At 42.0% G+C, this 144179-nt stretch overlaps 1 protein-coding gene across 1 annotated transcript; it reads left to right on the top strand.

Annotated features, from left to right (window-relative positions):
• The first annotated feature begins 30253 nt into the window (after window positions 1–30253).
• LOC124591157 lies at window positions 30254–91992 on the top strand. The gene is made up of 7 exons (XM_047131708.1): window positions 30254–30318; window positions 33419–33597; window positions 54390–54517; window positions 55982–56157; window positions 68685–68878; window positions 89620–90151; window positions 91917–91992. Exons 1-7 carry the CDS (start codon window positions 30254–30256, stop codon window positions 91990–91992), a joined length of 1350 nt encoding a protein of 449 aa, XP_046987664.1.
• The last annotated feature ends 52187 nt before the right edge of the window (window positions 91993–144179 follow it).

Below are 144179 nucleotides of genomic sequence, written 5' to 3'. Positions count from 1 at the left end.
TACAAGCCGCTTGTGTGGTACAGTGTCAAAAACCTTTCGGAAATCCAGAAATACGGAATCAATCTGAAATACCTTGTCAATAGCACTCAACATTTCGGGCGAGTAAACATCTAGTTCTGTTTCACAAGAACGATCTTTTCTAAGTCCATGTCGACTGTGTGTCAATAGGCCGTTTTCTTCGAAGTAATTCATAATGTTAGAACACAACAGGCTATATGTTCCAAAATCCTGCTCCATATCGAGGTTAACGATATGGGCCTGTAATTTAGTGGATTACTCCTACTACCTTTCTTGAATATTGGTGTGACCTGTGCAACTTTCCAGTCCTTAGGTACGGATCTTTCGTCGAGAGAACGATTTTATATGATTGTTAAGTATGGAGCTAATGCATCAGCATACTCCGAAAGGAACCTAATTGGTGTACAGTCTGGACCAGAAGACTTGCTTTTATTAAGTGATTCAAGTTGCTTTACTACTCCGAGGATATTTACTTCTACGTTACTCATGTTGGCAACTGTTCTTGATACGAATTCAGCGATATTTACTTCGTCTTCTTTTGTGAAGGTATTTCGGAAGACTGCGTTTAGTAGCTCTGCTTTGGCAACACTGCCTTCGATAGTATCTCCGTTGCTATCACGCAGAGAAGACATTGATTGTTTCTTGCCATTAACATAATTCAAAAAAATGGTTCAAATGGCTCTGAGCACTATGGGACTTAACAGCTGAGGTCATCAGTCCCATAGAACTTAGAACTACTTAAACCTAACTAACCTAAGAACATCACACACATCCATGCCCAAGGCAGGATTCGAACCTGCGACCGTAGCGGTCTCACGCTTCCAGACTGACGCGCCTAGAACCGCACGGCCACACCGGCCGGCAATATAATTCACATACGACCAGAATCTCTTTGGATTTTCTGCCAGATTTCGAGACAAGGTTTCGTTGTGGAAACTATTGCAAGTATCTCGCATTGAAGTCCGCGCTAAATTTCGAGCTTTTGTAAAAGATCGCCAATCTTGGTGATTTTGCGTCTGTTTAAATTTTGCATGTTTGTTTCGTTGTTTCTGCAACAGTCTCCTCACCTGTTTTGTGTACCAAGGAGGATCAGCTCCGTCGTTTGTTAATTTACTTGGTACAACTCTCTCAGTTGCTGCCGATACTATTTCTTTGAATTCAAGCTACATCTGGTCTACACGGATATTATTAATTTGGAATGAGTGGATATTGCCTGTGAGGAAGGTGTCAAATGAATTTTTATCTGCTTTTTTGAATAGGTATATTTTTCGTTTATATTTGGAAGATTTGGGTGTTACAATATTCTGTCTCGCTACGACAACCCTGTGTTCAGTAATCCGTGTATCCGTTATGATGCTCGTTATTAACTCAGGATTATTTGCTGCTAAGAGATCAAGTGTGTTTCCACAGCCGTTTACTATTCGTGTGGGCTCACGAACCAACTGCTCGAAATAGTTTTCAGGGAATGCGTTTAGCACAATTTCGGATGATGTTTTATGCGTACCTCCGGAATTGAACATGTATTTTCGCCAACATATCGAGGCTAAATTAAAGTCACCACCAACTATAATCGTATTAGTCGGGTTGGGGTTTGAAATCAAACTCAAGTTTTCTTTGAACCTTTCAACAACTGAATCATCTGAATTGGGAGGTCGATTAAAGGATCCAATTATGATTGTATACCGGTTGCCAACAATTACCTCCGCCCACACTAGCTCACAGGTAGTATCTACTTCAGTTTGGCGGCAAGTTGAACTACTTCTGACAGCAACAAACACGCCGCCGTTGTTATCCATGATTGTGTAAGGCCTTAGACAATTCTACACACCCGAAATGAGCTCACAGACCATCATGGGACTGTTCTTCCTCGTGCATACTACATCACGGAACTCACACATTCCGATTGCCATCTGTTTGTCCCAATGAAGGATAACCACTACAGGAAGCAGTGCGTGGATGACGGGGAAATTATCGATGCAGCAGGAGGCTGGCTCCGTCATCACCCAGTAGAGTGGTGCCATGAGGCCCTCACAATGAGGCGGCGTAAGGGTGTCGCACTGAACCGACGTTGTGTTCAGAAATAGAGTTTAGGAGCCAGAGAACTGGGGAATAGTATGGTGTCTTGGTAACCTGAATAAAACATAACTGTTGGCAGAGAAAAAGTGTTGCGTTACTTACTGAACACCCGTCGTATGTCCATTATAATGTGAGGATTTTTGTTTTCCTGTATAAATGTGGGCAGACAGGCCATGGTGGGGGATCTAAAGAGGGTGTCATTCCGGGAGGTGAGAGCGTGTTGGAAGGCAGGCGGGAAGTCGACGGCAAAGGCTGCAAGTCTGCAGAGCAGGCCGGACTGAAGCTCTGGAGTTGGCGGCACCCACCCCCGCTGGCCGCCAGCGTACAGACGAGCCAAGTCTTGGGGCTCCTGTGAGCGGCAGTTCAGGTGCCACAGGTGCAGTCCAGTGTCTCTCATGAAGCCTTGAACAGACCTCTCGCTCACTGACGTACCGGTATCTCATCTCTATCGTTCTGAAAAGTTTCCCATCGGCGCGTGCATACATCTGCCTAGCCAGCTCGAATTCTCCAAATTGCCAATGAAATCAGTGAACAATAGCTACGTTTTCGATTTGGACAACACACTCTGTGCTCGCGTTAGATATTGCACTAGTACGAGATATTTCGGATAACGCTGCAATTCTGATAGACACCATATTATCGTGTATAGACAGCCAGTCGAAATACTCCTGCTCCGTGCCATCTGAATCCATTACGACAGTGGGTATTAAAGTTATCTGTTTAACACTGTCCTGTATTTAGTGCATACTTTCTCGAAACGTCTATCAATATTTAATGCATGTTGTCAGCCTGGCTTCATACGTGGTGAAACCAGAGTGAAACCACACCCAGAGGTTGGGCAGCCACCCCTCATTACCGGTGTCGGACATCGTAGGCTGGGCAGCGAACTGTGGCGGAACTAGCGTCAAACTTCCATGTTGGGTAGAAAATATATAGATACAGCAATGAGAAAGAGCTCAGTAGGCAGTACAGTTGAAGAGGAATGGACGTCCCTAAAAAGGGCGACAACAAAAGCTGGGAAGGAAAATACAGGTACAAAGAAGGTAACTGCGAAGAAACGGAGGGTAACAGAAAAAATATTTCAATTGATCGATGAAAGGAGGAAATACAAAAATGTTTTGGGAAACTAGGGAATACAGAAATACAAGTCGCTGAGGAACGAAATAAATAGGAAGTGCAGGGAAGCTAAGACGAAAGGGGTGCATGAAAAATGTGAAAGAATCAAAAAAGAAATGATTGTTGGCAGGACTGACGCAGCATACCTGAAAGTCAAAAGAACCTTCGGTGACATTAAAAGCAAGGGTGATAACATTAAGAGTGCAACGGGAATTCCACTGTTAAATGCAGAGGAGAGAGCGGATAGGCGGAGAGAATACAATGAAAGTCTCTGTGAGGGGGAAGATTTGTCTGATGTGATAGAAGAAGAAACAGGAGTCGATTTAGAAGAGGAGGGGACCCAGTATTAGAGTCGGAATTTAAAGGAGCTTTGGAGGACTTAAGATCAAATAAGGCAGAAGGGCTGGATAACATCTCATCAGAATTATTAAAAACGATGAGGGAAGTGGCAACAAAACGACTATTTACGTTGGTGTGTAGAATGTCATCCACACAATTCCGAAAACGTCAAGAGTTGACAAGAGCGAGAATATCGCACAATCAGCTTAGCAGCTCATGGATCCAACTTGCTGACAAGGATAATATACAGAAGAATGGAAAAGAAAATTGAGGATGTGCTAGATGACGATCAGTTTTGCTTTAGAAAAGGTAAAGGCACCAGAGAGGCAACTATGACATTGCCGTTAATAATGGACGCAGACTAAAGAAAAATCAAGACACGTTCACAGGATTTGTCGACCTGGAGAAAGCGTTCGACAATGTAAAATTGTGCAAGATGTTCAAAATTCTGAGAGAAATAGGGGTAAGCTACAGGGAGACATGGGTCATATACAATACGTGAACCAGCCAAAAGGGAATAATAAGAGTGGACGACCAAAAACGAAGCGCTCTTACCAAAAAGGGTGTAAGACAAGGATGTAGTCTTGCACCCCTAGTGTTCAATCTGAACATCGAGGAACCAATGATGGAAATAAGGTTCAGGAGTGGAATTAAAATTCAAGGTGAAAGGATATCAATGATACTACTCGCTGATAACATTGCTATCCTGAGTGAAAGTCAAGAAGAATTACATGCTCTACGGAATGGAATGAACAGTCTGATGAGTACAGAGTATGGATTGAGAGTAAATCGAAGAAAGACAGAGGTAATGAGAAGTAGTAGAAATGAGGAGAGAAACTTAACATCAGGATTTTTGGTCACGAAGTAGACGAAGTTAAGGAATTCTGCTACCTAGGCAGTAAAATAACGAGTGACGGACGGAGCAAGGAGGACATCAAAAGCAGACTAGTAATGGCAAAAAGGGAATCCCTGGCCAATAGAAGTCTACCAATATCAAATATCGACCTTAATTTGAGGAAGAAATTTTTGAGAATGTACGTCTGCAGTATAGCACTGTATTGGTAGTGAAACATGGACTGTGGGAAAACAGGAACATAAGAGAATTGAAGCATTTGAGAAGTGGTGCTACAGAGGAATGTTGAAAATTAGGTGGACAGATAAGGTGAGGAATGAGGAACTTCTGTGCTGAATCGGAATGGAATATGTGGTAAAAAAGTGGTAAGGAGAAGGGACAGGATGATAGGACATGTGTTAAGACATGAGGGAATGACGTCCATTGTACTAGAGGAACTGAAGAAGGCAAAAACTCTATAGGAAGACAGCAAATAACTGAGGACATAGGTTGCAAGTGCTCCTCTGAATTCGTGGTGGGCTGTATCAAACCAGTCAGAAGACTATTAATATTTTCTGATGGGTAATCAACATATAGTTTGTACAGTAAGGCTCGTGGTAATGTTCCCTAAAGATCATACTGTTTATGCAGTGAATTTCTTTACGTCAACCAGCAAAGAATCTGAAATATGTGGGACGTGCATGAACAGACTAAATCTTTATATATGTGTCAACTCAAAGGCTATGACCCAGGATATCAGGTAGCGTATTTACTTATCTTAAAATAAATTTGAGTAGTCATCAAACCAAAATATATTAAAAAGAGTACCGTGATGGGGTTTCATTCAGGCTGCAATAACGCAGCTAGGACTGAGACGAATTCGACAGATGCAGAGGTAATCATAGCCATCTGGAGGAAAACTAAAGTTATTCCCTTACTAAAACCTGGAAAGGGTGCAGCTGATCCCAAGAACTACCGACCGATTTCGCTCCTTTGCCATTTGTATAAAATCTATGAAAGAATGTTGCTAAATAGACTCACTCCCATTGTTGAAAAACAACTCATACCTCAACAAGCAGGTTTCCGACCTGGAAAGAATTGTACAGCACAAGTCCTTAATCTGACTGAACATATTGAAGAGGGATATGAAAAAGGATACATTTCCGGGGCTGTCTTCGTGGATCTCACAGCAGCATATGACACCATTCAACATCGACAATTATTGCACAAAGTCTACTACATCACTAGAGACATTAATTTCACCAGAACTGTGCAGACACTTTTGGAAAACCGGCGATTCTATGTGGAGTTCCAAGGAAGAAAGAGTAGATGGAGAAGTCAAAGGAATGGCTTGCCTCAGGGTAGTGTCCTTTCCCCCATATTGTTCAACATATTTACAAATGACCAGCCTCAACCTTCTCTTACAAAGAGTTTCATCTATGCAGATGATCTTGCCTTAGTCACACAAGCCAGAGATTTTGACACAGTAGAAAACCAGCTTACTGTTGCTCTCAAGGACCTATCTGAGTACTACAGAGTCAATAACTTAAGACCGAACCCTGCTAAAACTCAAGTTTGTGCTTTCCACCTACGCAATCGAGAGGCCTATAGAAAACTTACAGTGTTTTGGGAAGATCAAGAGCTTGAACATTGTTTCTACCCCAAATATCTGGGTGTCACCTTAGATCGAACGTTGACCTACAGAAAACACTGCACTAACACCAAGCAGAAAGTTGCTGCTCGTAACAACATCCTGCGGAAGCTCACTGGCAGCGTTTGGGGTGCAGATCCCAAACTACTAAGAACATCAGCCTTGGCCTTGTGTTATTCCGCAGCTGAATACGCATGTCCTGTATGGTACAAGTCATCTCATGCAAAGCAGGTTGATGTGGCCCTGAACGAAACCTGCAGGACAGTAACGGGATGCCTCAAAGCTACACCTATTGATAAACTCCATAAACTAGCAGGTATTGCTCCTCCAGACATAAGGCGTGAAGTCGCAGCCAAACTTGAGAGACATAAAGCAGATCATAACACCGATCACCTGCTACATGGATACCAGCTACCAATTAGTAGACTCAAATCTAGGAGGAGCTTCATGAGAACTACTACACCCCTCACCGGTCGGACTGGAGCAGCCAGACTATCTCAGTGGACAGCAAAATCTGACAGTAACGATTGGATGACTCCTTCTGAGACCCTTCCTCCTGGTGGAAATCAAGTCTGGACAGTGTGGAAGTCTCTAAATCGGCTCAGGAGTGGCGTCGGACGAACTAAGGACAATCTGTTTAAATGGGGCTTCATGAAGGAATCTTCCACCTTGTGTGACTGCGGAGAAGAACAGACAACCAAACATTTAATTAACTGTCCTAGATGTCCTGTATCATGTTCCACACAAGAGCTTGTTGATGTTTCAGACAATGCTGCTGCCGTTGCACAATTTTGGGCTAATACCGTTTAGTTTGTTCTTTTATGATTTGACCTGATTTGTTATATTGTATATATTGTAAATATTGTTGTAATGTTTTTGACTCGAAATAATAATAATAATCATAGCGAACTACACTACAAAATAAATATGACGCACCAAGAATTATGTGAATGGGACGGAAATCGGTAGATGTGATGTAGATGGACCGACAAACATGTAATTGTAGTTTAAGAAAAATTGGATGATTTATTGAAAAAAAAAATAACTTCACAAGTTGAGCAAGTCTGTAACACGTTGATCAACCTCTGGCCTTATGCAAGCAGTTGTTTGGCTTACCTTACCACTGTCTGGGGCGCCTCCAGACACCTCTCCACTGGCCATCGGGGCTCAGTTCGAAGCAGAATTCATCAGTGAAGACGATTCTACTCCAGTCACTGAGCTCTCAGACCAAAGACGTGTCTACAGCCGTCCCGCGCAATGGCGGCACACCAACCAGAATGTCGCCCGCCGCATAGCGCGACACCCAGGAGTGGTCTGGGGTGACGTTTCTTTTCTTTTCGTAGCAGGAACTCTTTGGTAGCCATCTGCACCGCCTTTACTGCACAGTAGTACGTCGACGATTTCCTACGCCCACTTTTGTCGCCTTTCATGGCAAACCATCCTGGGCTTATATTTCAGCAAGATAATGCTCTCCCGCAGACGGCGAGGATTTCTACTGCTCGTATTCCTGCTTGCCAAACTCCACCTTGGGCAGCAATGTCGCCGGATCTCTCCCCAATAAAGAACGTAAGGAGCATTGTGGAAAGAGCCCTCCCACAATCTCGCGGCTTTGGCGATCTAATTTGCCAGCTGAGCAGAATTTCACACGATGTCCCTCAGCAGGTCATCCAACAACTCTGTCAGTCAATGCTAAGCCGAATATCTGCCGGCATGAGGACCAGAGGTGTACAGCACGTTACTGACTTGCTCAGTTTGTGAAGCTCTTTCTCTTGAAAAAACTATCTATTTTTTTTTCTTCGCTTGTCATCATTTGTTTGTTTATATCTGTCCACCACATCTACCGATTCGGATAATTTCTTCGTGGTGCGTCGTTTCTTCTTTGTGTTAGAGTGCACTTTGAGAAATTTATGTTCGTATTGAATGTTGATTACGCAGTGGAAAATATTGATATTAACCTCCCATGGCGCAGTTATCTATAATGAAGTGCTACCCGAAAGAACCGGCACAAACATCTAACCATATGTTGAAAATCGATATGATTTCAAACTGGCACAAAGAATGGCAACTTGCATTAAACGTTCAGAAGTATAAAATCGTGCACTTCACACATAGGAATCACTCATCTCGTAGAAATAACTGGGTGTTACAACTTGTAAACATATCGGAATGATCACATGTGCTCAGTCATATGCCAAGGCGGTGGTGGACAACGGTTAACTGGTACGGTACAGGGAACGTACAACCCATACATATATTACAGATGTAAAAGTAACTCTGTATATTACATTGTCATGACTAAATCGTTGAACCAATTTGGATAAAATCTGGTATGGAGATAGCTTGGACCCCCAAGGAAAACGTGGTAAACTCAGGGAAGAAGAAAAAAAAATCCTGTTAAATTGTGTAGCTGTTGAGCACCTAATGTTTCTTTGCTCCTCTAACACTATCTTTTTTTTCAGCTTCTAAAATGTTTTCAATATTATCTATTTGTAGAACATCCTTTCCATCTTTTTTTAAGCTGCGTAGTTGTATTATCTTTAGGAGTATTATTCACATTTTTAAACATGATATACGTTAGTATCACGCAGACGACACTCCTGCAGATGTCGACGACTACAAGTGTTTATAGATTAAACCGTTACAGTGCGAAACCGAGGTCTGCTCATGCGTGCGGTTTCTGCAGTTTTAAAAATAACTGCTACACCACCTGGTGAAGCCATACGATTTTTACGGCGTAATATTGTGGAGATGCAATGATAAAATGCTAATGTAAGCCGGAGAACCATGTTTAAATCTATTACACCGGTTCAAATGGCTCTGAGCACTATGGGACTTAACATCTGAGGTCTTCAGTCCCTTAGACGTAGAACTACTTAAACCTAACTAACCTAACGACATCACACACATCCATGCCCGAGGCAGGATTCGAACCCTCGACCGTAGCGGTCGCGCGGTTCCAGACTGAAACGCCTAGAACCGCTCGGCCACCCCGCCCGGCTATTACGCTGCGAAAGCTATGAGAAACATACCACTAGCAGTGGAAAAATGGCTCCTATCGGAGCACAAAAAAATCATTTCCATAAAAGGCTCTCATTCAAAAGTGGGTTAGCAGCTACTGTCTTTGCACCTGTAAAATTTTACCCAAAAATATAGGCATGCGAACATATTCGCTCTTTTTTTTTATTGACATGCAGACTTCAACAAGTTCCACTACCTGTAACTCGCTCACATCCAGTAGTCCTCCCCTGTAAACGGCTAATATCCACTTCCAGATGTCCTCCGTCACCCACCCATTCAGCCCATCTCATCGCTGTTATAACTTTGTGTATCTCTGTCATTCTCTCCTCCCTCACAGCCACACTCCCCTTCATTCTGTCCTACTACTACACCCTTCTGTCACTGTCTCCCTCTTGCTCTTTCTTATTGCTAATATACTATTTCTTCCTCCCCACTGCTTGTGTCTCTTCTTCTTTGTCATTGTCATACACTTCATTCTGTCTGTCTCTTAATATCGCTGGCTCTCATCCACTTCCCCCCCCCCCCCACCCCCCGCTCCACCACCCTGGGCTGTCTCCTTCACTCATTTCAAAGAACTGTTCTGTCACTCTCATTTCTGCTCTACTGGCTCTGAGCTTCTCTGTTCCCCCCACACTGCCACTGTCTCGTTTGAATTTTCTCTAGCACAACCACTTTCTACCATCTTTCAGTATTTATTACTTTTCTGTCTCTTCGCCACTGTCACTCTCTGCTTCTCTCTCAGCATAAAAGAGCGTGAGTATGTTTGCATGTCAACATCTTTAGAGGGGCTGAGGAACGTAGAGTGGGGCAGATAGCACTCAGTTTTCAGTCAAGAGTCTTTTAATTAAACAGGGACATAATCGCATTTTTTCTGTCCGATACGAACATTTCTCAGTTGTTTTCTTTCCTTTCCCTGCTGCAACAGGGCATGTAACTTATATGAAAAGAAAGTTATTGGCCAATAAAATATAGATACTTCACTTACACTATGTGATCAAACGTATCGAGACACCCGGAAACCATACATTTTTTATATTAGGTGCATTGTGCTGCCATCTACCACCAGGTACTCCATATCAGCGACCTCAGTAGTCATCAGACATCGTGAGAGAGCAGAATGGGGCCCTATGGGGGACTCACGGACTTCGAACGTGGTCAGGTGATTGGGGTCACTTGTGTCATGAATCTGTACGCGAGATTTCCACACTCTTAACGTCCCTAGGTCTACTGTTTCCGATGTGATAGTGAAGTGGAAAAGTGAAGGGATACGTACAGCACAAAATCGTACAGGCCGTACTCGTCTGTTGGCTGACAGAGACCGCTGACAGTTGAAGAGGCTCGTAACGTATAATAGGCATACATCTATCCAGACCCTTACACAGGGATTCCAAACTGCATCAGGATCCACTGCAAGTAATACGAGAGTTAGGCGAGAGGATTTCATGGTCGAGAGGCTGCTCATAAGCCACTCATGATGCCGGTAAATGTCAAACGATCCTTGGATTGGTGTAAGGAGCGTAAACACTGGACGACTAAACAGCGGAAAAACGTTGTGTTTAGTGACGAATGACAGTACACAATATGGCGATCCGATGGCAGAGTGTGGGAATGGCGAATGCCCGGTGAATGTCACCTGCCAGCGTGTGTAGTGCCGGTAGTAAAATTCGGAGGCGGTGGTGTTGTGGTGTGGTCGTGTTTTTCATGGAGGGAGCTTGCACCCCTTGTTGTTTTGGGTGGCACTGTCACAACACAGGACTACATTGATGTTTTAAGCACCTTCTTGCTTCCCACTGTTGAAATGTAATTCGGGAATGGCGATTGCATCTTTTAACACGATCGAGCATTGTTCATAATGCACTGCCTGTGGCGGAGTGATTACACGAGAATGGCATCTCTGTAATAGACTGGTCTGCACAGAGTCCTGACGTGAATCCTATAGAACACCTCTGGGATGTTTTGGAACGCCGACTTCGTGGCAGTCCTCACCAACTGACATCAATACCTCTCCTCAGTGCAGCACTCCGTGATGAATGGGCTGCCATTCCCAAAGGCCCCTGATTAAACTTATGCCTGCGAGACTGGAAGCTACATCAAGGCTAAGGGTGGGCCGATACCATATTGAATTCCAGCATTACCGATGGAGGGCGCGACGAACCTGTGAGTCATTTTCAACCAGGTGTCCGGATACTTTTGTCCACATAGAGTATGTGAAACTGAAATAACACAAAACTGAGTTTCGCCTTCAGACCTGATTTTTAGGAGCAAATGGATTTTAGTTTTACAACATGAAGTACCCAGATGATAACGGAGACACCTTACAGCATATTTCTTCTTGTTACGTCACTTTATGTATCATGATTTCGTCTCAAACCGGATTAAAGGTGCGTATTTTGCGCGTACAAGTAGGATATCTTTTAACCTCTCTGTATCTCGGAATGTAAAAAGTTATGAAAACAATTTTCAAGTTTGTTCGAGACCGGGATCTTTGGGATATTTGCTGTGAATCGCTGTCTTGGAATCCTCGGCTGGGTTCTGGTCAGCCGGTGCAGTCGAAAATATAGTAAAAAGCCTTTTTTGTATGGTTTTCCAAGGAACCGCATATAAACTAACGGTGCCTCCATCCGTTTCATCAAACACATTATAAGCACTCCGTCAGCAGGCCACAAGTGCCCCATCGCTACCATCCGACCGCCGTGTCATCCTCACTGAGGATGCGGATACGAGGGGCGTGTGGTCAGCACACCGCTCTCCCGGTCGTTACGATGGTTTTCTTTGACCGGAACCGCTAATATTCAGTCGAGTAGCTCCTCAATTGGCATCAGGAGGCCGAGTGCACCCCGACAAATGGCAACAGCGCATGGCGGCCCGGATGGTCACCCATCCAAGTGCCGGCCACGCCGGACGGTGCTTAACATCGGTGATGTGACGGGAACTGGTGTATCCACTGCGGCAAGGCCGTTGCCCTAACACATTATAGACCACGTCAAATGCAAAAAGAACCAACCGATTTGCTCCATTTGCCTAAGCAAGATGAAGTGTGTACTATTCGTACTTTGATCCTGTACTGTAGGATAGTGGCACTGAGAGGATCCTTCTGCTGGGTATGCAAATGGCCTCTAGCCCAAGGTCCGTCCACAACACTGGGCCCTACCTTTTTATCATTAACATAACCTCAGGTACGAGAACATTAAGGTCCTGTTTTTGTAAGCAGAGTTTTGGAGTATATTAGGTTCGCGTGCTGCCAGATGCGCACTGATTATCGGTTATTTCATGCTACGCTTCGTAAACGTGAGTGTGATTTAGAGTATTTTCTAAGATAGCTCTGTCTGCGAAAGTTTCTCGAATTCATCAAGCCTCAAAGCAGTCTCAGAGCCGCCGTACCTTACATGCAGAACGTCATGCGGCCGTAACAGCTGCAGAGACAGACCAGTCACTGACACGCTGCATTTTAGACACTGAGTGTCAGAGGTGTCTTGCAGCTTTCGAGACGCTTGAACACTCTGAGCGACGGCGTTATTTGAATGCAAATAAGAAACAGAGAGACTATGTACTTTTACATGTAAAATGTGGGAAGCATTTAGTGAGCTGCATTTAATTATGAATCATTTAACTGACTACGTTAATCATCGATTGGTCATCTTAGGGAGGATACATCAAAAATGTAAACATCGTAACGCGTTGAAATCGTAGGAAGAAATGGTTGGTCTGATTTGCTCTGGAGACGAGCTCTCAAATTCCTAGGAAAGCCGGAGGAACCCCTAAAAACTGCATTTTTGACGGAATGTAATGAATCAATGTGTTGTTAAAATATAATTGGGAAATGCAATGCATGCTTTGAGACGACATCATTTGCTACGGGTACGGAGGTAAAAATGCCAGGTTTTCACCTACTCTTACGATTCAAGGTGAAATTTACCGTAATTGCCTCTTTGCGTCCTCCACTTAACCATCACCATCAGTCCCTACAGACAGACATAGTGGGGAATGGGACCAATGAAGCAGCCTGTAGGGATACATGCGAGGCGTGGAAAAAAGAGAATGTTGCGTGAATACAATCACCTAATTACCAATTTTAAAACTGCATTGGAGAAAATGCTAGGAGAAGATTACAAAGAAGTGATTCACCATATCCATGCGCCGAGGGCCGAACTGTGAAGTCCGTATACTGCTCCGTTACTCATTACAACATAACTAATTAGTCTATAAGGGAGCTTCCTTACAAAACGGTCGTGCAACCCAGCCCTGCTTACTGTTGAAATGTATGGGATGCATACGAAAAAGGATTAAGTGAGGATTCCGAAGGTAGGCGAAGAGAGCAAAGGAGGTTTTAAGATGAACATCAACAAAAGGAAAACGACGATAATGGTTCAAATGGCTCTGAGCACTATGGGACTTAACATCTATGGTCATCAGTCCCCTAGAACCTAGAACTACTTAAACCTAACTAACCTAAGGACATCACACAACACCCAGTCATCACGAGGCAGAGAAAATCCCTGACCCTGCCGGGAATCGAACCCGGGAACCCGGGCGTGGGAAGCGAGAACGCTACCGCACGACGATAATGGAATGTAGTCGAATTAAATCAGATGGTGCTGAGGGAATTATATTAGGAAATGAGGCACTTGTATACGAAACTAGAAATTAGTTTTGCTGTTTGGGAAGCAAAGTATGATGGTCGAAGTAGGGAGGATATGAAATGCAGCCTGGCTATGGCAAGAAAAGCGTTTCTGAAGAAGAGAAATTTGTTAACATCGAGTATAGACTTAAATGTCAGGAAGTCCTTTCTGAAAGTATTTGTATAGAGTGTAGCCATGTATGCAAGTGAAAAATGGCTGGTAAATAGTTTAGACAAGAAAGGAATAGAAGCTTTTGAAATGGGGTGCTACAGAAGAATCCTCAAGATTAGATGAGTGGATCATGTATCGTGTGGTGTAAAAACTGTAGAGGGAGACCAACAGATGAATACAGTAAGCAGATGCAGAGGGATGTAGGTTGCGGTAGTTACTCGGACATGAAGAGGTTTGCACAGGATAGAATAGCATGGAGAGCTGCATCGAACCAGTCTTCGGACTGAAGAACACAACAACAACAACGAAGAGAGCAATTCGAATGGACACAGGCTTCTCTGAGTCGCATAAGAGCATCAGGGGAACGCTGTTAAGGCCAAACTAGTCTCAGCTATTACTCGATAGCCTGTATAGGGTGACGATCCAGTGAAAAAGTTTGGAATCAGAGATTAAACTAGAGCCACCTACGTATTTCATTCTTCCCGTGTACAATACGCAAAGCATTGAGGAACCCTTCGTGTGTAGTACAAGGGAATGTAGCCTGTAACAAGCATTCCATCTACATCTACATAGATACTGGCTAGGTCACCGCATGGTGAATGCAGGAGGGTTCAGCCCGCGACTACTAGTCAGTTCCATTCCACTTGTGAATTTTATCAGCAGGTTTTCGCGAACAGAACATCGTCTTCCCTCCGTGAATTCCCATTTGACGTCACCAAGTATCTTAGTAACACTCGCGTGTCTATCGAACCTACCGGTAACAAGTCCAGGAGCATTCCTCTGATTTGCCTCGACATCTTCCTACAGTTCGACTTGGCGGGCGTACCACACACGCGACCAGTACTCAAGAATGGACCGCACAATTCTTCTATACGCGGCCTCCTTTGCAGATGAGCTGCACTTCCCTGTAACCGAAGTCGACCATTCGCCTTACCTGTTACCGTCCGTACGAGCTCGCTCCATTGCTCATCGCTTTGCAGCGCTACTTCTAGGAATTTCACTGAGCAGTTCTTTCGTTACTGTTTCAACATGGATATAGGTTCTCTCTCCCAAAATGATAGCTAGCCACACGTACAACAATGTAGATTACAAAAAGATGTTACGAAAATGAACATATAATACACCGCCAACAGTTCCCTATGCACAACAATGCCAACCACAACATTTCATTTCTTTTACACTGAAGAGCCAAAGAAACTGGTACACCCACCTAATATCGTGTAGGGCCCACGCGAGCACACAGAAGTGCCGCAACATGACGTCGTATGGAGTCGGCTAATGTCTGAAGTAGTGCTGAAGGGAACTTACACCATGAATCCTGCAGGGCTGTCCATAAATCCGAAAGAGTACTACGGCGTGAAGATCTCTTCTGAACAGCACGTTGCAGGGCATCCCAGATATGCTCAATAATGTTCATGTCTGCGGAGTCTGGTGGCTAACGGGAGTCTTTTAACTCAGAAGTGTTCCTGGAGCCACTCTGTAAAATTATGGACGTGTGGGGTGTCGCATTGTCCTGCTGGAATTGCCCAAGGCCGTCGGAATGCACAATGGACACGAATGGGTGCGTGTGATCTGACAGGATGCTTATGTACATGTCACCTGCCAGAGTCGTATCTAGACGTATCAGGGGTCACAAATCACTCCAATTGCACACGCCCCACGTTACAGATTCTCCAATACCTTGAACAGTCCCCTACTGACAAGCAAAGGTCCGTGGATTCATGAGGTTGTCTCCACACCCTCAAATGTCCATGCGGTCGATACAATTTGAAATGAGGCTCGTCCGACCAGGCAACATGTTTCCAGACGTCAACAGTCCAGTGTAGGTTTTGACAGGACCAGCCGAGGCGTCAAGATTTGTATTGTGCAGTCACGAGGGCACACGAATAAGCACTCTGCTCCGAATGCCCATATCGATGACGTTTCGTTGAATGATACGCACACTGACACTTGTTGATGGCCCAGAATTGAAATCTGCAGCAATTTGCAGAAGGGTGGGGCTTTTGCCACGTTGAACTATTCTCTTAAGTCGTCGTTGGTCCCGTTCTTCCAGGATCTTTTTCCGTTCGCAGCGGTGTCGGAGATTTGACTTTTACCAGATTCCAGATATTCACGGTACACTCGTGAAATGGTCGTACGGAAAAATCCCCACTTCATCGGTATCTCGGAGATGCTGTGTCCCATTGCTCGCGCACCAACTGTAACGGCACATTCAAACTCGTCTTGATTAACTGACACTGTAGCAGCAATAACCGATCTAACAACTGCGCGAAACATTTTTTGTTTATATAGGCCTTGCCGACCACAGCGCCGTATTCTGCCTGTTTACATATCTCTGCATATCTGCGCATACCTATACCAGTTTCTTTGGCGCTTAAGTGTATAATGCTTCACTAAGCAGAAGCGTTATGTGTCGGAGATAAAAGGTATGGTACTGAACGTATCATTAGAATCGACGCTGAAGTGTTTTAACGAATGATGAAATTTGAGATTGTTCTTGAAAATGCTGCGGTATTGAACAAGATTTTTGTTTAAAAAAGACGTGTAATTCATGTCACACCTCAAAAACTGCAGAAAATGTGCAAAATCGGAAAACTGGATGAAGGAGGAGTGCTAATCCAGTACGTTTCACAGGAAAACTTCTATGAAGTACTGGCGGAGGTAAAGCTGTGAGGAGGGGTCGTGAGTCGTGCTTGGGTGGCTCAGTCCGGAGAGCAAAAAGTAAAGTTCCCGAGTTAGAGTCCCAGTCCGGCTCGCAGTATCATTCCTTCAGGAAATTCCAAGCAGCTGGTTTGCTGTACATCAAAGTCGTCGCTAAATTATGGATGTAGAAGCCCACATTTGGCTACTAGATTCGTAACAGCAGAAGGTACAGAAAATAACTAAATTGTACTTTCTGTGTGTTTTCTGAATACGGGCAGATACTATGATTACGTTGTTAGCTGACTGATGGCTATACAAGCTGTAGCACACAGAGCCTCCAGTTGTGCCATCAACACTGGCTGTGATCTGACTGGACGTTGAGTCGAACTAAAGCTTAGATGACAGGTATAGTTACATTCTAGCCCTCTTCAAGTCTGTACCAGAGCTCAATGGCTGGTGAGTTTTGACGTGCCCGTTTCTTAGCAACACGTGACAAGGTGCTTTCAATGGGTGAGAGGTCTGCAGAACGTGCTGGAGGTAACAGCCCAACACTCTCTGTATCGATGTACGTTGGGACAGCATGGGAAACATAGAATGAGATTTTCACTCTGCAGTCAAGCGTGCTCTGATATGAAACTTCCTGGCAGATTAAAACTGTGTGCCTGACTGAGACTCGAACTCTGGACCTGAAACTTCCTTGCAGATAAAATCGGTGTGCCCGACTGGGACTCGAACTCGGGACCTTTGGCTTTCGTGGGCAAGTGCTCTACCAATCGAGGACTTGCCCGCGAATTCAAAGGTCCCGAGTTCGAGTCTCCGTCCGGCACACGATTTTCGTCTGCCAGGAACTTAATATTTTGCTGAAGACAGAATGATGGAGATCTCGAAGGTGAGAGGTCTGCAGATCATTCACAGGTCTTAAGATGTCAGAAATTTAATGATTTTTGTCAAACTTGCCAGCCATTTACTGTGTACGATAACACAAGGTGCCGGAGATATATGAGAGCGACCAGTTCAACCTGGCGACGTTCGGTCTCGGTGGAGTCGATTTTTTTGTGTTGCAATTTCAATGGCTGCTAGTGACCGTCTAGACAGTAGTAATCAAGAAGAACCTGTCTGATCAGTCAGTGTGCCAGCCTAATGGGTACTGGAAATCGTTTCGCAGGAAATTATTATCTGTTCGAAACGTGCGAGAACCTGGAGGCGCCGTCCGTCGCGGTGCCGGCCGCCACACGGCTGGTGCCGCGCAGAGGCCACGAGCCGCCGGCCGCGGAGGACGAGGAGTGCGGCCGCGCCCTCGCTGAGGTTCGCCACCTCACGGAGGACAGCTCCAGGGAGCTCACCAGGGGCCTCATCCGCAGCGTCGCTGCCGACTGCATTCGCTCTTGCTCTGTACAAGGGTACGTACGCCACTGAAAGAACCAACCCATAGTCGTACATGTAATCCTCTTCTCCAGTTCTCATATTTGTTCTCTAAGTTACCTTTACTACCTCTATTTTCCGAGACTAATATTAGTTAGTCAGTAGACGGGACGAAACATTGGTCATCTAGGAGATATCAAGATAACACCTTGTGACAACTTGATAATGACCTCTGGAGTTTCTTCAGCTTAGTCATATGGAGCTCAACTTCCCTTAAAGTTACCAGTTGAGCAGGAATGGCAAAGGGAGATGTGAGGAAAAAGAGTAGCGAAGGCATTGATGAAATAGAAGGCTGTGTAGAACTGGAGTGGAAGCAGGAATGGGATAGGAGTGTGGAGCGAAAGGAATAGCAAGGTCTCAGCTAGGGGGCTTATGGGAAGGTAAGATAATTGCAGGAGAGTTCCCACCTGCTCAATTCAGAAAAAGCTGGTGCTGTTAGTCAGGATCCAGATGGCCCAGGCTGTGAAGCAGTCACTGAACTGAGGTCCAATGTAGTGGGCAGCGTAATCAGCAACTGGGTGTCCAGCTGCCTCCTGGTCACAGTTTGTCATGCGGACTGACAGCTTGTTTTTTGTCATGTCCCCATCATATTCCTGCGTATTCCCACAAGCAACACAGCACCCTCCCCCACCGCTTCCATGCTATCCTTCCTCCTTCCCCACCCTCCTACTTACCACCAGCACTCACGGATTGCTTCTCTCATCAGACACAGTGGTAGTCATATGTGTGTAGATGAGTTTACAGTTCTACCCTGTAACAATACTTCTGTACTGAGTGGTCCACCGAATCTGACTTAAGTCCACAAAGTCGACATGATTTTGGATCTGCTGGCAAGTAATAACATGACACAAACTGATTTAAGCCTGTCATCATGATCAAGAGGCCACGCACGATGATATAGTCACAACATTCAACCAGTCGACAGCTTGGCACCCTACATCGTCCCACTTACCATTTAGAGTTGGGGTGATGGTGTATTGCACTGCGTTAGCTTTGCTCATTATGTATCATCTTTTAAGTCTGTGTAGATTGTCACAAAACAAAATATACTTCATCAATGTCAAACAGACTCACTTGCTATGAAACTGTATTTCATGGCAGTTTGTTAACTGGGAATGACCAAGAAAAGCTTGTCATGCCATAGAGGTGAAGCACCAATTATTCGCCTGTCCAGTTTCTTCCAACACCTGGCGCGTTCTCACTGGTTGCCATCCTCTCTGCTCACATTTTTTGGCTGCAGTGACGTCAGACAGTCCACTGTAGGACAAATAATGCTTTTCATACTATAATGGCCCAATTCGATGGCCCCACTGAAACACTCTCCTGACCATCTATTAAATAATTTTTTATACCTCCCAACGCTGACAACGTGGGAGGGACTAATTTTCCTTTCAGTTCTACACTGCCTGTGATTGTTTCACCTGTTAGCACCTCAGGGGGTATCTGTCTCTGCAAACTACACAGTATTTTTTCTCCTGACACGACAAGCCAAACTACTGCCACGATGAATTGGAATTTTTGTGGGCACTGTCTTCCTCTCGAGCTTCAATGATTTCTTGTAGCTGTCATATTCTGGAAATTAGGCAGTTAGAAACAAAATTCTAATCCCTCTTGATTCCAGGTTTGGATCATGATGTAGTTTTCGCTAACCTCTCTTTAATAAAGGTTTACATCCATCTACATACACTATGTGATCAAATGTATCCGGACACCCCGAAAAACAAACGTTTTTCATGTTAGGTGCATTATGCTGCCACCTACTGCCAGGTACCCCATATCAGCAAACTCAGTAGTAATTAGACAGCGTGAGAGAGAAGAATGGAGCGCTCTGCCGAACTCAGGGATTTGGAACGTGGTCAGGTCGTTGGGTATCACTTGTGTCATATGTCTGTACGCGAGATTTCCACACTCCTTTACATCTCTAGGACCACTGTTTACAATTTGATAGTGAAGTGGGAATGTGAAGGGGCACGTACAGCACGAAAGCGTACAGGCCGACCTCTTCTTCTGACTGACAGAGACTGCTGACAGTTGAAGAGGATCGTAATGTGTAATAGGCAGACACCTATCCAGACCATCACACAGGAATTCCGAACTGCATCAGGATCCACTGCAAGTACTATGTCAGTTTGACAGGAGGATTTCATGGTCGAGAGACTGCTCATAAGCCACACATCGTACCAGTAAATGCCAAACGACGCCTCTCTTGGTGTAAGGAGCGTAAACATTGAGCAGTTGAACAGTGAGGGAGACAAACCACGGTACACAATGTGGCGATCCGATGGCAGTGTGTGGGATGGTGAATGCCCGGTGAACGTCATCTGCCAGCGTGTGTAGTGCGAACAGTAAATTTCGGAGGCGTTGGTGTTATGGTGTGGTCGTGTTTTTCATGGACCGCTTGCTGTTTGGCGTGGTACTATCACAACACAGGCCTACATTGATGTTTTAAGCACCTTCTCGCTTCCCACTGTTGAAAAGCAATTCGGTGATGGCTACTGCATCTTTCAACACGATCGAGCTTCTGTTCATAATGCACTGCCTGTGGCGGAGTGCTTAAACGACAATAACATCCCCGTAATGGACTGGCCTGCACAGAGTCCTGACCTGAATCCTATGGAACATCTATGGGATGTGCCAAGCCTCACCGACCGATATCGATACCTCTCCTCAGTGCAGCACTCGGTGAAGAATGGGCTGCCATTCCCAAAGAAACCATCCAGTACCTGATTGATCGCATACCTGCGAGAGTGGAAGCCGTCATCAAGGCTAAGGTTGGGGCAACACCATATTGAATTCCAGCATTACTGGTGGAGGGCGCCAGGAAACTTGTATGCCATTTTCAGCCAGGCGTCCGAATACTTTTGATCATATAGTGTAGGGTTCCTCTGCTTCCTACTCTTAACCATTATTTTAATTTGCAAACTTAATCACTGTGAATAGAACGTGTGTAGTAAGATGACACATCACATGTCTCACATTCACTGACAGCAGCAGTTGGTGTAAGGTGTGAAACGACTCAACATTCACTCAGAGTGACAGTCGTTCTCAGTCCCGGCGGTTAGAGTCTCTTTAAGAACAGTATTGTTACGCTGACTTTTGTCACTATGACTGGCACATCGTTCCCTCCAGACACATGCACAGTGAGCGTTGAATCCAGTACCTTGGGTAACTTCATTCATGGTCTGTTCATGTGCTTGTTCAAAAGTGATAGATCACTTCTGCCATTCCGTAAGATCTACACGTCGACCCGTCTTAATCTACTGATCTGTCACAAGCGACCTGCACACCACGATTACCACCTCAGTGTTGTGGCTGACGTCAGTGGCGGGGGTCACGTGACTGCATGGTACCAGTCCTGCAACATCTGTAGCACTCCAAAGCGACACGTGTGCTCAGTTAAGGTGGTGAATAACATTTTGTCTGGTGGGTTTATGTCACGTTTTGCAAATTGTATGAGGCTTGCAAAATTTTTGAGTACACCTATTGTGGCTAATAGTGAGCATCGTGTTGGAAATCAAGAAGTGATTGCCCACTTTGTTTTTAATTTCACTCAGAAAAGTTATCAACAGGTTAGTTTCTTTCTACAAAGACCAAAGCAGATCAATGCTCAGTTTGTAGACCTGGTATAGAAGGGGTCTGTGTTCGGTTCCAAGTACTGCGAAGTATTTTACCTCGGAGGACTGGAATGGGGTGCCCTCAGCCTCGTGATGTCATTTCACGAGCTGATTGCGTCCGAAAGACCGGCTCCAGGTTCTGAAAGTCGACAGTGCGCTGGAGAGCGGTGTGGCGGTCGCACACTCCTCCATGCCCCTCCCACGACGCCACTGGCAGAAGATGACGCGGCCGCCGCTCTGTTCCCACTGGAGCGCCAGGACAAGAGCCCAGAGTTTGTTAGCGTAAGTTTATTCTTACTGCTAGTGACATTCGTATATGAGTGAGGCTACGACAACTTTTCACCGAATATTTATAAATCTCGAGTCTTAGTTCCTCATTCGGACATAACTTTGCTTTAAAATCATAAAGGGAACACCTTCCTGATGTTCGGCAGCTGTTATTCACTTAATGTCAAACTGGCTTTCAGCTCCTTAACTCATGGTCAAGTGTCGACGTGACGCTGACCTACAAACTGAGAGCCGGATTGTGATTAAATAAACACCAAGAAAGTGTTTGCAGTACGATTTTCCTGTCATGTTCTGTCAAACACGGAGTACCGTTAAATTAATTCATTTTCTTTTCTTTCAAATGGTCTTATATCTCAACGATATTAAATCGTAGAAAACAAAGTTACCTGTCCTTAGGTTATTAAGTGAACAAATCAGTCTGAACTGTGAAATGTAAAGGTGTAATTAAATTAGGAAATGAGTCACTAGAAGTAGCTGACGGGTTCTGATACTTGGACAGTAAAATTACTGAGCTCGGAAGAGGTAGATCTACATCTACGTGATTACTCTGCTATTCACAATAACGTGCCGGGCAGAGGGTTCAGTCAACCACCTTCAAGCTGCCTCTCTACCGTCCCATTCTCGAACGGTGCGCGAGAAAAATGAGCACTTAAATTCTTCTGTGCGAGCCCTGTTTTCTCTTACCTTATACTGATGATCGTTTCTCCCTATGTAGGTGGGTGACAACAGAATGTTTCCGCAATCGACGGAGGGAACTGTTGATTGAAATTTCAGGAGAATATCCCGTCCCAACGAAGAACGCCTTTGTTTTAATGATTGTCACTCCAATTCATGTATCATGTCTGCGGTACTATCTCCCCTATTTCGTGATAATACAAAACGAGCTGCCCTTCTTTGTACTTTTTCCCTGTCATCCGTCAGTCCCACCTGATGCTGATCCCACACCGCACAGCAATATTCCAGAATAGGGCGGACAAGCGTGGTGTAAGCAGTCTCTGTAGTAGACCTGTCGCACCTTCTAAGTGTTCTGCCAATGAATCGCCGTCTTTGGTTTGCTCTACCCACAATATTATCTATGTGATTGTTCCAATTTAGCTTCTTTGCAATTGTAATCCCTAAGTATTTAGTTGAATTTACAGCCTTCAGATTTGTGTGACTTATCGCGTAATCGAAATTAAGCCGATTTCTTTTATTACTCGTGTGAATAGCTCCACACTTTTCTTTATTCAGGGTCAACTGCCACTTTTCGCACCACACAGATATCATATCTACTTAATTTTGCAGTTCGTTTTGTCCATCTGACGACTTTACAAGCCGGGAAATGACAGCATCATCTGCAAACACACTAAGGCGGCTACTCAGATTGCCTCCTATCTCATTAATATAGATCAGGAACAGTAGAGGGCCTGTAATACTTACTTGGGGAACACCAGATATTACTTCTGTTTTACTCTATCACTTTCCGTCTGTTACTACTAACTGACCTTTCTGACAGGAAATCACGAATCCAGTTGTGTTTCACAAGAACGATATTTTCTGAAGCCGTGCTGACTGTGTGTCAATAAATCGTTTTCTTCGAGGTAATTCGTAATGTTCTAATACAGTATATGTTCCGAAATCCAACTTCAAAACGACGTTAGTGATAAGGGCCTGTATTGAGCTGATTACTCCTATTTCCCTTTTTGGGTATTGGTGCTACTTGACCAATTTTCCAGTCTTTAGGTGCGGATCTTTCTATGAGCTAAATATGGGGCTATTGTATCAGCTTACTCTGAAAGGAACCTGACTGGTATACGATCTGGCCTGGAGGCCTTGCCTTTTTTAACTGAGTTAAGCTGCTTCGTTACACCGAGGATATCTACTTCTATGTCTGTCATCTCGGCAGTTGTTCTTGATTGGAATTCAGGAATATTTACTTCGTCCTCTTTGGTGAAGGAGTTTCGGAAACTCTGCTTTAGTGGCACAGTCATCAGTGTATACACCGTTTTTATAGCGCAGTGAAGGTACTGGTTGCGTCTTTCCACTGGTGTGCTTTATGTATGACTAAAATCTTTCGGGTTTTCTGCCAGATTCAGAGACAGAGTTCCGTTGTGGAAGTTATTAAAAGCATCTCGCATTGAAGTACGCGCTATATTTCGAACTTCTGTAAAACTTTACCAGTCTTGGGGATTTTGCGTTCTTTTAAATTTGGTACGCTTTTTTCGTTGCCTCTGCAACAGCGATCTGACCCGTTTTGTGTACCATGGGGGATCAGTACTATCACTTATTAATTTATGTGTTATATATCTCTCAGTTACCGTCGATACTATGTTTGATATCATTCCACATCTTTTCTACGCTTACATGATCAGATGGGAAGGACTGGAGACTGCCTCTTCAAAAGACGTTAAGAGCTTTTTTATCAGCTTTTTTAAATAGGTATACTTTGCGTTTCTCTTTGATGGTTGTAGGTGTTACGGTATTCAGCCTAGCAGCAACTACCTTGTGGTCGCTAATCCCTGTTTCGACATGATACTATTTGTGCAGGATTTGTTGCTAACAGGTCAAGTATGCTTTCGAAACAATTCACTCTTCGAGTGGGCTCATTAACTAATTGTTCAAAATAATTATCTGTGAAAGCATTCAGTAAAATTTCGGATGACGTTTTATGCCTGCAGCAGGCTTTAATCGTATAATTTTTCCAGCATATCGAGGCTAGATTAAAGTTACCACCGAGTATAATTTTATGAGTGGGGTACTTATTGTAAATGAGACTCAAGTTTTCTTTGAACTGTTCAGCAACTATATCTTCTGAGTCGGGGGTAGGTAAAACGATCCTATTAATAGTTTAGTCCGATTGTCAAGTACAACCTCTACCCATACTATTTCGCAGGAACTATCTACTTCAATTTCGCTACAAGGCAAACTACTTCTGACAGCGATAAACACTACCAACTGTGTTTAATCTATCCTTTTTGAATGGTCGATTGAAAAGTTTTCGGCTGAACTTATTTTCGGCTTTAGCCAGATTTCCGTACTATTTCAGCTTCAACGCTTTCTATTAGGGCTTTCTGGTTCTTTCCCAAAACAGCTACGACAATTTACAACTACAATACCAACTGTTGCCACAATTGCCTTACTGTGTTGTACCTGCCCCTTTTTCGACAAACTCCTTTTCTGTGTGGTTTCCTGAGACCCTCTAACCTAAAAAAGACCCTCTAACCTAAAAAAGAAGAAACAGGAATCAGTATAGAAGAGATACGGGATCCAGTATTACTACCGGAATTTAAAGAGTTTTGGAAGACTTAAGATCAAATAAAGCAAAAGGGGATAGATAACACTCCATAGAAATTTTTAAAATCATTGGGGAAGTCGAAAGTAAACGATTATTCACGTTGGTGTGTAGAATGTATGAGTTTGAGGACGTTCCATCTGACTTTTGAAGAAGCATCATCAACATAATTCTGAAGATTACAAGACCCGACAAGTGCGAGAATTATCGCACAATCATCTTAACATCTGATAATCCAAATTTCTGACAAGAATAATATTCAGAAGAAACAAAATTAAAATGGAGGATCCATTAGATGACTGTCACCTTGGCTTTAGGAAAGGTAAACCACTAGAGAGGCAATTCTGACGTTGCGGTTGATAATGGAAGCAAGGAAGAAAAAGTCAAGACACTTTCATTGGAGTTGTTGACCTGGAAAAAGCGTTCGACGAGGTCAAATGGTGTAAGATGTCCGAAATTCTGAGTAAAATAAGGGTAAGCTATAGTGAAGAGCGGGTAGTATACGACATGTACAAGGATCAACGGGGAACAATGAGAGTGGAAGACAGGGATGTACTCTTTCGCCCCTATTGCTCAATCTATTCTTCGTAAAAGCAGTGATGGAAATAACAGAAAGATTAAAGAGTGAAATTAAAATTAAAGGTGAAAGGATATAAAAAATAACATTTGCTGATGACCTTTCTGTCTTCAGTGAAAGTGATCGAGACTTACAGGATTTCCTGAGTGGAATGGTCTAATGAGCGCAGAATATGGACTAAGAGTAAATTGAAGAAAGACGAAAGTAGCAGAAATGAGAAGAGCGACGAACGTAACATCAAAATTGGCGGTCACGAAGTAGATGAAATTAAGGAATTCTGTTACCTAGGCAGAAAAATAACCCATGACAGACGGAGCAAAAAAGGACAAAAAATGCATACTAGCATTGGCGAAAAGAGCATTTCTTCCCAAGAGGAGTGTGTCAGTATCAGACATAGGCCCTAATTTGTGAAAGAAATTTCTGAAAATGTACGTTTGGAGCATAGGATTGTATGGTAAGTGAAACATGGACTTTCGGAAAACCGGAAAAGAAGAGTATCGAAGCATTTGAAATGTGGTGCTACAGAACACTGCTGAAAATTAGGTTGACTGATGAGGTAAGGAATGAGGTGGTTCTCTGGTGAGTCAGTTAGGTGAGGAATATATTCGAGCACTGACAAGGACATCTTTTAAGATATTGGGGAATAGCTTATATGGTACTAGAGGGAGCTGTCGACGGTAGAATTTATAAAGAGAAGCAGAGATTGGAGTACATCCAGCAAATAATTGAAGACAAATGTTGGAAGTGCTACTCTGAAATGGAGAGATTAGCACAGCAGAGGAATTCATGGTGAGGTGCATCAAACTAGTCAGAAACCTGGTGGCTCAAAAAAAGTGCCTGTCGTTTAAGAATACAGTATACCACCATTGTAGGAGTTGAACACCAGAAAAGACATGTTCATTCACAAGAAAGTGCATGTTCCTACTTCAATTTTATCAGCCTGTCCCCTATAAACCAAAGGCTACTTCCTCCAGAATATAATTAATTCAGTTCCTAATTCGAATGTGTAAACATAGTGTCTATCCCCTCCACAAGAAAAACGTCTCCAGAGTCATCTGCTGCAGCTGTTACATTGTCATTAAGGTATATTAGAAAAAGAAATGGCTCTAGCATATCAAGTTACTTAGTGACGTGTTCCACACATCATAGTCACGATAGATAAATAAATAAACGTTTTGATGTGAACTGTCTCATTTGAAGAAAAATAAGACACAGTTTTTAACCAAAATATACTATTCACATGACTACGTGCTATGCACTTGAAGAATTCCTCTATAGAATAAAAGGGATTGTTAAGGAGGCACATCTTGAATCTACATTGAAAAACTCTTCTATGATCTGAAATTTTTCTTCAGATGGTGTATATTTCAGTTTTTCTGTGCCAAGGTTGCATGAAGGGCAAAGCAAATGCTTCTAGTGTTATGAATATCTCTGTTACTTTCAAACTCGGATTCACTGATTGTAACAAATTTTAAAGTTCATAAATGAATTACGAGGCTTTGATTAATATTCTCGGATTATTAGAGGGATACTTGCTAGACGTATGTGTGAGGACCACTCACATAATTGTAATTAATTTCTTTGGGGAAATGAATACTTTTTGCCTCTGTGAGAAGTTAGGCAAGAATATTTTCCATTAAGACATCAATGAATGGAAATATGGAAATTATATCAACTTACTGACTTCTATATCCCCAGAGTTGAAAATTATTCTCTTTGCAACAGTAAACAAAGCTAAACATTTTAGCAAGTCTACTCAACGGGTTTTCCAGTTGAACTTTTCATCAGTATGGGCACTTAAGAACTTAAAACTTCTACACTGTTAACTATTTCTGTTCTGTATTTTCGGTTAATCAGTGGTAGGATGCTTTTGACAGCACAAAACTAGTTGGTGTGTGTGTGTGTGTGACTGCGTTTTCAAATTTTAAAGGTAGCCTATTAGTGGCTTAACTTTTACAAAAGCACAATTTACTATTTTTTCTGCTGATGATTTTTTACTAGCATTCACAATAATGCATGTATCACCTGTGAAAATCACTAATTCTGTCTGCTGATGCCAGTAAAATAATAGAACATTAACATGAAGCAAGAACAGTAGTCAGCACATTTATCAGTCAGTTAATTAGAGCAGAAATTGCTGTGTTCATGAACATGGGTATGTACCGAGGAATAAAAATGTCCAATAGATTGCTTAAGAAGACAAAAGTGACTATAAACGAAAATATTTACAGATGCAGTTAATAACCACCTGTTAAGCAGTAAGTTCTACACTGTGAAGGATTACTTGATAACACAGAGGTTTCCTAACAATGTAACACAAGTAAATAATAATAACACACCACAGTTATGTCATAGCACATTTTCGATCTTCATTTTGTTTTTATGGAAAACTTCATCTCAAAGTTCTGTACTGGAAAGTACTGACATACCTCTGAGCCCAATATGTCACTCATTGTGGAGCGATGTTAGCTAAGTATTTTCCGGCAAGCCGATGGGAAGTTATGGTACATGAAATTAAAACCTAATATTCTTCGTCATACTGTTGATTGCACTTGATATTGTGTACGTAGAGTATGCAGGTCTGTTGCTAAGAGATGAACGGACAGCGCACCACCAGTCTGCTCTATTCACCAGCCAGATATTCTAACTTCAGTATTCTGTTTTCCCTAAATCACTTCAGGCAAATGTCCATATGGTTTCTGCTATGAGGCCCCGCCTCACTAACTGCCCCTTCTTGTCAAAATAGATGTGCAGATATCTAAATGTCTGTCCAAAAGAATCGTAAGAATTATGTTTGTTGTCTTCAAGCTGTAAAACAAGGACGTGTACCACATCCTTAAAACATTGATCCACACAGGCATAAAACTACCATTTCAGCTGTTACATGAACCAGGTTGAGCATGCTTTAGACCTGGTGAAAGTGTGAGTCTACCATCACGAGAAATCTCTGCATACTCATTCGATGGTCTCAGGAGTGCCTCCATGGAAAAGTGTGGTAGGCCTGGGCAGCGATGAATCGACCACTTTGCAGACAGCATGCCAAGAGTCACTAGCAATGTGTCCCACAGAAGCGTGTTAGGGCCCTTGTTGTTCATGTTTGGTATTAACGACCTGGCAGCATAATGTATAATAACCTCAGGCTTTATGTCAGTACTTACTCACCTTATGTGTGCAGATTGGTAACAGTACCAGAGACCCGATTAGCCAGAACATTATGACCACCGACCTACCAGTGATATAGACCCACCTAGGCGATGGAACTGTCACCCTGTGAGGAATAAATGCCAGTCGACACATGCACGGTGCATCTCTAGTATCAGTGAGTATTCTGTGCATGTTTATAATGTGGAAGGCACGTGATATACCTGAGTGTGACCGAGGACAGAGTGTGATGGGCCGGAGGTCCAGCACGGAAACTGCACCACTTGTCAGGTGTTCTAGGACTGCAGTGGTGAGTGTGTTCAACATGTGGCGACACCCTGGTGAAAGCACGTCCACACGTCGTGGGGTTGGGTGGCCACCCATCATTACAGATGTTGTACGTCGAAAGCTGTGCAGACTGGTAAACCAGGACAGGCAGCGGACAGTGGGGGAACTAACATCCAACTTTAATGCTGGCCAGAGTTCAAGTGTGTCTAGACACACAGTGCACCAAACACTCCTAGTGACAGGCCTCCACAGCTGACAGCCTGTGTCTCTGCAAATGCTAACGACGTCAGCAACTGCGACTGAAATGGGCACACTATCATCGACTCCCGTACTTGGCGCATTGGTATGTTGTGGCATGATCTGATGAATCTCGATACCTTCTTCATCATTCAGCTGCAAGGGCCCCAATCCGTCGTCTTCCAGGGGAACAGTTCCGTGACACGTGTAATGTGGGGTGGAGACAGACTGATGGCGGCTGCATTATGCTCCAGGGAACACTCACGTGGACATCCGTGGGTCCAATGGAGCTCGTGTAAGGCACCATGATGGCCAAGAATAGTACACTGGTTTGCAGACCACATACACCCCTGCTTGACGATCATGTTTTCTGACAACTTTTTTTTTCGGCTAGATAATGCACCATGTGACGTGGCAAGGAGAGTGATGGAATGGTTCAAGGAACACAGTGACAAGCCCCAATTGGTTTGCTGGCCCTCCAACTCACCAGATCTGAACCTGATCGAACACATCTGGGATGTGCTTCAACGTGGCGTCGCAGCTCATGGCCCTCCTCCCCGGAATTTACGGGAATTAGGGGATTTGTGTGTGTAGATGTAGTTCCAGCTCCCTCCAGCGGCCTAGAAAGGACTCACTGCTTCCATACCATGATAAGGCTCCACTATTATCCATGCCAAACGTGAACGTACAGGCTATAAGGTAGGTTGTCATAATGTCCTGGCTGATAAATGAATTTCCAGTACTGAGACAATGGATGGCTTTGTCATTTGCCACCATAAAGTATGCCACTGTGATGGTTTTGCCTGTTTTTGGACATATCGTTAAGTCTTGTATTGCAGCACATTCACAGGAGTTGTTCTTGTTACACCTCCATTTTCTCAGATTGGTATTGCAGTGTGTGATGGTCGTTCTTAAGTGATGAAGCACCTGCCATGTCGGAAACAACAGATGATTCGCAGCAGCCAGTGGTTCTTCAGGCTTCATTAGCATCTGATCAGTACAGTTTTGCAATACATTTTTTATCCTATTTCAGGAGGCTCGTTTACAGAATTAGTCCTTCGCATTAAACTTCACTGGGATATCAGTAGCCTGTGCTGTATTTCGTAACCATATAAATCGTGCCGGTGATAATCAGACTGCAACTTACCTTCTGTTTATGGGTCGAGCTATGTCGAAGGTTGGGTAAATTTGCCTAACTAGCATTGATTTTAGGAGCCAGACACTACGCGCTCTTTCTCATTGTCTGCTACGTCGGCATATGTGGCAACTGCAGAGTGGTACCAGGCATTTGTCGCATTCTCAGCTGCAGAGAAATATAGGACGAGAGCCGATGTTCTCAGAATTTGAGGATGAACTCCCCATTTCGTGCCGCTGAATTTTTGGATGATGTTATTATTCGCACACACATTTCCCTTAACGTCCAAAATGTCACATTGTTGTCAAGTCGGATACCCAAATATTTCAGCGGTTCATCTGGTTTAGTTCTTGACCCAGCCTCGCCACTTTAAATTGTGTATGTGCGTCTTTATTTCTAAAGTGAAAGACACACATCAGAGTTCTACTGGGATTTGATGTGCGGAAGTGTTCTCCATAGTATGTCTTTGAGAATTCACACCACAAACGATTTTCCTTGTGAACCCATGGGAATATCGTCGATATATATATATATATATATATATATATATATATATATATATATATATATATGTGTGTGTGTGTGTGTGTGTGTGTGTGTGTGTGTGTGTGTGTGTGTAGGTAGATCGGCCAATATGGCCGAGCCGTTCTTGGCGCTACAGTTTGGAACCGGGCGACTACTACGGTCGCAGGTTCGAATCCTGCCTCGGGCATGGATGTGTGTGATGTCCTTAGGTTAGAGCCATTTGAGCCAATTTTGTGTGAGTGTCATTTTTTCGCCTTCTCCTGTGCCTATTTCCTGTTTGTAGCGTCACGTAAAAAGTCTATTTTGAAATAGACGTTCCGCTAATTTTGTCATTCAAAGTCCTTGTCATAAAATTTATCGAGCAGCCGTTGGTGACTGACAGTATCATAGCCAGCAGAGAGATCTGTAAAAGCGAGTCCCATTATCTGTTTCTGTTAGAGGCCGTCCTCTATATGTTGAATGAGACTGAGTATTTTACCGCAACCACCAAGCATAAATCCTACTGGTTCTGGTATGAATTTGGTCTCTAATGCTACAAAAAGTCTTTCAAAAAGTATTCTTTCAATGGCCCCATAGAGATGACACAAATGTGACAAAGGCGAGAAGTATGAGGATCTGTAGGATCTTTCCCTTGTTTCAGCTGGGCTACCACTCTGGCTTTCCTCTACAGTTTCGGAATGCGCATGCTACTTACTGATACAGCTATTCATTAACTTTACATTACATTATAAGGCTGTACTACCAAAATGCTTTATTCGTACACTGCAGATATCATCCAGGCCAGCAGCCCTATGTTCCTTCATTTGTTGGTGTGGCGAGGACGTGTGTTTCATTATTCATATCTCGTTCGATTTTCAGTCTTTTTAATTTTATATTTTCCATTTAATTGAGGGTTGTAAGATAATCTGTAGGGAGATACTCTGGTTTGATCAGGTGGTGGTGTTGTAGGGTTGTGGCCCCTCGATGTCAGGATGTGGTTTCACCTTAGTTTCGCCTCGTATTGAAGACACTCCCACAGTACTCCCGGAACATCCGTCGAGCCGTGCAGTTTCTGAAATGCTCGTGCCGAGCCTCTGGGCCATCACAATCCGCCCTTGGAGGAACTCAGGTAGACTGCGTGCCTTCCCATTCTACACACAGACAGCTCTCTCACTGATACCACATGAAGCGTGTGTGTGCGTGTGTGTGTGTGTGTGTGTGTGACTAGCACACGTCCCTTGCCAGGTAACGCTGCTACAGTCTGGACTGTTTCGTATCGATAGTGATTTGGTGGTCATAGTGCTTTGGTTGACCAGTGCGCTGACTGTGGCCAAACCCAAATGAAATAACTGCTTGTCTAAACATCTACTGTAGGCGTCTCCCTTATCTGTCTCTGTCATTTGTGCTGCACTCAATGGATCTGACAAAGTTTGGCTCAACAGTAAATCAATTGCACCAATTTTCTGGAAATGACTGGGGATTAAATGCAGATATGCTACGCAATGCCCCAGCATGAAAATGTAGTGACCATTATGCACAGTGAGGCCTTGAGAACCGTTAGTGGCACTGCCAGATCAAGTGCCACTCAATGGTTGCCTGTCCTATCCAACACTGCTCCTGCTCACCTGAGATCTAAAGCGACCGATGTGCAAATTCTGAAGCACCGTATGAACTCAGTTCTAAATACCGTATTCCATAAATCCACTGATTGCACACCTGAAGAAAGTCACACAGGCCACTTTGTGTTTATTTTCGTATTTATCTTCGATGTCACCGAGATGTAGAAAGAATGTGGGAATGAACTTCCACCCAAAAGGCGCATCTTATTCAGAATCCAACGGTGAAGCGTGCAGAGTCTGATCTTCGTTGTGGTGAATGCTCATGACTCATCTGCACCCGAATGTCGCAAGGCAGATATGGCCACCTCTTGATGAAGTGGTGGCTTTATAGTGAAAGTGTTGCATGTGGCTGTGCTGTGCAGGAACAGACACTTGTAGAGAACTGTCGACGCCATGTTTCGAAACTTAGCCTGAAAGACTTGTGTCAAGTGACACCGAGTGCTATGGTATGATTATGAAATTTGAACATTCACCAATCAACATAATGTATATGTTTGTATGTTCTATAAGGAGTACGTTAGTAATTATCTATCTGTACTAGAGTTTGTACTTGTCCTATCATAGTATTGGATGAATTTGTGTAAAAGTATTCTTCAACAAAGACCGCTCACTTTACCAAAACGTGTCAACAGACTCGCATACCATTCACAATTCACGCTGGAATAACTCAGTCTAATATCTTGATTCACACCTAATGGCCTGGATGTCAGTGTCGAAGGGCGACCTAAAAACTTGAGAAGTGGCTGCCTGAGTTTGGTTTCATTGCTCTGTTCACGAAAAGACAGTCTAGTATCAAAATGTCACTTGTTACATCAGGTGACCGCATTTTATTGTTTAAGGTTGGATAACATGGAATGGAACCTGGAGACACTGCAAAAGGATCGGCTGAGGAGTGCGACTCTCTCCAAGTTACTGCACGCTGTACAGCAGATCACAAGAGCCATAAACCACAGGAATCGCCTTGTCTTGGATTATAATTGGGAATTTCTTCATAATGACCAGAACCTCAGCAAAACTGGTGAGTATCTCCTTTGAAACTTTGTTATCTCTATACATGGAGATCCACGTCCTGAGTGACTGACTCGTCACTATCCAGCCTTAATCACAAAGGACAGAAATTCGAAATTTGGAGAGAGTAAAGAAACAGTGTTTCAGCACTTTTGGGAATTGAACTCCTGTGGGGGGAGAAATAGTGTGTGACTGTCTCTTTTTAAAAATAAATCTTTATTAAAGAACTATTGAAACAATTATTGACGCTACATCTATGTTACTTGAATTTTTGTTTAGAAATAAAAAGAAATACGGTTTTCAACGTTTTTGCAATAAGCACTGAAATGTTTTATGAAATTATTTCATTATGAAAGCATTTTAAAGCTAAATTAATTAAAATTTGTATTTGGATACTCGATTAGAAACAAGAAATACGTGTTTCGGTGTTTTTGGAAATTCAGCTCCTAAGTGAATGAAATAGTGTGTGACTCATTCACTGACTCATCATTCATCAGCCCAAACTGCTAATGAGACGAACTTGAACTACTGGAATGGGCGCTGGTCTTACACTGTTAGCACCATTTAGTGAGGCATTGTTCGAAATTCCATCCCTAAGAGGGTGAAGTAGGGGCTGAAATGTTTTTTCAAGACAAGTCACTCTTATGTTAATTGTGATGCTAGAGCTTGAAAACTGGTATTTGGTTTCTCAATCAGAAATAAAAAAAATACATGCTTCAGTATTTTTGAAAATTCAACTACTAAGGGGTTAAAATAGTGGGTGAAAGTTTATTTTGAAAATAAATCATTATTACAGTACTAATAAAGTATTTTTAAAGATGTATCTCTGAGAAATGGCATTGGACTTCTTTGTTAGTAATTAAAAAGTATGTGTTTTGGTGTTTTTGGTATTTTAGTCGCTAAGGGGGTGAAACAGGCGATGAACATTTTTCTGAAAGTATTTCATTAAGTAATCCTTTTTATAACTACATCGAAGAAAATTTGTATTTATGTTCTAGGTTGGAAATCTAAAAAATTATGTGTTTCGGTGTTTCTGGAAATTCAGCTGCTAAGGAGGTAAAATTGGGAATGAAAATGGTTCTGGAAATATTTGATTACGAAAGAATTTTTCAAACAAAATGTTGAAAGTTTGTATTTGGCTTCTTGGTTAGAGGTAAAGAAATTGATGTTTAAATGTTTTCTGGAAATGCAACCCCTAAGGGGTTGAAATAGGGGACGTTAGTTTTTACAAAAAATTTCTTTATATTAAAACATATTTAAAGTTAAATCTATGAAAATTGGTATTTGACTTGTAAAGAAATATGCGTTAGGGAATGAAAATTTTGATGAAAGTAAATGTCACCGAAATTACTCAAAAGGGTGGATTAATGAGGATCTCTGACTCCAGCTACCAGAATTGATTTCTGGTCGGAAGTGCATTCGGAAAAGACCATACTTCTACGGCCTTAATTAGCGTGAAAAGCTTAGAAGATGTAGCGATTTCTGAACGACGTAAAAATCCGATAAAGAAATAACCAGTGTGGACCATACACTCCACACAAGAGAAGCAGTGGGTGCTAAGATAGTTGTTAAATGAAACGGAATGTGCCCTTTAAGTTATGTTAGGACGTAAATCTCGTCTAAGATAAAAAACACATAGATTATGGGGCTGTGTTTACCGCACACTCCTCAAAGTGACACGAATGGTACACTACCCCTTGCCTACATGTCGGTGCTTATATACCCGCGTCAGAGTCATGCTACATTGGAGATATGCTGTAGCAAGGTCTTTCAGATGGAAACTTTTTGCAAATAGAAAAATGTTTTAAAAGCTCTGATGTCAGATGTCGCTTTCAGGTTAATAACACCCTAAAACTACGAATAAAACATAAACTGAAAGGGAACTATGATAAATTTGATGGCTCTGGAGTATAAAGGATTGACTGCAGTAATTGTGACAAATATTATATCGGTCAAACAGGCCGCTCTTTTAAATTAAGGTTTAAAGGACACTCACAGAAACAAAACGGCTTTGGGACAGCGTTTATCTGATACAGGTCACTCCATAGGGAGCATTGGGAGTTGTACGCGTGTTCTTCACCGAGGGGGAAAAAGCCGTGATCTTAATTTGTTAGAGAACCAGCTCAACTGCCTCACTGGCAAAATGACTTTGTGCCCAATGCCTACTTTGCTTTATTTGACAATGTTTTACTCTAATCACTTCACGCCTCTGTTATATATAGTGTGTTGACAAGTTCACCTAGCATTGAGTGCATCACATATTTACTTCGTTTTCATACGTTTTACGCATGACTCTAGTATGTTCTTGTTCCCTCTCTATTCATTTCATAGACTACATTAATCAGATGATGTAGATCATCCACTGTTACGGAATTTTATCATTCTTTTCTTGCAACGGCTGGGTACGAGGTGCCCTCTGCCGGTCACGTCCCTCCAGCCACTTCCCGCCTGTGCGGAGTTCTGTGGTTAGCGCTAACAGAGGGGGCTGATTATGTGCTGCACTATGTTTTCTTTCATTTGTGTCTCCTTTAGTGATTTGTTTTACGATCGTTTAATATTACCCGGTACACTATCAACGGTGTTTAATATTTATGTCATTATCTACAGCACATGTCAACCACTGTTTTTTAAGTCTTCCCCCCTTTTAGCAATATTAATTTTGTCGTGTTCTTCTTTTTATTTCTTTTTATTAATGTAATGCCTGTTATACGTTATAAGCTTATTACAGACTTCAACTATTGTACCAGCCCTTTATTTTCGCTATTTCAATTAATTATTGAAAAGTAGTGTATGCCGACATTAGCGACATCTGGTGAACTTACAACACAAACATCTTGTGGCTACTGTACGGCAACTTGTTTATACAGTAGTACTACTGACAAAATGACTCGTGTATGTGATGTTATTTATACGTTAATGACGATGCTGGTGCTGATTCCGCATTTAACATTTGACGATGCCTCCATGGCTGCAGTACATTATGACTTTGTTTTTATGAAACAGGTACGCCTCTTCATATTCAAAGTGCACAAATGTAAATTTTGTCAGCACTACTTTTCATTATGGTCTGTATTGTTCTTAAGCTGTATATAGTTTGCGAGTGAATTTAAGTTTTTCCCATTTTTGCTGCAGATCTAATGATGGTCATTAAAGACCGAGACCGATAATCTGTTATCAAAAGGTTTGTGACCATAGACGTAAATTAAAGGAAACTGTTTGATCGCTCCTTATATAAATCAGACATTATTTCTTCCTGTACTTGCCCGTTATTTGTCTGCAGCACCTCTTGCAACACTGCAATTATCTGCGTTTTCCTGACACATTTCCGAGAACCTCTTTTTCTCCTCAATATACACGACGTTTTATACTCTTTTTATTCAATATTACTCCATACACCATCATTATGCTGATCCCTTTCAACATACAGGGACGTCTCCTTCATTAAGTCTTGAGTTCTTTTACGTAATACCTAATAACTACACTTAGTTGAATCTTCAGGCTTTTACTAGCTCTAGCTTCATATTCCATGCAACGTACATAGATATGAGATAATATGGCTCTCTGTCCCCATACACATCACACTCTCTACTATCTACATCAGATATAAATGTATATATATTTGTTTACGTTGTTCTCAGATGCAAACTGTAGTTTCAGATTTCTGACTTGATTCAAAGTGGTCAGTATGAGGTAATTGTTTCAGCTGCGCCATTCTAGTCAAGATAGTCAAAAATAAAGACAAATAACACTTAATTAATAAGAACGAAAGATAAATGGAAGTATGATACTTGCATTTGGAAATAAAGTTCCATCCAGTTCAGGCCTCTTAGTTCGCCAAACAGTGTAACTACGATGCAGAAGTACCTTCCCAACAGACTCTTAGATACTGTTATCTATAATTTTTCCCAGGGCTATAATGTTCCTGAGTCTCAATTCCTTCCAGATTTTCAGATATTCGAGAGACATTCACGTGAGGTTTCGTACAATTCTGAATGGTTGCTTATATACCTGCATATCCATTTTAGTTTGTGCCATTCTGCTTTATTCATTACTCTTTACTAATACCAGTTATCCTACTTTGAAATTAGATGGGGTTACAGATTTTACACCATATCACCATTTCGCATCTAACATTCTTTCCCCTGTTTACTCTTTCTTGTGCTTGATTATTGCCTAATGAGATATCGAATAAAACAAGAAAGTCAGTCAGCTCTGGTTTATGGTTACATATTAATTTGTATGATGCAAATACTGTTGCATCAGGCTTGTGGTTGTTAATGATGGCTTCTAATTCCTTAATATTATTACCCCATGTTGAATGTTTCCTCTACATCTTCTGCAAAGTCCCCTATAACCTTATCACTCATATTTATCTAAGGGAAAATCCTAAGATAATTATGTATCGTATCCTGACAACATTTCTTCACTTTTTTAGCATCAAACCGTTTACCGCCGACCGGAGTGGCCGAGCGTTTCTAGGCAGGTTCGAATCCTGCCTCGGGCATGTATGTGTGTGATGTCCTTAGGTTAGTTAGGTTTCAGCAGTTCTAAGTTCTAGGGGACTGATGGCCGCAACAGTTAAGCCCCATAGTGCTCAGAGCCATTTGAACCATTTTTTGGAAACCGTTTACCATTACTCACCACGACATTCTGAGGCCTACCTAACTCAACAAAATTGTTGTTACCCAGCTTTTCTGTAGGTGTTGTGGTATTAGCTCTTCTGTCTGGAAATAGCTTAATGTATTTACTGAATCCACTGAAGTAGACCAAAGCACACTCCTCTAGAACTAGGCGTAGGTCGAAAATGATAGACTGCTAATAATTCCACTGTGTTCAAGGGATTGCATATTCCCTTGCACAATGCTATTTACTAATCTTCTATTTAACTCAAAACGCATATTTTCTAAAGTTACTCTCTCATTGAAGTTTGTAATGGATTTCTTAGTCCCTTAATGCTCTTACTCTAAATACACTTAGTCTATTAAAATGGCAGATTTTTGGAGGGGAAGCATAGTATCCGTTCTGGCAAATCCATGTTCGTCCTCTTGCACCAAATTCCTTGATGGATATTGTAATATTGTGCTACTATGGGATAATTAGGGTCTCCCAAATGATGTTTTACTGATCTCCGAAGATCACCCTATTCTGTTCTCTTTCAGAGTACCGACATATTTTCTTCAAAGCAATTTCCGCTTTGATTTCATTTATAGCAAAAGTGGGTACCAAATCGTTTTTAGTTAATGTAAGTTCAGACGCCTTATATAGTTCAGCATTCTAGGCAACCTGTTGGCCGCCAAAGTACACTTTCTTCATATGTTTTTAATTTCATGATCGAACTGTTGCAGGAACATTGCTCACCTGGCATGTTTTAGCTGACAAGTTTGCAAAAATGTTAATGCTTTAAAATCATTGCATATTATTACTTGGTGATTCAACAAAGAATGCTCAGATTTCTTCATTCCAAATACGATGGACAGTGCGTCTAGCTCTGATACTCCTTTATTATGCTCCACTGATTGCAGTGATTAAGTGGTAAAAGCTATCATCTTACACACTTCAATACCCCTTCTTTTTATTTTATACACTCTTTTACCATATGCACCAGAGTTCAATAAAATAAAAGAAGTCTTCTCAAAATGTGAGTGATTCAGCAGCGGGTTATTTACGAAATGATTTTTTAGCTCATAAAATGTGGGCTGATATTCTTTAATCTGAACCCAGGGGCTATCCTCTTTTAACATCTGATGTGTGTAAGAAGCGTAGAATGACTCCTTCTACAAAACGCCGATAAGACATAAACAAGTTAAACATGGCTTTACGTTGTTGCTTTTTCTTTGACGTTTCAAACAGCTCAGTCACGGAGAACCGGGATGGTTTTGCTAAAATACGTTCTCCGTTAAACACATGGAGCAAGAAATACAATTGGTTCTTAGTGCATGCCATACTTTCTTAATTCAGTTTTGTGCCACCTTGTCCTACTTCATGTCATACATTGTCCAGAAAACTAAAATACTCTTCCCAAGTAGGACATGCAACTTCATGTTGTCTACGTAAAATGTCACTTGCCCTAATGCTTCCTGCCTCTGTAACAGCGCCATAGATCTTAAAATATTACAGACAGAGGGAAATACCCTATACCCATGAGAAAATCCATTATATATACGGGACACATAATTTCTTCAGTCTTTTGCCAATGGAAAATTCCAGTAATCACAAATTATATCCAACCATTCATGTGAAACAAGTAGCTCCTCAGAATTATTGCAATAACTTCGTATATTTTGTGCTTTATCCCTTATTAAATTTTGTTTAAACTATGAGAATCCAGTACCAGCCTTACAATTCTATCGCAATTCAGTGCTACCACCAGTGAATTTTTAAAAATATGTATTGCCTGTTCCAATAATCCCCAATCTAACGTTCGTTGAATCATTTTTTAAGAGGTTCTTGGCAACTGGTCATCGTTAGATATGGTTTCTTGAAAAATATTTCCAACTTCTTACATTTAAATTGCATTATTAATATGTTTCCATACATGTGACAACACATTGTTATGCTTGACTAACACTTGCCTAAGCTCTTCTCTCTGTTTACATGAAACTGGATGTTCACACTGAATTTTATGTTCAGTACACAATGGATCCTGATATTTGTAATTCTATTATAGGGTGGCTCAACTTATTATGAACTACACTGAAGCGCCAAAGAAACTGGTATAGGCTCACGTATTCAAATGCAGATATATCTAAACAATCAGAATAGGGCGCTCCGGTCGGCAACGCCTTCATAAGACAACAAATCTCTGGCGCAGTTGTTAAATGGGCCTTCGGAGACAATGACTGCACGACACAAAGCTTTACGGCTCGCCTGGTCCCGTCAACACCGACATTGGACTGTTGATGACTGGAAACGTGATGCCTGGTCGGAAGAGTCCTATTTCAAATTGTATCGAGTGGATGGATGTGTTCGGATATTGTAATGTTGTTGACTGGAAAGATGTTACCTGCTCGCAAGAATCTGGTTTCAAATTGAATCGAGCGAATGGACTTGTACCTCATGAATCCATGGACCCTGCATGTCAACAGGGGACTGTTCAAGCTGGTGGAGTCTCTGTAATGGTGTGGGGCGTGTGCAGTTGGAGTGATATGACCACTAATACACCTGGACACAACTCTGACAGGTGACACGTACTTAAGTATCCTGTTTGATCACGTGCATCCACCAGGACAATGCAACATCCCACACATCCAGAATTGCTACAGAGTGGCTCCAGGAATGCTCTTCTGAGTTTAAACACTTCCGCTGACCACCAGACTACCCAGTCATGAACATTGTCTGTTCAGAAGAGATCTCCACCACCTCGTACTCTTACGGATTTATGGACAGCCCTGCAGGATTCATGGTGTCACTTCCCTCCAGCACTACTTCAGACATTAGTCGAGTCTGTACCACGACGTGTTGTGGCACTTCTGCGTGCTCGCGGGGGCGTTACATGACATTTGGCAGGTGTACCAGCTTTTCTTGGTTCTTCAAGGTATCTTCAAAAGCATGCCCTTCAGGTAAAAATGGGAACCTTCATGGATGGAGGATGGATAGCTACCGCACCATACAACTCCCTTAATTGTACTGCGACTCGTTTATGAGTTTCAGGGACACACATATTATGCACTTACTTCTCCAATACATATTGATTATAAACCACCTGCATGAGTTTTGTACTCGATAAATCATATAAATCATATATAATATCATCAACGGTTTTACTTAGAAATATTGAATCATCTTTGGTGATGTGTCATCTCTCTCACCGTCCATGGTCGTGTTGGGAGTAAACAGGAAAGACGGTCTGCTTGTGTATTGTAACTTACATCAAGTACATGTCTAATTAATTACATCTTCTAGTAATTCAGACTGTCTGTCTGTGAGTTTGTCTGATTAGCATGGTATTTCAGTTAAGATGTATATTCTGCGTTATGAGCCTGGTCAAGTTAGACCAAGTTAGGCCAAGTTGAAATTATTTTAGCATGATTATGGCAATGGAATTCTTACTTTAGGCTTCAAAATCTTGTTTTGGAACCAGTTTCGCCGGATATGTGTGTGTGTGTGTGTGTGTGTGTGTGTGTGTGTGTGTGTGTGTGCGTGTGTGTGTGTCTGTGTGTGTCTGTGTGTATGTGAGTGTGTGTGTGTGTGTGTGTGTGTGTGTGTGTGTGTGTGTGTGTGTGTGTGAGAGAGAGAGAGAGAGAGAAAGAGAGAGAGAGAGACTGAGAGACAGAGGGAGGGAGAGGGAGAGAGAGAAAGAGAGATAGTTCGAGCGTTTGTGTACAAAAATGTCTTACGTAACAAACTTTGACTTCAATGTGAAAGTTATGGAAATAATGCAGCTTGACTCCATTTTTGCGCGAGATTTACACAATAAAGTTATTAAATACAGATAAATGTGTGTGTGTGTGTGAACGAAATATTACTGTCAAGCAAATGATGCCCGTATCTCACATTGGTTCCCATTCAAGTTAATGTTACGTAATTCTTTACTGCATATCTTTGAACTTAGCGACATCATTATGCTTGATTTTAATACCACGGTGTGGCTGTTTGGAGAGGCTGATGAGATGGTGGTGGGAGGGGAGAAGGGGGGAGGGGAGGGCGTGGGTTGTAACTTGATAGACAAGGGGGCGTGGCTGCCGCTATCTTAGATTATGACGTGGGTCACATGATGTAAAGAAAGTGGTCCAGAACATATGTATAATGTAATGAAAGAGGCCCAGCATCCCCATACACTGTGCGACTTACACTTTTGTTGTTGTTGTTGTGGTCTTCAGTCCTGAGACTGGTTTGATGCAGCTCTCCATGCTACACTACCCTGTGCAAGGTTTTTCATCTCCCAGTACCTACTGCAACCTACATCCTTCTGAATCTGCTTAGTGTATTCATCTCTTGGTCTCCCTCTACGATCTTTACCCTCCACGCTGCCCTCCAATACTAAATTGGTGATCCCTTGATGCCTCAGAACATGTCCTACCAACCGATCCCTTCTTCTGGTCAAGTTGTGCCACAAACTTCTCTTCTCCCCAATCCTATTCAATACTTCCTCATTAGTTACGTGATCTACCCATCTAATCTTCAGCATTCTTCTGTAGCACCACATTTCGAAAGCTTCTATTCTCTTCCTGTCCAAACTGGTTATCGTCCATGTTTCACTTCCATACATGGCTACACTCCATACGAATACTTTCAGAAATGACTTCCTGACACTTAAATCAATACTGGATGTTAACAAATTTCTCTTCTTCAGAAACGCTTTCCTTGCCATTGCCAGCCTACATTTTATATCCTCTCTACTTCGACCATCATCAGTTATTTTGCTCCCCAAATAGCAAAACTCCTTTACTACTTTAAGTGCCTCATTTCCTAATCTAATTCCCTCAGCATCACCCGACGTAATTAGACTACATTCCATTATCCTTGTTTTGCTTTTGTTGATGTTCATCTTATATCCTCCTTTCAAGACACTGTCCATTCCATTCAACTGCTCTTCCAAGTCCTTTGCTGTCTCTGACAGAATTACAATGTCATCGGCGAACCTCAAAGTTTTTATTTCTTCTCCATGAATTTTAATACCTACTCCGAATTTTTCTTTTGTTTCCTTTACTGCTTGCTCAATATACAGATTGAACAACAAAGGGGATAGGCTACAACCGTGTCTCACTCCCTTCCCAACCACTGCCTCCCTTTCATGTCCCTCGACTCTTATAACTACCATCTGGTTTCTGTACAAATTGTAAATAGCCTTTCGCTCCCTGTATTTTACCCCTGCCACCTTTAGAATTTGAAAGAGTGTATTCCAGTCAACATTGTCAAAAGCTTTCTCTAAGTCTACAAATGCTAGAAACGTAGGTTTGCCTTTCCTTAATCTTTCTTCTAAGATAAGTCGTAAGGTCAGTATTGCCTCACGTGTTCCAATGTTTCTACGGAATCCAAACTGATCTTCCCCGAGGTTGGCCTCTACCAGTTTTTCCATTCGTCTGTAAAGAATTCGTGTTAGTATTTTGCAGCTGTGACTTATTAAGCTGATAGTTCGGTAATTTTCACATCTGTGAACACCTGCTTTCTTTGGGATTGGAATTATTATATTCTTCTTGAAGTCTGAGGGTATTTCGCCTGTTTCATACATCTTGCTCACCAGATGGTAGAGTTTTGTCAGGACTGGCTCTCCCACGGCCTTCAGTAGTTCCAATGGAATATTGTCTACTCCGGGGGCCTTGTTTCGACTCAGGTCTTTCAGTGCTCTGTCAAACTCTTCACGCAGTATCATATCTCCCATTTCATCTTCATCTACATCCTCTTCCATTTCCATAATATTGTCTTCAAGTACATTGCCCTTGTATAGGCCCTCTATATACTCCTTCCACCTTTCTGCTTTCCCTTCTTTGCTTAGAACTGGGTTTCCATCTGAGCTCTTGATATTTATACAAGTCGTTCTCTTATCTCCAAAGGTCTCTTTAATTTTCCTGTAGGCGGTATCTATCTTACCCCTAGTGAGATAGGCCTCTACATCCTTACATTTGTCCTCTAGCCATCCCTGCTTAGCCATTTTGCACTTCCTGTCGATCTCATTTTTGAGACGTTTGTATTCCTTTTTGCCTGTTTCACTTACTGCATTTTTATATTTCCTCCTTTCATCAATTAAATTCAATATTTTGTACCAAATCGAATTTACTGCAAACTAATAGAACGGCCTGGCACCAACATGGAGAGAAGCGATTAACTGATCAGTGATAGAAGGAGTTACAGTGAACGTTTCGCAGCTATGTGGACATACAGTGTCGAAAATGGAAAATGTTACCGTAAAACACCAGTAAGATTTTTGCTTAACTTTGCGCAAATGTTTATCATTAATAGGTATTAAGGTGTTAAACATTCGGTTTATTCGAGACTAGTGTCCATCATCATAAACGCTCTCCAAATGTCCTCTTGAAGAACTTATTGCCATGCTTAAAATATATGATATGGCATTTCATACGTATGTTTTGGCTGGAAGTTGGTATGAATTAATGTCATCCTATCGCATCATAGTTTTCAACTGCTGGGAAAATTAATTTTTCTTTATTTAAAATCATAGGTGTCACCACCGAATGTGGGGAGAGAGGGCGACAATGGGGACATGTGGGAAAAGGTTTCTTCAAAAGCAATTTCAAGTTTTTGAGTCTCACGAGGATAGATCCCCAGCGATGGGATCGACTTTCTGAAATCATTTACACAGTGATATACGACAAGGTCTCAAGTTTCAGACGCTGCAGGCAGTCACCATCACAGGCATTCATTTACGAGTAATCGACGAAAAAAATTCGGAATTTCGCCTAATAATCTTCAACTTTAAAGAAGACACTTTTAAACAGACTGCTTGCACAGGCCTCACATGTAGGAAGTTAAGAGTTCAGAACTAGTCAGGTAGATAAAATTTTTTTATTTTTAAACGTTTTTTGAAACGACTTTAATCATTATTTTTGCTAAATTAATTGGGTTCTATTTCTTTATTTCCATTCCTTTGTAACATAATTTTAATCAATATATTTTTAAAATTGCTCTCACTTTTTCTGATGCGTTTTGAACTTGGAATTTATTTACATTTCATTTTATTATTTTTGTTTATTAATTCCGACTCAAATTCTTCTTCTTTATCATTCTATGTTTCTCACCATGTTATTGCATTCATTATTTCCATTCCACATTTGGCTTAGATTTCGTTTTATTTGTAATCCCTTCTTTTGTTTAAATCACCATTTTACTTAGTCCCTAGTGGAATAAGAATAAATTTTTAAAATGTTTTTATCATTTAACCATCCAAAGAAGGAACATCTTAAATAGAAATATACATTTTTGGCACAAATGCACAGCCAGTATAAAGAGACTATTTCGTCTTTTGTTGTTAAACGATTCATCTGTTGTTTCAAATGTTTAAACATTATGAGTGATAAATAAAAATAATGAAAACACTTGCGAAATGATCCCAGTTGGAAAAAGAACGTAAAAAAGAAGAGAATGAGACAAATTGTAAATGTTGATGTGTTGTTGTTGTTGTTGTGGTCTTCAGTCCAGAGACTGGTTTGATGCAGTTCTCCATGCTACCCTATCCTGCACAAGCTTCTTCATCTCCAAGTAGCTACTGCAACCTACATCCTTCAGAATCTGCTTACTGTACTTACCTCTTGGTCTCCCTCTACGATTTTTACCCTCCACCCTGCCCTCCAATACTAACTTGGTGATCCCTTGATGCCTCAGAACGTGTTCTACCAACCGATCCCTTCTTCTAGTCAACTTGCTCCACAAACTCCTCTTCTCGCCACTTCTGTTCAGTACATGATCATTAGTTACATGATCTATCCATCTAGTTTTCAGCATTATTTTGTACCACCATTTCAAAAGCCTCTTCTTGTCTAAAACATTTATCGTCCATGCTTCACTTCCATACATGGTTACACTCTGTACAAATACTTCCAGAAAAGACTTCCTGACGCTTAAATCAATGCTCGATGTTAACAAATTTCTCTTCTTCAGGAACGCATTCCTGGCCATTGTCAGTCTACATTTTATATACTTTCTATATCGACCATCATCAAATATTTCGCTAATAAAATAGCAACTCATCTATTACTTTAAGCCTCTCATTTACTAATCTAATTCCCTCAGCATCGCCTGATTTAATTATGCATTCCATTATCCTCGTTTTGCTTTTGTAGATGTTCATCTTATATCGTCCTTTCAAGACACTGTCCATTGTATTCAACTGCTCTTCCTGGTCTTCTGCTGTCTCTGACAGAATTACAATGTCATTGGCAATCATCAACCGTTTTATTTCTTCTCCATGGATTTTAATTGGTACTCCAAAGTTTTCTTTTGTTTCCTTTACTGCTTGCTCAATATACAGATTGAATAACAAAGGGGATAGGCTACAACCGTGTCTCACTCCCTTCCCAACCACTGCCTCCCTTTCATGTCCCTCGACTCTTATAACTACCATCTGGTTTTTGTACAAATTGTAAATAGCCTTTCGTTCCATGTATTTGGCCCCTGCCATCTTCAGAATTTGAAAGAGAGTATACCACCCACATTGTCAAAAGTCTTCCCTGTGCCTACAAATGCTAAAAAAGAAGGTTTGCCTTTCCTTAATCTATTTTCTAAGATAAGTCATAGGGTCAGTATTGCCTCACGTGATCTTCCCCAACGCTGGCTTCTACCAGTTTTTCCATTCGTCTGTAAAGAATTCGTGTTAGTATTTTGCAGCTGTGACTTGTTAAACTGATAGTTCGATGATTTTCACACTTGTCAACACCTGCTTTCTTTGGGATTGGAATTATTATATTTTTCTTGAAGTCTGAGGGTATTTCACCTGTCTGATACATCTTGCTCACCAGCTAGTAGAGTTTTGTCAGGGCCAGCTCTCCTAAGGCTTTCAGGAGTTAATGGAATGCTGTCTACTGCCAGGACCTTGTTTCGACTTATACCTTCTAGTGTCCTGTCAAATTCTTCACTCAGTATCAGGTCTCCCACTTCATCTTCACCTACGTCCTCTTCCATTTCCATAACATTGCCCTCCAGTACACCACACTTATATAGAGCCTCTATATACTCCTTCCATCTTTCTGCTTTCCCTGCCTTGCTTATAAGAGGTTTTCCACCTGAGCTCTTGGTTTTCATACAAGTGGTACTCTTTTCTCCAAAGGTCTCTTTAATTTTCCTTTAGGCAGCATCTATCTTATCCCTAGCAATATATGCCTCTGCATCCTTACAATTGTCCTCTAGTCATCCCTGCTTTGCCATTTTGCACTTCCCTTTGATCTCATTTTTTAGACGTTTGTATTCCTTATCGGCTGCTTCATTTACTGCATTTTCTCCTTTCATCAGTTAAAATCGATATCTCATCTGTTACCCAAGGATGTCTACTAGCCCTCGTCTTTTTACCTATCTCATCTTCTGCTGCCTACACTATTTCTTCTCTCAGAGCTACCCATTTTTTCTTGTACTGTATTTCTTTCCCCCATTCTTGTCAATCGTTCCCTAATGCTGTCTCTGAAACTCTCTACAACCTCTGGTTCTTTCAATTTATCCAGGTACCAACCTCTTAAATTTCCACCTTTTTGCTGTTTCTTCAGTTTTAATCTATAGTGCATAACTCATAGATTGTGGTCAGAGTCCACATCTGCCTCTGGAAATGTCTTACAATTAAAAACCTGGTTACTAAATCTCTCTCTTACCATTGTATAATCTATCTGAAATCCTCCAGTGTCTCCAGGCCTCTCCCACGTGTACAACCTTCTTTCATGATTCTTGAACCAAGTGTTAGCCATGATCAAGTCATACTCTGTGCAAAATTCTACCAGGCGGCTTCCTCTTTCATTCCTTCACCGTATTCCAAATTGACTTACAATATTTTTCCTTCTCTTCCTTTTCCTACTATCTAATTCTAGTCTCCCACGACTATTAAATTTTCGTGTCCCCTCACTATCTGAATGATATCTTTTACGTCATCATACATCTCTTCAATCTCTTCGTCATCTGCGGAGCTAGTTGGTATATAAACTTGTACTACTGTCGTAGGCATGGGCTTCGTGTCTATCTTGGCTACAATAATGCGTTCACTATGTTGTTCATAATAGGTTGACTGCACTCCTATTTTTTATACATTATTATTAAACCTAGTCATTACACGTATTTTATTGTATTTATAATCCTGTGTCCACCTGACCAAAAGTTCCTCCTACCACCGAACTTCACTAATTCCCACTTTATCTAACTTCAACCCATCCAGTTCCCTCTTTAAATTTTATAACGTGCCTGCTCGATTAAGGGATCTGACATTCCACACTCCGATCCACAGAACGCGTTTTCTTTCTTCTCATAACGACATCCTACTTAGTAGTCCCCGCCTGGAGATCCAAATGGGGGACTATTTTACCTCTGTAATATTTTATCCAAGAGGTCGCCACCATCATTTAACCATACAGGAAAGCTGCATTCACAAGGGAAAAATTACAGCTGTAGTTTTCCCTTGCTTTCAGCCGTTCGCAGTACCAGAACAGCAAGGCCATTTTCAGTAATGTTACAAGGCCAAATCAGTCAATCATCCAGACTGTTGCCCCTCCAACTACTTAATCTGTTTGATCCCAAGAAGGTTTTCCATTCAAATGTCTTACGAATTCCTATTTAAATCGAGTGAGGATAAACCATAAATACCACTTTCATGATTTTAACAACATATTTAGTGTAAAAAAATTGACGTTCCCAAAATGGAACAGCGTGAACGGGAGGGTGCAGGTACCGTGCATGGTAATACTGTGAGAAACGAATGTAAATTTTTCATATTTACGTTTATTTTTCTCACTACATAGTTGATACAGCTCATTTACAGATTATCCAAAATGTGGATGTGTAACCAAATAAGGAATAAACAAAATTAAACTGTGATTTACTGAGTTCAGTTTCAACTTTAGTTTGTATGAAACTGCTCAAAACAATTTGCATGCAAAGGAATTTTACATTTCTTACATTGTTTTGCTGTGTTCTTCTTGCACTGGCCACATCTTAGTTGTTTGCCTAATGGTACAATCAGATGATCTTGTCCATCATAGTGTACATCATTGAGCACCCTTTTATGTAAGGATTTTGGATTTAGTACTGGATGGGCAGATGATTGTCATGAGCTGTACTTTTGAAAGTAGCTGTTGACCACATACCTTCTGAAGCCAAGAAGATCGAGTGGATTGCCCTTATACTGTATTGTTTGTCTATACAACAACCAAGCATTGTATGTTGATGCAGTTAGCAGAAAAGCAAGAAGTTGGTAGCATCATTTCTTTGTTCTGAAACTAATCCTTTAGTTTACAATATTTTCATTAAGTCTGTCCACTTGTCCCATGTAAGTGTTGTAGTTACCACCTGCAGCAGGAGTAATTATATCAATAAAGTTTTTCTCACTCCTACTGTATCATTTGGATTGTCCAGTTGGTTGAACTCCAGTTCTGTTTGACATGATGATAACAATACTGTTGTCATGGTAGCGAATCAGATTATTATCGGTTACTTGGTCATATGTTCTCCCTGGAGCGTTTTTCATTTTATGAAGTTCTTGCAGAGAAGCTCCCTCTGTTCTACTTGAGCGAATTGTTCCTGTTACAGTGCAGCCCTTTCCTGTTAGTGCATACAAAAGTGGCAAGGAAGTATAGAGGTTATAAAAAAAGAAATCATATGTCTGTTCATTCTCAAATGGAAGTTTTGATACTAGGACTAACAGAACTGAACCACATACAACAAGCTCAGGTCTTGTGTTTCCTGTTGCAACACCCTGGTATGGTTCTGCTTGAACTAGGTACCCTAGTCTTGTATGAAGACAATAAATATTATAACCAAACCTAATCGGTTTACCTGCTATTTCTTACTTTGTTCCATGTCTACCATAATACAGAATCATAGCCTCATTAATACATAGCAGTCTTTCGTTATTGAAAGCTCTTAGCCACCTACTATACAAGAGCTTCCAAAGGGCTCTCAATTTTGAAAATCTGTCATATTTGGATAAGCTGTTGTTATCGCAGACATGTATGCATTTCACAATTTTGTCAAATCTTCCCCTTGTCATTGCTTTTGACACAGATAGATTATGGCAATCCTCGTTCATTTCTCAGTACATTCTAAAGGTAAAGGGTTGTAACCTGTCAGAAGAAATATGGCCAGTAATACTCTTATTTCTACACTTGACACACTGAATGATGTATCTCCCTGCTGATGAACGTAAATATTTGGGTAATGGGCTAGCATGTCAACAATAGTGTCATCATAAAACAGTTCAAGTAGCTGTACTGGTGACATTTCTTCCATCAAAAATTCTGTAAGTGTCCATGTCTTCATCTGCACTTCATTTATGTCATTCTGAGCCATCTCATATCAGCCCTCTTTCTTCTGCCAGTAACAGGAATAGTATTTGATGTAGAACTTTAGGGGCTGAGAACATTATCAACATGGGCAGCACCAGAAGCTGAACATGATGGCTCATTAGGCTCCCTATGACCCACCTGTAAAATAAAACATCAACTTTCTAGAAACTATAAATAATATTTAAAGTTACAGATAAATAATGTAAAAGATTGTAATAAGTGTATTTACTAATCAAAATCTTCAATTCATAGTACTGTCTAATATTTACTTATTGGGTAACAATGTCCCATTCACAATACTTCGTAAGTTTTGCTTCTGCAACAGATTCTAGCTTTTTGCCACTATGATTTATATCAATTTCACACTCGTCACCTGAATCTTCATCTGAGCACCATGGGTCATCAGGGGGATTTATGTACAAGTCTGCATCACAAAAATCAGTATCCTATTCCAATAATGCTATAATTTCATCGGCAGTCAACCTAAAATGCAAGTGTTTTACTGTTATTTCAATGCAACCACTCAATCCTACTGTTCCAAAAATGTAACACTCAGCTGTAATGCATTATAACCCATTGTTGAGAACAGATATGAACAAATAAAACACACGCAGACTATCATTATTGTATTTATACGCCATATTTAGAAAATATAATGTCGTTATCCACTGTCAAATATAGTAAAACTTATTTGCCCTTTCCTTGTAGCCATTTTTCCATAAACAGCAATTACTACAGCACTAACACTGTTTCTACACAGATGCTAGCAGCGCAGCTGGCAGTTTTGTGTAAAAGCAAGGAGCATGTAGAAGGCCAGCAGTGTAACAAACTTACCAGAAACTAAAATCACTGTACACAAAAAAATTACAAATTTTTGTTCCAGAAATGGAACAGTGGGATAAAATGGGTTAATATGCTGGTGCCCCTCTTCAGGAGGGGCCTCTCAGCAGATACCCCTCCGTTGTGGTTGCACCTATGGTGCGGCTATCTGTATGGCTGAGGCACACAAGCCTCCCCACCAACGGCAGCACTTGACGCCTGTAGCTTCACCGTTACACTGCACAGCATGTTATCACCGTACAGAAGTTTTCTGAAAGTCCATGACACCGCTTGTAGACGTTTCCTTGTTAGCTGACAAAGAAAGAATGACGTCGTTGAACGAATATTTCCAAACTCTAACGAATTACACATATCGAAAGCTCTTATGCAGTGATTAGTAATGGTTTGTAGGACTGACTAACGTGTCAGTAAGAAAATTCTCTTATATTATTCAATAAAAAGAAAATATTTCGAGCTGTGTTGGTATGACTACGTGGGACGAATGATGAGGGTAGATGAACGTGAAACTGATTGGTTTTGCTGAAAGCTTTTTCGAAGGGGTGGCAAGGAGGCACCCAGCTGAATTCCATGCAACAATCATTTACAACCTGATGTTTGTATAATAATAATGTTGTAGTTAGTGCTTGTGTCAAAAGCAATTGCTATGAAGAGTGTTACAAGCAACTGATTGCTACTTCCTTTCCTGAAAGACAAGGGAGTGACTACTAAGCTTGTAGGAATTTATTTTTAAAGTGACTGAAAGACAGCGTATTGAAAATTACATTTGTACATATTATCATTCCTTGAATGTTCCCTAGAAGAAAGTTTATAATAAACTAGCGCTTTACATATCGCAGCTTCGTCCGGCTAACACAGAAAAAATATATTCTTGTAAAATAACAGGTTTTCAGCGATCTCCATGCTTTTAAAGCATAGGTCTGTACTTGAAACTATGAAGTACATTGCATTTTCTGACGGGTTATTTTCACTTTCTTAAGCTGGTTTTAATAATGAAACTAATACAGTATTTAAAAATGCGGTCTCCACCTCTTACTGTTTTACTCGACCGACTGAGACGAAATCGTGGATGAACGAATCTTTTATTTGCTTTCAGAATGGTTTCCACGTTGGTTTAGGAGGTAATACACTTTACTCATACGCACAGCCTCAAAAGTGCATATGTTAATATCATATATGTTTTTATACTAGATAATAGCAAAACAAGTTTTAATCTGGGCTTAAATTGGAGAGCTGTAGAAATTTAAAAAGCTACTGAAATAAAGTGACGGGAAAAAAAATTTCAACACAAAAAATTAATTAATGTAGACTTACTAAATTTCGGGAATACAAAAGTCTAGGCACCATATTTAGATGATTAGCGCTGGTAGATCTCAGCTTAATGTAAGCAGGGCGAAAGCCATTCCAAATGTGAAATGCTTGTACATTAATAAACGTGTAACTCCCGAAATTTAGAATGCAGGCATGCAAACGAGCATCCGTTGTGTCGTACAGGTGCCACGTTTCAGTTTGTCGGATGGAGTTCCGTGCCTATTGCACATGGTCACTCAATGCAGGGACGGTTAAAGCTTGGTGTGGATGACACTGGAATCGTCTTCTGATGATGTGTTATACGCGCTCGATCGGAAATGTGATGGTCGAACAGCCCAAGGCAACATGTCGACTGTAGAGCATGTTGGGGTCACTACAGCGAGCGATATCCTGTTGGAAAACACTCCTTAGGACGCTGTTCGTGAATGTCGGTTCAACAGGTCGAGTCATCAGACTGACGTACAAATTTGCGTCAGAGGGATGCGATAACCACGAGGGTGTTCCTGCTACTATACGAAATCGCACCTCCTACCATAACTCCAGATGTAGGCTGAATGTGTCTAGCACACAGACAAGCTGGCTGCAGGCCTCTGGGCTTCTCCTAACTGACACATGGCCGTCACTGGCACCGCGGCAGAACCAACTCTTATCAGAAAACACGACAGATCTCCACCCTGCCCCCAGCGAGCTCTCTCTTGACAGCACTGAAGTCGCAAATGGCGGTGGTTTGGGGTGAGGAGAATGCACAGTACAGGGAGTTTTGCTCGGAGCTGTCCTTGAAGTAACCAATTTGTAACAGTTCATTATGTTACTGTTGTTCCAACTGCTGCTCACATTCCTTCAGCCATCTGCTGAACACGATGGTTTTCCCTCTCCATAGACCCACGTGGTCGTCTGGAGCCCAGTCCTCTCGAGACCGTGCATTCTCGTGCCCACCGTGGCCAGCAGTCATGTACAGTGGCTACCTACCTACCTGTCAAGTCTTTCTGCAATATCACAAAGGAACATCCAGGTTCCCATAGCCCTATTACAAACGCTGTGAGCTGTTGATAATAGCGTGTCTGTCGCCTTGAAGATATTCTTGACTAACGTCAATCTGCCACATCCAGTACGAAAGGTAACTGACCATCATAACAGTTACAGTGTGTATTTAAATAAATGTAATTTGTATCGTCATACGCGACTGGCGCGAAATTGGAATAGGCGTCATCATTAAGATATAGAAACACTCCTACTTTCGTTTATGTCACACAATTCTTTCTTGGCATTGCGTTTTCTTTCCCCGTCAGTTTATGTGGTCTGAGACCTTACCAATCCTCCAAAAAATGATTTTAGCTTCCAATTTTTTTACGTTCTTCAAGGAGATCTCCCATTTAGAGTCTTTTATGATGTAAGCCTACCTATTTGGTCCCCCTCCCCCCCCCCCCCCCCCCTGGAATTTAGTGCTGTTGACGCCAGTGTTTAAAATACTAAAAGTAAGCTGACATAGAGATGACATTTCCATCAACATACGATACAGGCACAGATATACTACTCGTGTACCGCTTCGGTCCGAAAAAGGTGTCCATACTGTAGTGTGACTGTAGTCTGACAGTATATACATATTTAGTAAATTCTACCTTCATACCCTCTTTATCCTTGTGAATGCAGAAAGTGAATGTTGTGCTCGCATAGAAATCTGATTCACTGACCTCTTCACCACTTTGTCGTCTGTCTTCTTGTCCAGAATTCCAGGCCGAGATACCGGTCTTCCTGGAGCACCTCTCTGACTACTGGCGGGACTCGGCGCAGCTGCTCTCACTGGGTGTCAAACATTTCTCTCAGCTGCTCGTCCCCCTCGCTTTCGAGCAAATGGTAAGTGGAGATTCTTTTCGTGTTTTATGTTATATGTACGCGGGATGAGAAAGTGATACACACAGCCACGATTACGTGGTCAGACCTCTTGGTCTGTTTACTGGCTTACGTGGCTCACACTGTCGCTGTTTCCGCCGCTCTGACTGCAATGTTAACTCACTGCAAGAGATCTGACCCCCTGTACCCTGTGCCGTTATTAGGCAAAGCAAGCACAGTGGGAACGGTTAAGGATAGCCAAGAAAATCATCCGTACCTTTCTTGTTCGTAGTTGCTCGTAACTTCCTAAACCAGCAGGAAAACTTCCTGTCAGATCCTACAGTACAAGCCTAAGCCTGATGGCCACATATTTCTTAAGTAACGGTCCAGATGTTACTAAACCGTCCTTTATCTCACTATCTGAGAATCTGCTTATTTGGAGTCTATTACTCTGTAGGTAATACGCGGGAGAGAGGGGTCAGGGATTACGGTCTGCTATAAAGATCACCTTGCGTAATAGAATTTGACAGCCTATGTTGATTTTTTAAAGGCTTCATCGTTCAGAAATAACTTGGAGAATATCCACACATGAAGAATTTAATGGGCGCAAACTTAAGCTTATGCACCGTGGACATCATGACCAACCACTACCTACCTCACACTCCAGTATTCCTGCTCCTTCTGCGAAATTACCCTGAGGTGACAAGGCACGGGGTAACGATGTGCTCACTCACTGACGGTGGTAATGTCGCGTGCACAAGGCGTGGAAGGGCAGAGCATTGGCGCAGCTGCCGACTGTACTCGGGTGATTCATGTCTGACGTGGTTATGATCGCACCACGGCAGTTAACAGGCTTTGTGCGCGGAATAGTAGTTGGAGCTAGATGCACGGGCAATTCCATTTCGGGAATCGTCAGAGAATTCAGTATCCTGCTGCCTACAGTATAAAGACTGTGCCGAGAATAGCAAATTTCAGGGATTTCCTCTCACCACGGACAATGCAGTGGCTGACACCCTTCAGTTGATGATCGAGAGCAGCGGCGTTTGACTACAGCTGTCACTGCTAACAGACAACCAGCACTGCGTGAAATAACGGCAGAAATCAGTGCGGGGCGTATGACGAACGTATCCATTAGATCCATTTATAATCTGTTTAGGGAAAGTTTATCTATAACTACCCATACACATCCATAGCTAGTGTGTGTTAACGTCGAATGTAGGTGGTGGTCACATTAATTCGACTCCATTGTGTACAAATAAATGCAACTCTCTGAACTGACTTTGTAGCTTGAGAATCGTGTGTTTGATAAGACATCAACACAACCCACTTTGCATTAATGTTATAATATGTTGTACAAAACTGAATATTTAGTCATAAGCTGGCATTAACTTAAGCATTATGCAATAGTCGCACCTACACGTGTAACTTAAAGTTGGCTGCTAATTGTGAATATTGTAAGTAATTTGAACCACCTTCTGTGTGTCTCAGGGTATCCACTCAAATGATCTGCAACGCCATGAATGGATTAACAGCATGAAACATCTGAGAGACATGCTGCACACGAAATTAAGCGGCTGGGTTCATGATGTGCAATCCGTCAGCGAGCAGATGGCGCACTACAAAGTGGAAGAACACAAGAACAGGCCTGGGACTTATATACTTAGGTAAAAGCAAGTATACTTTGTAACTTTTGTCGAACTAATTAAGATTCATGAATTTTTATTCCATTCCTTCCCCTCGTACGTATTTTTTACTGTTACGTAAACAGCTGCGATAATTTAATTCAGGACTGAGCAGAAAATGTGACTAGTGGACAATAGTCAAATACCGTTGCTACCAGATACTACATAAGTTTACATAATTTATGGAAACAGTGAGAACCTCTGAAAATTTGTGGTACTTGACACATAAACCTAGTATAGAGGTCAAACAGGGCTAAAACAATTTGTCTAATCGAGGAAAGTCATGCTAATAACGTGTATTTCCACGTCTAGCCTAGATGATGGCACCAATTAGGGAAGGAAGAGCGTACAAAAGTTATATTAATCTAAGGGCTAACCAGCGATAACGATTAAACAAAAGATGAAGAGGTGTCGATGGGAGGGTGTGGGGTGGTAATTGGTCATAGTTTTCATGTCTTACACTGTGACGTGCGGTTTTAAATCCGCTCATAGCACAGTGCATAAATACTGGAAGATAGAAGTGAGAGGTACAACGTGTATGCCTCTCCACCACTGGGCGTGTGGGGTCACGGAGTGGCCAGCTTGGGATTGTCGAGGATGGCGAGTGTGTCTTGGAGGTGCAGGGCGAAAAGTTTTACTATACTTACGACGACCCCTTTGAGTGCGGGGTGGCAAAAGGCCAATGATGTTTGTGGCATTCGACTCCTCACATATTGTCTATCATGCAACCACAATATTGACTGCCAATGGCAACAGGGGTGGGACTGGAGGTCTCCAGCTGCGAGCACAACATGAGGCTATGGAACATAAGTGAACTGCTTAGTCAACGAGTAACTCGCAATAGTGTTACAATGCTAGTGGTGCTGATATGAAGCAGAGCAATGGCAACAATTAAGAAACAAACATTGTAATATATCTACAACAACACTTCACGAAGTTGATGATTCGTCAGAAAGAAACACAGGGATTTTTGCAGAGTGAGAAAGAAGTGGCAGATGAAATATTAAGACTTCTGCAAGATGATTCAGTGGGATGTGTGGCATCGTATATGTTTGACTGTACAGCTGGTATAAATAACGAGTGCAATGATGATAATATGTGCTTAACAAGTGAAACTGATACTGAAACGAGTCCCAGCTATGTAGTTCATCACACTTTTAGGGCAGGGAGCCAGAAATCTCGGCTCCATTGAAACGTAGTAAAGGCAAATCGTTGTCCAAGGAGCGGGTATTAAACATAATAACATACATCGAAGATCATCCGCAGGATAGGAATAACGCAACTGTGAATAGGTTTCGAATAATTCCACAGCAGTATGACCGTGTTCTGCATAAGAAAAAGGACAAATATTCAGGGTAGAACAAGAAGCACTTTTTACAAAAACTGATCTCCGCGCGTTTCAAGGTTTCTTGATAAGATTTATGGGATGTCCATGATAGTTACCTACTACATTATGCACATCAAATTGTGTGTGACGTAGATTACAGTGATTTCAAGGGAAGTAGTAGACGGTAGCATAACTTGAAACAGTGCTATAGAATTGGAAGACATAAGATAACGACATTTCAAACGAAGTGTCCACTTGATATGCACAGCAAAATACGGAATCGACCCGAAAATTTGTAGATGATTATTCTATCCTTCAGTAAGGAATTTGTTTGAAGAAGAAATGCATTTAAAAGGAATCCAGGAAATTAGAGGTACTAAGAGAGTTGTGTCAAAGTCGAGTAAAATCAATGCCTCAATACATTAGTATACAATTATACCGATTGTTTAACTTGATGGTAAATCGGCTATAAAGTTATTTATTGTGCTGCGACAAGCTGAAGGTGCTCTGCTCCCTACGACTCTTTCTCGTGTGTGTGATCTTGCAAGGACAGTAGGATATATTTATGTCACAGAAAGCAAGAATGGAATAGCGGCGTAAGAAAACAACAGCAATGGTAAGAGCAGTGGTTTGGGCCAATCGCTGGTCCATTTAACTTGCTTTTGCTTGATTCCTCGTCTCCAGATAAAAATCATGCTCCTTTAGAGCAAACTATTCCTCCCAAAAAATGTGTGACATTGCATTTCACACCACCTGGAACCACTGTGTAAATTCGACCTCTGGATGTCTGCTTTTTGCACGTCTATAAACCATATTATAGCACTTTCTGGAGCTATGTCTTCAAGGATATCAGTTTCACAATAAGCTCTTCGGCGTGCTGTTCTGCATTAGGCTGGATGAATCACATTCCATCTGTTTTCACCACCCTATTACACCAATATGATTCTGTATGCTTTCTTTAAGAGTGAATATGCAGTTGGACGTCCTTTTCGGCTTGTAACCCCAAAGAAGTTCGCCTTGGATCTTGATGGTTGGCACCTCTTTGACGACTATGACGCACTATTTTTCATTTGGTGTTCATAGTGCAATTTCATGGTTTGCTTTTAACATGTCTTGAATATCGACAATGTCTGTCTGTGAAGTATAATGCATATGTGCCATTAGAAGTATGATCTGTGCACCTCCTGGACACTTATTTTCTGTCACCCTCCTGATGCACATGGTGAGTCATTTGCAGCTAATGTTCTTCCTGTCAGAATTGTTAACACAACGCTTTGAAATTAGCTTTACTAAAGACTGAAGTTGTGATCTTGGACTCAAGAGGGTCCTTGTTAGACTGTCAGTCAGGGGTTGATTATTGAGAAAGAGAGGGTAATGTTGAGTGGATCATGGCTGGTAAGTCAATAGAAAGCTTGCCAGTACTTGAGTTTATAGTTGGTATACTCAGAGCTTGTCTGTCGTCAGTTCAGGCGTCTTTTTGTATGAAGTATATTGCTGTGGCATCTCTCTAATTCCCAGTGGCGAGTTAGTGTGTTCAAGACATTGGTGAGCAAGGAGGAACAGTAGTACCCATGAGATTCTTTGAATATTTCAAGACGTCAAGGATTAGGGAGAATTTAAATGGGACTGATAGCTGGGATGAGTGTGTGTGTGTGTGTGTGTGTGTGTGTGTGTGTGTGTGATAGTGACTTTCGTTGAACTTTGCTGCAGGAAGGAATTTGTATCGGATATACCTTCAGGATATGGAGAGTGACAAGGTATTTTCTGATTTGAGTCTGTACAAGCTTCTAGTAAACGTCCTAGATTTTATGGTACTGTTCTAGAATTATTTTACGTGGGTTATTGTGGGGTGGATATGAGATGGAGTGAGAATAAGGGTTGACTTTTGCATGAACTCGTGATCACTTTCAATCAGATGAAGGATATGTGCAGTTATGCGTCTGAGGAGGTAGACAGACGAATCATTCCAGTGATAGGGGAGTTGAGACATGAAAGGAAGTAGATCATTTGTCCTCAGCTACGTTCAACATGGTAACTGCTGTGGATATACAGGTCCACAACGATGATGTAGGTGTAGGAGGGTTAATCAAAGTGAGCAAGGAAATAGTGTACGACAACTCAGAAAGATATGGGTGGTGATTGTTAGGTAGGGTAGATCACATAACTAAAGAGGAGGTACTGAACAGAAGTGGGGAGAAGAGGAGTCTGTGGCACGACTAGAAGAAGGGATCGATTGGCAGGACATGTTCTGAGGCATAAAGGGATCACCAATTTAGTACCGGAAGGAAGCGTGATGGATAAAAATCATAGAGGGAGACTAAGGGATGAATTCAGCAAGCAGATTCAGAGCGGTGTAGGTTGCAGTCGTTACTCGGGCATGAAGAGGCTTGCAAAGGATAGAATAACATGGAGAGATGCATCAAACCAGTCTTCAGACTGAAGACCACAGCAACACCAACATGGGGAATGAGGCCTCCTACCCAATATCCTCTTACTAACTTGGGAGGTGGCGAGGCTTACCTGAACACCTACAAAATGAATTCGTTTTAAACAAGTGCCAGTTGTGTATATTATCGGATATTCTCTCACTTCCTTCCCCTTCACATATCTTATTAATCTGTAGTCCACTGCAAGGTGTTAACGCTATTTAGTGTTCTGTTACTTTCGACTCCTTTATACACTTTAATGATCGGAACTGCCTGCTCCAGCTGGTTTCCTCCCAAGTCCTACTTTTTTGACTTATTAACGCAAATATCTGCTATCCTTGTAATGTTATTCACTTATCTGTTCTTTGCCTTTTACCTTCTAATCCTTATTCTTTCACGTTTATTTCTGTATACTCATCAAACTTTAGTGTCAATTACGTCTCCATAGGGGAGTAGTGATTTTTTAGGTGCTGTGTCGTTGATACTACAGGATATATTTTGCGTGTTTCTGAGTACATCTTATCCACCCATGTGACTTTATATTTTCACATATATGCACCTGTCAAAGACTGTCGTGTCACTTGATCTATTTTATGTTCATGATTTCTATGACTTCCATTTGTTTAGCATTTTTGTTATTAGGTATAGTTAAAAGAATTTAGGTTTATGCTTTAAAGATTGACACGATATTTGAAGAACGCATTGCCATACAAAAAACCTAAATGGAGAGATTACCAAACATGAACTTGAGCCCTTATGCTCCTTATCCGCATGTTCTGTATAGCTGCACAGCGCAGAGATTTTGTTTAATGCTGAGACTCAATCTATTACTCCATAATTGAGTGTCACACTTACTTCTACTTCAGTCCCCTTAGATCCACGATTAAAGAGTACTCTTGATAGGAGAGTTGGCAGTCGTGCAGAATTGTGATGTAAAATAGATAGCACCACCGTAGCTATGGGCCCTATAACGGCGAATTTCATAGCTGCAGAACAGTTGTGCGTCCCCTGAGGTTGCTTAGTATAGACTACAGGCATCGGTTTAAATTTTGTACTCATCACTAGTTTCGAATAAATACTTTTTCTCGTCAAATGTATCTATTTTCTCTTCATCAGGTATCAGATCGCTGTAGCTTCGACTTTACTTTTGTCTCTCGTTTGTCATTTCTTTATAATCTGATTTATACTTCTCCCTTCTCTCATAAATATCATTTTCTGAATTGCAAATGTTTTGCGACTTATCTTTCAGTGGATTCACTCTTGGCTTGTTGAAATATACCTCTTTTGCAACACAGTCACATGAGACAATACTAGTGTCCTCCCTGTCTTTAGCAGACTCCTTTATTCAATCCCCATACACGTATTTACGATGTCTATGTTCTCTTCACATGGGTGATTGGTTTCGTTTCCATATGCGTTAAACCATACTATTTTCTTGGGCCGTTTCTGTTTTACTCTCCTTGGTACCTTCAAGAATTTTACTTTGTGCAATCCCTTTGTCGTTAATGTACATGATCGGACTTCATACGAACCTGATACGTTACCCATCACCCTCCTGTCTCCATTTGTATTTCCATGTGGTGTGACGTGTGTAATTTTTGACTGAGTCAGGTAAATTTAATTTCCGGTAATTGTACGTTATTCCATAAGTGCACAATGCTTCGCTTTTCAGGGTGCCTTAGATAGCTATCTAACGATGGCTGGCGAAAATAGCTATCAAATCCATATCTCTATTTCACCGCAATCTTAGATCAAAAGACAGTTCACCTGCAACCTCATTACATTTGATTTTAAATAGATCTCTTATACTAGAAAGAGATTTGCATACACTTTATCCAGTGAATCACTGCTGCTTATGTTAAATGTGACAATTCTCGTTTTTCATTTGTTTTTTAATTAACTGAACGTCATTAACTTCTAAAGCCACCAGTTTTTGGTCATTTCCTATGAAATGCTGATGCAGTGTCTACAAGACAAACTGAAATTTCTAAGTGAACTTCATTCGGTAACGACACCACATTAGATTTAAACAAGCTATTGTAGGCTTGTATGCCTCAAACACACTCTAATCTTACATAATATTTCGGACATGTCGCACTGTCCTACTGGATTTGTCCAAGTCTGTCAGAATGCACAATGGACATGAATGGAAACAGGTGAACAGACAAGCTACTTATGTATGTGTCACCTGTCAGAGTCGTATCTAGACTCATCAGGGATCCCACATCACTCCAACTGCACATGCCCCACACCATTACAGAGCCCCCACCAGCTTGAACAGCCCTTGCTGTCATACAGGGTCCATGGGTGTCACCTGTCAGAGTCGTATCTAGACTCATCAGGGATCCCACATCACTTCAACTGCACATGATTCATTAGGTTGTCTCAGTTGTTCCTTTCACGTTACATACATTTTTTTTAAAAATCGAGATTTTCTGCCTACGTTCAATAGAGTATTCCCTCTTTAACCTACATTCACTTTAATCGATATTTACTAGCAAGAAGAACAACGAGTACTCCAGCAGCGACTCCCACGCTGCCTTGGTGCGTGCTAACAGCTACTGCCATGCACCACCGCCACTCCTTCAGTAATGGTTATTCTTCCTATCTTACTGGCCCTGCTAATTCATACCGATAAAACGTATGTCTCAACAGGTGCCCTAATGGGCGCATAAAACCCCTATTCTAAAATTGTTTTGAATGTAAAGGAAAATAAACAGACCTTTGGTGAAGTCACTGGGCATCTCATGATTGACATGACGATCAGCTACTTCGCTCCTTTCCTAAATGGATACTGTTACTGCCGCCTTACCCCAAAATATTCCATGCATTATGGGTATAATTTGAAGGGTGTGTTGGTAAGGGTAAATGTTTGCATTGGAATTTGTACTCTGAAGAGACTAAAGTCATGGGATACCTAGTAATATCGTATCAGGTGTCCATTTGCCTGGAGTAGTGCAGCAGCTAATGCGGCATTGATTCATTGGAAATACCCTGCAGAAATATTGAATCATGCTGCCTCTGTAACCATCCATAATAGCAAAAGTGTTTCCAGTGCACGATTTTGTGCAAAAACTGACCTCACAATTATGTTAAATTAGCGTTCCATGGCACTCATGTCCTTGATTGTCCAGAATGTCCTTTGAACCAGTTGCAAATAATTATTACCTCATGACATGAGTAGTGGGACAATGGGGGTGTGGGGCCATTTTGTTACTGCAGGTTGCTTCCATCAGGGGCAGGTATGCACTCAGAGGCAATCCTATTTGTTCTCCTTTGATTGACACATACTTAACCTATTGTCCCATTAAGTGGTTTTCCAAGTCACTGCAGATAACTTATTGTCCCCCCCCCCCTCCCACTCCAACTCCCCTGCCCCTTTCACTGCTACAGGTACACTTTGAAGTCTGAATTACTGGAATAGAAACTGTCACTACTATTTCACATGATGACACAAGTACAATTAGAGCTATGATGTCACAGACACACTGATTGACCTCCCATCGCAAATCCAAGATGGCTGCCGTGATGGCGCAAGTATCGTTACCCAAAATGGTCGTGGTGGGAAATTCAAAAAGTGCCATACCCCCTCACAGACGGCAAATTCAAATTTTGTCAGTTTTTCGCGAGGGTCATGCTCACCTAGATTTAGAATGAGCTTTTGTGAGTGCCATACCCACCTAGACTTTGAAGGAATTAGTTAAAGCCTCCAGCACGATCTTCAACTGACCACCACATCCTTGGTGGTCTAATGTGTTCTAACATGCACTAATGTGTACTAACGTGCACAGTGCATAGCGTCATCTAAGATGGCGGCTGTGACATCAGTTGATGATGCAAGTGCCACACCCCACTGGCGGGATGTTGAAATTTCGGTGGGAAGATAGGTCAACTGGGCTACCTCCCCTAACATAACCCCCCTCCCCTCACTCCAGGCCGGCCGCGGTGGCCGTGCGATTCTGGCGCTGCAGTCCGGAACTGCGGGACTGCTACGGTCGCAGGTTCGAATCCTGCCTCGGGCATGGATGTGTGTACTGTCCTTAGGTTAGTTAGGTTTAAGTAGTTCTTAGTCTAGAGGACTGATGACCTTAGATGTTAAGTCGATCTGTCACTAACTCTGTAAACAGCACTCCTGTCGGGCAAATATGTACACTGGGAATGCAGTATCACTAACTTAGTTATGACGCTGAAGTCTATATTTTACACCCAATATGCGGCAGGAGGATGGAGTACATCACATAAATCAAAGTTCGTTTACTGGGATGTGTCACGTCTCATCACACATGAGATGGAAGTCCTCTGATGACAGACAGGTTTACTGTTAACGATCGGAAATGTTATGCTGCTGCTTGAATGTGAAGGTACCATGGCTTATGTTCTGACATACGTTTGTGGGACGTAATCAAACTACTATTCATGTATAAAGAAAAAAGATTGTGTATGTCTAGTCATAACAGAATGATGGATTGAACATGGTGAATTGTGATTTCAATGCATCGGGAAGTTTATCCGAACATAGGTGGTGATAGATTCATTTCCTAAGCAGCTGCACAATATAGCAATGCAAGTGTTCATCTGGACCTCCTATAGTGTACAAACAGGACAGTCAATACAGCTGTTACAATACGTCCCCTCATCGGCACCCCGTAAGCGTACCCTAGTATTTTCCTTGTTGTCTGTCAGAAGTGATATTGATTCAGTACGCCAACCCGCGTCTGTGACGCCTTTCTTAGCATTACATCCACGGATGGGGTATTCATTACCACACAGTGCCAGGCACCTGTCCTTCCTAACACCTGTTTGAAGAATCTCGGCAGGGTGCAGCACCTTCCAGAAGTGATGATTCGACGACTTTGTCGGGTAATTTCCTAGGACTGAGGAGAATCGAGACATATAGCCAGTGTGAGTGTGGGCCTTTTTTTGGATGCTGTGCAGATACAAACGATAACTGCACTGTTTGTGCAAAATGTGTATATACTGCATTGTAAAGTTACTGTGGTTTATGGTGTGGCATGACTAGAGAAGATGACTGTGTGTCCTATCGTGTGGGACGTAAATATTAGGGACATCGATAACCACAAGCGATTTTTTACATGGGAAATTATGTGCACTGTAGATAATGAGATTCGTTCCAGAGGAAACATTAGCTGCACATTTATCGGTGTCAGACTGCAGTTGCAATCCTAATATTTAATTGTAGTTAGACTGTCAAATATTCTTGTGAGTCTTGTATGTATTTGACGATCTGTAGACAATTTTTGCAGGGTTTAACTGTCAGTGCAATGTAGCGATCCGTGCAAAATAATTTTGTCTCTGAAAGTCTCGTCTGCAGGAAACAATGGCAGATGGTGCTCCCAGACCAGCAATTTGACGGGTAAGTTCACTGTTGGACAGGATCTCCTGTTAATAATGTGCCCTGGGAAGCATTGCAACATCTCTAGGTGGTGGACTGAACTGCAGCTATGTGTCATCACACCAGCAATGGTGCCTAGGTGAACACGTATATCGATAGGAATTTCTCAAGTGTAAAGTATGAAAGAGATGACAGCGTCTCATACTCACAGAGCCCAAACTATTGCGTCATAGCTTCGCTGGGAGTGCCAGTGCAACGTCAGGTGTCAGGTGGTGGGATGTGTTTTTTATTATTAGCAATCTTTTATTTAAACTATAGTCCATCTAAATATATACTCTGCTAGCCACCAAGCGGTGCGTGGTCGAGGGCACTATTCACACCAATGTTATATTTCCCTCCTTCTGTTCCACTCTCAGTTTGTGTATGGGAAAAACGTCTGTCTGATCACCTCAGTATGAGCTCCAATTTCCCTTATCTTTGAATGGTGATCATTGTTCGATATGAAAGTTGGTGGTAATAATATATGCTCTGAATCCTCGGCAAAGATAGGATTTTGAATTTAGTGAGTAGCCCTTCTATTTAGTGCGTAGTCTATCTGCAAGTGTGTTCCACTTCAAATTTTCAATGAGATTTGTAACACTCTCATGATGGTTAAAGGTACCAGTCACGAATCTTGCTGTTCTTCTCTGAACCTTCTCAATCTCTTGAATCAGAACCAACTGGTAAGAACCCCCATACATACAAACAATACTCAAAGACAAATAGGATGCCACAAATTACAAACAACTACACCATACATGTGAAGGATATCGATTTAATTAATTTGCATAAATTTTTTTATGTCAATGTGGTATTAGCGGTACAGTAGTTAAGGGGAGGCAGTGTATGCGTGGGTGACATGGAGCAGAGCAGCAGGTTAATTGCAGCACACTAAGTTAATTTGAATACTTTTTATGTGAAACGCAGTTCAATAGTTTAAGGGGATGGGGATGACAATGAAAACCATTTAACAGAATAACAGGTTAAGTGCCGACAAAGGGCCAAACATTAGGTTAAACAACCAGAGTACAGTGCTGAACATTACGTTACACAACATGTTTTCCCCATGTAATTGATTATTACAAGACCTAGATGTTTCCAAACAGCAGAGAATGATGAGCCAGAGAAATCCAACCCCCACAAACTGAATTTCTTATAAATAAACAATATACCTTTTCCATATATTCCATAAATTTTCTTAATTGTTTAAACAATATTCCATACAGAGCAATCAAATACCCTCCAAATGATCGATCAACTGAGTCATTTTCCTACCAATTCCTAGAAAGAAGTGTTGGTTGGGTGAATTAGGTCAGTGCAGGTGCTCTTTTTTCCTGCCATTTTCTTAGGTATGTTGCATTATCCTGTTGCAATTTAAACTTCCCACCATTTTTTTGTGGGAAGAGGAGGGGTGTTAGGTTAGCAGAGGTAGCCCAATTGACTTATCTTCCCGTCGAAATTCCAACTTCCCACCAGGTGGTGTGTGGCACATCCGTCATCAACTAATATCACAGACGCCATCTTAGATGACATCATGCACTGTGTACGTTAGTACACGTTAGTGCACGTTAGTACCTGTTAGCCTGCTAACATGGGTTGGTAAGGGGATGTGGCAGTTGGTTGAGGTTCGTGGTGGAGACTTTAACTATTTCCTTGCAAGTCCAAGTGAGCGTGGCCCTCGCGAAAAAATGACAAAATTTGAGTTTCCCACCTGCAAGGGGGGAATGGCACTTTTTGAATTTCCGCCGCCGCCATCTTCGGTAACGGTACGTGCGCCATCATGGCCCCCATCGTGAATTTGCGATGGGAGCCCCATCATTATGTCTGTGACGTCACAGGTCTAATGGTACTTGTGTCATCATGTGAAATAGTAGTGACAGGGGCTATTCCAATAACTCAGACCTCAAAGTGTACCTGTAGCAGTGAGGGGGCGGGGGAGTTAGTGTGGGTGGGGAGGGGGACAATAGGTTAACTGCAGTGACATGGAAAACCACTTAACAGGACAATAGGTTAAGTACCTGTCAATCAAAGGAGAACAATAGGATTGCCTCTGAATGCATACTGCCCACGATGTAGGTAACCTGCACTAACAAAATGCGTCAGCATCCCCTTCCTGAGGGGGGAGGGGAGTGGGAGGGGCTGGAAGGGACAATAGGTTAAGTGCCGCAACATGGTAGAGCATTTAGCAGAATAGTACGTTAAGTACCTGTCAAACAAAGGAGAACAATAGGTTTCCCCCTGAGTGCATACCTGCCTCTAATGTAGACAACCTGACTACCCCTCTGTCCCGCTACTGACATGGTGCATGGTGCTCTATAAAATTTCCAACTTTGTTTGGGAACATTACTGCATGAATGACTGCAAATGGTCTCCAAGTAGCCGAACGAGACCGTTTCCAGTCATTTATCAGTCCAGATGGACCAGAGGACCCTGTTCATTCCATTACGGAGCCACCATCAGCTTGCACACTGCCTTGTTGGGAACTTGGGTTCACGGCTTTATGGTGTGTGGTCTACACTCAGACCCTACCATCAGCTCCTACACAATGAAATCGGGAAACATCTGAAAAGGCCACAGTTTCCCTTACTCTAGGGCGCATCCAATACGGTCACTAGCACAGGAGCAGTAGCAGCATCTTTTAATATCATTCCCCATTGACAACAAATTGCATTGCACTTTCCTAACGGATACGTTCGTCTTACGTCCAACACTGATTTCTGTGGTTGTTTCACACAGAATTGCTTGCCTGTTAGCACTGACAACTCTACGCAAACAGTGCTGCTCTCGGTGGTTGAGACCAGCGGCCACTGTGTTGTCCGTAATGAGAAGTAATGCCGGATATTTGGTATTTTTGGCACACTCTCTTGGAACTGTCAATCTCGGAATATTGAATTCTCTAACGATTTCCAAAATGCCTATGCGTCCAGATCCAACTAGCATTCCGTGTTCAGAGTCTGGTGATACCTGTCATGCGATCGTAATCGCGTAGAAACCCTTCTCACGTGAACCGCCTGATTACAAATGACAGCTCCACCAAAGCGCTCCCCTTTTAAACTTCGTGTACGTGATACTGTTGCCGTTTGTGCATGTGCATATCGCTACCCCCAGACTTTTGTCACCTCAATGTATAGCACTGTAATTCATCGTAATTCATCACAATAAACGACTTTTATTTGAGCGAAATGTTCTAATGGCAGACCGACACACAATTTTAATTTGCCGTGAAGTTTCATACCAGTGCACCCTCCAGTGCTGAAAGTAAATACTTTGCGGATACCTCTACATCACACGTGAGCTGCACATGATCTGGCACGCTGAATTAACTTGTTTTTAACTTTTAACGTCGCAACTTTTTTTGTTACAGACGACCTCTGTTGAATCATGACCTACTGTCCTACCACGAGCGGTTCCTCTCCTTCAGGGACGACTTTACTGCGCTGTGCGTCGCTCGACATCGACGGGCGTCACAAATGTTTGGTCTCGCCGACGCACTGTATTCCTTCTATTATTACAACTGGTTCTTCGACCTACAGTTTGTAGGTGACATCGAGAGTTTAGGTAAGAATAATTTTCTCAGTCAGCCGCTTCATTTTTGTGCACTGGTGACTCCCTACTGTATTCCAGTTCGAGGACTGAGCCTCGTAAACAGCTAATGATGTGTGGTTTCACATTTTCCGTAATTTCCCATGTGACCTGCGTTAACTACTGGTGTGCTTTTCATTGCTGGTTCCTCGACTGGTTGGCAACTCTCCCCCTAGTTCTATTGCAAGCTGATTACTCCAGTTCGACGTATCTATAGACTCCTGCCCAATAGGATGTAAAAACCTACATATAGCAAATATTACAGTGTTTGGAAGACATAAAAAGAATCACTTTAAATGTTACAGAAACGTCACTGGAGCGTCGGTTCCCCACTAGGCATCCGTGAATTTCGCGACGCTAGTGATATTCACAGACGTTGTTAACACTGCTGCTTGACTAGTATGGTTTTAGAGACGTTGCTGAAAACGTCGCGCTATTACATTTACCCATTGCTGCCATCGCCATAGCAGTGCCCAATTCCATCAAAACAACCAACTGACTCGTGTTCACTAATGCGCCAAAGGAACTGGCATAGGTATGTGTATTCAAATGCAGGGATATGTAAACAGGCAGAATACGGCGCTGCGGTCGGCAACGCCTATATAAGACTACAAGTGTCTGGAGAAGTTGTTAGATCGGTTACTTGTGCTGCAATGACAGATTATCAAGATTTAAGTGAGTTTTAAAGTGGTGTTACAGTCGGAACAATGGACACAGCATTTCCAAGGTAGGGCTCAAGAGAGGATTTTCCGATACGAGCATTTCAGTGTACCGTGAATATTAGGAATCTTGTAAAACATCAAATCTCCGACATAGCTGCGGCCCAAAAAGATCCTGCAAGAACGTACCAACATCGACTGAAGACAATCGTTCAACGTGACGGAAGTGCAACCCTTCCGCAATTTGCTACATATTTCAATGCTGGGCCATCACCAAGTGCCTGCGTGCGAACCATTCAATGAAACCTCATCGATATGGGCTTCTGGAGCCGAGGCCCCACTCATGTACCCTTGATGAATGCACGACACAAAGCTTTATGCCTAGCCTAGGCCTGTCTATAACGACATTTGAGTCTTGATGACTGCAAATATGTCGCCTGGTCAGACGAGCGGATGGACGTGTACGGGTATGGTGAGAACCTCATGAATCGGTGGACACTGCATGGTCGCAGCGGTCTGTTGAAGCTGGTGTAGGCTCTGTAATTGTGTGGAGCGTGTGCAGTTGGAGTGATGTGGGACCCCTGATACGTCTAGATTCTTTAACCAAATGAAAAATCAACTCTTCTGGAGTGTCTATCGTTGCCCCATACACCGAAGGCTTCATGTCCCTCAGTACGAGATCAGCAGCATCCTGAAAACAATATTCATCACACAGCCATCTGAACATGGTCTCTGAACACAGATTACATCAAAACTTCATGGACAGCTAGCGGGATAACGGTACGTCTGTGAGAGTTCTGTCACATGAGAGAAACTTTTCTTATCATCTTCGCTGAACAGTGTAAAGCTTTGCATACACAGTTCTTTTGAGACCGAACAAAAGGCCGGTTTTAAATGTGTTTGTTTTCTGTAGCTCAACAGCTACAGATATAAATTTTTTGCTAAGCAGTGAACTGCTGTGGACGAGCTAAATCGTCGTGTTCCGCTGCACCACAGTTACTGAGTGTGGAGTCTTGTACCGCAAGGAAGCAAGGGAGCAGACGTTGTTATGGATGGTTGGTATCCTCTTTCTACACAACAAATGCACGCGTGGACTAATATGGTTCTTTATTTACATGAACAGACTTTTACTTAATTTCAATAGAGTTCATGTGTTTTGGTACAAGTTCATCAGTAATAGTCCTCTTGCACGCAATATCGGTAACCTTGATATTACAAACTTTAGTGTCATTGCTAGTCCCACTATAGTTAACAATCTGGTCACAATGTACTGTCATAGGCTGCGATGTGCTCTGCAAACGTACTGACAGATGCCAAACAGGAGTTTGAGTTCGTGAGTGAGGCCTAGAGGGCGTTGGCGACATCTTGCTTGCGGGTGTGTCTCTGGCCTCTCTCGTGACAGGCGCGCTTGATTCAGCGTGCGGGCGTTCTCAATAAAAATGTGATGATGTGAATGGATGGCCCTCAACTATGTACCCTACGACAGAGTTGCAATATGAAAAGTTTTGGCTGGTTTCGTTGTCTAGGGGCTGGGATACGTAGTTGTCGCATTACAGGCCAAATACAGCTGAGTCTACAGTATACAATATGGATGTACACATGAATCGAATGGTCGAAGCTTCCTATGACTCAACAACTGCGAATTTAGGACGTAAAAAAAACGTTTATAAATGAAGCATTGCAATTAAATAAATCTGCAGATTATCTTAACGACTTTAAATGATGAGTACGACAGTAGAAGTACTTTTGACAGTGTGGTATATATTTCTGGAGAACACTTATTGGTGTCGATGGTCCAATAATTAAATAAAATATAAGTTGAATAACAGGAAAACAATAGATTCCTACTGCACGTAATTAGTTATGAACGACAACATAGCTCGCGAGATATTCACTTCTACAGGCACACTACGTCTTCACTGTAGAAGCCACGGAAATCTCACAAGTGCAAACGTCGGCATTCCGAAGTATTTCTATCTGTGGCGACCAGGCGCAAACCGCTGCCCACTCTCCAAGTCTCTGCCTCGACTGCCGCGTCAAGCACCTCCCCCGTGTCCTCTGCCGTACCCCTCTCCCACTTCCATCGAGTCTCCCCATTCACGAGCGCTGTGATTGGCTAGAGCGCTCCCGCCATGTCTTCAAGCCAAAGTACGCTCACAAACATCAAACACTCTCGAAATACTGGATTTACATCTAAATAACTTGAAATTAAATAAATATTCCTACGGCTGGACTATAAACAATCTCTAACATCCATTATTAAATACGTCAACAAATTATATAAACATATATCAAAGGAATAGCGAGCCAAAGTAACCCAGTAGCCTAATGTCTCCGTGCTTTCTAAAACACGGTAAATAATTGACCATTTTCTTCACGAATAGCATATATCGGATTTAAACAAAGACATAGATGAATAAATATATTTATAAGCATGCTGTGGAGTACTTATGGCCTGACGCTATCTATAGTAATCGGCTATTTTCACCTCCAATAACTCGTGTACTATTGACGTTAGATGCCTGTAATTCATACCACTTTAGGTTTAATCTAATAGCTTTCCAAAGACACGTCGATCGACGAAATCGAATGAAGTGTTTAAATTTTGGAAATTCATTGCTGGGTGTTACTTGTACAATTTACCCGCAGATACTAAACTTTAAACTAATAAAGATATTGAAAATCTGATTACAGCATCAGAATCGTCGTGCAAATGATAGTAATTTACATGTTTCTTTTTGAGGTATCATGATTCATCTGGCTAGTATTAACATCTATACAAACTGCGAAATGTCTGCCACGATGGTTTTACAAAGTCCGCCACCTTTGGCACTCTCGGCGTGCAAGCCTCTTTCACTGACGCAGCCTCACCGTGGAACTGCCAGCCTCGTGGCCGGGCTGCAGCCCTCTTGCTTCGGCCAACGTCCGGCACCACGTGGTCGGCCTGCCGAGCGGTCCACGCGACCATGACAACTCCGAACTTAGAATACTTTCAGGGCGCCACAATCCGCCTTTCAGAGGCGTCTACTATTGAACTTTGCATATCATCTTTGCCAATTGCTGTGCTGGCGACAGCTTACACCAGCACACTGAGGGCACGTGCAAGTGCGCTCCCTGGGATTTCCTAAAGCACTGTTGACGTATTTATGTGTCCCACTCTGCCGACCTCTCCCTGCTCCATAGCAGCTACTTCATCTCGATTAACAGAAAAGTTTCGATTATTCATCATACAAACAATGTACGTCTTTGAGTGCTGTCATTTGCGTAAACCTTGTTTCACTATCTCGAACGGTTTATGAAATATTATGTTGATTACGATCACATCACTATGATGCACAGGGACGGAAATGAACGCATTTCACGGAAGTGTCCAACAGATATTAAAATCAATAACTGGAGGACGGAATGAGATAACGATCTGTTCTAAGTTTGAAATAAAATTTCCATATTTTATCTACATTTCCAATAATGCAACGAATGAAGTGAAATTAAACATACACACGGTTAATGCAATGTGTTATTAGTTATGGAAACTCTTCCATATTTCGTGCAATGTTTTACTTAAGTTGACGTAGTGAAATATGACAAGAAGGAAATGAAATTCTGTACCTTAAGATGTCAGACAGTAGTATGTGCAAAGACGAAACTTCTTCACGCAATACTTTTCCAAAGATCGGATGATAAGTATTTCATGACAGCACAGGTATAATAATTTGGCCAGCAGTATCCACATTACACCCAGCACGTCTGAGGCAGTGAAAGTGTTAATATTGTAAATGCTGCAGTTATTTTAACGTTTCGTATATGATCTAAGTATAATATTTCTTATAATTTTCTATTTTTCATTAATGATTAATATTTTTATTTAAAATTGAATAGTTAATTATGGAATATAAATTGTTAATAATTTTCTTATAAATGTTGATTCTGTGAATCCTAATAATACTGAGAAAACTTTGTATGAATGATGTGTATAAACAGTAGTGTTGGTTGAAAAAATCATTTTAAAAGGTCAGTGTTACTGCGTTCTGCGCAAGGAAAGTACTGGATTGTACAGTATGATATGTTCATGATGAAAGAGGTGTTATGGTCGTTCTGACCGTTAGAAACTTAGTACCAGACAAGGGTTGCATGTATAACTAACTGATCACTGGCCTAAGGAGGAAGTGCAGTCGGATGTAAGTATGCCAATTCATACATGACTAGCTGCAAACTTTGCTGTGACATTCTGCTAATGCAGCACCTGCATAGTACCTCTAGGACAGTGATAAACATGAGTAATCATTAATATTAATATTGATATAATATACCTACAAAATATGTATAAGCCAATATTACCACCTAACTAGTGTATATGAAATCATATCAAAAGTGCTATCCTGACAGGGACACAAAATAAGACATAACTATTACTTTCACTTTACTGGAAATGAGATTTCTTGACAGGATCCAACTGTCTATCAAAAGATTCTGGCAGTGTCAATTAAATAAAATGTAAGGACTTACTGGAGACAGACCTGAGTGCCTGCCAAAATGTTGTACCAAGGTTTATCAAATAAAACGTAACCATTGAACTGAATGACTCGGTTTATGAACTATGACAATAAGAGATTTTCGAGTATCGTCAGTTATATCCAACAGGCTAGTTGTGGTGGTTCAAATGCAAGTTCACTAGCATTGTAATGGGACACCATTAATGAGATTAATGCTCAATGGATTTAAAAGTGCCAATGGCAAACAATTTACCCACTGACTTCTTGTAGATAAGTGTAATCAAACTGAGTGCCTTTGGTCGCCACTGGCCAATACCAGCTGAAGTAATATTCTTTTCAAACAACGCATAGCAATTAGGATCAGTATTTAAAGTAAAATCTTGATACTGATAGCTGTAGGAGTAGATTTCTAAGGAATTTCACACAAGATTTATTAAACCATAGATGAGTGGGTAACGTTAAACAAAAAAGCAAAGATAATTATGTAATTCAGGTTCATCCTCACATGGAATGAATTAATTAACTGTTCATTAGTACTCAGTGCTTCCACCTATTAGTGATGCTAAATTATTCAGAGCACCACACAGCATCATGGATTTTAGGATAGGCATGTGGTAACCTATGATATTGACGCACAGCAGAACAAGACTCACATGTGTGTACAATCTACAAACACAGCTATAAATGAGTTTCCCTTCCGAAAATCAGCGTTATAATAACACTACAGTGTTCTTGGCATAGTAGGTGGATTGCATTAGCAGACAGGTGCCAAGCCATGAGAGGTTTCATTAACTGGATAATCAAGGACTTGAACTGAACTGAGTAGTGATTTATTATTTATTATTTACTATTATTTGGTTATTATTTATCTTCACAGATCATGCACTCCCACAATGTGTGTTCTGGTGTGCCTGCACTGTCCCAGGAACAGCTATCATGTATCTATCTTCTAATTTTGTATAGATACTTAGCATAAGGGCCATAACAGTCAGCTAATGAATCAGTCCACTCGACGGGTTAAGAAACCTCGTTTTTACTCCCTCCCACTCGTTTTGCCACAGTTGTAATATGTAATCTTTTATTTATTACTTTTTAGGATTGGCCTCAGTTCCAGGCACCCTTCATACTTTCATTTGATTGCCTTTCTGTAGCCAGTAAAAGACCAGTTTTTTTTATTTTCCAACTATAGTGAGCATATTCCTAGAATTACTGACAAAGCATCCTATGGGGCAGTTCAATAGACACCCATTAATTTTGGCAGCACTCCTGACTGAACTCTCCTCACTAATGCAGCTGTCTCAACTAGCTCCAACCTATGAGCCCAAAGTCTCACACGATATCCTGTAATTGATGCTAATATAGATTGATGGTAAACTCTGATTGTTGTTGCCTGTTAGCTACGGTTATAACTTTATTCATCACATTTATACCTTTTCTGCCAGTTTTCTCTATTTGTAGTTCAAAGTTACGATGTTCGTCCAGAAGCATACTCAGCTATAGGGATAGATTTATTTAGAATCAGGAGTGATTTATTTATCGCTATCATGGGCGCCTCCAATGGACACTTGAATCGATATGGCCAAACTGTGAAAACAATGCTAATTCCATCTACCATATTTAGGAGGACAACGGTTCCATCCCGTGTCCGCCCATCCTGATTTAGGTTTTCCATGATTTCCTTGAATCGCTTCAGGCAAATGCCGGGATGGTTCCTTTGAAAGGGCACGGCCGACTTCCTTCCTCATCCTTCCCTAATCTGATGACACCGATGACCTTGCGGTTTGGTCTCTTCCCCCAAAATCAACCCAATCCTGTTCGTTCCCCTCAGTCCCTGATCTGACCCCCATATACCATAACTGATTAAAAATTGGCCAAGTTTACAGAGTAGATTCAGGAGGTTGAAACCTATTTCTTTAGCAAGGTATTTGCAGCCTACGTTAACTTTGGTGCACATGTGGGAGGGTATGACACTAACAGCCTACACATGTGGTATCTATTTACCAAATTTGGTTTACTATGCACTATGCCCCAATTGAACAAATTGTCCTGTCATGGGAAAAGTCATGTGTAACACTATACTGCACCATTTAGTATATAGATATAATATTTATAGCCAATTTTGGTATGTAGATGCAGTATAATGTGAGAATTTTTGCAAAATTTAACCATGAAATGCCTAGAGCATTTTGCTTATTGGAGCCGGCTGCGGTGGTCTAGCGGTTCTAGGCGCTCAATCCGGAACCGCGGGACTGCTATGGTCGCAGGTTCGAATCCTGCCTCGGGCATGGATGTGTGTGATGTCCTTAGGTTAGTTAAGTTTCAGTAGTTCTAAGTTCTAGGGGACTGACGACCACAGCAGTTAAGTCCCATAGTGCTCAGAGCCATTTGAACCATTTTTTGAACCACTTGAACCATTTTTTGCTTATTGGACTTGAAATGAAAGATACATAAAAACACAGAAAGTGTCAGATCCAATTTAGATAAAGTTTTAATTACTCAAACGTACTCAAATGAAATAGAATACGGTCGCCAGACTAATTAGGCATAGAAATGCGAAACATTTCTTTTAAAGAAAAAGTAGCCAGTTTTAGTGGAAAAACTCAGTCTATACTTGTTTCCTACGAAAATGCAGTGAAACCAATCACAAGCAAAAAAGTGGTAAAGTGGATACTAGCAGTTATTGTAAAACATGATTGGCCTCTGAAACACAAAAGACATTGGTACACTCATCAATTTTAAATACTTTGTCAAACCTGAGTAACTTAATCAGCACAACAATTGCAAGCCTACACTAACTGGAGATTGGACACAAGTCTAGTTTCATTTTGTGATATTTTCAACACAGCACGAATTCAATTAAATTTCACTTGCATTAAGATTCACTCTATTCTTTAAAAGCAAAAAAGTAACTGTTTTCATGGATAATGGCATTCATAGTAACCTTACCTTCAGTCAGAATAAAACAGCAAATGGGTGCTCATAAACTGAAATTGGACCTTTTAACACACAATGTGCACAAAACTCAACATAAATTTCAAAAGCCGTTAGAACTTACTACTATCATGTAACTTTGTGCATTTTGTGCAACTTTCAATGGGGAATCCCCTAATCTTTACTACTACAATAAAACAAACTATCCCACTTTCATGAATAATTTAAAGAATGCCAACTTTTGGAATTCTCTTTTTGAAATATTGATTCACCTTTTATGCATTTTTATAACTGATTTTACAGTGAATATTTTTACTAGGTACTGGTTTTCAAACCATTCATTAAGAACATTAACTTTAAAGTGACCACAAAATGGCTTGTTGTCTGTTGTCATCTCAGTTGTCTACATTTGAAACCAGAAGTTAAGCAAGTAATTTAAGAGATCACAAAACTTTAGAGTGAAGAAGTTCAATTACTGGGAGGTTTTCACAAAGCTACACTTACATCCTCTTCAACTTTACCAAAATCTACATTACTTTTAGATAACCTATTTCACTCAATTTTGAACAAATTTAACCAGTTAATCGTCTTTCTTTTTTTTATAATCATTTCTAACAATCTGGACACTCAGAAATCATTGTTCAAGCAGAGAGGATCCTGAGAGATATTTAGGTGAGGAACAGAATCAAGTTATGTACATAAATTTTGGTATGAGTTAACTTGTATTTGCACATACTAATTGTGCTGATCCATCACTTCATAATTCCTCCTCTCTGTTAATGTGATTGCGCAATATTGGTGGCGAGTATATGATGGCAGAGGGACTTGCCATTCGAATCAAATACTCTGTTATTTCTTCATGGAGGTCATCACGTTGTATAATACTTACAGGCCACAGAGCATCATATTAAATCCATTCATCCACCCAAGGCTTTGGCATAAGAAATCCAAGCACTAAAAGCGTAACTCGACACCTGCACAGTTAACTTCCCAACCACTAGCTGCCAACTGTACAGTAGCTAGCCTCCAACTGACTCTCATGAAAAGATTTCACTCACACAAATCACATTTTGTACGTGCTAAATAACTTCTGTTTAGAGGGGAACCACTCCATATTTTACCATAACATGAACCAAGAGAGCTAAATTTGGATCAGCAGTTACAAGTATCAAGTTGTAGTGTACTCTTCTCCTCGGGGTTCTGCCGTGAAAAATATAAAATAGAAAATATGATTGGGTTTGGAATTTTGGTGGTTTCAGTTACAGATAAGGTGGACTTCGTATTATTGATTGAGATAGTGCTGTAATTTGACCGTGCATGGCAGACCGGGTTGGCAACACTACAAAAAGCGACTGTACGGAAATAGCATCAGAAACTAATTGAAATTTATCTTATAATCTTGTTAGGTACGCAGTATTAATTACAATGTAGTCTTCATGGCTATCCTCCTAATTTCTCTTGTAGGACGACCCGTCTTTCACTTTTCTCCGTCTGTTGAAAACTTCTTCAAGTTGTCGCTGTCAAGATCAATTTACATATTTGATGATAACCACCTCGAGTCACTATTGAAACAACCTCGCTTTGTAATGTAATTTTAATTTCCACCCAAAAGCTCATTCAACACATCGCCGAAAAATACACGTCTTTAGTATGAAGACAAGAGAGAGAGTCTAATCAATTAGTTGTTAAAAACAAAAACCTACGCAAAAGTAAAAAAAAAAAAGAACAAAATTATTTATAAAAATCGGTCGCTGGCGCAGCGCTCTTCTGCGTGCGCGATCGTAAATTATATCTTTGTATTGGCGGAGGCGCGGTAGTCAAAGTACCATTACAAAGTAAACATTTTTAAGTAAACATTGCATTTACCCGTATTAACAAATCAATACAAAATTACTTAACCAAAATCATCCATTTCCAAATACAACCAAAGCTATTAGTCAATGAAGAGAAAACATAGTACAACATATCAAGAGCACATACCAAAGAAAATACACTTTATGTAAAGCATAATAATCAGAAGAACAACAATACATAAGATCTTACTATGGTGTTACACATGCCCCATGGTTCAGTGAGGTTTCCCAAACATCTATATCACTCAAGTAGTACTGGCTAAAAAAAAAATTATTCCATCCAACTTTCGTTGGGTAAGAGAAAACATGTTACATACATACAGTAAATACACTAAGAAGAATCATACATTTCTTCCAAAAGATTGTTCAAAAAGAAGCATATATATCATTTACTTTAAGAATAACAGGTTTATCGTAAAACAGGACATCATTACCCATTATCATCTCATACACAGACTGTCCAAATATTTTCTTTACTACAGAGAAAGTCATTTTAACATTATTATAAACAGACAAAAAAAATCCATCGTTAAACAGAACATCCTTAATCATCTTCATCTCATACATATATTATCCATTAACAGACAACCAGTTCATAAAACAACCTACACATTTATAAAACAAGTATAGCATTCTGTAGAAAAGCAAATATACATAAACTAAGACATACATTAACCAAACACAAAAGCATCCTACATTGCACATTTAATTAATAGCAATTCAAAACTTTTGTTCTAGAGAAGCACATAAACACTCCAATATATTTATTTAGAACCTAGCTTTAATTTCCACTGCCCTCATGTTACAACCACACAGTCCATTTTTGGTTGATTGCACAGACATACCTATAGTTACATTAGATTTGATATTGTTTTTCACTGACTTCTATAGAAATAGTCAGTCCATTTTTGCAACTCATAATTAAAACATACACAACATTAATCCAGAAAATTCAGCTTATTTTGTTGCCTGCAATAGCACTTGGCAAACCATGTCTGTAAACATTTAGGTACACAGAAACACGTACAAATTTCCTTTAAAAAGGAAATATTTTAACTGTATTCTTGCCCTGGTTGGCAAGTCTTTGTTATTGCCTGCTGCAATTGGCAGTCCTCTGTCATTAACTCTATTGTATTCTCTTTACTATTTTGGTTTGTTCCCCGACAACACATTTTTGGCATTTTATTTTATTTTATACTGCAGAAATTTTATCCTTGCAGTCCCTATTACATCATCTCCAGTAAATATTACACATTTGGTTCAATATATCTTTTTATGTTATACAGAATGTGAAACTTAAACACATATATTAGACACTGGTAACAAAAAACATTTCTTTTCAAATGACTACATCATAAACCTGTGAATTTAAATGTCATATGCAGGATTAAGTCAAGAATGAGATTTTTTCTATTCATTTGTCATTGCTTTTTCACACGCTTCTAGGTCATTACACATATCAACTCAGGAAATCATCTTATATTTTATTGCAAGTGATTTCCGTCAACTCCTGTGGTTTAGAAAAAGGAACATCTCACTTCTAACTCATACACATATAGTAGATACTTTTCCCTTGTTTTTGACAAACTTTTTCATCACCATTTTTATACAAAAACTTTTAGACATTAATCATACTAGAGTATCCATTGAAACTCTACTTTTACTTATTCTTGAACACCTTTCTTCCAAGAACTTTAGTCATTCATTTGCATTGTGTGCTTCTACTTCTTATTACAGTACCCACTTTACTTACAACATGTTTAGTCATTTTCTAGTGCACGTGTATTACTTATTTACTTCTTTATCCACAAACAATTACTGTATTTTGCATGGATTTATCACATCCCTTTAGCATACACACATCTATTTATTCTGATATCTATTCTGATAGGGAAGAAGGAAAGATGATAGTAGAAGTTCTGAATGCTAGAAGAGGAAGATTGACAACAGGAAAAGAAAAGGAAATAGTATTGTCAATAACTTGAGTACCTGTTGTTTGCCAGACACCTAGCATCGCATAGAGTGCAGTGCCCTCTGAGGGTTTTGATTTCATTCATTATTTGTTTCTGTGGACATACTATTTTAGGTTAACAATGTTTGTAACTCCCAAAGGTTTTCTTAATCTAGGGTATAGAAGAAAATAAGCACTGGCATGTGGAGCTCCTTGCACTTCAAATGGTCCATTGTAAATGTATTTAAATTTAGAAATTTCATCATTAATTTCACTAGATTTTTCATGTGCTTTCACCAGAACGTAGTCACCAAGTTTAAATTTAGTTGTTTTGAGGCACTTATTATGCCTTTTCGATCTAACAGCCACTTTCATTTCATTCTCCTCCTAACTAGTTCTTTTTGCTCATGCAAGTTAATCCCTAAAACAGGTGGAAATTTCAAGATCTCTTCAATAACTCTTTTGCTTTTATGGTTCAACAGAATTTATTTGGGTGTAAACCCCATTGTCTCATGGTAGAGAGTGCTCATGGCGTTTTCAAAATCTGTCACAAATCTGCCCCAGGCCTTGTGATTATGGTGGCAATAGGTTCTACCTAATCTTCCGAATGTCCACACATACCTTTCGACAGGGTTACTTGCAGGGTGGTAGGTAAAACTATATTTCACTTGTATACCATGTTGTCTCATACCTTCTTTCCATATTTTAGAAATAAACTGAGGTCCATTATCAGATAGGACTGCTCTGGGTTTACCAATGGTGTTAAAATATTCATTCATTTTACTAAAGATTGCTTTTGCAGTAGCTTTTCTGATAGGGTAAAACTTAATAAATCTAGAGAAAACTCCTAAAAATACCACAATATAAGACCTACTTCCTTATGTTTTAGGGAGAGGACCATACAAATCTACTGATAACAATTCCAAGATGTCTTTTGGCACTGTGTTTTGCATGTACCCTGGTTGGTCTGGTTAGCAACTTGTGCCCTATGACACACATCACAAGATTTAATTCTGTCAGCAATTTGCTCGGTGGCACCCACATTAATCACAATTACATCAGTTAATTTCTCAATACACTTTTTAGACCACAGTGCCCTAAGGCAAAATGGAAATAATCAATAACTTCATTTTCAAACTGCATAGGCCAATAAACTTTCCATTCCTGAGTACTTGCATCTTCCTCCTATACAATATTCCATTAAATATCTTATAAAATTAACTGATTTGTGGGAAGTTGGGGTTAATGAAATTTGTTTTAACAGATTTCCAGACCGCATACTCTTACAAATCTGTTCAGTTCTTTTTCTACCTGGAACGTCTTTGATACATCTCATGTGAAACTTACCACCTTTATTACATTCTTTCAGTAGGTTATTCATATCCTCTGGCAATGGAGATGAAGCATCGGCCACATGACATTCACTGCCTTTGATATACAAAATTTCATAATCAAACTGTTGTAAGTACAGAGCTCATTAACTTAACCTGCCAGTAAACAATCGACAGTCTTTCAAAAAAGTTAAAGCTCTATGGTCAGTATGAACAATAGTTTTGTGCCCCATAAGTAATTTCTAAATTTCTTTAAGCCCCAAATTATGGTTGAAGCTTCTTTCTTTGAAATAGTGTTATTTTTCTCATATTTAGTTAGATCTCTACTAGCAAAAGCTATAGTTCTATGTTTTGCTTCTGCAGATTCTGTGCTTTCTTGAAAGATTTCAATACTAATCCCCTATGCGCTACTGTCTGTCATCATGTGGAATGGTTCACTTAAAATAGGATGATGTAAAATAGTTTCTCTTATTAACTCAGTTTTCAAGTCTCTGAAGTCTTTCTGACATTCTGACGTCCAAATATATGCACTGTTTTTCTTTAGCAAACTGTTCAAATATGGGCTATTAAAAGCTTACCCCTTCGCAAATTTGCGATAAAAACCACAAAGACCAAGAAATGCTTTCAGTTGTTTTCTGTTCTTAGGTGGAGAACACTTTTCAATTGCATTTAGCTTCTCTGGGTCCTTGCCAATCCCAGCTGTAGTTACGATGTGTCCTAAAAACTTAATCTCCTGTTTTACAAATTCACATTTCTTCAATTTCAAAGTCATTCCTCCTGCTTGACGAGCAACGAGAGTTTTGTTCAATAGTTCACAATGTTCTTCCCAACTTTCAGTAGCAATCAACAAATCATCTATACAAACAGTTAATCTGGCACAAAGTTCTTTTTCTAACACAGTATCTAATGCTCTTATAAAAACTGAAACAGAAGTATTTAAACCAAAAGGTACAACTTTATACTGATAGCATTTCCCTGCAAACACGAATGCTGTATGTTTCTGGGAATCTTTGTGTAATGATTATTTGCCAATATCCCACAGTGAGGTCAAGACTAGTTAAGTACATTACATTATGGAATTTTTGCAACAGATCACCCACGTTTTCTGACCTGTCTACCTCTCTCCTGACAATCTTGTTCAGTGTTCATGCATGAATAACAACTTCCATGCCACTGTATTCCTTATTTACTATAATAAGTGGACTATTATATTTACTGTTGCTTCTTTCAATCACTCCCCATTCTAACATTCTGTGAGTTTCCGCCTGTACCACTTCTTTCTTAGCTATTGGCACTGGATAGGGTCTTACACAGAATGGTTCATGTTCAGCTGCATCGATATGGTATTCAAAGTTCGTGACAACACCTGGATTATCAGAGAGTACTTCCCTGTTGTTATTTAAAACAGCAAATAGTTCATCTTTCTGTTCACACAAGAGTTCTTGGATAGCATCAACAATTTCCTTAAAATTGTCAATTTTTTATTCATTCAGTATTAAATTTTTCACATGGTAGATTTCATATAAGTGGGACAAACCATCATTTTCAGATTCTATCTCTAGCATTATGGATTCTACATTAGCGCCATGTACAGTGTCATCTTCTCTAAATTTAATTTCTAATGTATTAGGCTCCCTATTAATTTTAACAATTCCATTACGACAATCTAAAAACACTTTTTCTTTGTCCAGTCAATCAATACCCGAAATCATCTCAGCACTTAATTCAGGTACCATAAAATGTCATGTTCAAATTTCTGTCCTTGCATTTTAAATTCAATCAGTACATTTTTCCAAATGGGTTTGCTGGACTTGCCAGTAGCTCCTACAATCTTCACTCCACTCACAGACATTATTACTAACCCTGGCTTACTTGAAATATGTTCAAAAAATGATTCTGATACAGCACTAATTTGTGATCCTATACCCAAAAATACTTGCAACTCAATATTATAAACGTTACTGGTGATAATGGTTTTGTTTAACAGTTCTAGAGTCTTTCACCTCCTGTTCTTCCCACAATAAATTATGTTCAACCATTATGTCCTTCCAGGAAATGTTACCTGCTTATTTCTGTTGTATACTGGGTGGCTTTTTAGGTTTCTTGATCTCTATATCTCTAGCGATCTTTAACAGTTCTCGTCCCTCTATGATTTCATCAGGTAGTTCTTCTGGTTCCTGCAATTCAAATTCTTTCATGAGATTAATTAAAGCATGCCCCAGCATAGTATCACCAGTGGCTCTTTCGGTTTTGCTTCACATTCTGGATTTTGTTTGGAAAGATTGTCACTCATTCTTTTGTATCGTCTTTCGGTAAATGTGTACTCACTTTCCTCTACCTCCGAGAATTCATTCTCATCTAAATCTATTCATTTCTAGTTTCTTGTCCATTTTAGTTAATATTATATTCAGATATCTTTCACTTTCAATCTTAGATAACTTTCTGCTATTTACTCTTTCAAATTGGCTGCAAGTTCGTGCAGCTGGACGTTTTATGCTCACTTTACTTTTGTAAAACACGTAATACTGCAAAGCTGTAAAATCAACAACGTCCTGTCACTGGAGGCCACATATAACATTAACTGCCTACTCGTGTGCTATCTACTTACTAAATTTGGTTTACTATACCCTATCCATTTGCACACTGAGACTGTCACAGACCTTATGAAAGAGCCCTTCCAATCATTCTTCCTACTTGGAGACTTTAATGTCCTAAATATCTTGTGCAGATCAATCTCTACTTGTCCTCACCGTCGCGTTTCGGAGAGCTTTCTGATGTCTCACGAGCTGCATATCCTCAACACAGGCACTCCCACTCCTTTCTGTGCTGCCACTGGGTCACTGTGAGCCAGCTACCTCTCTTTCTGCTCTCCAGGCTTCGCAGACCAGGTTCAGTGGGCAGTCACTGATGATCTTCACTCAGTGACCGCATCACAGTCTGTATTCATCTACTGGATGGAGCATTACCTGCACAGAAGCCACCAAAATTGTTGGTCAGTAGGGCTAACTGGATGCTTTTCGTCCATCTGGCTGTGTCTGAAGACTGCAACAGTGTCAACGAATGGGTGGACCACATCACACGATAGATCCATCACACCACTGACTTATCAATCCCAAGGTCCTGTTGCTTGTTGGACTGGTGTGTGTCGCTCAGCAATCCAGGACAGGCGTACAGTTAGCTCTTCAACTATTTAAGTACAGCCCAGCAACACACAATCTCACAGCCTTTCAGGTCACGAGAGCCAATACTTGACACATCATTAAGGAGAGCAAGAAAACGGCGTACCAAGCGTTTCTGGACTTTGTCAACCATTCCACTTCTTCTACAAAAGTACTGGAACCCATTATGAGGGTTTCTGGCAAACACAGTCGTCTACCAATAACACCAGTGCTGAAACAGAAGTGTCTCCAAACTACACCCAGAAACATCACTCAAACTCTGGCAGATCATTTTGCAGCGACTACTGCTGATGCCAGCCTTCACAAGCTGTGAAGGGAAGACCCTTGAGCGAATAGTTAACCGTCGTTTGGTCTGGCTGTTACAAACAAGGCAACTGCTTAACCACTCTCAGTGTGGATTCTGGAGGTTTCGATCCACTGTTGTCAACCTGACTCTACTAGAGGTGGCTATTCAGCAGGCCTTACTATGTAGACAGCAGTAGCACTGTCTTGGCATATTCTCTGATATCGGTAAGGTGTACAACGCTATGTTTCCGGGCTTCAGTTTTAACTCCAAATTTTCGTGGTTGCCACACCTGTGAGACCTGAAAGCCAGAAACCAGAAGGCACAGTATTCTCGTGCAACTCCACGAATGGGGCTTTCATGGTCATCTCACCATCTTCATATGGTCCCTCATGTCTAAGCGCTTTTTTAGGTCTTGATTTCGTAACACGCTGTTGGAATGTTTTGAGCAAGGGAATGGTGTTCCTAGAGCAATGTTTTGAGTTTTAACCTCTTTTTTTTTGCGATAAATAGTATCACATATACAGAAAGGAGCCTTGTACAGTGCTTCTTAACTGTGGACAATTTTGCTGTTTCATGTTCCTCCTCCAGAAGTGCTACGGCGACCCACCAGTTGCACTTAGAGTGCGGAAGTTAGGGAGGTGGGCTGCAAAGACAGGTTTTCAGTTTTCTGCAGATAAGAATTTTAATTATTCTCATTGTAATTTTAATTTACCTGACTTGCATGTGAGGGATACAAGTCGACATTTTTAAGACTCAATCAAGTTTCTGGTCCTCAGTTTGAACTCCAAATTTTCGTGGTTGCCACACCTGTGAGACCTGAAAGCCAGAACCCAGAAGGCACTGAAAACTGTAAAGTGCTTTGACCTAAGGTCTAGGGGATGAGACAGGGTGTGTCTGCTCCAGTTTTATAGGGCTCTTGTGTGTTCGTGGCTAGACTATGGATGAACAGTGCACAGGTCAACGAGGTCTTTTTACCTCAAGATTATTGACGCATAAGGATATTAGGATGCGCTTACAGAACCAGCCCCATACCCAGTCTCTGTGCTGAGGTTGGGAAACCGCCATTCACCATCTAGCGACACCTCCTCATGGTGAATCAGGCATGTAAGTTTCTTGTAGCTCCAACTTCACCTACACACCATACCATTGCTCCTCCACTTCTGGGGGACTGATGACCTCAGAGGTTTAGTCCCATAGCGCTCAGAGCCCCCCCCCCCCCCCCCCTCCACTTCTGGAATGCCTTTTCTCCATGAGCAACATGGACATATGGACACTAGGTAGGGCATGTGCTGTAGTCACTTGGTGTGGAACAAGTGCAACCCCAGATGCAGTGTTTTAACAGTCTGCTACCCTGACTACTGTAGAGGTCCAGAGTAACTTTAGATTTAGTGTAGTATAGCAGATGTAGCACTCCAAAGGACTTTTTTAATGGTCACCAAACCTTTAGAACTGTCTTTATGGATGGGTCGAAACAGGGGGACACTGTTGGTTGCACTATTGTTTTCTCTGTTTGTATACTCAATGTCTGACTGCCTTGCAAGTTTTTTGTCTTTGATGCAGATTGACATGCGACCTTGCAGGCACTGTAGCAGACGAGATGTGCTTAACGTGATAAATTTCTTGTCTTGTCTGATTCGCTAAGTGTTCTTCACTCTCTACAACGTTTGTACCCAGTAGCTAAAGTAGTGCACAATATCCAGGACGTCCTCCTCCAACTACAACGGCAGGGGAAGGAGAAGTCAGTCTGCTGAGTGCCAGGGCATGTGGATATTGCTGGAAACGAAAGGGCAGGTCTAGCAAGCAGGGAGGCGTGCCGTGCTGCTGAGTTAGCGCGGTGTGCCATCCACCTGCCTGCTGTCTCCTTGCTTTTGGGTCGGTGGGAGGATGAGCGGCTCCCCAGTCGTCTTCACACAGGCCACAGCCCTATGACACATGGCTTCTTGCTCCGGTGAGGACTCTGTCCATTGTGTAGTACTTGTGGCATACAGATCATAGTGTGCCAGATTTTATCAGACTGTGTTTTATTCTCCGACCAGTGGGCAGCGACTGATTTGCTGATAGATCTGCCCTCCGTTTTAATTAACGTTCAAACGAATGTGATGAGAGTCTTATGGTTTTGTGATTTGTCAACTATGTTTCCGAAAATTTTAGGGAGATGATTTTAACGTATTAATTGTGTGCCCAGCTAACCTATCTTTTTCGTATGTGGTCAGCCAATCAGATTTCTTAGAGTCTCTTTTTTTAGCTCACCTGTCCTTTTATTTCCGTTTTAATCCCAGATATAGCACCTTTCACCCTTTATCCGTTGCCTTAACTGGTGCGAGACAGAGTGCTTGTGTGGTCAACGCGAGTGAGGTGGCAGAGAGAGGATGAGCGTCACTTTAAAGGTTTCCTCCTCACTGTGTGATACCATTTTCTTAGTTTTATCCACATTTGTTTCTTTTAATGTGAGTAAGGGTGCTGATAATCTCGCTGTTGACCGACTGTAAGCTCCAGACACACACACACACACACACACACACACACACAAACACACACACACGCACACCTGCAGCAGTTACTGAGATTAGCGTTCACATGTAGACAGGTAAACGTGCCATGGTAATCGCATGGTTTTCACTCAGGCAAGGACTTTAATTTATCAAAGCTCAGGAAGTTTGCACTAAAAATTTACAGATGATATACAAAAACCTATTTCGTGAACCTGTCTCTCTGTTAGTGGAAATTGCGCCAAAATCTCTACAGTAGAGCCTGAGATTAGGCTTCGCTTCAGACTCCAAAATACGGCTAGAGACTATAAAAAATAATACTTGTTGTTAACACTCTTGGGCGAGACACGGCAGGTCGCAACTAGTCGCTCCAAGCAGCAGTCAGATACTTTATTCATTAACTTCGGCCTAAATCCTTTCATTATCAAATATTTTTTAATGTGGTCATATGTTGGTGACCACAATGTTTGAATGTGAGCAACTCTTGCGAAAGGATTTCATTCCAGACTGCTCGGCCAGTTGAGGAAACACGCTTTCATTTGTATTTTTTACGTCCAGCACGCTACCAGCCTTCGATACATAACCAGCTTATTGCGCTCAAACAAGCAGAGCTGCTTTACGATTTGCACCATGGCAAATACTCTCATAATGTTTTTCGTTGTTTGCCCTCTCTGTGGACCTTCGTGCATCCATACACGCGCCACTAAACGCTCCTTTACAGTGTAACTGTTTCAACACGAATTCACAACTGAAATGGTGCTGTAGTGAAACAAAAGAGTATAGTAATTACACCAACGCTTTTCGTCAGCTTCAAAGGAGGGATACCGAGCAAACGAATGTATGTCCTCAATGATTGCACAAAGTCACCCACCATGTTAACCGAGAGCACAAATGCGCTGCTTCCTGGACTAGGGTAGGCGCGCCGGCCCCAGATCGAATCCGCCTGGTGGATTACCAACGAGCGTCGGTGTGCCAGCCAGCCTGGATGTGGTTTTTAGGCGGTTTTCCACATCCCACTAGGTGAATACCGGGCGGTCCCCACGTCCCGTCTCCATTACACGACTCACAGACATCTGAACACGTTCACACTATTCCATTGCTTTCACTAGACGCAGACAGCTGGGTCTACACTAATTCCATCTTGGGGGGGGGGGGGGCGAGGTTATGGGGTGGGGATAGGAAGGGGATCTGGATGCCCTCTACACTAACAATGGCAAATCCATAGTAACAACGCCGACCCTGCGTTGACGTGGGAAAAAGGCGCAAGGAAATGATGAAGAGTTACTGTAGATAGTCAAGAGGGTTTGGGGGACTTCCTGGATACTCTGTAGATGAAAACGAATTGCGTACTCTTCTCTCGATTCAACTCTGGTATATATCTTTCCAAATACAAAAAATTTTGTTGACATTATTTATCATCGATGATGTAGTTAAAATACACCTGGTCTTGTGATCCAGAGGAGCCTCTGGGATCAGATGTGTACATCTGCTTCTGCATACATTTGGTGTGTGAGCACCACTCAACTCGCAGTGAATCTTTTGCAGATGAGGAGTGGCAGAGGGAGGACAGAAGCAACGCCATGGTCTCCGTGGACACTGACTGCGTGCAGCTGTTGGCGAACGCCCTCGACCACCCCACGTGTCCGCTGGAAGACCTGCCACCGGAAACCAAAAACCTGCGCGAGCGGTGCCGCGTGCAGCTGTGGGACGACGTGGTGCAGAGGTCGCCCCACGTACCCGTCACCAGCTACCTGGCCTACACGCAGAGGATAAACGTCAACCTCTGCCTGCTGGCCTGGATGACAGCCAACTCGTTCAGCGTTTGTCAGGACGTCCCGTTTAGTATGCTACAATCCGTACATGATGCTCGCTGCTATTTCGACAGCCCTGACGATCAGTCCTGCCTGCAGTCGAACGCTACAGACGCCATCTGCTCTGTTTCCAGAGCAGTCCTGTTGCTGATGTGTGGCGACTTTTCTTTCCACAAGTCTTTCGATTTATGCGGCGTCAGTTTCTACACAAACGGATCGCACTTCACGACGTACAATTTAACATGGGAAAGAGAGTTCTACAAAGGGTATGTGAGGCCAACAGAAAGGGCTCTTAAGTACAAAGACAGCTTGAACAGTGCCACCTTGAAATACAAAGATTTCAAAATCGACAGCTTAAAACCTTTAGAAATGTCATTTATAGCCTTAAATATTATTTTCCGCTTTTTGACCACTGTTGTATACATGTACCTGCCCCAGTTACGTAATGTCCCGGGAAAGATATTCTTGTCCATTCAGATCACGGGTATAACGCAGATCTTGTGTTCTGAGGTCATTTATCGTATGACAGGTGTCCCCGACCTATCTACGATGGTCCACATTGATAGTGCCCTCACTCTTCTAAGGTGTATCTGGCTAAACTTATTCTGCTACCAAATGTACGCGTGTGTCCGTCATCTTAGGCTCCCCGACGACCTGCCACCTGCTGAAGCCAGAAGGGTATTCCGTGGTCAAGCGCTGTACGCACTGATACCGTGGAGTGTGGTATGCATAGCAACTATTGCTTTCGAAAAGATGAGCAAATATTACCTGATGCACAGTCGGATAATATTCCTTGCGGGGATTTCTCTATCGATAACTTTCAATTTGGTTTGTCTTGGGTCGGTGGGATACATGTACTTACATGCTCGGAACTCCATGCGGCAACTCAAAATCTTTAGTAACGATAAATTTGCCTCTAAGAAACAATATGTTTTTATGTCAGTTAAGGGTGTTATTTTGAGCGGGATAGGTATAATTATTAGAATTGGGTTCCACCAGGCACAAGGCATAGCGCAGTTTGTGTACTACGTACACATAGCCACGATGCTGCAGGGACCACTGCAGTTCGTTTTCTTCATTTGTAATGGAACGACGCTGCCTCTGCTCAGGAACAGAGTGCTGTCGTGGTGGAATCCGGATATCATACGCCCAGGACAGGAGCTCTGTTCAACAGCTGAGAGAAATCTGGAAAGGAGGAGAAATGAACGGTCTCTCCTTGCGCAATCCTCGTTGTAAGTTACATGGATATTGTTTCCAAAGGGCTGTCTCGACTGTAGGCAGGACTACAGCCAGTGACCAGTCATAATGATTGAATCCAGCTGACAACACAAAATTAACTCCTACTGCTAACGCAAAACCAGTGTATTTTTCTCACTTGTTCTAAATTATTCTACATGTCTGTGTTTGTCTAGTTAATTTAATGAATTGACATTAAGTAACTACTATTAAAATGTAATTTGCTACAAGATAATAAGAATTTCTTGCTCCATTTCTTCCAACCCACCCTGTGATAACATGTTAACTTGGTCTCCAAAATTTTCACAAAAATATTTTGTTATCCATAGCATATGATAAAAACGAAAATACTGCAAGAATTTCTTGCATATGAAAAAAATATTTCAACCACTGGGCAGTGAAGGGAACAGAATATACTCTTGCAATGTCTTTGCAGGAATGTTTGCCTTTCCCATTTATTCCTACAAAGCTTCAAAAAGATGTCTACGTTACCCTTCTTATCTTGCAAATAACTGCAGAACTGTGCTTCGTCTTTTGTCTCACACTAGATCGCTCAACCCAAAATTCTGTCTCCGACTAGTACTAGGAATTTTTTAATGACAATTTACATGACTTTCACCTCTGGCAACGCATTGTGTATCTGAAAATTATTCCCTTGTACCATATTTAACTTCAGCTTGATACAGAATTTTTTTGCGAATTTATTTACTTATCTACATTGTTCCATGACAGTATTTATTTTTTGGAAATATGCAAGTCTTAAGAATTGTATGTGTGTATTACGTGTATGTTCAGTACTGTGCCAAGAAAAATTAGTATCAGTGTCAAACCAGAGGAGCAGGAAGATGGAGATAACTCAACTGTGTGGTAGAACATGTAATGGTGTTCGTAGCGCTGATTAGTGTTCTGATTGGTCAGAGGGGCACAAAATGTTGTAGTATGAGACAGTAACAAACAAGTGTCGTTGTGACATGTTGTTTGAAGTGAATGCATAGTGTTAAAGGACAATTGCACAGGACACAGGAATAAGAGCAGTTGTTGTACAGGATGTTGACATACTGATTGAGAAATACAGTAAGGTATTAAAGAAAACGTTAAAAATTAATGTATATACGGCGTAGCACTTGTAAAGAAGAAACCATGTTGTTTAAAAGTGTATTTTTACAATTAATGTAGTGCAAGGGAAAAAAATGTGTCAGAAGTTAATGTGAAAGAACATATGTCCGGCAAGAGTTATACAGTAAGGGCGTAGTACCTCGAATTTAGTGTGATTTGTGATCAACAGATGATGGCCAATTTGTTCGAATAAAAACAGAGTGAGCGAACAGTGCAAATGAAACCGATCCCTGTGTGAATTTAATATACTCTCCTACTGAGCATCACTGCCATAGACGGTGTTACATAGAGCCATTTTTGCAGAGACTGTCAAGTTACAGCGAACCTTACGGTGAATTTAATGGAGGAAGGATTGCTATTTTGAAACTAGAGATTGCAGCATCCCTCGCCATCTTCGTATGACACGAGGTAGGTGTGACGTGCAGCTCAGCCTACCTACATACCTATTTGATCACATACACACTCACTCACTCTCAAACACACACACACACACACACACACACACACACACACACAGGTGCGCGCGCGCGAGCACGCTGCAGAACCGAAACAAAGTGATGAACTCCTTCCGTCGTTTCTTCGGAACCCCTGCAGCGTCGCGAAAACACAATCGCGGTTTGCCCCGCGTCAGCCGGCCGGAGTGGCCGAGCGGTTCTAGGCGCTCCAGTCTAGAACCGCGAGACCGCTACTGTCGCAGGTTCGAATCCTGCCTCGGGAATGGGTGTGTATGATGTCCTTAGGTTTAAGTAGTTCTAAGTTTTAGGGGAGTGATGACCTCAGATATTAAGTCCCCGCGCCAAACACATCACGTGACGCTCTACTCCGCGTGTTTAGTTGCAAGTAGTTTACTGGCGGACCCGGATAAATTCCCTACACTAGCAAAACCGCTCTAAATTTGACGTCGTCATCTTCGCTTTGATCAGCGAGGCATAGTTAAGCTTCACCAATCTAAGTCCAGCATCGGCAATTACCAGCACTGTTCGTACACTGAGGAGCCAAAGAAACCTGTATACCTGCCTAATATCGTGTAGCGCCCCCGCGAGCCCGCAGAAGTGCCGCAACACGACGTGGCGTGGACTCGACTAATGTCTGGAGTAGTGCTGGAGGGAACTGACACCATGAATCATGCAGGGCTGTCCATAAATCCGTGAGAGTACGAGGGGTGGAGATCTCTTCTGAACAGCACATTACATCCCAGATCTGCTCAATAATGTTCATATCTGGGGAGTTTGGTGGCCAGCGGAAGTGTTAGAAAAGTGTCTCTGGAGCCACTCTGTAGCAATTCTGGACGTGTGGGGTGTCACATTGTCCTGCTGGATTTACCAAAGTCCGTCGAAATGCACGATGGACATGAATGGATGCAGGTGATCGGCCAGGATAGTTGCATACGTGTCAGCTGTCAGAGTCGTATCCAGATGTATCAGGGGCCCCATATCACTGCACTCCATTACAGAGCCTCCACCAGCTTGAACAGTCCCCTGCTGACGTGCAGGTTCCATGGATTCATGAGGTTGTCTCGGTACTGATTCACGTCGATCCGCTCGATACAATATGAAACGAGACGCGTCGGACCAGACAAAATGTTTCCAGCCATCAGCAGCCCAATGTCGGTGCTGACGCCCAGGCGAGGCGTAAAGCTCTGTGTCGTGCAGTCATCAAGGGTACAGGGGTGGGCGTTCGGCTCAGAGAGCCCATATCGATTATGTTTCGTCGAATGGTTCACACACTGAAACTTGTTGATGGCGCAGCATTGAAATCTGCAGCAATTTGCGGAACGGTTGCACTTCTGTCACGTTGAACGATTCTCTTCAGTCGTCGTTGGTCCTGTTCTTGCAGGATCTTTTTCCGGCCGCTGCGGTGTCGGTGATTTGATGTTTCATCGGATTCCTGATATTCACAGTACACTCGCGAAATCGTCGTACGGGAAAGTCCCCAGTTCATCGTTACCTCGGAAATGCTGTTTTTTTTTCTTGGCGTTTCAGTGTAGTAACGTTACTACTATCGAGTAAGGTTCCAAAGATGAGACCGCAGGACTGGGGAGATAACCATCTAAGTTGAATAAATGACCTTGAATTGGCTGCATGCAATATAAAATTCAAAGCCAGCAGGAAAACGGTGACTTAGAAAACATCACTCTCAGATCTGCACGGGAAAAGTTCAGTTTATGCCTGTGAATTCACCCTAGCCACGCCAGTCACTTTCTACCTAACCGCTGGTTCCAGCTACTTAACATGTCCAAGTTTCCTCTGAGCTCACCGACAATAACGCTCCTGTCTACAGGAAACCATACAGGCTTCCAGAACACCTACAGCCAATAACGGAAGAATTTCTCCATCAGAAATTGTCTGAGGGGACTATTGAAGAGGTGTAGATGCTTTAAGTGTTCCCAAAAAAGTTGTCGGATGGCACAAGAATGTACAGATTATGCTGTGACTACAGATACCTCAACACAAGGACTATCACTGGTGCACGTCCAACATTGAATGCAAAAGAAATTTTGGACAACTTGGGTCAGTGTAAATACATTTTTACGATGGACTTAAGAGCGGTCCAGAACATCCACACAGGGAACAACAGGGCCGCGCGGGGTAGCCGCACGGTCTAGCGCTCCTTGCCACAATTCGCGCGGCTCCCCCCGTCAGAGGTTCGAGTCCTCCCCCGGACATGGGAGTGTTTGTTGTCCTTAACGTAAGTTAGTTTAAGTTAGATCAAGTAGTGTGTAAGCCTAGGGACCGATGACCCCAGCAGTTTAGTCCCATAGGAACTTACCACAAATTTCCAGATTTTCCAAATCACAGGGAAGTATGTCAGAGGCAATAGACGCCCAGCACACGGGAACACACTTTCTAATACTTTGACGTAACTCCGTTAATCGTGCAGGATCACTCCCTCCAGAAGACCGATGTAGTAATCATGTCAAACACAAACTGCGCCTCAGTGGGACCCGCGACTTAACACATCCATCCCAAGAGAACTGACAGCCGACTTGCCGACTTCGCGAGCTCTAAACTTCTCCACGATAACATCCAGCACACAGCCCATTCAGCCTGTCGGAATAAGCAGCCGACTGGAAACCACATCACTGGCCACTCCCTGCTGCTGCTTGCTGGCTCTCCTGTAAGGTGATTCCTTCTGGCAGGACGTTCAGAACCTTACCTGCAGCGGCGGTCGTGTGGGAATTAGCCTCCCAGTAAGCCCATCAAGTAGGCTACCACTGACCCATCTAAGACAATTGGCGAAAATCCCCTCCAACATGCAGCAATAAATTGGTTCAAACGACGAGAAAGGCGAATAAGCTGGCACACATGGATAGCCACAAATGATTGTGTGCACCTAGAGTCTAGAAACATTAACATTTTGAACTAGTACACATACGCAGCTCAAAAAAAAGGTTTACATCACCTAGGTTCCGAGATTTCCGGAACCTGTACAGAAAATTGGAATACAGATCAACATAAACATCATTTCCGCCCTTTTTACTGCTCATGAAAATAACATATTGCATGTTGTACCACCATACAGCGAGACCTTCAGAGGTGGTTGTCCAGATTGCTATACACACCGGTACCTCTAATACCTGGAAGCACGTCCTCTTTCATTGATGCATGCCTGTATTCGTCGTGGCATACTATCCACAAGTTCTTCAAGGCACTGTAGGTTCAGACTGTCCCACTCCTCAACGGCGATTCCACATAGATCCCTGAGAGTGGTTGGTGGGTCATGTCATCCATAAACAACCCTTTTCAATCTGTCCCAGACATGTGAGACCTTATCTTTTTTCGGCGAATCGAATGTTCAAAGAACTTACGGGTTTGGTGCCTGGTGACGTCGTCGACCACAGCCGATATTTCGAGAGGAGCACACCCTGCCATTCTCAAGGCACAACTGCAAGGAGGAAGCAATGTGCAAGGGAATTTAATACCTCGGTTCACAGGGGAGAAACAAGGAAGATACCACACACGAACAAGCCGGCCGGTGTGGCCGAAAGGTTCTAGGCACTTCAGTCCGGAACGGCGCGACTGCTACGGTCGCAGGTTCAAATCCTGCCTCGGGCATGGATGTGTGTGATCTCCTTAGGTTAGTTAGGTTTAAGTAGTTCTAAGTTCTAGGGGACTGATGACCTCAGATATTAAGTCCCATAATGCTCAGAGCCATTTGAACGCACATAACAAGTAACCGCAGAGTCAACACACAACCAAGGACAACCAACATCAGAAATATCGATAGTGACTATTAATCAACAGGTGAGGTAGAAATAATTCTGTCCCTCTGTTTTTTGATGAGAGACAGAGCCGGATTCCAAGCAGCATTTAAACCAAATCCACCACCTCTGTTTGCTTGATAGTTTGATTTCAACGGCTTCCTTAATAACACTATCCCAAAAGCTGGACGTGCAAGCCAGAATATCCGTGTTGTTGTATTCCACAGGATGGCCGGTGTCAAGGCAACGTTCTCCAATAGCGGATTCGCTCGGCTGTTGTAAGCGTGTGTGACGCTTATGTTGAATACACAGTCCTGATTGACCAATATATGACATGCCACAAGTGCAAGGAATGCGATAGACACCAGCCATACGCAAACCAAGATGATCCTCTACCGACGCCAACAGGACCTTAGACGGTGGTCGGAAAACACATATCACATCATATTTCCGCAAAATACGGCCAATCCTGTTGGAAATGCTTCCTGCGTAAGGCAAAAAGGCCGTAGACTTGGGTGCCACTTCGTTGCTATCGTCACTCACCCGTTGCACAGAAGGCTGATAGCGCAACGCAGGTTTGATCTGCCTCTCACTATAACCATTCTGACGAAAGGTGACTTCGAGATGTGACAGCTCAGCTGCCAAACTTTCAGGGTCTAAGATAACGAGGGCCCTGTGAACCAAGGTTATTAAGGAAGCTGTTGAAATCAAACTATCAAGCGACCTTATAAACAGAGATGGTGGATTTTGTTTAAATGCTGCTTCGGCTCTGTCTCTCATCAAAAAAACAGAGGAAGAGAATTAGTGCTACCTCACCTGTTGATTAATAGTCACTATCGATATTTCTGATGTTGGCTATTCTTGGTTGTGTGTTGTCTCTGCGGTTACTTGTTCTGTGTGTGGTCTCTTCCTTCTTTCTTCTCTGTGAACCGAGGTGTTAAATTGTCTTCTACCTTGTTTCCTCCTTGCAGTTGTGCCTTGAGAATGGCAGGGTGTGCTCCTCTCGAAATATCGGCGGTGGTCGACGACGCCACCCAGCAGCAAACCCGGAAGTTATTTGAATGTCCCAGGCATGTTAGATAGGGTTCATTTCTGGAGAACATGGTGGCCGCTCTAGTCGAAGTCATTCACAGGATGTGTTAGATGAGGGCGCAAATGTCGTCCAGGAAACAGAAAGCCTCGCCAATATGCTGCCAATATGTTTGCACTATCGGTTGGAGGATGACATCGTACAGCCGTTACGGCGCCTTCCATCACCACCAGCGGCGTACGTCGATCCCACATAATGCCACCCCAAAACACCTGGGACCCCCACCTTGCTGCACTCTCTGGACAGTGTGTCAAAGGCGTTCAGCCTTACCGGGTTGCCTCCAAACACGTCTCCGACAATTGTCTGGTTGAAGGGATATGCGACACTCGTCAGCGAAGAAAACGTGAAGCCATTCCCGAGCGGTCCATTCGGCGTTTTGTCGGGCCCATCTGTACCGCGCTACATGTTGTCTTGGTTGCAAAGATGTACCTCGACATGGATGTCGACAGTGAAGTTGCGAATCATGCAGCCTATTGCGCACAGCTTGAGTCGTAACACGACGTCCTGTGGCTGCACGAAAAACATTATTCAACATGGTGGCACGCCCGTCAGGGTTCCTCCGAACCATAATCCGTCGTTAGCGGTGATCCACTGCAGTAGCAGCTCTTGGGTGGCCTGAGCGAGGCATGTCATCGACACTTCCTGTCTCTCTCTATCTCCTAACAACATAGCTTTGGTTCACTCCGAAAAAAAAAAAAATGGTTCAAATGGCTGTGAGCACTATGGGACTTAACTTCAACGGTCATCAGTCCCCTAGAACTTAGAAATACTTAAACCTAACTAACCTAAGGACAGCACACAACACCCAGTCATCACAAGGCAGAGAAAATCTCTGACCCCGCCGGGAATCGAACCCGGGAACCCGGGCGTGGGAAGCGAGAACGCTACCGCACGACCACGAGCTGCGGAGGGTTCACTCCGAGACTCCTCGACACTTCCCGTGTTGAGAGTCCCTCCTGGCACAAAGTAACAATGCGGACGCGTTGGCCCCGCGGTATTGACTGTCTAGGCGCGGTTGAACTCAGACAACGCGAGCCTTCCTGGTGGAATGACTGTAACTGATCCGCTGTGGGACCCCCTCCGTCTAATACGCGCTGCTCATGCACGGTTGTTTACATCTTTGGGCGGGTTTAGTGATATCTCTGAACTGTCAAAGGGACTGTGTCTGTGATAGAATATCCACAGTCAAGGTCTCACTTCAGGAGTTCTGGGAACCGGAGTGAAGCAATACTTTTTTTATGTGTGTATTAAAAACTTTCCTATTATACTGAACAAAACGAAACTATTTTAGGAGCGCTCTGGCAGAGAAAACACTTAACTGCTGTTATACTCTGTGGAAAAAGATTAGTGCACCCATTTAGAGGTTTCCAGTTCACTCACGATTTATTGCTGGCACTGTGCAAATGGAGTACATGAAATTGTTACGTTTACAGATCAGTAGCACCAGCGGTTCTGATGTAGCACGTATCGGCCCCTGCTGAAACACACGTATTAGTATACGGCGTAGCTTCCACAGGTGGTAATGCAGGCACTGACTCTGGTATCCAGTCGATCGCACACATGTAGAATACTGCGATACATTATGCCATCCCTGCTCGACCGGTTCACACAGTTGTGTAAGAGTTGTTGGTTGTCGAGTCGCACAAGTCACTTCTCGTTCCATCGTATCCCACATTTGCTCGGTTGCAGACAAGTCCAGGGACATTGCTCGCCAGGGAGTTCGCTGCACATCTTGCAGAGCACGTTGAGTTCCACAGGCAGCGTGTGGGGGAGGATTGTCCTGTTGGAACAACACATTACCTTCCTGTTACAAGAGCGGCATTGAACAGGTCTAACAATATTCTGCACATATCAGGTGCATGTTAAAGTCCCGTCCAGAAGCAGCAAAAATGAAAGGGAGCTGTAGTGGGTGGGACCAGTGTGTCTTGTCTACGAGACAGCACTTACCAGGTCTGCGTCGTACGAGCAAACTACCATCACTTGCGTGCAGGCAGAATCTGCTTTCGTCGCTGAAGACCACGGTACGCCAATCCAAGTGATGCTCTGATGACGCCAGTCGAGTGGTGCACGGCCATGCTGCGGCGTGAGGGGGACACAGCCTGCAGCTTCGCCTGCCCACAGCATCACTCCTAATAACAGGTTCGGAAAAGTTCGCGTGGACGCGTCTGGGCTCAGAGTCCCTCTCACCTGTGCTGTGCTGGCTGTACAACCTACCACTGCTGCCCTGACAATACAGAGACATGGGCCGGTGTCTCTGCTACTTGGGCGTCCAGAACCTCGTCTATGCTCTTGAGAATGTTCACGTGACCACTGATAGCAGCATCATTGCACAACTGACACAGCAGCGCCCTCTTGAGTGGCAGTTGTCCGAAAGGACCATCCCGCCACAGTTTTACCGTGGCATGGTTGCCTGCTTGCTTCAGACCTGAGCCTTCATGGTATATATCGTCGTCGGATCAAAATAGACGTCGTCTTTCCAGATGTAAAAATTTTTGTTTTGATAATGTTTCTATTGGGTCTTTAGCATATATTTCACTCAGAGAAACTTGCTGCCAACTTCATTGTGGGCATCATATGCCACTCTTGTTATGTGCAAGACTGTGTAATTAGGCTGTTTAGGTTTTTTTTATTGGTAACGCCACCTCTGTATAAAAATCACTGGCTGTGCTGTGTGAAGTCTGTGTCTAGTTTGCATTGTTGTCTGCCATTGTAGTGTTGGGCAGCAGCAGCTGGATGTGAACAGCGCGTAGCGTTGCGCAGTTAGAGGTGAGCCACCAGCAGTGGTGGATGTGGGGAGAGAGATGGCGGAAGTTTCGAAGTTTGTAATACTGGATATCATATATTATGACTATTAAGGTAAATACAGTGTTTGTTCTCTATTAAAATCTTCCATTTGCTAACTATCCCTATCAGTAGTTAGTGCCTTCGGTAGTTTGAATCTTTTATTTAGCTGGCAGTAGTGGCGCTCGCTGTATTGCAGTAGTTCGAGTAATGAAGATTTTGGTGAGGTAAGTGATTTGTGAAAGGTACAGGTTAATGTTAGTTAGGGCCATTCCTTTGTAGGGATTTCTGAAAGTCAGATTGCGTTGCGCTAAAAAAATATTGTGTGTCAGTTTAAGCACAGTCGTGTATAATTGTTCTAAGGGGACGTTTCAAAGGTTGTTTTGACTTTCCTGTATGCTGAGTCTGTCCTTCCGGCAATCATATCTTTTTCGATGTCTTCACATTTTTCCTGCAGCCGTTTCGTCTTAGCTTCCCTGCACTTCCTATTTATTTCATTCCTCAGCGAGTTGTAGTTCTGTATTCCTGATTTTCCCGGAACATGTTTGTACTTCCTTCTTTCATCAATCAACTGAAGTACTTCTTCTGTTACCCATGGTTTCTTCGCAGCTACCTTCTTTGTACCTTTGTTTTCCTTTCCAACTTCTGTGATGGCCCTTTTTAGAGATGTCCATTCCTCTTCAACTGTACTGCCTACTGCGCTATTCCTTATTGCTGTATCTATAGCGTTAGAGAACTTCAAACGTATCTCGTCATTCCTTAGTACTTCCGTATCCCACTTCTTTGCGTATTGATTCTTCCTGACTAATGTCTTGAACTTCAGCCTACTCTTCATCACTACTATATTGTGATCTGAGTCTATATCTGCTCCTGGGTACGCCTTACAATCCAGTATCTGATTTCGGAATCTCTGTCTGACCATTATGTTCTCTAATTGAAATCTTCCCGTATCTTCCGGCCTTTTCCAAGTATACCTCCTCCTCTTGTGATTCTTGAACAGGGTATTCGCTATTACTGGCTGAAACTTGTTACAGAACTCAATTAGTCTTTCTCCTCTTTCATTTCTTATCCCAATCCCATATTCTCCTGTAACCTTTCCTTCTATTCCTTCCCCTGCAACTGCATTCCAGTCGCCCATGACTATTAGATTTTCGTCCCCTTTTATATACTGCATTACCCTTTCAATATCCTCATACACTTTCTCTATCTGTTCATCTTCAGCTTGCGACGTCGGCATCTATACCTGAACTATCGTTGTCGGTGTTGGTCTGCTGTCGGTTCTGATTAGAACAACCCGGTCACTGAACTGTTCACAGTAACACACCGTCTGCCCTACCTTCCTATTCATAACGAATCCTACACCTGTTATACCATTTTCTGCTGCTGTTGATATTACCCGATACTCATCTGACCAGAAATCCTTGTCTTCCTTCCACTTCACTTCACTGACCCCTACTATATCTAGATTGAGCCTTTGCATTTCCCTTTTCAGATTTTCTAGTTTTCCTACCACGTTCAAGCTTCTGACATTCCACGCCCCAACTCGTAGAACGTTATCCTTTGATATTCAATCTTTTTCCCATGGTAACCTCCCCCTTGGCAGTCCCGGAGATCCGAATGGGGGACTATTCCGGAATCTTTTGCCAATGGAGAGATCATCATGACACTTCTTCAATTACAGGCCACATGTCCTGTGGATACACGTTACGTGTCTTTAATGCAGAGGTTTCCATTGCCTTCTGCATCCTCATGTCGTTGATCATTGCCGATTCTTCCGCCTTTAGGGGCAATTTCCCACCCCTAGGACAAGAGAGTGCCCTGAACCTCTATCCGCTCCTCCGCCCTCTTTGACAAGGCCATTGGCTGAATGAGGCTGACTTCTTATGCCGGAAGTCTTCGGCCGCCAATGCTGATTATTTATCAAAATTTAGGCAGTGGCGGGGATCGAACCCGTGTCCGAAGACGTTTGATTATGAATCAAAGACGCTACCCCTAGACCACGGGTAGGGGGCGAAATCAAGGTAGCTTCACCCCGCACTTTACATGCAGCCGTGCGGTTAGCACTCTTGAGAGAGGAGGCGAGCCGATTTGTGGCCGTCTCCGCGCGGCAAAGCGAGCCCCGACGTGTCTTTTCGAACCACACTAAGTGTGGGCGCCGTAGTAGACAAGGACATGTGGCAGAGCAGTGTCACGTGCCATATTGTCATCGGTGCAGGAACATGGGTCACCAAAGCGTGCATTGTCCTGCAAATTCCAGGTGAAACGGAAACCAACCACAGAATTCGGGAAACGGCCGCGGGGCAGGAAGTGCCACGCCTCCAGGGCCCCGTTAAAAGTAGTCACCCTACCAGCTTATGAGGGAATCACGTAGGTGGCGAGCGTGGTTGTCGACCGTGTTGGAGGCCGGAAACCAATACGCGTGCTAATTCACACAGGCGCACAGATCAGCTTGGCATTTTTATCGAAGAGAGGTAAAAGAACATTGCAACCGCCGCGGTACCATATCAGTGGTATTGGTCCCGGCATAGGGAAACCTGATGGCAGCTGTTGCGTTGAGTTCATGTTGGACTACACAGAATATGCTTTTACGATGGAGGTTGTACGGAACAAGCGCACGGATTACGACATCATCCTGGGAAGTGACTTTCTGTGTCATTTCCAGCGGGTTATTGACTGTAGGTTCAATAACGTCCAATTAGGCGACAACGTGCGCCGTTTTGGACGTGACTGCACGTTGCGGGCGAGCGAAGCTGGGAAAAAAAGGATCCGTTTCCCAAGTTTCGGAGTCTTCCGTAACCGTGCTAAAAGCCGATAATCCCGTGGAGATACCAGAAGGCACAGGAAAGAGCCTTCGGGTGCCTGTCGGGATACGTGAATCTGAAGAGGTTCATTTCTTGGTAGATCCACTCTGCCAGAATGAAACTCTTGACCAGATGCAGGTCCACGTAAAACGTAGCCTGTGCAAAGCGCAGCAAGTACAGAAAGAAAATTGCGTACCCGTGTGTTTAGACAAGTTTAGTCACAAGCAAGCTTTAGCACCGCGTGGTACAGTATTAGCCAGCTTACAGGTTATCGCAGAAGATGAGTTGCCAATGAAAGCCCCTTCTCTGAAAAAGAAAAATATTGCTGCCGCCTCTCAACACCATTGGAAAATCACGTCACATCTGACAGATAAGTTTAAAGCTAAGCTTAGTCACCTCCCATTGCGTGAACAAAAGCTAATAAATGAAGTATTGAATGAGTATTCATGGTTGTTTGAAGACAGGAAATATTTACCAGCAACAGATCTAATCCAACATGAGATTCCAACCGGAAATGCTAGGCCAACAGCTCAAAAAGGGTACCGACTTTCCTACCATCTTCAGTCAGTGGTAGAGGAAACTATACAACAGCAACTAGAAGCAGGAATAATACAACCCTCTTCTAGAGCGTGGTCTAGCCCAGTTGTAGTCGTTCCAAAGAAATCTATAGACCGGAGAAAAATCCTATCGCCTCTGTGTAGACATGCGAGCAGTAAACAAGGTTACTACCCCAGATCATTATCCATTACCCCGGATAGATGAAACACTCGATCGTCTGGTACTTCACAACATCAGACATGCGCAGTGGGTATCATCAAATTCCAGTTGCTCCTCAAGATCGAGCTAAGACAGCTTTTGTAGTTCCTGGTGGCTTATATGAATTCTTAAGGATGCCTTTCGGGCTTCGCAACGCGCCAGCAACCTTTCAGCGATTTGCAGATCTGCTATTACGTGGGTTGAAACCTACTATGTGCCTTGTGTATCCATTGCTGAACATGCTGAACGTCTACGCAGTGTACTTTTGCGATTGCAAAATGCTAATTTAAGCTTAAAATTAGAAAAATGTTCTTTTGCTCAATCACAAGCGCAGTGTTTAGGTCACGTCATCAGTTCCAGCGGAGTCAAGCCAGATCCACGATTAACTGAAGCAGTAGACACTTTTTTCCTATTCCAACAAATTTAACGGAATTGCATTCCTTCCTTGGTCTTGCAAATTATTACCGCCGTTTTATTAAAGATTATGCTACTATTACCAAACCTCTTACTAAATTGTTGAAAAAGGGTACTCCTTTTGTGTGGAAGGATGAATGTTCGACCGCCTTTCAAACAGTGAAAACTATTTTAACTAGTTCACCTCTACTTGTTTACCCAGACTTCACTGAACCTTTTATTTTATCTTGTGACGTACCTAATTTTGCTGTAGGATGTGTCCTACGCCAAATGCAAGATGGTGAGGAAAAATCCGTTGTGTATGCCTCTCGTCAACTGAATAAAGCAGAAACTAATTACAGTACTACAGAAATGGAATTGCTTGCCCTTCTTTTTGGAATTAATTATTTTAGATGTTACCTTTATGGTCGCAAGTTTACAGTTCTTACCGATCACTGTGCTCTGCAGTGGTTATTGGATCTTAAAGACCCTAGCAGCAAACTTATGCGCTGGGCCATGAAACTGTCAGAATATGATTTTGAAGTTCGGCACAAGCCTGGACGGTTGCATCAAAATGCTGATGCGTCAAGTAGAAAAGTGCGTGTCATTCAATCAGATGAGGTATCAATTCAAGAGTTAAAAGAAGCACAGCAGGTGGACGTTCAGTGTCACAGATACGCCACCTTGCCAAAATTTGAAGTAATAGATGACCTTTTGTATCGAAAAACTCCCCATGGAAATCATTTGGTAATACCGAAATGCTTGCAGCAGCGTATAATACGGCAATGCCACGATACAATGCAAGCGTGTCACAGCGGAAAACGCGCTACGAACGCTCGAACTGCGACACGTTATTGGTGGCAATACGGACAACGTGGCGTGGACAGGTGTGTAAGATGTTGCCTGCCGTGTGCACAACGAGCGCAAAATAGGCAGCCGCGAGTGCCGCTGCAAACACTTCCTCAGGCACCTTCACCCTTCGGAATTCTTGCTTTAGATTTCCAAGGTCCTCTTCCACAGTCGCAACAAGGTAACAAATACATTTTGTCTGTTATTGATGACTTTTCACGTTATCTAATTTTAGTTCCCCTCGCCGACATGACATCTCAAACTGCGGCGAGAGAGTTTGTAAATCGTGTGATACTACCTTTTGGAAGTCCTGATGCCATTTTAACGGATCAAGGAACCAATTTCATGTCTGCTTTATTTGTACACGTTTGTAAACTGCTAACAATCAAAAAATGGCGTACAGCTCCCTTCCATCGCAAAGCCAACGGTCGCGTTGAAAGCGTACACCGTACAATTTGTAAAATGTTATCCTACTATGTTGCAAAAACGCACGCTGATTGGGACAGATATGTACCGTATATTTCTTCTGCATACAACACCCGAATACACGAATCCACGGGCTATACCCCTTACGAAGCTGTGTTTGGACGGCCGATGAATTCGCCCTTCGAAATAGACAAACTACCTCAAGGTGTAGAATTAAAGGAAGTAAAAGGCTTAGCCCGCCGGCTGAAAGCGATCTGGTATAAGGTAAAGAGGAATAATATCAAAGCTACTAATAAACAGTTGCACAGGCAGAACAAAAATGCTGTTTTACCGACTTATCAAACAGGTGATATAGTGTTACTACGAAACCCGGCAATCAAAAAGGGACGAACTAAAAAGTTCTCTCCCCGCTCTGAAGGCCCGTATCGGATTGTACGGTTGACCTCACCAGTCAATGCAGAACTGCAATTAACCGATCGTACGGTGATAGTGCACTTTGACCGCCTGCAACCTTACCACGGTAGGGCTGTGTCACCACAACAGGTCGCAGCCCCCCATCCGCCTGTGTCACCTCCACCTGAAGTGGAACAAAGACGAAGGAGAAAACGGAGAAGATTACCTCCACAGTGTTGTAGATACCCTTTGCGGAATCGACACCCTTATGGGTTGATGTCGCGCGATTAATCACGCCTAATTGGAGTTTTATGTTATGTTTTATTGCAGCTTAGGTTAAGTCATTTTCTCCAGGGACTTGGAAGCAAGACGTGCCTGGCCACCACGGAGTTCCCAGTCCCGTCATGTATTTTTGCTCGTTTTCATACGTATGATTATGTTTTATATTTTGCAAGCAATGCCACGCATTACACGTCGCGCAACTGACTTGCTTCAAATGCAACCATTACACTCGGTGTTGGCAGTACCGCGGCTGCTAACTCCGAATAATATTCTTCAATGTCCTCTATTGCCATCTATTTGGCAAACCAGTACATGTGGAATATTTTTACTCCGAGCTTTTCTTAATACTTGTTACGTTGACGTCTAGTGTATTGTACTATATGTCGTAGTTCTGTATCTGCTGCAGCTGATCGTAAGTAATCGGAACAGATAAAGCCAGGACTTGAAATGCATACGCCTCGTTCGCTTTGTTTACGGGGCCAGCTGTTGGCGGGGCAAAACATCAGCCGTCGCCTCCCCTCCTCTTCAGCGCTGTCCCTTCTCCTCGCCAAGAACTGGCCGGCGGCCATAATTTTTTCTCAGCCAGTAAGAGCGCTCCGCGCGATGACGTATCTTATCAGCACGTGCGCTGCCGCCTCCAGCGTCTCGACACGCGGCGCGTCCGAGTAGTTACAAAAACAAACCAAATTACTGCCCTATCCCCCGTGTATGACAGACTACAATGCACTTACCATCATTTTATATAACTAACAGCCTTTTAAAAAAAACTCTTATGCTAGATAATAAGCAATTTCTAATTGGTCGTTATTTGTGGTGCACGCTAAGCGCGTGATACTCGTGGCTGCAGCAGCGGCCGGCCTCCCGCGGCTCCCACGTGACCGCCGACGTGCCGCTGCCCGCTCGCCAACAGCTCCGAGCTGGTTTCTTTCATGCAGCCGGAAGACACGGCAAACAGAATTCATTCAAACATCCCAATAAATCTTAACATAAATATTAAGTAGATGTGATTCATTGCTTAAATTCTTTTCCTCGTTTTGTTTCACATTAGCTGGATAAATCACACGAAGTTCTTAACGATTTACAATATTCTGCATACCTTAGTCTGCCAATCCTATAAGTGAAGTTTCACTACTGCTTTGATTCACTATATAAGCTACAAACTACAGCCCTAACCCTCTTACACATCGAACTATGAGGACATTTAACGTTATCTTCCTTGGACAAGGCCAGATATGGGCAAACCAATGCAATGCCACGGGTTTTTCACGCTACTGACGAGGCACCAACGACCAATCGTCCGGGCTGTCGTATATCGGTGGGCGATTGTTCCTTGGTTGCTACGCAGTTATTTTTGCCCTCCCCATTTACTTTACTCTACCGCCGTGGTCATTGTTCTATCCTGTTTTCCTTCTTCTGTCGATGAGGAGGCCCCTCCAACATGTTAGGTACCCTCTTCCGACAGTACCGGTCTTTTAGTCTTACCACCATTTACACCGAGATATTGCTCTCCCTTGTTGCAGTATTGCCCCAAAATATCGGCCGATGATCCATTGTGAGATACGTAATTTGCCTCTAATTAGCCGGTGATGTAAGCGCTACGGGAACTGTGCCTAGTTGTCCTTTCAGTTCAATTTGTTATCGTCAGTTTTAAAACTAACACACACGCAGCCTAGCAGCCAGCCCCAGGTGGCCAGTGTTACATGTTAACGTTGAGCGTTCCGACTACTTACAGTGTTATTATTATACATCATTGTGTTTTTATTTTCCTGTCAATATATGTCATTGTGTTTAATTATGTCATTATGCTAGCGCTAGTCATTTATAGTTCATGATTTTCATTTTATGTAGGTTATGTACTGCGCGCACAAAAAGTGACGCTATTTATGCATGTATGGTATTCTAGCTACAGAGCTATTTTTATTGCTTGAACAGTCGACATTTTCCTAGTACAGCAGGTCGCTAATAACGCCGCTGATACTTTTATTACATGTATCGCAGGAAACCCATGTGCCTACACTAATTCTTATTAAGTCAGACGCTGAACCACGGTATCGCAGATAGCTCCAATCCTCTGCCTACCCCTCAATTATTAGACAGGTTGCCTTAGCACTGTCCGCAGGTTGCTCCATTGCCCTGCAAATTATATAATCATCAATTCAAGTCTGCAGATTGCACTAATGCACTGCTGAACTTAATAGTCGAGTCACTCGCGGGTAGCTAATTCGCACCGCGAACTTGTACTCACACGTCACCGAATCCTAGGCTCCTCGGTTGACCACAAAACAATTCATACATCAATTACTGTGAGACAATTTGCGCTCACACTACGCCTTTGGCACTCAACCACAAATGAACTGAGCCCCAGACGCTCTTTTATTACATTTTATACAACGCCACTTTCTTCTACATAGCAATTCCATTGCAAAATCATCGGATTCTGCCAAAGATTCAGATACCGTTCCAGAAATGGCAGCCTTTTCCGTTGCTGAACGGATTCGTTGCTTTTCACCATCTGACAGTGCAAACTGCACTTTTAAGAACAATGTTGTTATATACACACACTGTCGGATTTTACTGACGTAGTCCCTTATGCACTTCGTCAACCGACTAAAAAAAAACAACTTCCCCTGACGGATTTCGTATCCGATTCGGGAGTTTATGTTCGGGAAATATTCCCTTTATTTTATTTCTTGTCAATTATTATTACTTCAGTGTTATGTTATTGTTATCAATTTATAGTTATGATTAATGTTAGTGCACTTTATGGTTATACGTTATTTTTGTGTCATATTCGGTATTCCCTTTTAATTTTCATTGTTTCTCGACTGGAAGTATCTCTGATAGCACCTATTGGCCTTCAATTCGTATCCGCCATCAGCTACCATTAGTCACACATTTACACAACACTTCATACGCCCAAAAACAACTAACAACACACTCACACTGTTCATATCCACACTACCTTGGTGTAACTTGTTGATGTTACCAGACCTCTATTGTCATATACTAAGTACATGAACAAGGCTCTTATCGGTTATGCCCTCCGCTCTTCGGAAGGGGAAAGGGAAGTACGTACGTATGTACGTTATGTTCAGTAGCAGTTTCTTTTAATCAACGACGTAATCAATTTACCTGTTGAACACTTAAGTTCTGTTAAAATGGAATCAAACGTCTTTGTGACATCAGCTATTCGTTTATTATTGCTTTGCAATAAACTGTTACTTTTAAGTTGCACTTACAATGCCTTGGTCTCGGACACAGAGCCTCTAGCGCTCTCTGACGCTGTTACCTGAGCTCAGCACTCTGCCGGCTCAGCACTGATAGAGCTGCGCTGCGCCGCCTCCACTGCTTCACGCCCAGCCTCTGTATTCACGAGCAACAGACTCGCTCTCGCTAACATTCATTTCCGACTTCAGTACAGTTAATCTCTCTATTGACCACTTTTGTAAGTAAAGATCCTATGATTATTGAGTTAGCTTGAGGTGTCCTACCCTCATTCGGGTTTTCTACAGCTGAAAAACCACTCAATATTATTTCTGAAATTTATGAAGTACTTCACCTGTCTCGCCGTGTCGAGCCTTAGCGGGGTGGGTGCCCCGGCGTAGTGGCCAATGCGTGGGAGTTGCCTAGGCTGTGCAGGTTTGCACCGCGATCACAGGATTCCTTCTCATTTTATTCATTTAAAAAAAAAAAACTTTCTTCGTACAAAATCTCAAATTAATTAACGACACTTGGCCTTCGTTCCATAGCAGGTTGAGAAATTTTTTCCAGCGAGTTACGCTTAGTCTGCACTGCGTAGTACTGCCTCCGCGTTCAGCGTCTTTTTTGCTGACGCGTGATTGATCAGCGGATACTCAGTGTTGAATCACACCATTGTCTTATCGCCTTGCTACCCCCACGGCTGCCAAACTGTTGCCTGCCTGCCGTGATTCTACTTCGTGGCCTTCTTCATCAGTAAGCGTGACTGAACTGGTCCATCGTCGCTACTTGCCAGGTAACTATTGCTACAACGTTGTACCCCCTCTCTCATCTCTGAATTACTCATCAAGTAAGCCAGGAAATTTTTACTTGTAGGGTCACTAACACTTTCTCTCGCAGTCGACCGTTATCAACATTGGAAGCTGAAAGCAACCTCCCTTCAAATGGCTGTCAATTTATCATCCGCAATGGGAAGAATGTTAATCTCAATGGTTGTCGTCGTCGCCGTTAAGGCGCCTCCATTTCACGTCTACCCTTCCACGTCTGGCGTGCTTTTTGGCCGTCGTCATAATCTGGTGCATACTCCACATTATGCTATTGTGTCAGCTAATGTTAACTTAACATTATTAGAAGAGGAAGACCGTGCTTTATATGATACAGCTCAGCAATTGTCAAAATATGAAACCTTCTTGACGCAGACGAAGGAAGATGAGTTTCTCCGATCGTTGTGGGAAGTGACTAGAATTATTTCAACCCTTCGAAGTCAATTGAACAGTATTAGGGATGCAGTACCACTGCCTCGTTTCAAACGAGCCTGGTTGCCCGTTGGAGGTACATTATTAAAATCTGTCTTTGGGACTCCTGACGAAACAGACGCAAAACGCTGGGATTTGGACACACAGCAAGCGCTTTCGGAAACACAAGTTAATCACGAAGTGTTGGTACATCAACAGGTGCGCCTGACACATCTTGAGAATAACCTGTTAGCCACAACTAGACAAATACAAGTTGTAGCCGACAGATTAACACGACACTTTGGTGCACTTGAACAATCCTTTAACCAAGAGTGGACTCATCTTCGCTCGGGATTACGTAATCTAACTATCACATTGGACATTATGAAGACCACGCAGATTCTTTTATTTAATATACACACAGCACAGTTACACGTGCACATGTTACACTCGGCCATTCAACTCGGACTGCAAGGAAAGCTCAGTCCACACCTGTTACCCCCAGAGCCCTTCTTGCACATCCTACACAATGTGTCGTCGCAAATTTTGGCCCCTAAACAAATGCTTTATGCCGTGCGGGAAAGCAACTTCCCCTTTTACTATGCTGCGTTGGAGGTCCGACTTACCCGTAATTCTGACGGTATTCGGATGCGAATGAGGTTTGCCAATCACGTGCGCAAATTGCGAATACGAGTGCCATCAAATATACACTTTTCCAGTCTGTTGGGCCACCCTTCACCACCATGTTGTTTGGCAGACTCAAGAATTTTTAATAGTTAGTCGGGATCGACAAACTCACGCCACTCTCTCTCGCGCTGAGCTACTCAGTTGCACCCACACAACACATTACTTATGCTCCACGCTAATTTTACACACTAACACTACTGACTGCGAGATGGCACTGTTTTTAGCTGAAACTACTACACCTCCATGTCCTCGTGTTCTAGTCTCACTTCGTCAACCAATAATTCAGCCTGTTGGCAACAGTTTTCTGTTCGCTGTTCCACAGACTGTCACCGCCACCGTTCAATGTCAGAGACTGAATCGTACCGGGTAACACTGAATAATAGTGGCCTAGTGTATAATAGTTCAAGATGTGACGTATACGCTGCTTCTATGAGGATATCAGCTCAATTGCACTCCACCTTTCATGTCACCATTCCCACATTTACCTTATACCTTCCTGAACTCTCTTTTAAAATCCATCACCATGAGAAGCTGAAGAATTAACCGAATACCAATGATTCAGATCTACTCCAATCGATCAATCATCTCCTTACCCAGGAACACAACCAAGTTGCTCTTGACCGAGTGGCCTCACATATTGCTGATTGGCACCAAACCAAGCGATTAACCACCGCTGTATTACCCAGCGCTGGTTCGGTAATCATCACTGTAATGATTCTGATTATAGTATCCTGGATACTCTGTAAAAGAGGGTTTTGCAAATGTTTCACTTCCTTCCGAGAAGTAGTACCGCCCCCACAACCTGAATATCACACCTGAAACTACCTGCCAACCTTGGTGCATGCGATCAGGCATGACCCCCCCCCCCCCCCCTTAGAATTAAGTTGTAGTCTAGGTGTCAGGTCAATGAGCTAATTTTGTAATGGATTTGTATTTCTATGTAAAGTCTATGGAATCACAATTTAACTGTCGAGTCTTAACCCTCATGTAAGTCATTTTGTTTTCTCTTTAACTTTTTGTCATTTTCTAATGTTCTCATTCAGCCACTCGGGCAATTACCATTGTAATCCTAGATTTAAGAACTCAAAGTAACATTACGGGGGAAACCCCCCTTGTGACTGTTAAGCCTGGGAGCGTTCTCTCACCCCCACGAGGGTGGAGTGTTTCAGTGTGCTGTGCTCCGGTGCCCCTCACCATCGCCTCGGTACCCACCACCACTCACACCGCCGACACACACTCACAGCACGGCGCCGCCCCACTGCCGTCGCACCAACTTCACAAGTTTGTTATTCAAGAGCCTTCCTTCAGGCCACTCTGTAACTTTTGCACATATTGATATCACTATGTTATGGATGTTAATTTCTGGGACCCTTCATAATGATCATATATATTTTTAAATGGAATAATCAATTAGAATAAGCTCCATTTTCATCCAGAGAGCCTTCTTCGGAAGGGGAAAGGATGTGCAGGGAGGAGACCCCCCAAGAGGGATCACTGCCGACAAAATTTTATTAAATAAAATTTTCCATGCATAATGTTCGGCCGTAGCTTGTGGCATACTGTGGTGGAAGGTGCTGGCCGGAAGACCACGGTCGGCACATTCCTGCCACGTGCTCCTCGGTCAGACTCAAGTCCCACGGGTCGGTTGCGCTGACGGGGGTACGCTACTAGCAAGGCGCGTTGGCGGAATCAATCCTCCAATCAGAGGCTAATCGTGTGATCACGTGGGGACGCGGCCGGGAGCGGCGAGGGCGGCTCGGAAACAGCTCCGCGCTCTCTTAGCTTCTGACCTCGACCCCGAGTAGTCGCCCCTCCGGCCTCTGCCTCTCTGATGAGCAGACGGCAACCCCTCTTGGGGCTGCTCAGCCCTACGTAGGCACCACTGTATCATCGTTACAGGAATAAACTGGGTCCACTCCACTTCATTACTTTTCGTTTTACAACGCCCTCCGCTCCTGACCTCTATCATGACGAACACTACAAACTCATTATGAAACGCTTCGTGTCAGAACTAAAAATGATAAATGCATTAGTTTTTACCGGAATTGTGGAGATGCACAAAACAACATTTCCCAAGTCGTTTGTGCGTACAGGGGTGTGGCAGCTCACGCAGTAAGGAACACGGGTGACGTCACCAGTTCTTCCTTAAGGTTTACGATTGTGTCAGCCATGAAGACTGTAACCTCCCCACCGTAATTTTTTAAAGAAAATGGCAATACTTAATACAAATGGGAGCCGAGTGTAACCTCCCCACAAAAATTTTAAAAGAAAGAAATATGACAATATTTAATTATGAATGCTAATGGACATTGTGCTAAGCGTAACCTGCCCACAATCAAATGTACTGACAATGGCAACAAAAATGTGAAATTCGCAATCTGACTCAAATGTAAATTCTTCACAAAAATTAAAGTCCATTCAGTGATAAGAAAATTCAATTAAACCGAAACATCGGTCTTTGGCCCTGTGTAAAACAATCAGAATTAGATTCTTACCTCAGTATAACTGGATGTCAAATTTCTGCTCTTATCTTTGCGCACGGCTTGGAGGAACTGCATTGCAAATAATAATATTCCTTTTTTCTGTGATTTTACTGAAAATTTTCTTTAAAAGAAGTGGAATGAAATGGGAAGTGCAACGAAATTTTTAGTTCAATAAAAATTAAAATTTTGAAAAAATGCTTTTGAAATAAAATTATTATTGGGGCACTTGTTCGAGAATAATTACAATAAATAAATTTTTACATTATCTAATGATTATATTAATTATCAGTATACCTCATTCAGCATCTTGACCAGTGTTACCGACCGCCTACATCACACAACCGCACTGGGCTGCTACTACTGACCGACCGCTCTGCATGACGACTATTAGCGTACTGCACTGCACGACTACTACTGACCGACCGCTCGCAACTAAACCGAGCTACCGACTGCCACGACTACAGACAGAGTACTGCCCTCAACTAGACAGAGCTACAGACTCGCAACGACTGACTGACAGACTGAGAACCGCTCGCAACACTCGCGCGGTCAAGCGCATACTCTCTGGTCACAGATGCTACAATGCCTCGCCATCGCTGCTATGTTACATACGTGTTTCATAACCCTCCACTGGGGGGGGCAAAAATTTGGCAGCGATGGTGAGTCATTTGGACTTGCCAATCGCGGCAAAATTTTTAATTAACTAATAAACTTCTACAATTTACAGAATAATTAGATGTAGTACATAAAGTAAATGTTGTGCACACGCACTAAGTACAAGATATATCAGACAAAGACAAAATGTGAGTACAAAACATAGTAGCAAATCAGAAAAATGTATATACAAATTATTTGACAGAAAACAAAGTGCTGAGGCACTGAAAAAATTCATTGGCATATTCAGAACAAATAAACAGACTGGCAAAAAATATTATGTTGACAAGTGACATGAGTGTACTCGCACTGGAGTTGAGAACATATCAGTAAATGATGAAATGTATATACAATTAGTAACAAATGACATAAGTGCATACGCATTGAAGTATTGAATATACAGAATAGTACAAATCATATTGAAAAATGAGAAAAGTGCACAGGCACTGAAGTTCAATAGAAAACATATTAACGCCTAACATAAGTGCACATGCACTGTAGTTCAGAACATATCATTAAAATAAAAATGTATATACAATATAAAAGACAAGAGTGCACATACTGTACTTGAGAACAAATCGAAGAATGTCTTTAGCATTTTGACGATAAATAAATAATCATAATGGCAAAAAAATCATGTCGACCAGTGCCATAAGTGTACTCGCACTGGAGTTCAACAAATCGAAAAAATGTATAACCTATGAACATAAATGATGTTACCAAAAAAAAATTTTTTTTTTATGTGACAAGAATCAGGATAGGAAAGGGAAGGATTGCATCATGGTTGTAGCACTTTAGATTGCACACAGCTGCTCTGAAAGTCCATATCTTTCCACAGAAGTACAACACCAAGTGACACAACTTGAAGTTCTTTTCCCATCAGAATTTATCAGCGTAGCCAAGACACTGAATTGTCGTAGTAATATTTCATGTTTTCATTTTGGCAGTACATTAGGTACGCCAAACAGTGCGACCATAATAACGTCTTCATTGCTCACGGTGGTGGACAGCATGTCGTGTCAACACCACGCTCTTACAAGGCGCACCAACGTAGAATTAGTGCAAAACCAAATATAGTGCTCCATGATCACTAGGATAAACAGGACAAATGGACATTGCAGTAATTCAGGGTAGTCAGCTTATGAGGTGAAGGACATCAAGTCACATAATATTGACAATTACAGACTTAATTAGCAGTCTGTGGCATTCATAGCCCAGTTATTGAACATTTCTGTACCAAGTATGTAGTATTACAGAAAAATGTTCATTAATTGTTTTACATAGAATCAGTAGCCTTCTTTTCCTGGTTACAAAGCATTATGAAATAATCGCATTCTTTTCAGTTACAGAGTATAATTAAGAATCATTAACCTTCTCCTAATTACAGTTAATTAATCATTTGTCATTCCAATAATAATCATTAGCCTTTTCCTAATTACAGTTAATTAATCATTTGTCGTTAATTAATCATTTGTCTAATTACAGTTAATTAATCATTTGTCGTTAATTAATCATTTGTCATTCCAATAATAATCATTAGTCTTCTCCTAATTACAAAGCATTATTAAACAGTAATTAAGATTCATTAGCCTTCTAATTACAAAGCATAGCATCATTTGTCATTTCAATATAGTAAGAATCATATTCTTTTCCGGTTACAAAATATAGCATAGTTAATTAATTATGTGTCAGTTAATTAATCATTTGTCATTTCAATAGTAATCATTATTAGTTTTTTTCTAAATACAGTTAACTAATCATTTGTCATTCCAATCTAGTAAGCATCATTAGCCTTCTTCTAATTACAAAGCATTATTAAACAGTCACATTCATTTCCAATTACAAAGTATGAACATTGAAAACAAGAGCTAATTAATGGCATAATTAATAACAATTCATCAAGTGACATTAATTATTGGCACTCAGTGGCCAGCAAGTATTGAATAGAATCATCATTCAGTATTATTCAGATTATTACGAAGTCATTATTAAAAATCAGTTAATTACAGTCATAGCATTAATAATCATGGGCATTACAAGTACTCATTACAATAAACAGTGTTCCTCATTCAGTAGTATTCAGATCATTACAAAGTCATTATTAAAATCAGTTAATTACAGTCATAGCATTAATAATCACGGGCATTATAAGTAGTCTCATTACAATAAACAGTGGCAGTTATTAACTAGTGACAAAGCATTATTTTATATACATACCTTCTTTTTTTTTTTTGTCTCATTAAGAAGTCATTACTGCAAATGAGGATAGGTAACGTCATTCGTCATGAGTCAGCTGTAGCAAGGTTATGTAACAAGGCAGTACATGTGATCACATTTATAAATGATAAACACAAATGGGTAAAAAATAAAAATGCAAGTACTAGAACAGGTATAATAACAAACAGGTTTAGTAAGTATCATGAAAAGCTTCTCCTGAAAAAAAATATACAAAATGGTTTATTGAGCTGAAAGAAGAAACGCACACTATGCTGAAAAGTAGTGAACTTCGAATTAACAGGTAGTGAAATGTGTATAAAATGTGTTCCATAGCTGTCCTTTCCAAAACTTTCCGTCATCCTACTATGCAATGTAACACCTGCTGTCAAAGCAAACTGCAACAAATACTTAAATAACTACATAGCATAAATACATAACTTCAACATTATCCTCATCTGTAAAAAAAAAAAAAAAAAAAAAACTTCATTATCCATATTATCATAACTTCATTATTATCATCACCTGTAAAGAAAAACTTCATTATTCATAACAGCATATCCTTCATCATTATTCATCAGTATCCATTATCATCTGCAAAAAATCACTTCATTACTCATTATACAACTATTCCTTATCCCTAGCATATTTCATCACTAAAACTAAGATGTGTAATTCAGTCTGACAGCCTGCATCAATCACCTTGTATTCTGAAAGAAAAAATTAGTTAAGACTGCTATTCTACGATGAGTATAGTATATTCTTGTTAATGCTTGTTAATCCTGATCCATTTACTCTTCCTCATAAAGTTATCGCATCTTCTTTCGTTTATTCCGTAGGTGAAATTCCATTTCTGTTGAATTTATTTCTTACACGCATCATTTCTTTCTGAAATTGATGAACAAAGATTAATGTCTTGCATTTAAATCATATACCCACTAAATAATGACTGGTTTATGGTGACATAATTAAGCATACAGCCTAACATGACAGAAAACGTAACGTGTCAAAGACATTGACAGTGTTCAGATGCAAAAATGTACACAGAATAATACAATGCAGCAGCAAAAAATGTAAAACAGTCACGATGTTGAGATGTCATAAAGCAAAAAACGTCAAAGTCAACTGGTGTGTGTTATATCCTAACTATTTCACAGTGCATACTAACAAAACTGGAATACAATCGTACATAAAAAGACAAATGTGACGTTCGTTGTGTTCAGCTTGTGTGTAGTGTAGTTAATAGAGGCGAGAATTAAAGACTTTAATGAAGAGAGAATTTGATAAAATTAATACGTCATTACATAGAATTGCATAATTATTCATAAAATACGTAAGTTCATCTGGAAAAATATGCACGGTCTGATGTGTAACGACAAGAAAAGCGACCTGCTAACCTTACCTTGCCGGGCACTTGCCAAGAAAAAATACGATAATCATCAGTAATTAGTCAGGTGAAATAATTCCATTAGTAATTGGCATCATAGTGTGTTGAATCATACAGTGGTTTCACTCAATAAACGGTTTAATGTTTGAGATATGGTGATTGCCTTTCGATTTTCTGGTTTTCAAAGTTTCGACGTGTACAACATTGGGGTGAGGAATGCTGCGAATCCGATATGGACCTGCGTATAGAAGTTCAAATTTACTGCACTTACCTTTTAATTTGCTGGATAAATAGTGTGTACGTATTAGTATCTTCTGTCCAACGTGAAAGTCGCGGCGTGTACAAACCTGTTTTTGCTGTCTTCTCCGGCGCTCTGCGGCACGTTTGATGTTGTTCAGCGCAATGTTAATTATTTCGTGGTGTCGTAGGCGACGACTTTTGGGGAATTCTATTAATTCTTTAATTTTGTTTGGCGGTTCAACGTTTTTCATTATAACAAACGGAGAGAGCATAGTGGATTCATTTGGTATGGAATTAATTACGTCTTGGAATGAGAGTATGTGTATATCCCAATCAATATGTCTTTTGTGGCAGTATATTCTACACAGTTTACCAATTTCTTTCATTAACCTTTCACAGGGGTTCGAAGAAGCGTGGTACTTGGATATATAGATCGGAGAAATGTTTCTGGCTCGTAACATGCGTGTCCATACGCTACTACGAAATTGTGATCCATTGTCAGAAATTACTTTCATTACATGCCCTACATGAGATAGAAAATGTTTTACAAATGCTTTCGAAACAGTTTTGGCAGTAGCTTTTCGTAATGGAGTGAAAGTAACAAATTTTGAAGTGAGCTCAACAGCGACAAAAATGTAGCAAAAACCTCTGTTAGTTCTCGGAATCGGACCAAAAATGTCTACTGCGGCCATGTGTCTTAATTTAACAGGTATAATGGGATATAAAGGAGGAATATGTGAAGTGGTGTCTGATTTAGCTTTCTGACAAATTTTACAAGACACTAAAACTCGTCGTATACGTTTCTCCATGTTAGTAAAATAACAGTTCTGTCTCAGTATAAGAAAACATTTTCGTGCTCCGTAATGTGCGTAACTTAAATGAGTGTACCAAATTAATTTGTTGACCAGTTCGTCAGGAATGCATAATAACCAATTGTTGCTGTCAGGATGAGAGCGGCGAAACAGAATGTCATTGCGCACAGTGTAGTGGTTCCTAATCGTAACATTATTCTTATCTTCCCAAAGGTGTCTAATTTCTTTCCACACATTGTCTTTATTTTGTTCTCGTGCTATGTCCTGTAATGATGATGAAATAAAGTTTTCAAATGCAACTTGTTGAATGTACATGACACTGAAATTTGCTTTGCAGAAGTGGGTTGCTACGTCTTGCTGATTGTTGCCGAGAGAACGCGATAGTGCGTCTGCTATAACATTTTGTGTGCCGGGAATGTGAACTATTGTAAAATTAAATTCCTGTAAATAAAGTTTCCATCTGCTCAATCTGTCGTGAGTGAATTTAGCCGAAAGTAAAAATTGTATCGCTCTGTGGTCTGTGTAAACGGTGGTATGTCTGCCATAAAGAAAGTGCCGAAATCTCGTAAAAGCCCATACAACACATAATGTTTCAAGTTCTGTAACAGAATAATTTCGTTCAGCAGGTGACAGAATGCGACTTGCAAATGCGATGTTTTTAATTACTGTAGAACCATCTTCTTCAATTTCCTGGAAAATATGTACGCCTAAAGCGGTATTGGAACTGTCAGTGGCAATGGAAAAATTTCTGGTAAGATCTGGGTGCGATAAAAGTGGTGCATTCAACAGAGCATGTTTCAGGTTCATGAATTCAGAATGAGCTTGCTTATCCCAAGACCAAATAGTGTTTTTACCTGTTAATTGGCATAATCTGGGTGTGTCTAAAGCAGTGTGTTGAATAAATTTACGAAAAAAGTTAATTAAGCCCAAAAAACTGCGTAATTGCTTTTTTGTTGTAGGAACAGTAATGTCACGTAGACCCTGAAGTTTTTCCGGATCAGGTGCAATGCCTTCTGCTGAAATCACGTGTCCAAGAAATTTTATAGAAGTTTTGCCAAAGTGCGATTTACTAAGATTAACTGTAAGTCCTTGTGCATGAAAAGTTTGTAACAGTTGTTCAAGAATCAGATTGTGTTCAGACCAGTTAGCTTCTGCGATAAGAATGTCGTCTACATACGTCGTAATTCTGTCTTTAAGTTCTGTCGGAAGTATTGTGTTCAAACCGCGAATAAAAGCTGCAGAAGAAATAGTTAAGCCGAACGGTAATTTGCGAAATTGATAACAGTCGCCGAAACAGAGAAAAGCTGTATATTTTCTGCAATTTGGATGAAGTTGAATTTGCCAAAATCCCGATTTCAAATCTAGTGTAGAATAAATAGCTGTACCGTGAAATTTCTGTAGAAGTTCCTCTAATGTCTGTGGTCGATCTGTTTCATTAATAATAATGTCATTAATGTGACGTGAATCAAGTACAAGGCGAAGTGAGCCATCTTTCTTCTTAACAATATGTAGCGGGTTTATGTACGGACTAACTGCTGGTTCAATAATTCCTTGGTCGAGCATATCCTGTAATTCTTTTTTAACTTGTTCTCTATGAATATACGGAATAGGATAATGCTTAGCTTTAAATGTATCGTGCTGTTTGACTTGAAATTCATACATAAATCCGGACATAGTACCAGGAATGTTGTCGAAAACTGGAGCTTGCTGTAAAAGAATTTTGTGTAATTGCGTTCGTTCGTCGTCTGTAGTTGCACTGCTTTATCTAACTTTATCGGAAATCATTTGTATTACGTCGTAGTCAGCTTCGTCTGGAGTATTATAGTTGTGTACGTACGTATCCGTGAACAATGTGGGATTACAGTCTATGTTACGTGTTGCGGAAATGACCTCTGTGCGGTTAATTGTTTGTTCTTCCGCAGATAAAGAGTGCTGAAATTCTAAAGCCAGTTGTACATTTTCATCCTTTAACATTAAATAAGAATTCTGAAAATCGATAACTGCGTCGTGTTGTACCAGAAAATTCGTGCCAAAAATAATGTCTGTTGTCAATAAAGGAACAATCCAAAAATTAGAGTGGAAAGTATGACCTCCAATACAAAATGATAAATGCGTCTGTAATTTAACATCTACACCTTTACTCGATACTGCTCCTTTCACTTTTGTTTTGCCTAAAGGTAATGTCGGATAGGTATTCTCTTTGTTGCACTCATTAAAAGTCTCCTCATTTATTACTGATATTGGTGATCCGGAATCAATTACTGCTGAGAATTTCGATGAACCAATTTTAATTTCGATAACAGGATGTGAAATGGTTTTCTGAATAACTGGTCTTTCCTGCAAGAGAGTGTCTCTCATATCGTCAAAAGTAATTACATTTTCGTGAACAACATTTTGCGTGTCTAAGGTAGTGCTTGTATTATTGGAAGATGCGTCCTGTACATTATCTAGTCAGATTCTATCTGACGTGTTATTATTATTAGGAGGATTCTGTGGCATTTCGACTATTTGAACTGTCCTATTACTTCTTCCAGACGTGTTACGCTCTGGATGGTACCTACTGTCGGGTTCATTCATGACAATATGTTCTTGCGTATGATTTTGCTGTTGGTGAGACCGACTGTTATTATATGTACGCGGGTAATTGTGCTCATCGTTTTTACGTCTGTCGTAATAGTCATTCCTATACGGTGTATTGCGATGGGAATTGAAATACTGTCTTCTTTGTACATAGTTGTTTCTCTGCTCCCGTGCGTTACTATTTGTTGGACCAGGGGCTATACGTCCACGCGGCGAAACATTAAAGCCTGGTTGACCTTGTGTATTCCATTGTTGGTTAGGTATGCTAACCGGCTGGTTTTGATGTTGTTGTTGTGAGATACCTCTAATGTTACTAAAGTGTTGTTCCTGTTGCTGAAAATTTTGACGGTATTGATAATTAGAATTTTGCCTGTTATTAAAGTTTTGGTAGTTGTCGTTCCTAAAACGTCTGTTATCTTTCCGATTGGAATTACGTCCCTGATCATAATTGCAGTACTGTTGTTGACCTTGGTTGTTACTCAAAAAGTTTTTGTTTACAAAAGAATAATCAGATTGCTGTACTTCCAAGAGCTGTAAAAGATCTCTGAATGCTGAAATGTTTTCTTTTTGCTGGCCCGTTAGAAGTGACACTCGTAATGACCGTGGTAATTTAGAGATGCATAGTTGTATAAGTGCGGATTCACTGTACGGTTCACTTAGGTACTGGTTTTGTTGTACCATGTGCTCAAAAAATTGCGTTACACTGGGAAAATTTGAGTTTTCATAGTTTGGCAAACTAATTAACTGATCTTTAATTCCGCGCTGTGTCGTCTTCGACCAGTACGCTGACAGAAAAGCATTCTGAAATTCCTCTACCGAATAGCATTGTCTCGCGATCGGTCTCATACGAGTTGCCGGTTCGCCTTCCAAAAAACTGCAAATAAATTCAAGTTTATGTGTTACAGGCCAAGTCGGTGGAAGAGCAAAGCTAAACTGTTGAATCCAATCCAGTGGGTGAATCTGCGTTCTATCGTTTTTAAAAACTTTAAACTTTCTCACTGACAGAAAATGTTTGTAGTCGAAATTATCATCTCTGTGTGATGGAACAGGTTCAGGATCGTAAGAGAATCTATTGAACTGTGGTTGATCGGAATCTAAGTCCCGTACTCTCTGTAGATTACCCAAATTATACGCGCTGCGCGAGTCTGACACATGTTCATAAAGTGGCGTCTGTTGTGGCATGTTATTAACTGAAATGTTTTTCATCTCTGTTACTTCTTGTTGTAAATTTGATAACTTCCTACGTAACGTGTTGTTAGATGAATCGATCTCATTAATTGCCTGCTGTAAATTTTGAAATTCAGGTGTTTGGATAAATGAAACCGGTGCAGTATCGTCTGATTTATTGTCATTAGTATTTTCGATAACATCAATACGACTGGCCAATTCATCATATTTTTCAGTCAGTATTTTAACCTGATCATCGGTTTTAGAATCAGACGCATTAATCTGTTTTTGCAACTTGCGCGTAGTTTCGCTCAGTTTTTTAACATCAGCTTTGATAACATCACAATCCTGTGTTAGATCTAATTGTTCGAATCTATCTGTCACTGTTTGAATATTTACTGTGTGTGTATCTGTTTTTAATTTAAGATCAGAAATTTCATCCCGTAATTCCGCGTTCAACTGTTCTATGGTGTTAATTTTGTCGGACACTGTAGTAATATTATTGTCTACATACGTCTTCGCTTTCGCGAATATTTTACGTTTGTCCTCTTGTCTTTGTGCAGTGATTGTTTCCATGACTTGTCGTTTTACTTTGTTTTGATCCTGAATAAATCTGCGGAAACGCGTATCACTGTTCTGTATGTGCTGATTAAAGCGCTCGTTAATCTGAGTGTTCTGCTGTTCGAATTTCGCGTCTATCTTTGCGTCCATAGTGCGCGAAAGTTCTACCGTCATTGCTCTAAACTCGTCCCGTAATTGTGCAGCTTTTTCAGAGCATTGTTTAGCGACTCCGCTAATTTCGTCTCTGAGTGTTTCTGTTGCGACTGTTTGCATTTCTCTTAATTCTTGCGCAACAGATTTAATTTCTACGCTATTTTTTTGTGAACACGCCTCAATTTCCGTGCGCAACTGTTCCTTAGTGTCATGACACTGCGCGGCAACGGCTCTAATTTGTTCACTAAGCTGTCTCGAATTGTCGTCAAATTTTTCATTTTGTTGTCTGACCTGTTCACTAAGTTGCTTGAGGTTTTCATTCTGTTGTTTGTTATCTTCCCTAAGTTGTCTAAAATTTTCATCATTATTGTCAAGTTTTTCATTAATTTTATTAAATTTTTTATCCTGTTCACAAAATTGTTGTTTGAGCAATCTTGCCATAATTTGTTCAAAGCCAAAGTTAGCGTTTATACTCTCTGTGCTGTTTAGTGGTGGATCTGGAACTCTCTCGCTTACTGTAACCATTTGGTTATTCTGTATTTTAGAAAAAGGTTTGCCAGTTAGACATACACTGTCAGACATTATTTCGGAATTAAATAAATCCGTCGTACTTTCACTACACTGACCATTTTCATTGGAAAAATTTGTCTGTACATTACTTGGATTTTCTAAATCGGGTGTGTTAAGTTCGGCAGCGCTCATTACTATAGAGCGTTCTGCGTCACCAATTGTCGTCAAATTAACAGACGAGACAATTGAGTTCGTTTGTTCATTATCAAGGTAAAAGTCATCATTAGTGGTTGTAATGCACTGATTGTTAGTGAACGCAGGATTGTCATCATTACACTGCGTGTCACATGTCCTATCGGTAAAGATGTTTAAATCGGTAGTTTCGTTCGTAATACCTCGCGATACACTATTCACAGTCTTTCGCGGCATTTTTACAGTAGTCACAATTATTCAAAAACAAATAAGCACAAATGCAAAAACAACACACAAATACAACAAAGCAACAAATTGCCGTTGACCTGTAGAGAGAAAGTCACAATATTATTAAAAGCGTAGCGCCAAATCCTAATTATATCTAAGCAAATAAGAGCAGATATCTGACTGTTGCTCAAAAGACTCTCAACGAAATTCGATCCTGGACTGGGTGTCGCCAAGTGTAACCTCCCTACAAAAATTTAAATGAATGACAATATTATTTAAGAATACTAATGGACATTGCGCTAAGCGTAACCTGCCCACAATGAAATGTACTGACAATGGCAACAAAAAATGTGAAATTCGCAATCTGACTCAAATATAAATTCCTCATGAAAAATTAAAGTCCATTCAGTGATAAGAAAATTTAATTAAAACGAAATATCGGTCTTTGGCCCTGTGTAAAACAATCAGAATTAAAGTCTTACCTCAGAATAAATGGATGTCACATTTCTGCTCTTGTTGTTGCGCACCGCTTGGAGGAACTGCATTGCAAATAATAATATTCTCTTTTTTTGTGATTTTAGTGAAATTTTTCTTCAAAGGAAGTGGAATGAAATGGGAAGTGCAACGAAATCTTTACTTCAATAAAAAATTAAATTTTTGAAAAAATGCTTTTGAAATAAAAATTATTATTGGGGGACTTGTTGGAGAATAATTACAATAAATAAACTTTTACATTATCTAATGATTATATTAATTAATTGGTATACCTTATTCACCATCTTGACCAGTGTTGCCGACCGCCTACATCACACAACCGCACTGGGCTGCTACTACTGACCGACCGCTCTGCATGACGACTATTAGCGTACAGCACGCGACGACTACTGACAGAGTACTGCTCTCAACTAGACAGAGCTACAGACTCGCAACGACTAACTGACAGACTGAGAACCGCTCGCAACACTCGCGCGGTCAAGCGCAAACTCTCTGGTCACAGATGCTACAATGCCTCGGCATCGCTGTTATATTACATACGTGTTTCAACTGGTGTTTCGGTGTGAGACCTAGCACACACGAGAAGTCTAACAGTATGATATTTACAAGAAATTGTGTACAGAGGTTAGAGTCCTTGGATTGTAACTTGCGAAGTCTGCCGTGTTTTTTTTTGTGTGTGTAAATTTTCCACCGTAAGTTTGTGTACATCCAGTTCCATGTCAGATGAGTAGCGACCGACTCAGCGATCGGCCACGCCAGAGACAGCAACATCCACCGAGTTGTCTCAGCGGGGCAGGACGGGGGAGTACGTATGGTAAACGTGTGTAGCCGACAAGTTGCATACAGTATTTTTATTAATTTCCATTACTAAGGCGATTGCAGCTAATTATATCTCGTCTAATATGTGTTCATTGTTTATTTGTGTGCGTCCGCCATGTCTTGAGCAGTTTCAGGGATCGATCGAGGCCTCTGGGATCCGAGACGGCGAGGGACGTGCAGTGGCGCCTGTAGATAGCGTAGTTAGTGAAGTTAAAGAGTCATCAGTAGTTGTGAGCATGCTCCAGTGACGGGTATGTCATAGGTGGGATTACGTACAGTATTTTAGAGTTATGGGTGGAGTACTTGAGCCTCTCTGTATCTCAATGAGTCGTACCCTGGTATTAACAATGGGCGCATAGGTTAAGTCACTATTCTTTACAATAAGCATTAATTATAAAGTCTCTCAGCAGAGTATAAGAATTTTGTGTTGTATTAGGGTAACAGTTCTATTCATGTAAATATTCGCCTCTATTAATTTGTTTTATGGAATGTAGAAAATACGATCTTTACAAATTCTGAATGCTGTTTTAGTAAAGAGTTTTGAGGAGGCACTCTTTATGAAAGGTCGTAAGTATTGCGCAGGTACTGCGAACAGCGAGTGACTGCTGGACGAGAAGTGACGCTGCACGGTGGTCGGTGTGGAGTAAATGGAGGCCGAGCGGCAGGCAGACGCCCGAGAGAGGCGGCTGTCAGTCACGACACGCCCCTGCAGTTTGTCGTGATTATGTTCTCTCCTACAGAGAGCAGTTCCGAGCAATCGGCCACGTTGATCGATCTGCTACCCTGGTTTCAGCCTCCATCAGATGAATCCACGAGTGTTGCAGTCACTCTAGGAGTAGAATCCCGTATTGCAATTTTTCGGTCTAGAGAAGACCGAGTGTTACTGTCTTAGGACGTCCAACTACCTGTCCCGATTCTTGCGGTCCTCAGTACAATCAGAGGCCGTACGTGTGCTGGCCACCGTACCGCGCTGTGCTGCACATCAACAATAGGCTGTCGCACCACCCCACGAGATTCTTGTCGATGGACAGTGCCGCCACAGAGAGTGGAGGACGACTGGAGCAACTCCCGGATGCCGCGCCTGGCTCCCAGAAACATTAGATTGCTGGCCCACACCACCAGTCGCACTGCTTCCAGCTGGCGCCGCTTTCTCCACGCCAGGAACCACCATCCCGCTCCACAGGCGAGTGTCGCAGTATTCGTGTGTTGAGTGATTCGTTGTGTGACGTTAGCATGCGAAGGACGTTACGGTCAACTGTTTTTTTTTCTTTTCTTGCTCAGGCAACTGCGTGAACACAGTAACATTTGTGCTTTTAGTGAAAATATTGTTTGTTTTGCCCCCCTCCCCCCAAACTTTATTTCAGACACTAGAGATTGGAAATTCAATGTCAAATACATGTATATTTTTCTGCTTTATAGCTTTCAGTCTTCTTTTTTTATGTGCACATGTTCATGTTAAAGATATCCTGGTTCCCTATCATCATGTCAGTTTGGAACAATTTTTTTTTTGGTGATGCACACTATGTTACATGATCTTCGATCGCACAGGTACACTTACGAAATTTCTGTCTTTTTATGTACACTATATCTCTCTATCTGACTTACGTTCATGCCTGTCAATTGTAACTATGTGTACAAATTTCAATAGTTACAAAATGTTATACACAATAATATGCTACTGTTACACGAGAGTATTTTTGTTTGTCTATGTGAGCGGAATATCTGTGGTTACAATTCTGGTTAATGGTGAATGGACCATCAGCCAATCGATCACTGTAAAATACACTCCTGGAAATGGAAAAAAGAACACATTGACACCGGTGTGTCAGACCCACCATACTTGCTCCGGACACTGCGAGAGGGCTGTACAAGCAATGATCACACGCACGGCACAGCGGACACACCAGGAACCGCGGTGTTGGCCTTCGAATGGCGCTAGCTGCGCAGCATTTGTGCACCGCCGCCGTCAGTGTCAGCCAGTTTGCCGTGGCATACGGAGCTCCATCGCAGTCTTTAACACTGGTAGCATGCCGCGACAGCGTGGACGTGAACCGTATGTGCAGTTGACGGACTTTGAGCGAGGGCGTATAGTGGGCATGCGGGAGGCCGGGTGGACGTACCGCCGAATTGCTCAACACGTGGGGCGTGAGGTCTCCACAGTACATCGATGTTGTCGCCAGTGGTCGGCGGAAGGTGCACGTGCCCGTCGACCTGGGACTGGACCGCAGCGGCGCACGGATGCACGCCAAGACCGTAGGATCCTACGCAGTGCCGTAGGGGACCGCACCGCCACTTCCCAGCAAATTAGGGACACTGTTGCTCCTGGGTTATCGACGAGGACCATTCGCAACCGTCTCCATGAAGCTGGGCTACGGTCCCGCACACCGTTAGGCCGTCTTCCGCTCACGCCCCAACATCGTGCAGCCCGCCTCCAGTGGTGTCGCGACAGGCGTGAATGGAGGGACGAATGGAGACGTGTCGTCTTCAGCGATGAGAGTCGCTTCTGCCTTGGTGCCAATGATGGTCGTATGCGTGTTTGGCGCCGTTCAGGTGAGCTCCACAATCAGGACTGCATACGACCGAGGCACACAGGGCCAACACCCGGCATCATGGTGTCGGGAGCGATCTCCTACACTGGCCGTACACCACTGGTGATCGTCGAGGGGACACTGAATAGTGCACGATACATCCAAACCGTCATCGAACCCATCGTTCTACCATTCCTAGACCGGCAAGGGAACTTGCTGTTCCAACAGGACAATGCACATCCGCATGTATCCCGTGCCACCCAACGTGCTCTAGAAGGTGTACGTCAACTACCCTGGCCAGCAAGATCTCCGGATCTGTCCCCCATTGAGCATGTTTGGGACTGGATGAAGCGTCGTCTCACGCGGTCTGCACGTCCAGCACGAACGCTGGTCCAACTGAGGCGCCAGGTGGAAATGGCATGGCAAGCCGTTCCACAGGACTACATCCAGCATCTCTACGATTGTCTCCATGGGAGAATAGCAGCCTGCATTGCTGCGAAAGGTGGATATACACTGTACTAGTGCCGACATTGTGCATGCTCTGTTGCCTGTGTCTATGTGCCTGTGGTTCTGTCAGTGTGATCATGTGATGTATATGACCCCAGGAATGTGTCAATAAAGTTTCCCCTTCCTGGGACAATGAATTCACGGTGTTCTTATTTCAATTTCCAGGAGTGTATTTATCATCCTTTCTGTTCAGGGAAACGGCGTGAGAGTGGTTAAACGTCTCAACCGTGAAGCATAGAGATATCGTTTGTCTTTTTGGCTTCATGCAGAAGTATGTGTGTGTTTGAGGTGGGCACCAGTAGCTAATTCTCAAATGTTACTTTAATGAGAAGCTTGCAGGTCCATTAGGTCAACATTTTACTGCAGCTTCGAACTTAGCCTTCTGGCATGTGTTCAACATTTGTATGACTGTGTGACTATGTCCATGTATGACAGTGGGCTCGCTGAGGGTGAATCTGTGTTGCGTGTGACTTATTCGTCAATGTGAGTAAGATGTTGGCGAAGCCATAAGAAAAATTCCACCTTTTATTTTATCATCAATTTCCAATTTAATGTGCCAGTTCGTTGTGACATTTTGGAAACTGTTTGGACCGATTCTTTCTGAGTGATTGACACACCACATTTGTCAAGTGAGTCATCCACTACCAAAAATAATCTAAATTGACTGGGGGTGGGGAATGAGAGATTCTGTGTCCTCTTTTGCGTGTCTCCTCTCATTTTAATCAATTTTATTAGTGTTCTATGTCATTGCACGGTAGTAACAGACCGAATAAGGTTATTGTAGTGAGAGTATTTGTACTGAGTGCTCAAAAAATAATGTTCACTTGATTCCTATACGCGTTGGGTTACTTCCCTGGGTGGCTTGTGCGAGCCAACCATCGGAGGACGTGGCACATGGCATTTCCGGTTGGGGACTGCACTTCCCTGAATCTGAGGGGTTCGTACAACAGGCTTAAGCCCCTGGTGGAACGACCTGCGAGACGTCGGAGTGTCGCCGCAGTTTATGTGTTTACCATTCCGGCGCGTCCGGAACGGAGATTCCTGGCACCGACTGACTGCATTCTCCTCTTGATTCTGACAATACTTGTGTCCACAAGTCTGGGTGCGACTGTCTGGCGCCAGATGGCCCGCGGTCTAGGCAGGTTGTTTTCGTAGCCAGTGAAACGGCAAGTTCAGTGGCCTCAGCTGAACAGCAGAGGCATGACTGGTCAACTTAAACTGAGGCTGGTTGACGTCATAAAGCCCTGCTCGGAATTGCAGGGAACGGCCGTTATTGGCGCGAATGATGTTCCGAGACAGTGTGGGGGAATTTTGGAATCAGCGGTTTCCGAGGAGAGTAGAGAGCTGGCTCCGCTCTTGCTTAGAATTGTCAGACAGCCTCCGCTGCCAGGCGTTGACACAGAGTTGCTGCACGGCACAAGTCGGCCCCTGCATCACCAGGACGCTGCCTGCCGACGGCGCGCTGCAGATTTCAGTACCGGTACAGCATTGTGCGGCTCCAGCATTGTAGGTCCTTATCAATACTGAATCACTCAGCAGCAAGCATGCTCACATTGTTACAAGTCCACCTTGTCTGTTTCTCCATGTGATCCCCTCTCACTGCTAATTGCGATACTGCTGTATAGTCGGGAGATTAATATTTGATTCATTAGGACCTACAGTCATTATCGTCAGTCTATTGCATCACAGACAGTAGGAGCCCCTTGTTCTCGAGACAACTCTTATTCTCATAATATTTCAGTAACCCTACTCTTTAACGAAGTGTCTGTGTCGATAATCATGTGAATTTATGTTCTGATGTATAATAAATCTCATTCTCATATTTAATCCGTATATCTTGTCGTACAGATATGCAGAATCCCATTTCCTGTTGTTTAATATGATAAAGTTCTCTTTTTTTCTGAGTAGATTACTATTCTTATTAAATTATTGTGAGTGTGCACTCCTTATTTAACTAACTAGCAGGGGCCACCATCATTTTCCTCCATTACCATTGTGCGCATAATTAATTAGCTGGTAGATAAGGAGGGGTTCGGGTGCATCTCTCGTTCTCATACAAAATTCGTCACAATTAAAGAGGTACAAACTCTTCTCCACCCCGGCACCTCGCAAGATTTCATTAATGACTTAGCTGTCACGACAACCCTATGATGGCAGACATCTGTAGCTAAATCTCTCTCTTTCGTGCTTGTTTATCGTTGTTGCCGAGAAAATTGCAGCATTCATGCACATAATGCAGTAAGTAATTCGGCTCGCCGTTTACTAAGTATTCAGTTTATAAGGTTAGTCGCAACAGGAGTGTCTCGGACTGGAGCAGTTGCTTCCTGGACAATTACATGACAGACGTAAGACTGCTATATCGTGTGAGCATTTTGCTCAGTCTTTACCTAAGAAAAATACCAGAACAGGAACATTAATGGTCAGCTTCGCCATGAATTACAGGCATAGTTTAGTTCATAAGAAGTAGTCTGATTCAATTGTGTGTAAAATAAAATGTGCCAACGACGATAACTTTAGTGAGTTTGTCTCTGCAGTGCGTAGCTTTAAATCTGGGTTTACGTAATAGCCGTTAACTCAGTCCAACTACGTAATTTATCGTTTAAATTCGTCATCGCATTAAACTACCAGAAACGTGCTGCTTGACTGCTAGATGCCGCGTTCTTTACTTCTTTCTGTTTTTATTCCTTTAATAGAATCACAACTTAACTGCCATCGTTCCGTGGCGCCAACACCAGTAATCGACCGCTGATGCAGCGACAGAGCTCTCTGGTCTGCAGGAGACGGAGAACAAACGGAAAGATAAACTCAGCTTCTACATTACTATGATCTGCATTTGCGATCAATGTCTGAGGTTGCTCACAATCAGTACAGTGTCACTATGAGAATCTGATGCTGCGTTCATGATTTTGAGGCTCGCGCGCTGGCTTTCCAGTGTGGTGGCGGAATACAGGCGGACGAATGGGCTGGGAGTCATTCAGTGAGCTGTGTGTAGCGTGCGTAAAAAGTGAATTATTTGAACAGGGCTGGTTGAGACAGGTTTGTTATCCAGCGCCGTTATACTGGGCGCGGAAAAAGTGCAGGGGGAAAGATAGCATGAGACATAGTATTTTGTGTATGGCCACTAAGGGTCGTAGCTGCACATTTCCTGGGCTACAGGAACGTAATTGAAATCTGACATACGAATGTCTTCACTCAAATGACTGGTAATTTACAGAAAATGTATACGTAAACACAATATTTGGACTAACCAATCGTCGCAATGAGAAAAAGGTAAATTTAAATTATCACTTTCACCTGTATCAGATTTAGCTGACGCACACTAGACAGCATTGTTCCAGAAATGAAGAAATAACATGTCCATGTTTCATTTTTCAATACGCCTTAAAAGGGCCAAAAGGAACGAAAAATAAGCCACCAGTTAATTAACAAAATTATGTGGAGCAAATGTTCCAACTGACCACGGTTCACGCTGGCATAGCGCCTTAAATACTCAACTGCGACCTCTACATTCCTTCACTTGATGCTTTGGCTTTTGGTCAAATTCTCGTTCCGCACCCTGTATATGCCAGACAATGCGTGACAGAATGTTGGTCGAATGCTCAGGAGTCAAGTACACCTAACCTTTGGTGGAGAGTGCTAACAAAGGCAAAATGACGGTTGCGTCGGTAGCGATCAGTAACTTTAAAATTCAGAGGACAATAAGTATGATACGTTTGACAAAGGCGCTAAGAAAATAGATGTATAATACAAAAAGTCCTCTAGTAAAGTAGTAAATGTGTAAACGTCGTGACATGAGCGTCAGTCACGCTGTTATGGGGCAACACATGAGACCCTACGGAATCGGTATTATTGATAGCAAAGACTGTGCACCGCTGGTCGATTGCCAAAGCATCGAAAACGAAACAAAACTTTGGTGACATCGATCCTATCACCATGCGTAAAGACGGTATTTTTTAATATCGTCTGTGATTCAGTAGTGATGAACGAGAGACTGTTCAATACGGTGATATTAATTTCTTTTTGTATCTGTATATGTACCTAAAACATATGGGCAATGACCTAAGGTACCACGCAGACGTCGGCGAGAATTCAATATTTGCTGTGATTTTCCACGTAGCCTATTTACTGAGCAGGCAAGGTGAACGGTACGACAGATTCGACGTTTACACCGAACACAACATTCAGAAGGCGAAAATTTCGGAAACCGTTTTTCTCTACTTATGTTTACATATTAAACCTTGACAGGTTTTGCTAGTCCTTATTACGAGATTCATAATTTTTACGTGTATCGTCTCTGCAATGCAACTGTCCTTGGTACAGCGAACTTATCGGTGTTTTCCTAATATGGAGAGGAGACATTAACAATTATTGGAGGGTATGGATTTCTTACGTACGCCAGTGAAAATATAAGGAAGAGGGGAAGGAGGAGATTGCACGTAATGAGATGGTCAAAAGTACTATCCACGTCCGTTAAAGTGTTGGAAGGTGCTATATTGAGCGTCCAAAGTTAAGCTTACTGGTGCATTAAGTGCAGATATAAGTTGCGCAGCTATTTGTTTTGCGGCTTTGTGGTATAGACTATTCAAACACGATGGAGAATGGACGGCATACTTGACAAGAGGTTACAAAAATCATAACTCTACGTGTTTCCACATTGTCAACAAGCCAAGTACGGGCCTGTTTTTATATACGACCGGAATGTGCAGGAGACCACAGCACCATATCGGGAAAGAAGACGTCACAGCGATGTAAACATATCGTCCACCCGGCTCAAGCGATCCTTTTGCTGAATCAGGAGACAGAGCGATTAATAATTATATAGTTGGTAGCTGTAACCAGGAGAGCTAAGACCAGGCGGAAAGATGTCCGCCGTTTGCGTTTTCAAGGTGTATTAGGCGTAAACTAGAGCAAAAATGGAAAAAAATGCTTCTTTAGTAGGGTCACTCGATTACAGGGTTGGCGCGTTTGTCAGGGCAGGATCGCTCGTAATGAGTGAGTCGCGAGTGTCGATGTTATGACGTCACGATAGTGTCAGCGATAGACGCCCACCCGAGATCTCAATATATGTAACACCACTGAAGCGAAGGGAACAGTTGATTCTGGGAAGCCCGCCATATTTCCAACATTTTCCCTCGTTTGATACTTGCCTAATCTGAGCGTAATATTTCGCTAAGCGTTGTACGGAAAACTATTTGGAGCACTGTTAAAACGAAATATCGAGGAATACACAGATTCCTTTCTATAAGAAAAGGGCTTTACTTTTTCTGTCATCATAGAGGCCGCACAGATCAGATTTCGCAAACATGATTTCAACCTGTACAGCGGCTGTTCTGCAGAGCACTTCGTCGAATCATCTGCTTCCCGACTTTGGGGAACAGCGTGGCAGACGTCGACACCTTGTCTGGCAGCACGGCGATAGTGATGCGGAGATGAAAAAAAAAGGCGATGGACCTATCTGAATTAATCCTGAAGTGCTACTAAAGTTCATCTCGACAAGAGCACGGACCTGGCACAAGAAACACGAGACGACGCCGCCACTCGGCTGATAACCCGAGGAGAGTTCGTCGAGTGACCCCTCGGTTTCCGGGCTCGCGCCCCTCCGCCAGGCCCACCAGACTCAACTGTCTCAGCAAGCTGGAGAGAGCCTTTAATCTCCCCTGCACAGCCGACACAGCTGTAAGACTAGGCGACAGTGGTAAATGGGAGAATGGCGATGTTGAACAGCTGAAAAACTTTTTTTTTGTCGTAGCCCCTTTCATGGTTTCAGACCACTCTTTCTCACTTCTCTTTCGCGCTGCATCCGTCATTTCCTCACTGACGCAAAATTTCCGCTCTAGTTTCCTGTTGCACTTTCTCGGGCCCGCTCTTTGGCCGGCTTGTGTCCTGATTCATTCACAGGACTGCAGAGTTTTACTTCTGATCATTCCAAGATGAGGTGCCACTCCCCCTTGCGCAGTACTCATTTATGCCCTTATTTATCTAAGATTGCTGTAATTTTTCAGGGAATCCAGCGTAACTGGACTGTCTGTGCATATTTCTCGTGAGTCGTCCTGAGCTTCTGTGCCTATATCTGGAACAAGCAGCATTTTCTAAAATATATTTTCCAGTTCCTAAAATTATTCTCTGTTCCATGGCTCGAAATGCCTCGATAATGCCCACGCGTAGCTCATACATGTGAACAGTCACAGTTACTTTCATCATTTCCACCGGAGGATAGCGATGGATTTGCAGGTATGTGTGCAAACTGAGGAAGTAACTTAATGAACCATGATCGCTGCACCTCAGAACTCTGACGATGCTGAAATGACGGTCGAGTGGAGGATGCTTAAACTTTGCTATCAGCACACGAGTAACTGGCCTTTTCCACTACTATAGACATATTCGTAAGGTACAAAGAACGAAATACAAAAGGACTGACACGTCAAAAAGAGTGAGAGGTAAACTATTTAGTGCTCGTTCCACAGTATCGAACGTGAAAAAGTGCTCATAGCTCATAAGGTATGCATTTTAGAACTTAGTTCACTGGACCGTTTCTCTCTCTGATCGCCCTTTATAGAAGTGTCCTTCTTATTCTACTGAACTGGATAATGCGCTGTATTGCAGTATCAGTAGCTTCAGAGACATTTAAGCTTGCCTCTCCATTACTTAGTACTTACGTATTCCACTTTCTTCCGTATCGTTTCTTCCTGACTAATGTTTCAAACTCAGTCTACTCTTCACCACTATTAAATTGTGAGCTGAGTCTATAACTACTCCCTGGGTATGCGTTACAATCCAAAACCTGATTTCGGAACCTCTGCCTGACTATAACGTAATGTAACTGGAATCGTCCTGTATCTCTCGGCCAGCATGCTCTCCAGACATAAGCCCTATCGAACATGGCTGGGACAGATTGAAAAGGGCTGTTAATGTGCGACGTGACACACCAACCACTCTGAGGGATCTACGCCGAATCGCCGTTGAGGAGTGGGACAATCTAGACCAACAGCGCCTTGATGAACTTGTGGACAGCATGCCACGATGAATACAGGCATGCAACATTGCAAGAGGACGTGCTACTGCGTATTAGAGATACCGTTGTGCACAGCAATCTAGACCACCACCTCTGAAGGTCTCGCTGTATGGTGGAACAATATGCAATGTGTGGTTTTCATGACCAATAAAAAGAGCGGAAATGATGTTTACCGAGTCTATTCCAGGTTTCTGTACCGGTTCTGGATCTCTCGGAACCGATGTGATGTAATACATTTTGATGTGTGTTTCTACAGGCAGATAGGATTTGCAAACCTTTTTAGCATCAAATGCTAAGCATTGTCCTAAGAGAAAGCCTGAAAGTAGTACTATTGGACCTGCTCTTACAAAGTCAATACCGTCTTCAGTTGCTCATATCTCTGTTTTAAGTAAGTGGGTATTTGCAAGTAACTTGAACCCTTCTTAAGCTGTTTTAAATGTGTGTTTATATCGTCGAAATTTTTTGACACTGTACCATACTGGCTCTATTCACTCAATGAGTGAATATATTTACTGTATGTATGATTGAGGGTTTGCAGAATAGTATGACGTATTTATCATATCTGTAAATATCTTGCATAATATTTGTTTTGCACTGGTGCTCTTTCAATGAAAGACAAATACACATTTTAAATAACTTTGTTTATTAACGTTTTATACATGCACAAAATAAAAAAACAATTGTTGACTCATTTCTTAATATTCGCTCTGTCTTATATCCCTACATTATTCTTTAAATAACTGGTTTTTTTATGCTATAAATTCTGCTTCCATTGTGTTCAATGCAACAGGAGCGACGTCGTATCTCCGTCGTCTGTCTGTAAACCAGGCTGTACAGTTTCAATGTTTATAGGATTATAGTAGCAGCCCTTGGTGCTGCAACCATACATATGTTTACATATTGTTGTAAATCATCTTGTATGCAACATTCACTTACATAACATACAACATCGTTTAGTAACGCTTTCACATATACTTGCCACCGTATTTGTCTGTTGCAATCCGTAGTGCACTGCATAACCAATACAACTACACGACACTTTTATACAGGTCGATGATGGTTGCCTTATTGCTACAGATGTTCATGTGAAGAGGAAGTTGAAAAGGATCGTAGTCTGTTGTCATCAACTTCTCAGTGTGCTTCATCGGCTAACAATGCTCCCCCTAACTCGTATCTGTAAATTGTGTTTTACATTACGACGGACATCCTCAGCTTCTACTATAACTTCACACTCACGATCTCATGCTAATCCTACATATACATGTTTTGAACCATAAGCTAACATGTATGTACTGGTAAATAGTAGCATTCTGAAATGAACTGATAATATCATAGAGCTGTATGGTTTATATACCTCTCTGCAGTATAGATGACCTCGAAATCCCAAGACTTAATGCAATAACATGCAAAAATTATATAGCACGACGACAGGGCAGTTAACACACTTTCTAAGCAGTGGAGACATAGTGAAAATGACACTGTGCCGCGACTCTCGTCGGTAAGTACTATTTCAGTATCCACAGTCCAGTTCACTTCAGGATACAGAGACCAAGACCATGGGAGAAGCATAACTGATTAATCATATGTAATTATTTGATGAAATTATGACATACACCTCAGGATCCAGAAGACAGCCCCTGGGTAATTACATATCCTGATGATTAAGCATGTAAATAATCGAATCAGCACATGTGAGGGTAAAGAGATCTCTGGAATTAGGACGATTTGATCATGTGACGTCACAGCAGCGGGCAGGACGTGCAGCTGCCTCAAGCATGTTGCAACATGTGACCCTGTTTCTGTTATCATAATACTGAGGCCATTGAAACTGGAATATTTAGAAAGCGACATTGAATTGTCTGTAAAAAGAGCACTCACCCCATGCTTGAGATAAGCACATCAGCCTTCTCCACTGCTAATCCATTTCAAGATCCTCTACTGATGTCTGGGGAGATCGAATCCTGTCTTCATGAATGGGTCCTTGACTAGATGCTTGTTGACTATTGGTGACGGATTCCACTGAATTTCCCGTAAATGGTTGACAATCAAAGAGAACACAACGAGGTTTTCTGCTGTGCATGATGAGGGTTTCCTTGATTTCAAGTGTTGATGTTCTGCCTGTGGAGCATCTCAATGACTGGCCGGCTGAGGATTTCTTCAGAATGTTCTTCCAGACCTTTAGGAGAGCTGGTTTCTTAGAGCTGGGGGTGGGATGATGCTGAGAACAGGAAGTGTTAGAGCGATTGTACTTTGAATACATCCCGTAATACCTGATTCAGTTGGACATCTATCTTCTTAGTATGAGCACTATTGATTCTGGTCGAGCAGTAAGCTTCAGCAACAGAGCACCTATGATAGGGTTAGAGCTATGGATCTCAAAACACGAGCATTAGCTCCCCATAAGATACCACCAAATTTTTAAGACTGTTGTTTCTCGTTTTGGCTTTAGGTGCTACTTGTAAGTCAACAGTTCTATCTAGCGCTGTTCCTGTGTATTATGGTGTAATGCAGTACAATGAGACTTGGTCTCTGAATCTGTCTTCTGGTGTGCACTCTGACTGTCTCTTGCATACACGTAATGTAGATACAATTATTTTCTGTAGATTTAGGTGGAGCCACTATTTCTTGATGTATACATCTAAGACTTCCATATCAGTGAATAAAGAGGTTTCAGCATCATAAACGTTGAGGCTCTGGGCCACCAAGCAAATGTCATCAGTATAAATCAATTTTTTTGAAGACTTTTGGTAAGCTGTGCATGTACAGACCAAAGAGGTAGTGGACTCAGAACAGACATTTGAAGTAAACTATCATTTGGCTTAAGTACACTTCATCTGTCATTGTGAGAATGGATATGAAATGCTCTATTGTTTAGCATGTTGTTAAGTAAGTCCTTAAATTTACGACACAATCGTGAATTTCTAAAGAAGTGCTTCTCACCAAGCAGTGTCGAGAACAGCTGATAGGGCCAAAAAGGCAGCTACACTTACTGATTTCTGCTCATACTCATTTCCGATATAAGTAACTAGAGAGAGTGTCTCTTCCGTAAATTACTTTCGCTTTTTAAGCTGGGCTAGCGCATTTATTCTTAACGAAAGAGTGTGTTTCAATTGTTACTATATGTTGAGAGTTGCACTCTGTAACTTCGTTGGTGTAACCAATAGTCTATGGAAAATGTGGTTTATTAGTCAGCATGGGATGTTTTCATTATTTCTATTTGCTTAATTCTTTAATATCTGAAAACAGTTTACTATTCACATTCACCCGATAGGTAGTTTCCAATTACTTACACAGTTCCAAGATATGCTATTAGATGATGGCGTTCAAGCCTACAGAATTCATAGCCACATTGCATTTACCATGATTGGCATATCATTACGCAATACTACGTAACTTCCTTAAATTTGGTTAAATCTAAGGCAATTCCCTGTTTATTGTTTCTTTTACAAGCTAACAATAGTTGATTGGCAACCAAAACGTGTAATGATTGGTAAAGCAATGTGGTTTTGCGAACAAGAAAATTGAAAGGTTTCGTAATTAAGTTTTAATGTTTCAGAAATACATAAGATCACTTATCTGCAGCACCTGATAAGTCAGGTCTTAATAACATGTCATTAATGTCAAGATCATTCGTCGACTACTTCAGATTGACTTTGTTAAAGAATGTCTGTTTCTCAATTGCTGATCCCAATTACAGTCACTGTTGACAGGGGAGAGGTGAAAATGAAAATGTTTAAGTTTAGTACAAGCAGCAATGTGCCTTACCAAACGTGTTACTCTTTGAACGGAAATGCACTTAAAGACGTGGTGACGGTGTTCATCTTTAATCTGACGCTCTTCTTTGGTTTTGACGCAGCGTGTAATCCTGGCGGATTGGAGAACGATGTTATTCTTACAGCTGAGTCCTAGCATTCGCCTTATGAGTGGGTTAAAACCTTACTTTAAAAAAGCAGCACCTGCGTTTATTTGTCCATCGTTAAGGCATTTTGTTTCCTGTTACATTGTATTGGTAGTCTTTAAGACAAATGCTTAGGAACTAAACTCTAGTATGATACGAAGGGATTTGTAAGATAACTTTGTAGGTCGGAGGTAAGTGCTATGTTATGTGGGAGAAACTGCTGTCTGAATGGTGTAGTGATCTATGTCTTTGTATAGTCAATATCATAGCTACATCATATTTAGAATTTCTGCTGTCATGACATTACATAGGTTTTGTTTTCAGCAAATGTAGTTATGTCAGTTATATCTCACTGAAGGTAATATTACAGATGGGGAAGTGGTCATGGATGTAAATGAGGTGGGAGATGTAACTGTACGAGATCAAATTTGACAGTGTTCTGAGATATCTAAGTCGAAACGAGGTCCAGGGAGTAAACAGTCTTCTGGCAGGATTACAGGCAGCCTCGGGAGAGCCGGCCACGGCGGAGCTCTCCCACCTGTTGTGCCAGGCGTATGAGACAGGCGAAGAATGTAATGTTATCAATTCCAAAGAAAGCAGTTGCTGGTAGGTGTGAAAATTACTGAACTATCGGTTTAATAATTCGTCGTTGTAAAATACTAACACAAATTCTTTACAGAAGAATGAAAAAACTGGTAGACGCCGACCTCAGGGAAGATAAGTTTGGATTCCCGAGAAACGTGGGAACATGCGAGGCGCAACCTGACCAAATGGAGGGGCGGTTGGTAGGACACGTTCCGAGACGTCGACAGGTAACCAATTTAGTTTTGAAGTGAAGTGTGGGTGAAAATCGTAGAGTAAGACCAGGTGGTGGATACAGTAAGGAGATTGGGATGGATGTGGGCTGCAGTATGTACTTGAAGAGGCCTGCAAGTTATACAGTAGAATGGAGAGCTATTTTTAAAACCAGTCTTCACACTGAGGGGCGGAACAACATCTCTCTGTTATAACAGCTTATTTTCCAGTTGGTGTATTTCTTCATTGTTTGTAACTGACTGTCAGAGTACCTCTGAAGATGACGTGAGGAATATATATTTATTTAAAGTAGGGATAGTTGAATATCACGGGTTGGTGATGAAGGATAGATTTCGTTGATCCACTGTATTTTAATCTACTCGACTTGCTTAGCGATGATTCCTGCTTGTTTTTGAAGGGGCTGACCTGCTCGTTAATTCTGCCGCATGTTGGGGCGCGACAACAGTACGCAGTGTCGTCTGTGTACAGGGCTGTTGTTTCGATCCTCGACCTTTAGCGATGTCAGCCGTGTTGTTGGTGTGTAGCACTGGAGACGTGACTGTCCCACGTGGCGTCTCTGCGGCTGGCGTAATACTTGTCGAATGGTGATCACCAAGCAGCGCTTGTACTTACCTATTTCCAGCAACATTTTTAGTAATCTGCACACTTTGGCATGCGAAGTTCAAAAGTAACGTTTCAAAGAGCAGCCCAGCATGCCACAACCAATGGAAGGCGCGTTCGCCGTGCACGAGAAAGCTTGCTGGCGTTGTGCCTGCCGTGTTGCGTTCAGCCTGCGTCGCTCTGCTGCTCAGTCCTGGGACCGGGTCACCTGTGCTGTGGTTGCCGCTGAACCCGGCTTGTTCTTGTGCCATTATGTTGCTCAATTCCTTGAACAATTTTAGTCTGTCTCGAAAGCTTTCCCTGTCACTGAGAGCACGGTAACCTGTGATTTGATGTTGTTTGTAGGTCTTTCGGGTTGGGAAATCATCTTGATTTTAGCTTGCTTCTATTTTAGAGAGACTATTTTCAGTTTCATGGCCGCGATGAAGAAACGTCTGATGTGTTTGAGGCAGGTGTCTTGTGAAAGGAGTGATTTATTTTGTTATCTTCCAGTGCCTCCAGTCTCTGATCTGCTTTCTTTCCATTTCATATTCGTCAATCTTATAAAGTAGTGGATGTTAAGCGGTTGCATTCGGATTTTCGAATATTATTTCCTCGTCGGTTTCATCGAATTTTGGATACCACGGATGACCGTGAATGTTTTTGTAGCACTTTGAGGAACTTTTTTGAGGTCGTCAGTAATCAATGACATTCTCATCTGCTATTAAGGATGGTTGTTCGCAAATGGTGTGCTATGACCTGTTGGAACTTTTTTCCAAAAACTACTGCTATTGTGGGACCTAATTCTTGTGATTACCTCGCGCATCATTTGGTGGGTTTCTCTTCTTATTAGGTCATTGAAAACGTTGAAGCCAATCGTAGCATATCCATTTGGTTAGTGCCGTATGGTCTACAGAATTTCCCTACTGTTTAATTTTGTTTCTTATGTACGTCAGGAGTCTTAAGGAGTGGTCTGAATAGTTGATTGGTTAGGTTTTGTGTTAAAACGTATCAATCTGATTTTTTCGACTATCCGATTTCGTGAGTTTATGATCGTTTTAAGTTTTTTCCTAGTTTTTGTGATTCACAGCATAATAAATGATAGGTATTCGTTAGCTATGCAGTCGCCAAATTCAGTGTAGCTTCAGAATCTGGGTAGCTATGTTGTACGTAGTATATGTCCAAAGATAGAAGTGCCATAGTGATTGATAAAAGGCGGCGAGTCATTTCTGAGTCTAGTGTGATTCAAAATGGCTACAACAAGTTTAATATCTTTCTTGTTCAATTTTTCAGCAAATATCGCAGATCTAACACTGAGTCTCCTGTTCCTTTAGCTGGGCACAATGAGGGTATATAATTAACGAGATCAGTTGGCGGTTCCTCGGCAGGATACATCATTGGTGTGTTTTATATGAAAGACTATGAAGCATCTATCTCAGTTTCTACTACGGTCTGTTTTGCGTGACAGATACAGCTATCTAGATTGATTTCTCTACCTGCTCATGAGGTACGTGCTGCGACTATAATACCAACTTCTTTTTCTCTTGCTATGCCTTTAGGGAGTTTGTTTTTAGAGCAGAAACCCAGTGTGTTGACAATGCAGATAGTGGCAATATCTTTCTTAGGCTTGAATGTGAAGGTTAATTCTTGTTTCCTGGTGTCTCAGGCCAGGTTGGGCATTGGCCTCCTTGTCTATCAATATGGCGATATAGACGTGGATCCGTGTTCCCCAAAGAACGTAGTAGGAGCTTTTTAGAAACTGCTGTTATTGTTTCCCTTCTTTCAAATATCATGTTGGGAAGGGCTGTAGTGAAGACTCAGAGTATGTTTTCGTGTCATTCTTGGACGAAGACCGTGATTATTTTGATCAATGCGCTTAATGTGTTCAGATTTGTTGGCTGAGACAGACTGTTTTGGTCTTTCTTTGCAACTCTCATCACTATTAACGTTATCAGTGTTGCAGCTCCTGCATTTTGATGCTTCTTGTTTCGGGTCTGTTTTGCCATTAAAAATTCGATGCGCTCGACTCCGTTCTTCACATTTCTCTTTATATCGCAGCTTATTGGAAAGTGTTGCAATATGGACGTAGCTGTTATTGAGGAGGTAGTCTTTAAATAGTCCAACCTTGTGAGGTACACAGTGCATTCTGATATGGTGAACAAGTAGCTTGTTAGTTGGTTCTTTGTAACTATAGATGACTGGAAGGAATAGCGGGGAATTTTGATTTAGTTTCCCGGTACCTTTAGGTCCCCTTCAGTTTTTTCGTTTGTTGTATCACGGTCAAAATTGGTTATCACAAAGGCGAGCATGAGTCTGTGTGGTTTCTCTTTTGCTTACTGTTTGGCGTGCGGTGTGATTTCTGTTACTGTTGCTTCAGATCGGTAAGTAACTCAAACTGTTCTCTCGGGTTTCGATATCTGATGGGTGTGTTGTGATGTTGGCAAATTTTTTCGGATTTTTTTGTGAACGACTTGGTGGCCCAGGCAACTGTTTTAGTGCAGGTTACAACGATTTGGCGGTTTCTTTGCCACCTTCTTAGTTTATAGTTTATTGTAGGGTTTGCTAAAGTGCCATAAGTTGTGTTAGATGTGCGTTAATTCCATCTGCATCCAACCAGTTGTAAACCTTGTTCTTCGTGAGATGTATTTGGATGAGTGTAAAGTTTTTGTAATTGGAGTATCGTGTTTGTGGCGGCTTTGCCTGTTTACTTCGGGTTTCTTGTCCGGGTTTTCGGCTAGTTCGCGTAGCGTTGCGTTTCTGGAGATCTGGTGGAGACAGAGTTCCCTGCTTCAGTCTGGTGCGCTGAAAACTGTTGTTGCATATCGGAAACAGGACGATCCATAGTCCCCCCGCTCTGCTTGAGAGCGCTCGCAGTCAGCTTCGAGTCCTGTGCCTTTAGCCTCGGCAGATGCGAGCTGGTCGTCCCTGTGTCAAAGTGTGGCGGTTGTGCAGACTGCCGATCCCAAGTCTGAGTCGCTCTGACAATGCTGCGTTTGACGGCAGTGGCGCGAGTTA

Source organism: Schistocerca americana, unplaced genomic scaffold (genome assembly GCF_021461395.2).
Source record: "Schistocerca americana isolate TAMUIC-IGC-003095 unplaced genomic scaffold, iqSchAmer2.1 HiC_scaffold_81, whole genome shotgun sequence".
Classification (NCBI taxonomy): domain Eukaryota; kingdom Metazoa; phylum Arthropoda; class Insecta; order Orthoptera; family Acrididae; genus Schistocerca; species Schistocerca americana.
This window is presented reverse-complemented; position numbering and strand designations above follow the sequence as displayed.

What these genes read in the sequence shown, in the direction of transcription:
- LOC124591157 (XM_047131708.1), top strand. Translation starts at nt 30,254, where the DNA reads ATGTCGGAAACAACAGATGATTCGCAGCAGCCAGTGGTTCTTCAGGCT. An exon ending in CCCTCGCTTTCGAGCAAATG is followed by an intron (nt 54,518 to 55,981) that starts GTAAGTGGAGAT and finishes TGTGTGTCTCAG; the next exon opens with GGTATCCACTCAAATGATCT. An exon ending in GAAAGAGAGTTCTACAAAGG is followed by an intron (nt 90,152 to 91,916) that starts GTATGTGAGGCC and finishes GTGTATGTTCAG; the next exon opens with TACTGTGCCAAGAAAAATTA.